The following is a 144,179-nucleotide window of genomic DNA, read 5'->3' as shown; positions in this document are numbered from 1 at the left end:
ACAACGATAGCTTACATTTGACCTTTCACAGGGAATTAGGATTAGAACTCTGTCCTCATGCCTTCAGGCCTGAGCATCCTTCTCTTGCCACATTTACTATGAAATTCGTGTACAATATAGTTGAGGAGCATTCAAAAGAAATAGGCCCCGAAACGGCAAAATTGCTTCCTTTTATGAGAAAGCACAGATAATGTAAAATGGGGACAGAAAAATCAGTTTTTGTTTCCTTCAGAGGTCTAATGACAAAGTTTGGAATGACGTGGTAGCATAAACACACATGTTCTCTCTCCTTCCGGTGCCTTTGTCCCATCTCAAATTTGTCCAGTAGGAACTCTTTGATATTGCACGTCCACTCTCAGACACATGGTTTCAAACTGTTCTTTTGTTCTCGAAACTGCCAATTATTTTGTCCCTGTGCGCTCGAAGCTTGGAGGGGAATGATTTTTTTTACAACTATCAAGAGCAACATGAATGAGCAGAGGCCTTCGTTTATTGGAAATAGGCAGCAAGAGTGGAACTCTCTACGGCACATATTTCAGTGTTGTCACATAAAGTGGTGTTTCTTTTTATGAGCAAGTGGTTTATAAATGTCCACAGCTCCCCTAAACAAACAGCCAGGTTTATAATAACACATTTGTTAGTGTTTAAATTTGTAATAGTCAGTGCCAAGCTCCAAGTATTATGCTCATGTTTCAAGTAAACTGTTGAATTAAAGCTTAAACAAGGGTCCCTAGAGCTTTAAAAGCAAAGCACTATGTTTGAAAACAAGGTACAGTGGTCCTCCCTTATGTGAGGGGACATGTTCCAAGACCCCCAGTGGATGCCTGAAATCACAGATGGTACCAAACCCTACATATACTGTTTTTCCTCTACATACATACCTATGACAAATATTAATTTATAAATTAGGCACAGTAAGAGATTAACAACACTTACTGAAAATAAAATAGGCCCTGGCCGGTGTGGCTCAGTTGGTTGAGTGTCATCCATGCAGCAGGAGGTGGCTGGTTGGATTCCCAGTCAGGGCACATGCCCGGGGTTGCAGGCTTGAACCCCTCTAGGGGATGTGCAGGAGACGGCTGATCGATGTTGCACTCTCACATCGATGTTTCTCTCACTTCCTCTCCTTTCCTTTCTCTCTAAAAAATCAATAAACTATTCTTAAAAAAATAAAATAGAAAGATTATAACAATACACTGTAATAAAAGTCATATGAATGTGGTGTCTCTCTCTCTCAAATCCCTTATTGTACTGTACTCATCTTTTCACTCAAAGGAAGCACTTTATGACTTCTCTTTGGCACATCCAAATTGCCAGCATCACTTGAAAATTTGAATAATTGCTAGCATCTTGTACTTTGGGCCCATTATTAAGTAGTAGAAGGGTTACTTGAACACAACAGTTACTTGAACACAAGGGTTACTTGATAGCACAACAGTCATCTGATAATAGAGAGGGCTATTAAGTGACTCATGGGTAAGGAGTGAGTACAGTGTGGATACAAAGGGATGATTTGCGTCCCAGGCTGGATGGAGTGTGATGGCTCAAGATTCCATCATGCTACTCAGAAGGGTATGTATTTTAAAACAAATGAATTACTTGTTTCTGTAATTCTCCATTTAATATTTTCAGACTGTGGTTGACTGCAGATAATGGAAACTGAGGAAAGTGAAACTGCGGATAAGGGGGGCGTAATGTAATGAATTTTAAAAAATCAATTAAATATGGCCTCCTCATACCAAATAAATAAAATCTTGCCTGATATTATGAATCTCGCATTCTGAAAAAAGTGTGTAAATACTAATCTAAAATCTTATTTTATGAACGACATCTCATACTAATTTAATCAACAACAGATAGTCCTAGGTTTGAGTTCCAGTTCTGCCACTTAGAGGCTACCTGACTTCTCCGAGCCTCATTTTCCTCAGCTATAACATAGGGATAACAACACTCAGCCCATTGGGCTGATGTGGCATTTAAGTGAGAGAACATGAAAAAACACAGTGCCCAGTACCTGGTAGATGCTAATGAACACAACTTGTCCTTTCTCCTCCCATCTCAGCAGCACACTCACACTCAACAGACACACTCACACAAGTGTTATCAGAAGCCAGGGGACTTGGCAAAGAAAAAAGGGTGCCTATGTGGTGCCAGTGATGTCACTTCAGCTCTGGCATTTTCTCTACAGGCTCAGTCAAACAGGGTAGAAAGAGTAAGCATTTAATGAAACAGAAAAGCCATTAGCACCCATGGCTTTTGAAGTTTCTCTGGAATACTCATATAATACCATGAGACTGAGCTTTCAACACTATTTTATTTAGTTCTTTAATCTGATAGTCTTAGCAAGTTGTGAAATCTTGCCAATTCATTCTCTCCTCTAAAATAGGGTATTGCTGTGTGAGGAAAAAAATGCATTTTACTTCTGAAATCCCTTTTGATAGTCCTAACATGTTACCTAACTGCATTATACGTGAGGCAGAATCACACGTTCTGCAGTGAAATGTTTTGGAATCAAACAGTTTTGTATTTAAATCCTGTTCCTTCACATATTACCCGTGTGACCACTGTGAGCAAAAGACGATCTGTGAGCCTTGTTTTTTTATCTGAAACATGGGCTACCTACCTCATGGTGCTGAAGGATTAGAGATAAAATACGTAAAATGTTCATCTCATTGACTTTGACACAGTAAGCACCTGTTAACGTAAAAAAACGATTGAAACCTGTAAAGAATTTTTGTGAGTTTATTTGAGCCAAACTGTTGACATATACCGGGAAGCAGAACCTCAACGAATTGAGATAATGCTCCAGAGAATGGCGGGTCACATCTGTAGATTAAGGAGGTGGGATAAAGCAACTCGGGGGTGGGTGGGGGTGGGGCAGAGGAAACCCCTGGGATTGAATAAAAAGTGAAATGATGGACACATACTTAGGTGGGTGCAGGAACAATTAACATGGTAACAATGAAGGAATTTGTGGCATCTGTCCTGGCGCCCACCACATTTGGTTGTGCCCCAGGGGGTCCAGAAAAAGGGAAGTTACAAGTTACCCAGACATATCAAGGGTATGTTATTATAGATGCAAACAGACAGATAGGCTCAGTTAAGGTAAAGGTTGACCTTGTCAATGAAGATACCAGCCTGGGACGTAACTGCCCACCATCACTGCTTTTAGTTAAAGTTTAATTTCAGACCATCCTTTGTGGTGACTTTAGGTCTCTGAGTTTGCAAGACCACCATGTAGGCCTCCCCTGAGCTTGTCAGGTCAGCATGTGGCCCCTTTCGTCCACATACTCAAGAAAGGGAGCTGTTATTACCCTAAAGCAGTGATGGCAAACCTATGACACGCGTGTCAGCACTGACACGCGCAGCCATTTCTGATGACACGCGGCCGCATGCCGAGGATGAAACATTTGCTGCTCCTGAGGATGAAACATTTGCGACTAGAGTCTTGGAGTTAGTTTTTTCCTCAAAGTGACACACTACCGAGTTATGCTCAGTTGTTTGGCGAAGTTTGACACACCAAGCTCAAAAGGTTGCCCATCACTGCCCTAAAGTATTCCAGACTTTAGTTTGAGTCAAAATTTCCACTTGGCTCTTCTTGGCCAGTGCGTTAGCTCCAAACTAAAGCAAGAAGACCATTCGGTGAATACTATGTGCCAGTTCGGAAAGGTGAGGGAGAGATGTGTTTAAAATAAGAAATACCACAAAATACCACGTGCGGGCGCGCACGTACAGTGCGATTGAAACTTCGTGGCCCATGCGCAGAGGTCAGTTTTCGGCCTGGGCGAGTCTATTTTGAAGAAGTGGTTCTAACGCCGAGCCACACTCAAGGGGCCAAAGAGCCGCACGTGGCTCGCGAGCCATGGTTTGCCGACCACTGATCTAGACCATCCCAAGGTCAAGTTCAGAAAGTCAGTCGTGGGAAGTTAAGGTTGGAAGCTACATGGGAACAACAAGAAGAAATCAAGTGCATGCACCTTTCTAAAAGCGGAAAGTACCAGAAGAGGCCTTTGTTAATCAGACAGGAAAATCATAGCCTGAAAATGCTGACAATGACATTTTAAGAGTCTCGATTCCTTAGTAATAAGTAAGAACGTGAGAAGGAGAAAAAAATTCTCTGAAGTTTTAAAAAAGAAGCAGCAAAGGAGCAAATATCTGTTATATGTGAGAACTTCATCTTGCAAGGTTACTTCAGTTCACATTTCCTAAACAGGGACACCTCCGCAGAGGGAACATGAGGCACGCCCCTGGTGAGGCACTGTGCTGGTAATTTGTGACTCTGACAAATGCCATCTGATTGAGGGGCCCACCCATCCCATTTTAGGCAGTCAGAGACATACTGAAGACAGAATCACCCCAATACAAGTTCACTTATAAAATACCAAAAGGAACAGAATCTCTCTTGTCCTCCAACGCTCCCCACCCCGCCGTACTGTAAGAGGCTCAGGGGAGAAATGTCTCCGCACTGAGACTGGCCCGGTGCTGGGGACAGTGAAGGGGACCAGCAAGAGCCCCAATAGTTTCCAGACACAGAGGCTGATGGAATCTTCATTAGCCTCGAGGAGAGATGCTGATGCCTTCTATCCCTGCCCTGCCTTCTTCTTCTTGAGCAACCACTTCATTTAAAACAAAACAAAACAAAACAAAACGATTTCAGAGAGCAAGGGGAAGGGAGAGAGAGATAGAAACATCAATGATGAGAGAGAATCATTGACCAGCTGCCTCCTTCATGCCCTATGCTGGGGATGTAGCCCGAAACCCAAGCACGTGCCCTGACTGGGAATCGAACCGTGACCTCCTGGTTCATAGGTCGATGCCCAACCACTGAGCCACACTAGCCGGGCCATCCACTTCATTTTTTTTTTCATCTACTACCATCTCTCCACAAAACTTTTGGAGGTCTTATAAGTCAGTCCTTTGCCTTGAGAAGTTCCTCCTGCTTATCTATCTACCCTTTTCCCCCCAGCCTCACCTCCTGCTACAATCTGAACCATAAATAAATGATCTCTCTGTCATTTTGACATCTGGAAATTCAAACGATAAAATACCACCTAGGCTCAAATTGTGATTCCCCAAAGCTATAAATATGAACTCCATTGTCCCAGTCATAACAAATCAAACTGCCATGTTCTTAAACCTAAAGAAAGAAAATCAAGTAGTTGACTTGGGAGAATTCTGTCTCTCTTTGTTACAGTCTTGGTAGATTTGCCTTTGTTTTGTTTCCCATCTTTGTTGACTGCTGAAGGATTACAGAAATCTCCATGCTGAGCATGGACTCTCCTGCACCCACTCTCCCCACCTAGGCCAGAACACTGGGTCAAGGTACAGCAGAACATGGCAGATGGCCCAGAGATGATTGAGAACAGGAAGGCAACAACCTCAGAATCACAAAGTATACATGGAGGAAATAGAGACTTGAGAGGTATGTGGGAAATTGGCACAGAAATGAACTTGGGTCACACAATGAATGAGGGGAAAAGGGGTAGTTGTCTCAAAATAAAAGCTCTTTTTGTTTTGTTTTGTGTTGTTTTGTTTTGTTAATCCTCACCCTTGCATATTTTCCCATTAGTTTTTAGAGTGAGTGGAAGGGAGGGGAAGAGATACAGAGAGAGAAACATCGATGTTAGAGAGACACATGGATTGGTTGCCTCCCGCACATGCCCTGACCAGGGTTAGGGATAAGCCTGAAACCAAGGTAGTGCCCTTGACTGAAATCGAATCCAGTCCCTTCAGTCCTTGGGCTGATGCTCTATCCACAGAGCCAAACCGGCTAGGGCAAAATAAAAGCTCTTTTTCTGACTTATTGAATCACAACTAAAAGTAGGGAGGATTTATAGGCTTTTGTTTGAGGAGCGTGTCTTTTTGGTTTTGTTTAATGTAATAGTCTCTTTAAAGATGAATAGGACTGCAGGATACATTACAAAGCAGGAAACCGTGTAAACCTAAGTATTTTTGTGCACTCATTAAATATGTTTCAGGAAGCTCAATAAAGTGACCTCTAAGCTATCATAATACAGCCCAAAAGATCATCTCAGCAAAGGAGGGAGACTTGCTGAGCTCCACACAGATAACAGAAGAATTTTAGAAACAGATATAATTATATCCACTCAGAATACAAATTGCTGTGTGAGTCGGGATGCGCTGTGCCCCTAAAGTGCACTGGAATTCTGGGACAAAGCTTGAGCAGAGAGTGATTCTGGCTTTGCCTATCCATGATTTTCAGAGAGTTCCTGAACTTCTCTGGGTCTCAAGTCCTCATCAAGAAAAGGAGGGGCTGGGCATTGATCAAGTAAAGGGACTCTAGAATTACTTTGCTGTCAAGATTTTTAGAAAAAGCATCATAAAAGCACAATTAGCCTAAAGTTTGGACATTAGACCTGTCCCTTCATATTTCATCAAGGTATTCATTGACCCTGTTCTTAACGATTAGTAGCCAAACTCTCCAGTGGAGCGGTTATATTATGGGCTGTGGACACAGCCGGACCTGGGCTAGGTCTCATCCCTGCCACTCACTAGTAGTGTGAGAATGAACAAAGGACTGTGCCTTCCTGAGCCTGTTTCCTCATCAGTTCAATGTAGTACTTATCTCATAGGGCTGATAGGAAGAAAATGACATAAAGAGTTTAGCATAGCACCTGATACCCAGTGAGCGCACTGTAAGTGATATAAACTATATGTTGCATTTATAATACACAAAGCGTATGTCTGAGAGAGTCAGCATAGAATAACAAGTCAGTACATGGCTCTGTGCTCTGGAGCCAGACTTCTTGGGTTCAAATTCTCCTGTGTTATTTCTTAGCTATGTGGCCTTGGGCAGATAACTTAAATTCTCAGTGGCTTGCTTTATTCATTTGTAAATTGGGAATTAGTATAGCAGTATTTATCAAATTGAGTTATTTGTAAGGTGTAAAGTTAATATTAAAACAGAACCGTGTCAAGCTCAGAGGAAATGTTATTAAATAAAAATACTCAGATCATCTTTTTATTTATTTGTTTTTTAAACATATTTTTATTGATTTCAGAGAGGGAGAGAAACACCAATGACCAGAGAGAATCATTGATCAGCTGCCTCCTGCACGCCCCACACTGGGGATTGAGCCCACAACCTGGGCGTGTGCCCTGACCAGGAATTGAACCGTGACCTTCTGGTTCATAGGTTGACATTCAACCACTGAGCCACACTAGCTGGGCTCAGATCACCTTTTAATTAGAGGTTGAAGCCTAGAATATATGTAAACAAACAACATTTTTAAAGAACATTAGCAGCATTAAGTGTATTTACTTTAGTCACTTCCTGCTTAAAACCTTTCTGACAAGTAATTGTCTTTTAGATACCAATCGGATGGCACTAGGATTGCGGGGCAGGACAAGGATGTGTGCCTCTGTGCCAGGCAGAGGTAACTGGCTCTAAACTCCTGGTCGGCGCATTTTATCTCTGATGAGTATGCACTCTTGTCGGCATGACATTAGAAACCATGAGATGAAATTTAGCTGCCTTTGTGTTACAAAAATAGTAAGTAGGATATTAAATTGAATGAATTTTGTAACATTTTACATACAGTCTTTGGGCTCAGGGCTTTTAACATGAACTTCTTCCCTTTCCCTCCAGCATGTCTTCAGCGATGCTCTTGATTTTCCCTTTACTTGAAAGTGCCCATGACTCACACAAGCCAACAGAGCTCTGTCCCTCATTAGGTCATCCTGTCTCATGGCTGAGTTAGAACAATAAGTTAGTTCTATTTGGTACAAAATAAGACTTCTGGGGAAGAGCGTTACATTTAAGTATCGCTGATTAGTGAAATAAAATAGAGATTTTTAACAGCTGGGATTTCAGAGAGATGGAAATTCATAATACTGATTAAAAAGTCAAATAGCTTTTGTGACTTAACTCATAGAAAGTTGTAGAAAGTGATGTCAGACTGCTGCGAAATCTGACGATGAAATAAGGCATCATTTCTTAAATTACAGGAGTACCCTGGAAACTCCTGACTTATGCCCAAGAAGCAGATGTCATTCTGATGGTAATAGATGTGTGAAAACTCACTTTGCTAATGTATGTTCTCAGTGTGTTTTCAGGAGGGAAGAACTCAATCATAGTCAGTTACTTTGATCTCAATGGTACCTTTCATCTGTATGATTCTGCCTCTGTCTTATTGAACATCCACATCATATAAGGCATTTTACCCAATGTTGGTTTTTATACCAAACTAGAGGCCCGGCGCACGAAATTTGTGTGTGGATACGGTCCCTAGGCCTGGCCTGTGATCAGGGCCATCTTCCCCAGCTGCCTGCAGCTGGCCCTACCCCCCGCTGCCACCCACCCCTGGTTCCCCATTTGCCATCAGGTGATCGGTGCTTGATGGCCGGGGGAAGGGACTGAGAGGTCAGCTGTTCCCACCCGCTCGCCAGCCCTGCCCCCGCCACAGTTGGCCATCAGGCGATTGGAGCCCGCCGGCCGGGGAAAGGGACCAGGAGGTGGTCAGTGCGCCTCATAGTGACTGGTCCAGCGGTTGATCTGCTGTTAGGGTCAATTTGCATATTACCCTTTTATTATATAGTATAGAGGCCTGGTGTATGAGTGGGGGCTGGCTGGCCTGCCCTGAAGGGAGCCCCAGATCGAGGTGGGGGGTTCCTACTGAGGGGTGAGGCCAGCTGTGGTGAGGGGCCACAGGGTTTGCAGGCCAGCCATGCCCCGATCATGGTGGGGGTCCCTGCTGGGGGTGGGGCTGGCCTGGGTGAGGGGTTGTGGGTGATTTGCAGGCCAGCCACGCCCCCAGCTTTGTCAGGAAGGACGTCCAGAATGACGTCTGGTCTATCTAGTCTAATTAGCATATTACCCTTTTATTAGTATAGATGCTGAAACAGGCTTTGGAATCTCCCTGGGACCTTCCTCCACATTTGGATGCACACTCTCTCCAATCCCTGGAGTGTTTTCAACATAACCTATTGCACCTTCCAAGACAAATGACTCTTCTATTATGAAGTTGCTACTGAAATCAAGATTTCTTGAGATGACTGCCAATCCATTTAACGTTCAAAAATCTTGAGAAAGCCTGTACAATTGAATACTTTTCTTGTATCTACTTTATTATCAATCATCTAAAAATTCAGAGGGGTCTTGACATCATTCAAACTGTCAGATACAGGAATAGCTTGATAGTTATTTTAAAAAATTTGTGAACTACCATGCTTGGCATTCAGTAGGTGCTCACAGAATGGTATTTGAATGAATAAATGAAAGCTTTACAGACCTACAAATGAGTTTAGGGGGAACAGAAGAAAACAACTCCTGGAATAGGTTAAAGGTGCTATTTGAAATAGTAGAGGAATGCTCACTGTTAATGGTTGTCATGAAACATGCTCTTCAAATCTGACACATTTTAATAAAGAGGATATCACTACTGTACACATAATTGTTTACAAGTAGATAAAAAGTAAAGAAAATAAAAGTATCTGCTTTTGCTGTACAGATGAAATAAATAGAGTATTATGCACAGGTTCCCCAACTACCAACAGAGGATAAAATTCTAGGAATACTTCAAGGATCTTTTCATTTCTATTAATCACCTTTCTGAATGAAAAAAAAAAGAAAGAAAAAAAGAAAATAGAAATTCTAATATAGCTTTCTTAGCATGCCACACCAGCACTGTGCCTACAGTGCTGCTCTGAAGACACGGGGGAAGGAATATACTAGAGCTTCAGTAGCAGACATAACAGCTGGCATTCTGGCCCAGTGATTTTCTAGCAGACCTCAGACATGTTACTCACCCATCCCAAGCCCCCACTTACGTCTTTGTAAAATGGGAATAATAGTTACACCATAGGGTTAGTACATGCATTACCTAGCATATAATAGATTTTTAAAAAAATGTTTTATTTTTAACTAAATTTAGACTTATAGAAAAGTTGTAAAAGTAGTACAGAGAGTTATTGTATAAATAGGTTTTTAACAAATGTTAATTTCCTTCTCTTCCATCAACATAAATTTGGACTATGTTTTCCTATTTTAAAAATAAAGCAAGAGTTTCAAATATTTCCTTCCTTTTGATTTGGCCTCCCTAGTACATCAAATATATCCATATATCCACATGTATTTCAAATTAATAGATATTAGTTTTAGGGAAGTTTTATATTCACAGCAAAATTGAGCAGAAAGTACAGAGAAAATTTCCATATATCTTCCGTCCCCACACATGCACAGGCCCCCCAACTATCAATATTTCCCAGCAGAGTGGGACAATGGTTACAAATGATGAACCTCAATTAATATATCATTATCCTAGTTTATATGAGGCTTAACTCTTGGTGTTATACGTCCTATGAATGTTCACATGTATTCACCATTACATTATCATACAGAGTAGCTTTGCTGCCCTAAAAATCCTCTGTGCTCCACTATCTATCCTTTTCTCCTATCTGCCTTCTGACAACCACTCATCTTTTTACTATTTCCTTAGGTTTGTCTTTTCCAGACTGTCTTATAGCTGCAATCATATAGTATGTAGTATTTTCAGATTAGCTTCTTTCTCTTACTAATATGCATTTAAGTTTTCTCTATTTTTTTAAATGAGTTTTCATTTATTTTATAGCCCTACCTAATGTTCCATTGTATAGATATACCACAGTTTATTTATCCATTCACCTACCACCGGCATTTTGGTTGCTTCTAGGTTTTGACAAATATGAATAAGCTTCTATAAACATCCATTCACAATTATTGTGGAGATAAAAATTTCAACTCATTTGGGTAAATAGCAAGGAGCACAATTGCTGGGTTATAGAGTAAGAGTATGCTTAGCTATGTTAGAATCAGGCAAACTGTTTTCCAAAGTGGCTGTTATCATCTTGCATTCCCACCAGCAATGAATGAGAATTCTTGTTGTTCCCCATCTTCACCAGCATTTGGTGTTATCAGTGCTCTGAATTTTCAATTCTCTAACAGATGTGTAGTGGTGTCTCACTGTTCAAAGCATATATTGTTTAAGTGCTTGAGCTTTTGGGAGGCCAAAATTAAAGCCCAGGGTGCCCCTGGATCATTTGTATCTATCAATGGATCAAATAAATAATTTAAGGAAGATTCAAGTTTCACTTTATGTTACTCAACAGTTACTTGAATACCAGCTTACGCTGGCCAAGAAAACGAGGTTCACAATGAATACCAACAACTGTCTCCTTTCTACTAGTGTTTTAGAGTTAAGTTTAGCTATATAGTATCAGATGTATTAACTGTATTATCTAATATATTACTATACAGTCTAATATATATATATATACACATATATATACACACACACATATATATATATACATATACATATATATACATATACATATATATACATATATATACATATATATACACATATCTATGTTCTGATCTAATTTAGGATTACATATAGTCTAATCCATATATATATACATTATAAAAAGCATATATAGAATCTAATCTCTCTATAGCCATAGTCTAATCCTATATAATAAAAGGCTAATATGCAAATTGACCAAACAGCAGAACGACTGATTCCTATGATCTGCACTGACCACCAGGGGACAGATGCTCAATGCAGGAGCCCTGAGCCGGATTCACGGCTGGCAAGTGCAGTGGCGGCAGTGGTGGGAGACTCTCCCATGGGGAGTGGGCCTAAGCCATCACTCAGACATCCCTCGAGGGTTCCTGGACTGTGAGAGGGTGCAGGTCGGGCTGAGGGACCCCCCCTGAGTGCATGAAATTTGTGCACCGGGCCACTAGTATACATATAATACAGTCTAATAGATCTAAATTACAAAGCATCCACTCAGTCAATCATTCAACAAACCTTTGTTGAACACCTATAATCTGCGGGGAAAGTTGTAGGCTCTTGGGCTGCGTCAGTGAACAATTTAAAATCCCTGCCCTAGTGGAGCTTGCATTCTAGCAGATGGAGACAGTGAACAATAAGCATAATCAAGAACTAAGTTATGTAATATGTTAGAAGGCAACAAGTATTATTAAATAAAAGGAAAAGTGGACAGAATAAGGGGTCATGTGGATTGCAGTCTTTGAATAGAGTGGTCAGTGTAGGCCTCATTTGAGCAAAACCTTGAAGAAACTGAAAATAAGTTATTTTAATTTTATAAATATGATCATGCTTAATAAAATACAACCCCTACTTCTATTGAATACTCTCTTACACATTAATTTTTCTAAGATGAGTTAATTATTTACATGTTTTCTCTTTGGTTAGACTCTCATCTCCTTGAGGAAACGAACTGAGTCTTAGTTGTCTTTCTTTTCCAAGCCCCAGGCACGGTGCTTGGCACAATGTTTGGAGAATGTGAACGGAATTGTTTAATAAGTTGTGTTTAGAAACTGAAATAGCTCACAAGAACTTTGGCAATGGGATTTTGACTATTTGAATGAAAATCAACCAGTGCCATTTTTCTTATACTTGTTTCTTTAACACTTTATATAAACCACATTTAGTGAATCCCCCAATTTTACCATTATCTCAGAACTGGAAGAAAAATTGTCAGTATCAGAGTCCCAATATGCATGAAGGAAAATGAAATAAATCCTAATTTTTTTCTTCAGTAATAACTATTAATTATATGTTAACATATGCAGCCTACAAAAGTGAATGTACAATAGTTAAGTAAGAAAAACCAAGCCATCTAACTTCTTAATAATGTAGTTTAGACTCCATGATTTTGGGTAGCAGGCATAATTCTTGGGTGTTTGGACAATTACTACTCTCCCAAATTAGGCCCCTTATAACTTCATCACAGCTGAAGGAGAGAAAGAGAAAGAATGAGAATTTCTAGGTAACAGTCAAAACCTGACTATTTCAGAAAAGGAAATCAAACACCTTTGGAAGTAGGGTTGATAAATTAAACTTTAAGAAAATGCCATCAGAGAGATGCAAGAAAATAATCATCCCCTGCAGAACAGTTTCACACACACACACATACACACACACACACACACACACACAATGTCTATATATCAGTATCTGCATCTGCATCTGCCTCCCTGTCTATAGCTGGATTAAATATGGACATAAATAAATCTCTGTACACACACATGCACAGGGTCCCCCACTATCAATGTTCCCTACTAGAGTGGTACAATTGTTACAATCGATGAAACTCGATTCATATATCATTGTAGTATCATACAGAGTAGCTTTGCTGCCCTAAAAATCCTGTGTTCCACCTATTTATCCTTCCTACCTTCTGGCTACCATTGATGTTTATACTATTTCCTTAGTTTTGTCTTTTTACAGCTGCAATCACACAGTATGTAGTCTTTACAGATTAGAGCACGAGTACAGTAGCAGCAGAGCAACTGATTGCAACCGGGAACACAAGCTAAGCTAGCCGGATGCTGGACTGAACTAAGCTCTAATATGGCACAGACTCTCAGGACATTGAGTCTATTTCTGCCCCTGATTTTCTTGGTCAGACGGACAGGGATGGGACATTGGGGAACTCCTTTAATTTTGCTTCCCGAATAGATCATGCCTAGAAATGGGTCCCTGGAAATGCTTTTCCTCACGACACTGCAAGAACCCCACATCCACTGGCAACGTTGTCAGGTTTTCTTTGACAAAATACTATTTTGGGTACACCTATTTGGGAGTCATATTGAGGACAAATATTTTTAGGAAACATATGATTGTGTTAAGAAACTATTGCTTACTTGTCACTGAATTGGTAAATGTTTTCTCAGTTCCTTTCATGAGCTGGAGATGTTGTTAGATACACCACGACCTTAAAGAATGATGTAAAGTTTCTGTTAAAGAGGCTGTATTTGTGATAGTTAATAATATGGGTTCTAGAATCATTCAGGCTTCACTTACCAGTCATGTGTCCTTGAGCAGGACACTTAAACTGTGTAAGCCTGTTTGCTCATTTGTTAAGTGAGAATAAAATTGTACCTATCTCATAGGGTTATTGTGAGGCTTAAGTGAGATGATATATGGGCATACAGATATTCTATTTTCCTTACTGTATAGAAATAAGCAAGAATGGTCCTATTATTATGCTAAGTGAAATAAGCCAGTCAGAGAAAGATAAATATCACCTGATCTAACTCATTTATGGAATATAATGAACAACATAAACTGATGAACAAAAGCAGACCCAGAGACAGAGAAACATCGATCAGACCATCAAACCTTAGAGGGAAGGTAGGGGAGGGTGGGGATAAGGGCGAGAGATCAACCAAAGGACTTGTATGCATGCATATAAGCCTAACCAATGGACACAGACAACAGGGGGGTGAGGTCATGAGTGGGAGGGATGGGGGGAGGTAATGGAGGAATAAGGACACATATGTAACATCTTAATCAATAAAGAAATTAAAAAAAGAAGAATGGCCCTGTTACTGTTTCATTTCCTTCCTTTCTTCCCCTCTCCCCTTCTCTCATGTCCCTTCCCTTTCTCCTTTCCTCTTCTTCTTCTCCCTCTCCAAGGTAGCCTGAATCAAAAAATCCCTCTTTGTGGAGAAGGTGAAATGGGGTATGAAGACAATTTCCTTTTATGATGCCGGGGTTCAGGACATGCTACCCCAAAATATGGCACCCTGGCCTGGTGACATATTTTCAGCTGGAGTTTGAGAAAACAGCAGCAGCAGGAAGGCCACTGTGACCTTCCCTCTCACCCTCTTTCCTGAAATAGGTCATGAAATCCTCCAGTGAGACGTGCCCTCCCTATAAAGGGACTCCAAGCAGAATGCAAACAAAAGTTTCCCCCAAGTTGCTACACTTTCCTCATAAAGCCTCCTGTACCATGTAAAACTCTATTAATCAATTTGTATGCTTAACTCCTGCTCATCTGTCTTTGTTAGTTTAATTTTCAGACCCAGCCCGAGACCTGAAGAGGGTTGATGAAAACATTTTCTCCCCTTTTATCTTGATACCCATTATATAGAAGTAGTTTTTAAACTTAAAACTCAAAGAGAAACAGCTTCCTCATTTCCTCCCCTCATGGAAAAACACTGCTGCGCACAACTGAGCAGTCGGGCACCGCTCTCTCCCCTCTTTCCAAAGAAACCATGGATGGCAAATAGATTGAGGTAAAGAGGGTGTGTTTTCTTGCATTGCCTTAGGCAACTAAGTTAGAGTGTTATCTGTAGGAAAGAAGTGTTTTCTTCTGACCCTGCTGTGTATTTGCTTAAATCTTTTCCTAGCAAGAGGAAATTCTGTTTGTAAAAAAAGGATTCTTGCAGTATGGCTAAGCTGATGTGACCTTTGATGATCTGCCAAGTAGATGTTTGTCTCATTAGACAAAGTTGCTTGGCCCGAAGGCAAACGGGTTACCACATTATCTGCTCATGCTGAAAAGTAAATATAAAGTGGGTGTCTGTGCCTATGAAAAGAGAATAAAAGGAGTCTTTGACAAGGCAACTATTTTATCGAGCACTCGATGCCACCTACCTTTTTATGCATTTTTAGATGCAGAAATCTGGGTTACTATGGCTTACAATGTTGGTATTAAAATATAAGTTCTTTTTTTTTTTTTTTTTTTTAATCCTCACCCAAGGACATACTTAGAGAGAGGAAGGGAGAGAGGAGGAGAGAGAAGGAAGGAAGGAGAAAAAGACTTCAATCTGTTGCCTTCCATAGGTACCCTGACTGGGAATCAAACCCACAACCCAGGTACGTGCCCTGACCAGGAATCAAACCAGGGATCTTTTGGTGTACAGGAGGACACTCAACCTACTGAGCCACTCAGGCCAGGCTAAAATATGAGTTCTTGATGCATATTTGCTAATAATGAAATGAAAATACTTATGCATATTTGTTTTAAGCACACTTAAAGTAACGGGATCGTTCTATTTAGGTTTTGCTCACACTTGACAAACAATAGCCTCAATATGCAACAAACTTACCAGGCAACACAGCAAGATAACCAGTAAGTGGCAGTCTGTGGCATTACTTCTTTGTTTATATATTCTCTTGGTTCTTGAACTATTTTTGGTGCCTCTTCACACAAACTTTGATTATAATAAACCCAATTTGGGAATAATATTCTGACTAGGTGCTGAGCAAGAAACTTATAGGCACTCATATACTGCTGTGTATAAAGCTCACCAATGATGTCCATATTATAAATTTTTAAAAAAATATTTTTATTGATTTCAGAGAGGAAGGGAGAGGGAGAGAGAGATAGAAACATCCATGATGCGAGGGAATCATTGATCAGCTGCCTCCTGCACACCCCGCACTGGGGATCGAGCCTGCAACCCGGGCATGTGCCCTTGACCGGAATCAAACCTGGGACCCTTCAGTCCACAGGCTGACGCTCTATCCACTGAGCCAAACTGGCTAGGGCCATATTATAAATTTTTTAAAATTACATTTTTTTTGTAGCATATTTAGCACATAGAGCTTTTTGTTTTGGAAGAATTAAGGTCAATTGTTTCCTCTGCACTCTGGTCAAGGAGAAGAGAAAAAGTCTGCCAAGCACACACTGTGATCATTAGCTAAGGATGTTATAAATTTCAGATTCTGAGCACTGCAGTAGTTCCTGTCATTATTGTCCTTGGAAGTTACTTTGTTGTTGGTCACTTTGTTTCATCTTCACAATGGTGGAAAATCATGCTTGCTGCTAATCTAATCTCCCTCACAAAGGAACTGGTGGACTGGGCCAATCAAAGGCATGCAAAGGGGTGCCAATTTTGTAATTTAAATGAATGACACAGACAGGCAACAATCTAATATTATATACTACTAGAGGCCTGGTGCATGAAAATTCATGCACTGGAGGGGGGTTTCCTCAGCCTGGCCTGTCCCCTCTCACAGTCCGGGAGCCCTCAGATGCGGGAGGTGACCCGGCGATCAGGAGAAGGCGATGCTCCCATCACACCTCAGGTGCTGCCACTGCCAGCAGTGCAAGCCTCGGCTGGCCCTGGTTACCTGAGCCTCGGGCCGGCCCTGGGTGGCTGGGGGGCTGAGGGGACTGGGGGACTCTGGAGGCAGGCGTGCGGAGTGACCGTGCCCGCCTGGAGGGAGGCAGGCCTGGCCTTGCTACATGCCTGCCGTCCCGGCGGGGCTGAGGGGACTGGGTGCCATCATCTTGTGGCTGTGGGCACCACCATCTTTGAGGGCGTGACAGTCAATTAGCATATTCCTTTCTTATTGGCTGTGGGCACCGCCATCTTTGAGGGTGGAGAAGTCAATTAGCATATTCCCTCCTTATTGGCTGTGGGTGCTGCCATCTTTGCGACTGCGTGAGGGTCAATTAGCATATTCCCTCTTTATTAGATAGAATTTTTATTATTAGTTTAACAGCATTCATTGGGTATATATTGTACATTTACTAAAAAATAAGCTACAGATGAGGCTGGGACAAGTATATTTTCAAGAGCATCAATCTTGAATGAGTCCAACTCAATATTCTCATCCATCCTTAAACCTGGACCAGGTGGCCTAGCACAATATCTCCTCCTGAACACTCCACAGGCATCTCAAATGTACTGTGCTCCAACTGAGCATATTATAGCTCCTCCGAAACCTACTACCATTACTATCCTCTTTGTCTCAGTAGGTATTAATCTCCATCCACCTGTTCACCATATTTTTTCTTCTGCCTCTCTCGCCACATCCAAACAATATCTGAGACCAGCTCATACAACTTACTAAACAGCTTTTTGTATTCTCTTCCTAATGCAGTTTCAAGTTTCTGGCCTCAGTCGTGTCTCATTTAGATCTCCTGATTCACCTCCCTGCCTCCAGCCTTGTCTAAAATCCCCTCTCTACTCAGCTAGCAGAGAAAGCGATCTACAATGTAAATCTGATCATGTCATTTCTTTGCCCCAAATCTGTTATCCTGAAGTAGCACATGGCCTCCTTGCTCACTTCTCTTACTTCCTTACCCACCACTGCTCCCATAACCAGGAAAGCATTCTGACAACAGGGCCCTCTCACAAACCTGTCTTAACCATCACACACCAAGCTCTTTCTGGCCTCAGTGCCTTTGCTCATGCTGTTCTTTGCTTCACGTGCATTCTCTCCATGCCCTGCCCCACCCTCCCTGTCCTCAGCCTGCTAATTTCTTACTCTTTCTTTAGGACAGGAGGCCTGCTGCCTGGGCAATACCTCAGGCCAATTGCAACAGAATTTATGTGAGTGGCTCCCAGGAATCAGTCCTTTCAAAGCTCGCCAGGGGATTTCCGTGACAGCTAAGGCTCAGAATACTGCTTTAGAGTCACGATGCTCCTTTTCTCCCCAGATGGAATGCTCTTTTACGATCCCATAATGTTCTGTAACATCTCTATTATTGCACATTCCACAATGCATTATTGTATAATGAGCTGTTTATAAGTTTGCCTCCCAGAGAACATGAGCTCCTTTAGGGTAGGAACTGTGTTTTCTTTCTTCCAAATTTGTATTTTCAGTATTTAGCTTAGTGTCCAGAAGGTACTAAACAATCAATCACCCTTTATGAAAGACAGGAGAAATGAGACAATAACTAAACTTATGCCAATAAACATTTTCAGAATATTCATATGAAAAGTAAGTAAAAATGGCATCTATTTTTACTTCAACACTATCCATTTTTTTAAAGTCCCAGAGCACATAGGTATGAGTAGGATTAGAGTACATAAAGTCTGCTTTGTGCTTTGTAATGAAGACATTAAAAAACAGTAAATGCACTGAAGATTTTGAGCAGGGTCCCTCAAAGGGTACTGAGAGGCCCAAGAATGGGACATTGGGCATTGAGTTGGTTGTGAGAGGTATAGTCTGGCTTCAAAAAGAGAAATAGAAAAGGGAAACATTTAGGGTTTACTCAATCACTTTGTAGGGAAAAAAACACCACCTCATCTTTTCTTCTATTTCATGTAATTTGATAAGAAACTTCAATGGGTTAAGCTAGATATCTATCCTATATAATAAAAGGCCAGAGACTGTCACAGCATCACGACCATAACGACCGTTAGACCAGAACCACCATGGCCCCTTGCCGGGCTGGCCCCACCCCCCAGCAAGCAGTTAGGGGTGATCATGCAGGCAGGCAGGCAGAGTGCTTAGGGGTGATCTGGTAGGCAGACCAGCGGTTAGGGGTGATCAGGTATGCAGGCATGTGGTTAGGGGTGATCAGGCAGGCAGGCCAGCAGTTAGGGACAATCAGGTAGACTGTCCTTACCCCCAAGAAAGCAGTTAGGGGTGATCAAGCAGGCAGAGTGGTTAGGGGTGATCAGGCAGGCAGACCAGCAGTTAGGGGTGATCAGGTAGGCAGGCAAGTGGTTAGGGGTGATCAGGTAGGCAGACCAGCGGTTAGGGGCAATCAGACAGGAAGGCAGAATGGTTAGGGACAATCAGGCAGGCAGGCAGAGAGATTAGGGCAATCAGGCAGGCAGGCAGACAGGTTAGGGGGGATCAGGCAGGCAAGCAGAAGGGTTAGGGGTGATCAGGCAGGCAGGCAGGTGAGTGGTTAGGAGCCAGCAGTCCCAGGTTGTGAGAGGGATGTCTGACTGCTGGAGGATGTCCAACTGGCAGTTGGACATCCTCTGAGGGGTCCCGGATTGGGGAGGGTGCAGGCCAGGCTGAGGGACAATCCCCCCATGCACGAATTTTGTGCACCAGGCCTCTAGTATATATATAAAAGCCTAAGTGACCGGCTGATAGGTAGCTATGATGCACACTGACCACCAGGGGGCAGACACTCAATGTAGGAGCTGCCGAGCTGCGGTGACTTGGCAGCTGTGGTTCTCGGGTGATGCACCTGGAACCAGAGAGGAGGGAGCCCGATTCTGGGGTGTGTCACCTGAGAACCGCCCTCTTGCAATCTGGGATACTTCGGGGGATGTTGGAGAGCTGGTTTTGGCCCGATCCCTGCAAGCCAGGCCAAGGGACTCCACTGGTGCACGAATCTGTGCACCGGGCCTCCAGTAATAGAATAAATGTGTACGTCTGAGAATTAAAAGCATTATAAAGAGGACAATTATAATTTAGAGCAGAATATGGAGTAAAATGAGAATGTTAGACAAACATATCAACCTGAAAAATTACATTCTGATACCACTTAAAGTCACTAATCCATTGTTGAGCATCCACATTTTAGGCTTCTGTGAACAAGAAGGTCACTGATGCCATGATACTTAGTCTAACAGCAATGGTAATGGGAACCATAATATAAATGCATATTATGAGCATCTGCTATGTGCTAAGTTTTGTCCACAGATTTTTATGCATCTAGTAGAAACTCATCAATGGTTAACTTATTATTCTCACCTTTTAATTTTTATTATTTTATTTATGTATTTTTCTTTTAAAATATTTTTATTGGTTTCAGAGAGGAAGGGAGAGGGAAAGTGAGATAGAAGCATCAATTATCAGAGAGAATCATTGATCAGTTGCCTCCTACATGCCCCACGCTGCGGATAGAGCCCACTACCAGCATATGCCCTGACCAAGAATCGAATTGTGACCTCCTGGTTTACAGGTTGACCCTCAACCACTGAGCCATGCCAGCTGGGATATTCTTACCTTTTTAGATGAAGAAACTAAGGTTCAGGGATTTTAAGTCATTTGTCCATGGTTGGTTGAACTAGGATTTAAACATATATATAGATATATATATATATTTGGTTCTAACCCATTCTGCTTTCACAATAGAAGAAATTAAACATGTGATAAAAGTTAGAATGTTATATATGCTGTAAGCAAACTAAAGGCCACAAGAGTATAAATATAACGTTTTACTTCTCACTGTGGGGGATAAACGCAAACATCATGGGGAAGATATTGGTTCAGCTCTTACAGGAGGAGTAGAGTTATATTGTTCTAAGTTTAGCAACCTTTCCAAGGTTTTTTTTTCCTTTAGTAGTTTTATTGTAAAATATATTTGGATTTACAGATGAGTTTCCAAGACAGTACAGAAGATTCTCTTTTACCCTTCACTCCATTTCCCCTCATGTCAACATCTTACATACCCTTGGTACAGTGATCAAAAGTAGTATATCAACATTGTTACAATACTCTTCAGTAAACTACAGATTTTATTCAGATTTTCCCACTTTTCTCATTAATGTTCTTTTTCTGTTCCATTCTCCAAGGAATAGAATTTTATCAGGAGAAGATAGAAGAGGAAGATATTCCAGGAAAAGGAAAGTCCCCGAACAATGAAAACTAATACAGCCCAGGGCACTTCTAAGATGATCATTAGCCTTTATTAAGCCTAAATTATTAACAAGTGGAAAATTCTCCATTGCTGTTTCCCTTCCTGCTAGTCAGCTCTGTCTGGTTGAACAGAAAGTGATAACTAAAGAGGGAGGTAATTCGTGTTGTTCCCTTGCTGCACTGCTGTTATTTCCCTTCGGCATCACCAGTAATAGAAAATTAGGCTGTGCGCACTGCAGTGCTAATGCACTCTCAATGGCTTTTCTGTCTTGGTCTGACAGTTCTGGCCTCATTGCAACATACCACACAGAGCTGAGAAAAATATGCCAGTTTGTGCTGTGTTTCCCCAAATAACTTTTCATTTTGCAGGATAGAGAGAACCTACTCTACAAAGAAGGATAAACAAAGCCATTAAAGTTCACCCTAGGTCTTCTTAAAGGCTTTCAAAATAGCCATATTAAAAAAAAAAATGCAACCACCACAAACCCTCCAGAGCAATAATACACTCGACATAAATGTAAAGAGTAGATCTCCATTAAAAACAACGATGACAGAAACATTTACCCGAGTCTCTGGAGAAATATGAATGACAGGAAATCTTGAACCTTGCCAAGTTCTATGTGAGGAACCAAGAGGCCTTTCTCAGAGGAAGAGCAAATATGTGTCTAAGTTCAATTTCTTTTTTCTTATCAGATTTGATGCTTTTCAGCCATATTCATCTACTTTGCCATCTTTCTCTATAGATAGAGATTATATAGATAATATATATAATATACATAATTTAATGTTGAATCAAGAAAATTTGGTATTTTTTAAATCAAAGAGCCACTGTCAACTTCCTTTCTTTGACTAACATAAAACATGACAAATCCTGGCATGACCCAATGCAGAGGTAAGGCTGCAAGCTAGAACGGCCACTGTTATCACAGACAATGATTCAAAGGTCACCAGTTGTCAATACTTCCTGTTGTTGGTGGGACTGCAAACTGGCACATTTTTAGTGACATGACTCATAACCACACTCTAGTTGTTTAAATTGGAAGGAACGATAATGAGAGTAATTTGTGGGTAATTAAGCCTCTCTTTTTCCACCTGACAGTTATACGAACGAGAAGATGAGCAGCATAGTTAGGTGTTGCTTCAATTAAGAAAAAAATTGATGATTTTGAATAATGTGGATAGTCTATTAAAATGTTACAGAGGAAAAAGTCGAAATTTGTTGTGCTTTAAAGAAGAGTTTTACTGAGATATAATTTACATGTCATAAAAGTCACCCATTTTAAATGTACAATTCAATGAATTTTAGTATGTTTTCAGAGTTGTACAATTATCTACCAGAATCTAATTTTAGAGCATTTCCATCACTCTAAAAAATTTGTGTGTCCATTTGGTCACTCTCTATCCTCACCTCCAGCCTCCGTCAACTACTAATTTACTTTCTTTCTCTATATATTTGCCTTTCTAGGATATTTCATATAAATGAAATTATACAATGGGTGTTCTTTTGTATCTGGCTTCTTTCACTGAGTATGGGTTAGAGCAGTGGTTCTCAACCTTCCTAATGCTGCGACCCTTTAATACAGTTCCTCATGTTGTGGTGACCCCCAACCATAAAATTATTTTTAAAAAAATATATTTTATTGAGTTTTTTTTTACAGAGAGGAAGGGAGAGGGATAGAGAGTTAGAAACATCGATGAGAAACATCGATCAGTTGCCTCCTGCACGCCCCCTACTGGGGATGTGCCCGCAACCAAGGTACATGTCCTTGACCGGACTCGAACCTGGGACCTTTCAATCCACAGGCCGATGCTCTATCCACTGAGCCAAACCGGTTAGGGCTATAAAATTATTTTCGTTGCTACTTCATAATTGTAATTTTGCTACTGTTGATGAATCGTAATGTAAATATCTGTGTTTTCTGATGGTCTTAGGCTCTACAGCAGTGGTTCTCAACCCGTGGGTCGCGACCCACAGATTGAGAACCGCTATCAGGGTCACCTAAGACCATCGGAAAACGCAGATATTTACATTATGATTCATAACAGTAGCAAAATTACAGTTATGAAGTAGCAACGAAAATAATTTTATGGTTGGGGGTCACCACAACATGAGGAACTGTATTAAAGGGTCGCGGCATTAGAAAGGTTGAGAACCACTGGGTTAGAGGTTCCTTCATGGTGTAGCATGTATCAGTACTTCATTACTTTTCATTGCTGAATAGTTATCTACCCTCTGGATATACCATGTTTAGTTTAGCTAATTACCCTTTGATAGGCATTTGAGTTAGTTCCACTTTTTGGCTTTTGTGCATAATGTTGCTATGAATACTTGTGTACATGTTTTTGTGTGGACATGTGGTTTTATTTCTCTTGGGTAGACACCTAAGAGTGGAATTACTGGGTCATATTAGAAGTCGGTTTAACTTTTTTAAGAAACTGCCAAGCTGTTTTCTAAAGTAGCTACATCATTTTACTAGTACATTCTCACCAGCAGGGGATGAGGGCTCCAGTTTCTGTATATCCTTGAAGATTTGTCATTGTTTGTCTTTTTTACTTACCCATCTTAGTAGGTGAAAAATGTGGTTTTGAGATGCACTTCCCTAATGAGTAATGATGTTGAGCATCTTTTCACACTCCTAATGGCTCATTGGTACAGTTTGTTGGTATAGCTTCTTTGGTTAAATGTCTCTTCAAACCCTTTGTTCATTTTTAAATTGTTTATTTGCTTATTCATCTCTGTCTCCTCCTGGAGGGAAGCACTATCTTAAATTTTAGAACCATTATTCCATTGCATTTAAAAATAGTTTTTTATAATGTACTAAAGGCCCGATGCATGAAATTTGTGCAAGAGTAGGCCTTCCTTCCCCCGGCTGCCAGCACCGGCTTCCCTCTGGCATCTAGGACCCGGGCTTCCCTCGCAGCCCCGGCTTTGTCTGGAAGGTTGTCTGGTCTAATTAGCATATTACGCTTTTATTATTATAGATCGCATTTTAAAAATCATCTTATCATGTATTCTTAAACAATGCATTTTTTGTTTTGCTTCTTGAGCCTTGCAAAAATAAATTTATATTGTATATAGTCTTTTTCTTTCATTTTAAACAAGAAGTTTATTTAAACAACAAGACACTTTATTTGAAGGAAAACTATCTAGGATTCATTTTTTTAGAGTAATTTATCCCTACTTAAAGACAGATTGCCCTACATGTAACAGCTACATACGAAAAAGTTATAAAATTGTCTTTGGTTTTACAATGATAAATGAAAAACATTAAAATTCTCCAAACAAGGTATGCAAGAATTTTTATGTTGTTCTTTTTTTTTGTTAAACAGTGAGAGCAAAATAACTTACTGGAATATAAAGATAAGAGCTGAATGAGCATGCCACTAATGGAGAAAGGGGGTGTTTTCACAGAACCAGTATTTTTCCCCATCCCATCTCCATTTGATGTAGATCAAAACATACCATTGGCCATTTAGTTAAAAAAAATGCAAATGCTTGTGCACATACATCAGTTACTTTATGTACAATAAAGGAATGGGGAAGGGGAAAATGAAAGACTAGAGAAAACTATACTGTAGTAGTCAGATGTGTTGAAACCAAATTGCAGTTTTCCAATTGAGAATGTCTTCTTGGTCTGGAGGAACAGAGTTCTGGAGTAAAGTAGCAGGTTCCCTTTTTAGTAGACCCCTCCTGTCTGCTGCTGGGACACATCAGTTGTATCTTCATCCTCCATTTCCAACTGTGCAGGTGTGTCTGTTTCATTGATTGGCTGCCCGTCAAATTGGAATCTGATCTGCCTCGTTGACAAACCCTGTGGCTCACAATAGGCTTTCCTTAGTTTACGAAGTGGTGTATGCCTCTTAATCTTAAACTGCACCCCAGAACCATCCTGCCCCGCCACCTTCAAATTAATAGGATCGTTGTTCTCAGTCTTGACTCCTTCCTTGGGCTTTTCGTGGGCCATGGCGAGCGCCGGAGTCTCCTCAGCTGCCGCTTCACAAAAGAGGTACCAGGTCCGCACCAAAGGAGCACACAGGCAGCACCAGGAGCGGCAGAGGAAGGAGGCGGCAGCGGTGGAGGAGGGAGGTATATTGTATATAGTCTTTACCAATGAATCTCGAATGGCTTCATAAATTCAATTCTTATGTTGGGCAAAACCAACTATTTTCCAACCGTGTACTAGAATACTTAATGCAGAAAATTGTATTTAAGTTTAAAAAGTATATAAGTGAGAGCATTTAGCTTCTGATTCTTGTCTTTTGGGAGGTTTAAGGGAGTTAAAGTGGGATAGAAAGGTGACAAAAAAATTTCCCTGAATTTATGAACATCAACTTTGCACTAATCTGATATTGGAATGTAGAGCTATTTGGCTCTAAATTACACCATCCTGCTGGAAATTTTTGTGAGACTTTTATAGTCTGTTTTTTTTTTTTTTTCCTGAATCTGTCGATGACATCTTTTATTCTTCTTACTGCTTTCAACGTGCTGTTTCCTACCTAACAGATTTAGAAAACAGATCATCTCGAATTGTGATTATTTTAGACTGAATATGTAGGCTCTGATTAAGGGATTCCTGTGGAGATGAGTTAATAAGCTTCAGTGCATGAATGATATGAAATTTATTTTGTTTGCAGAGGCCTCTTATTGTGTTCTTCCTTGTTCTTAGTTTGTTTCTGAGCAGATTTAGAGTTTGGGTTTGCAGACAGACAGATTTGGTTTTGAATCTGTGCTCTGCCATTTTATTGGCTATGAACAAATGACTCTAGTTTCCTTATCCTCTAAATAGGAAAAGGAATGTGTTTATCACAGTATGACATAAAAAAGATGTCTCTAAAGCATGTATTATAAGTACTCAATAAATTTGTGGATAGCATTATCTTTTTATAATATACTAGAGGCTTGGTGCATGAATTCGTGCATGGGTAAGGGTCCCTCAGCCTGGTCTGTGATTGGGGCTGATGGGGGCCATCTCACCCAGTCCCTATTGGGGCGATCGGGGCTGGCTGGTTGTGGGGGGAGAGGGAGGGGCCGATCAGGGCCGGGTGGCTGGGGAGGGGGGGAGGGACTGCGGGAGGTTGGCTGTGGGAGTGCACTGACCACCAGGGGTCAGCTCCTGCGTTGAGCATCTGCCCCCTGGTGGTCAGTGTGCATCATAGCGACCAGTTGACCGGTCATTGGGTCGACTGCTCGTAAAGGTTGCTTAGGCTTTTATATATATAAAGAGATCAATATTAACCTCTCAAACTGCTCTTTGGTGACATCTGATAGTAGGAAAAAAATAGACAATAAAGATCATACTTTATAGATAACATATGTGATGCTTGTTAGGACAAGAAAGTATTGGCTTGGTGGGAGGTGGTAGTAGGAATGGTGATAAGGAAGAAGTTTTCCAGGAAAACCAGATAAGGAAAACTCCCACATTCCTGGTAGGGACGAGTTGGTGCCAGAAGGGCTGTGCCATCAACAAAGTCTTGAAAGGGGGCTTAAGCACCAGTCCTCAAATTTTATCATCACAAAGATTTTCTTTTGTTACCTTTTCCTCCACTGACTCCACTGAGTCAATCTGTTCACCAAGAGCTCTGATGTGCCAGTGAATGAACAAATTTGTTTAGAGGACAGAGTCTGGAGAGGAGAATAGTTTCCCCCCTTTCCTCTTCAAAGAATGAAGTGGGGATGGGGTAAGGCTTCAGCGATTATAAGATAGATTGAGAGCATGTGGACTCTCAACTTGGCAAGTGTCAATGGCTGTGTCTGAACTTAATATAGAGAAGCCATTCTCCCTCCTTCTGTGCTGAATCTGGCTTAGCCTAAGCGCAGTAAATACTAAAGGGCACATGAGCTTGTCAGCAGCAACTGAAGGGTTTTGCAGCACTGGATTATCAAGGAGACAACTCATGGGCTTGGCAGACATCCTAGAAGGTGTCTGCAACCAGTTGTTTAGTGATATTTATAACCTTAGATGGATTTACTGACAGCAGACACTATCTAGTTGACAGGAGGACAAGAATAGAATTTCACTGGTTGGTGGGCATTTGTGTAACTCCCCAGGTATTCTTAGAAGTAACTGTGGGAGAGAGGATTAAGGGGGTACCTGATAGTTATAATGATGAAGATAATGAATCAGATAAGTTTTGGCTTAAATGATAATGTAAAGTCATTAAATTCACAGAAAAACGAGGTTCCAAGATTTTTGAATTATGTAAGTAATAATCTACAAATTAATGAAACAAATATTAATTTAGGCCAAAAATAATAATTATATTTTTTACAATGATTAATTAGAATTAAAGTCTTTGGAAATATGATGTTAGAGTTAGCAGATGCATTGCCATCCATGCATAGATCCCTTGTAGTTTATAGATTCTTTATAGCACGTGCTAGAAATTCTGGGGGTCTAAGGACCTTAAAATGGCAATAATAATATAGTGCATCTCTTTTCATTCAGATATAGATAAATGAGTCCCGGAGTGATAAAGCTAGTATTAGAATTAAGCATTCTTTTTCTAATCCAGTGTTTTTCTGTTTTTGTACTCATCCTTCTGGTCATTTTTAATACCAATAGCCCATAGCCGTGTATTACAAGAAGGTAACTCAGCAAATGTATACAGCAATTAGTCAACTGTAGCCCAGTTCACTCCTCTCTGCTCTAAAGATGAAGTACTTTGATGTTTTGGGTAGAATTGGGAGAGAGATGTCGCAAGCTTGTGGCAGGATGTCACCTTGGCTTATAATTAGGGAAAGTAAAAAATTCAAGGCTTACTTACTTAACGCTACTTAAGAAGCCACAATACAGAGTGGAGAAGAAAGAACCATCGTGGTGGCAAGTTGGGGCTGGTAGAGTAGAGGTTATAGCAACTAGTCGAGAGAGAATATTTATGGCCTTAGTTGGCTGGAGGGAGATTTGGAGAGGAACTGGCATCTGGGTTCTACCAAAGAATCTCAGAGAGGCTGGTCATCCAGGCCTTTCCAACAGAGGGCAGTCACAGCTTGTTTTTTCTCAGGTAACCTGTGGTTTCACCTCCAGGTCTGAGCTGACTCAGGATCCCAGGGTATGGCATACTGCAGCTCTATTTCTTATGCAGGGGAAGTCTTCAACAATTCATAGAGAGGAAGGGCATTTATTGAGGTCTGCAGAGGACCTTGGTGGAAACCTAGCTACATTTTCTTATGTAGGGCATGGAAATGAAGTCCATCCACATAAATTTTCTTTTTGCTTCCCTGCTGTCAAGTTTGATCAACTCTCTTTTTGGAATATACCCATTCAGAATTCAATATGATTTTGACCAAGGCTTGACTGAAGTTATGTTTAGTTAACTAAAAGTTTCTTGCAAGAGAGGAAAATTATAGATGATTAAAGGTGGAAAATTTAAAGTACTTGACAGATTTAAGAAATTTATGAGACCCCCCCATCCCCCATTTAAGAGACTTAAAAGACCTGGAAGGCTTTTTATTATTCAAACTAGAAGCCCAGTGCACGAAATTCGTGCACGGCAGGGGGTTGTCCCTCAGCCCAGCCTGTACCGTCTCCAATCTGGGACTCCTGGAGGGATGTCCGACTGCCCGTTTAGGCCCGATCCTGGTGGGATCGGGCCTAAACGGGCAGTTGGACATCCCTCTCACAATCCAGGACTGCTTGCTCCCAACTGCTTGCCTGTCTGCCTTCCTGATTGCCCCTAACCACTTCTGCCTGCCAGCCTGATCACCCCCTAACCACTCTGCTGCCAGCCTGGTTGATGCTTAACTGCTCCCCTGCCAGCCTGTTTGCCCCCAACTTCCCTCCTCTGCCAGCCTGGTCACCCCTAACTGCCCTCTCCTGCAGGGTTGATCACCTCCAACTGCCCTCCCTTGCAAGCCTGGTCCCTCTCAACTGCCCTCCCTTGCAGGCCTGGTCCCTCACAACTGCCCTCCCTTGCAGGCCGGGTGCCTCCTAACTGCCCTCTCCTGCTGGCCATCTTGTAGTGGCCATCTTGTGTCCACATGGGGGCAGGATCTTTGACCACATGGGGGCAGCTATATTGTGTGTTGCAGTGATGATCAATCTGTATATTACTCTTTTATTAGATAGGATAGAGGCCTGGTGCACGGGTGGGGGCCAGCTGGTTTGCCCTGAAGGGTGTCCCGGATCAGGGTGGGGTTCCCTTGGGGTGTGGGGCGGCCTGAGTGAGGGGCCTGTGGTGGTTTGCAGGCCGGCCACGCCCCCTGGCAACCCAAGTGGAGGCCTGGTATCTGGAATTTATTTTCCTTCTACAATTGAAACTTTGTAGCCTGGAGCGGAGCCAAGCCTGGGGCTCCCTCGGGGGTGGGGGCGGCAGCCATTTCTGTGGCAGTTAACTCACCTTCTACAATTGAAACTTTGTAGCCTTAAGCGGGTGAGCCCAGCCAGGGTGTGGGGAAAGCTTTGCTTCCCCTGTTGCCGCCGGCAACCCTGGCCTGCTCTCTCAAGCTCCATTCTGCCGCCTTTGTTTGGATTTGTTTACCTTCTATAATTGAAACTTTGTAGCTTGAGTGGAGGCTTAGGCCTGCAATGGCTATGGAAAGCTTGGCTTCCTCTGTTACCTGGGAAACCTTGCTCTCTGTGGCTGTAGCCATCTTGGATTGGGGTTAATTTGCATACTCGCCCTGATTGGCTGGTGGGCGTGGCTTGGCTGGTGGGCGTGGCTTATGTAGCGGAGTGATGGTTAATTTGCATATTACCATTTTATTAGAGAGGATAGTTATCTTGCTAGTGATTCTTGATAGTTAACCTTTTGCACTCGAATGTCCAGTGTGACTCCACACAGTTAGCATTAGAATAAAGGAATCGAGAAAAAAGCAAGCGAGTGCAAAGGGTTAAGGGTTTAAATCCCTAGGAGTTTCATCATAGGAGAGGAGACTGGAAGTCAACACCATATCTGACAAACTTTGTCACAAACTAACATACCTCCCAGCTATTCTTCTAAGAGGCCATCCACCTTGCATAAATATCATTTACTCTTCCCTAAAAGGTCTATATTTCCTCTCCCCTTTCCCTATTAAGATGGTATTAAAGCCTGACTTTTAAGTCACCTCAAAGAATTCCTCATTTTCCCCTGGGTTTCTCTCATGTAACGTGAGGTATACATGTTAATTACTTTCCGTTTGTTTTTTTCTTGTTAATCTTTTACTAAAGGGTCTCAGCTAAGAACTCAGAAGGGTAGAGGGAAATTTATTTTTTATTCCCTACAATAATTTATTCAGGTCCATAGTCTACAACTCTTTATTAATGAACTTTGTAGTTAAAAATAAGAAAACGGAATGCTTGATCATTAAAAGGATGCAGTTTCTGCCTCTCTGTCTCCCAGAGAAACATAGGGGTTGCTGCCCAGGTGTAGGGGGCATTGAGGTAGGAATGGTGTTAATAGCTACAAACTCTGACATTTTTGTGGTGCCAGCTTATGCTATAGGCTGCATGTAGGCTCAGAGGACTTAGATATTAATCCAATTCCTGTGATGGGAGCAGAAATTCCCTGAAATGTATAGATTAAAGAGTCAAATAGTGAAAAGAGAAGGTATACTCCTCCCTGGCCCTTTTAAATTAGACTGAGAGAGTTTTCACTTTGAAGACTCTCCAATATCCCAGAGTGGAAGTAAAGGCTGAGAAAGCAAGCCAGGCCACAGGAACATTGCCTTTCTTCATGCATTACATAGGAGATAAGTGTCATGAGCTGGTTCTGTGCAACCTTTGACCTTTAGTTTGAAGTTAGAAAATAACTGTGCCGTCTCTCAAGAACTTGAAAGGACATGTTAGAGAGTTTTTTGTTTGTTTTTTAAAATATATTCTATTGATTTTTTACAGAGAGGAAGGGAGAGGGATAGAGAGTTAGAAACATCGATGAGAGAGAAACATCAATCAGCTGCCTCCTGCATACCACCTAATGGGGATGTGCCCACAACCAAGGTACACGCTCTGACCGGAATCAACCTGGGACCTTTCAGTCCGCAGGCCGACACTCTATCCACTGAGCCAAACCGGCTTTGGCGAGAGTTTTTGATTCATAGCATCCTTTCTCATTCATGTTTGTTGCTCCTTAGCATCTCATGTTGGGGTTCAACAACAACAAGCAAGACACGGACAGTGAGGAGCTTTGTTGTCTCAGCAGGCCTGCTAACATTCATGTTGTCTATTACATGAGCTCAGTCACTACATTGCTTTGGACTCAGATCCTCATATACCCAATTCCTGATGTCTCCCCCACCCCTCCATTCCTAGGGGGGCATACTGAGCACCTAGGGCTGAATTACAGTAGAGAACCCCATGCTGAGCATAATAAATGGTAAACACTCCTGTTTCACACAGTTGGTGCTGACCCACACGACTTCTCCACTCAAGAATATCATGCAATTTATTGTTTTTGTATTAATAAACATACTAGAAGTGATAGGCCATTTTTTAAAAATCGTGCAGTGATATCTGGCATTCTTTGCTATTCTGATGTTTCAAAGATCACGAACACAATACATAAAAGTGAAAGGAAACAATGGATCCCACATGTTTTATAGAAAAAAAAGTACTTAAAATTATTTTGGATCAGATATACCTTCTTCAACTACTGGTTTTAAACATGATTTAGAGGTTTAAGATAAAGGAGGTTTATCTCTCCTTTCATATCTCACCATATATCATCTCCTCATATTTTGTATATACATATTTTATCCTATATAATAAAAGGCTAATATGCAAATAGACTGAACGGGGAATAACCGGAACAACTGAACAACTGGTCGCTATGATGTGCGCTGACCACAATGGGGCGTGCACAGAGCATGGTGGGCATTGGCCATGGCGGGATGGTGGAGCAGGTGAGCGGGAGTGCCAGACCACGGCTGGTTGCTGTCATCGGGGCGAGCCTCTGGTGGTTACTGAAAATTCTTTGCTCCCGTGTGCCATGGTCCTGCCTGATGCTCACACCCACTGCCAGCGCTGGCCCCACTCGTACCCGCAGCTGGCACTGGAGCCGCTGCTTGCACCCACTGCTGGTGCCCGGTGCCAGTCCCAATCGCTTGGCGCCATCAGTGGGTGTGAGTGATGGCTACTGGGCCTGATTGCCCCTGAGTGTTTCTCCACCTCCCCCTGCTCTTGAGGGGCGTTCGGGGCAGTAGCGGGTGTGAGCGGGGCCAGCGCTGTCAGCGTGTGGGAGCGGCGGCTGCGGGAGTGGGGGCTGCTGGCAGACAGGGGACCGGGGGCCATGGTGGGAGGGGCCAGGTGGAGGCAAGGAAGATGGGCTGAGACCCGCCCCTGTGCCTACTGCAGCCTCGCGGCCCACGGTTCCTTTCAAGGTGCACGAATTCGTGCACTGGGCCCCTAGTATAATATATTATACTATTTTTCTTTTCAGTATACATTCACAGAATGATTTTTCATGCTACTAGCAGCAGCTAAAACTATCAATCTCACAATTAATATGTGACTAAAATACATTAAAATTTACCAATATAATACAGAATAATATAAATGCACACAGGAGTGCAAATTTATAACCTGAAATTCTCTGCAGTGTTTCCCTATTTTCATTCTTTATCTTGATTGAACGCTATAGGCAGGGGTCAGCGCTTCATCTTTTGGGCTCCTTTGGTAACTGATAATCACTCTGCTGTGGCCCTTCTGATATTGCTGTTTTGTGGTTTACATATCCTAAAACTTCTGAAGTGTAAGAGTTGTGGGTCATTCATATTTTGAATACTTGCTTGTCACACATGTGCTTAGTACAGGTGTTTAATTTTCATCTACAGAATGAAAGAATGGTTCTTTTGATGTCATTTTGCTGAAATCTATTTGGGTTCTTAGAATAAGGTTCTGGTTGACATTTGACCTAGTGTAGAAAAATTTCTCCCAATTATAGGTGGAGCTGGAAAGTTCTTAGAATGAGATATGATCTTCTGCTTTTTTTAAAACTGAGAAGTTATCTGCCAAATCATGAGTCTATGCTTATTTCTTAAGTATTTCCTATTTTTCTCAGACAGGAAGTATTAATACAGAGTGTCTGGAGCTTTCTTTCACTCTTTATCTACATCAAACATGTTGATGATTCCTGCTCTGTTGCGATATATCTCCTTGGAAATAAATAAAAAACCTTCTCAAAATGAAATGATTACATCACTTATAAATTCTTAATTACTTCAAATGTGTTGATTCATAATTTGGCCAATGTTACTAGAGTTAGTATCTTTAGATGAGCATTTCATCATCTAGGGAAAAAAGAAGTTATACCAGGCCTTGATTATTTCATAAAGGAGACTACAATGAAAAGTTCATACCTTCCAATAATTTTATTAATTATTTTAAAATATGCTCAAGGCTTGATCATATATTTATGAGTTATATTCATAAAGTTCATAAAAATTTAATTTAATTAATTATTAAAATTCTGTGGGGGTAGAAAACAATCTCATTTGCTATGAGACAAAAAATTGCTTTGAGTCAATTTATGCAACTGTACTTCTGATTGCACATAAAATAATGTCTTCATACACCCATATCTTTTTTCCCTCCTTTTCCTAGAAAAGGAAAAGTAATTCCATATAGTTTCAGTAAGTATTCCTCTATCTTTTTGCATAAAATTAATTGTTATTATGAATAGAAGATTTGCATAAAGTATGAATGGACATTTTGATATTTTCACCTGTTTATTTTTTCTTTCCATTATACACACTAGAGAAAATATATTTGAGTGAGTCATTTTTTTATAGAAGTAATTCTCCACCTTTTTTATATTCCACCCTTGATTTGGGAAGAATTGTGACTTTATTAGTGATGCAACAAAATAATATTCTAGTAGCCTGAGTTAAAACTTTGTAAGGGTTAATAGAAGAATAAGTTCGGTCATAATGAGAAAACCATTAGGTTTTATTGAAGTAGTATCTGCCATCCTGATAATCCCCTTTTTTCTGTCATTAGCATTTCTCGTCAAGTAAGGCAGCCATAGTGAACTAATTAGGTAAGAAGACAACACCAGGCTTGAGTGGGTTTGACTGAGTCTTGGTAGCATCACTAACTAGCTACATGCACTTATCCTCTCTGCATTTCGGTTTTCATCTGTAAAATGGGCGGGATAATGATAATACATGATAGGGTTATTGTGAAGAGTAGTAAAATCTATAATAATAAAAGCGTAATATGCTAATTAGACCAGACAGCTGAACGACCTTCCAGACGTCCTTCCGGATGTCCTTTTGGATGACCTTCCGGACGAAGCTGGGGCTGTGATGGCCAAGGCCCTTGCACGAATTTCGTGCATGGGGCCTCTAGTAATGTATATAAGAAACTTAGAATAATGTCTAGTGTGTACTAAATATTCAATGTACCTTCACTATTATTAATAGTAACAGTCTAGAAAAAAATTACTAATGTATATATGAATGAATAAATTTAATTATGAGCATGGGACAAGTAATACCAATTGTCCTATTTTGTAAATGGGAAAATTGAGGCATATACTTTTATTAAATGTTTATCCTAAGAACCCTGATATAAGCACTATACCTGACGATATCAACCTAGTGCCTATTTCACACCAGAAGGCTTCTCCTTTATTGAAAATGACACTGTCATGTAGTAAAGAAAATTTTATGTGCATATTATCTACATAATTTACACCATACAATAATCTTCAAATTTTATACAGTATTATTCCCAAAGGTAGGTGAGAAAATAAACTAATAATACTGGAAGGTAAAGGGGAAGAGTTGGAAGAAGCCAGCCAAAGAGAGAAATCTACCTGAAGTCTCATGCTGTATCATTTAAAGATGGTAAATTTGTCCATTGACTTCTCTATCAGTCATATTCTTGTAGGAAACTGTTGGTATTTTCAAATTTGGTAGTTGAGAATGTTATAAAGAGATGATTTATAAGGGTGAAGGTAGGCTTTAGGGCAGGGGTCCTCAAACTTTTTAAACAGGGGGCCAGTTCACTGTCCCTCAGACCATTGGAGGGCCGGACTATAGTTTTAAAAAAAAAACTATGAACAAATTCCTACGCACACTGCACATTTCTTATTTTGAAGTAAAAAAAAACAAAACGGCAAAAACACCCGCATGTGGCCTGCGGGCTGTAGTTTGAGGACGCCTGCTTTAGGGCAATCACAAAGTATCAGTACAGTACCATGTGTCTAGTGGCAAGTTGGGGTGAAGGGTATAACGTAGAGGCCTGAGGAGTGTAGGAAAGGGGTGACCAGGACCCATCCTAATGGTCTGCCTGGTAGCGGCTTCGGCTTTGCTGAGTGTGACACAGCCAATACATGGTACCCTGGTGCGGGGGGATCCAGAAATAAATCACTCTCCTCACTGCACCTCAGAGAGACTGAAAGCAGTGGGCAGCAGCCTGGCAGGGAGCCTGCGGAGTTTGCCTGTACCCGTCAGCCTCCATGTGCACGGGGCAGAATGAGGAAGAGTGGACAGACAAGCGCAACTATAAATTTATATTTGCTTCAATATTAAAGTGATTTAAGTGCCTGCCCATGAAAACCACCATCAGATGTTTCAGGAAAATGGGTTTGCTGAGGGTTCCTGTGTCCTGGTTTGGGTAGCATAAAAATAAACAAGTCCTTGCCTGCAAAATTGATCCTGGGCCATTTCAGATCCCTAATTGAATGCTGTATTAGTTTCCCATTGCTACGATGCAACAAATTACCAGAAACTCAGCAACTTAACACAATACAATTTCTGTCGGTCAGAAATATGGGTCCAGTGTATCTGGATTCTCTGCTCTGGGGTCTGAGTTGCTAAAATCAATGTGTTGGTCAGGGCTACAGTTCTTACCTGAGTTTGGGGCTCCTCTTCCAAGCTCACTGGTTGTTGGCCGAATTCATTTCTTTGAGGTCAGAGGGCTGAGTTGCTGTTTTTCTTCTAGTTATCAGATGGAGATTTCTCTCACCTCCTAGGGGGTGTGCGCAATTCCTTGCTGGGCAGCCTCCATTTGCAGTTCACAGAATGGATTATTGCTTATTTCCTGGACGGCTGGAGCGTGTCTCTCAGACTTCTTCTGGGGCCAGCTGGAGAAAACTAACTTTTGAAGGGCTCACGTGATTAGGTGTGGGCCATGCAGATAGTCTCTCTATCTTGAGGTTAACTGATTTGGGATCTGAATGACTACACCTGCCAAATCACCTCACAGCAGTGGCTGATTGAATAACTGGTGGAAGGTGTGTGTGCAGCAGGGACCTGGAATCTTGAGGGCCACCTAGGAATTCTGCCTACCACGGTGGAATCACCTGGGGCTCGCCCTTCACAACCTCGGGAAGGTCTGATGTTGCTGACATCTTAGCCCCAAGGTAACTTTGGAGCCTCTAGCAGGAGCTGCAAATGCAGAAGCCTTCAGGGGCAAAGCAGGTAGCATGGCTCAGTCTTATGAACTTCCATTATTTTCTGTCCACACAAAACTTTATGTCAGGTGGCAAAGTCATCATTAGTGACATCATCTATTTCAGTTTGGGGGGCCTCCCCCTGGATTCAACAGGCACAGGTCCTTCAAAATTGCAAATGCAGTCTCATTATTTCAAATGAAAATGCCTAGTGTCATGTAATACTCATTATTCAATTACTTATAAATGAAAGTGCTCTCCTAATCAGCCCCACAGACCCAAATACATAGTGGGAGGGGGTTTAGTATTTACCCAGATCATAAAAACTTCAGTAAATGGAAGAAAATGGTAAAATGCCAGCTTTTTTTACAATACCATTTGGACTTTTGTTTCTTTCCACTTCTTAGAGATTCTGTTTCTGCCAGCTAATCTGGCTGAAGATAATGGGGAGGAACAGGGGACCTGGAAAGTTTATTCTGGCAGGTGTTCACATCTAACCTGCTCTCCCGGGCTTTCTGTAGATTCTTTAGAGAACCCTCTTCCCACAGCTTTTCCTTCTCCCTTAGATGTGCATGTGTGCTGCTCATGGACATGTGTGGAGGTATTCTCTCTCTCTCTCTCTCTCTCTCTCTCTCTCTCTCTCTCTCATACACACATCACCAGGATCTTCTACTTGCAGATCTCTTAATGTAGGCGAGGTTCTCTCTTCCACCTCTTGGACATAAAGCTGCTAATGCAGCCCCATGAATCCGGAAGGTCTCTCCTCCCACAGGATTCTACTGTGAGGGATAAAGGTTTGTGACTGAAGTGGAGCATGTTTTCATACATTCATGATGCTTGCTTATACAGTTTGACAGATCTCTGTTGTATTGCTCTATCTTTCTGTAACTGATTTGTAGGTGTTCTTCCTAGTTTTCTAGATTCTATTATTTTGTCAGTTATATGACTTCTATTTGCATATGGAACCTTTTATCATATGTAAATTTTAAATGTTAGTGTAAAGTTACCAATTGTTTTCCTTTTTTTGAATTAGTAATGTTTTATTAGCTTTTAACTATATGTTTTAAAAATCATATTTGGTGTGACAAATTAAACTTAATAAAAGTCTTTACTTCTTGAAAATCTGATAACTCTAAATGCTTGAATGTATTATCCTCATGCTTTAAACAAAAAGGGAAATACATTTAAAGTCACAGTTTAGGTATCTCATAGTCATATTTAAAACCTTTCTTAGTATTTACCTAGATTTATAAAAAAGGTTACTAAATGGAAGGAAATGGCAGAACGCCAGTCTATTTATAATCTATATATATATAAAAGCCAAGTGCCTGGAATGACCGGTCTCTATGACTGGCCTGATATGGGCCCCGATTGGCCCCCCTCAAGCTCCCTTCAAGCCTCTCCCCCACCGACCTACCCCTGATTGGCTCCCCCACCCTGACTAGGGGCAGGGCTGGATGGCCAATTGCCTGTGGCCCCTCGCCCCTGCCGGCCCAGCCCAAATCAGCCCCCAACGGGATGGGCTGGCCAGACCCCACCTGTGCACTAATTTGTGCACCGGGCCTTTAGTAGATCAATAATGTTCAAGCAAAAAGCAAAACTCAAAGGAGAAGGGGAAGGATCTGTCATTCAATCACTCAATTTTGCAATGTATATATTGTTATCTGAAATTTACAGATGGATGAATGCACTGAGGGTAAAAAACATTAAATAATTTTGCCAATGAATTTAGCTTTAAAGTTGAAATTTGAGTGTGGCTGGCATGGCTTAGTGGTTGAGCATCGATCAGAAGGTCATGGTTTGATTCCCAGATAGGGCACATGGCCTGGTTGTGGCTTAATCCCCAGTGAGGGGCATGCAGGAGGCACCCAATCAATGATTCTCTTCCATCATTGATGTTTCTATCTCTCACTCCCTCTCCCTTCCTCTCTGAAATCAATAAAAATATATTTAAAGTTGAAATTTGAATTCAGGGTTCTTTTGTTCTAAGCCTGAGTATTTACTAACGTATTTCTTTGAACATCCAATTCATATGTCTCAAGTACCTACCACTGGAAAAAAAAAAAACTGATCGAAAAACAGTTTGCATTTATATACAATACCTGCCAAGGTTGAGTCATATGTGGAAATGCCCAGCAGAACGTCTGGCACATAGCCATTATTCTTTGTATTGACTTTGGACAAAAAGAAGATAGATAACAAGCAAATACTTTCCAGCTCTTTAAGAAATTTATCCTGCTTTTAAACACCTGTAATATCTTTGACAATGACATTCCGCTTAGTTTTTTTCCTGTTCTGAATAGCAGGCCAATGTTCCTATGCAGTTTGATTGAGAGGTGTCAAGAGGAATAAAAAAAAAATGTAGGGAAATATCTCTGAGTTGCCGATACTCCCACCATAAATCTCTCTGAGCACTTTCAGCTTCTATTCTGACAATTTGAATTTTGACTATGTGAATCCTCTGTGATATATTTAGAAAAACTGGCTGCAGAACATTTGGATCATTCCAAGGGTCTAAAGATTTTAGAACTCTGTAATTTAGCTCACTGACAGTCGTGGATGGTCTTGAGAAAGATTAAAGAATGTTGTGAGGAAGATAAAGAATGTTGTACTCTTGAGTTCATTAAGGATGTGTGGTAGATTGAAAGAGATCCTGTGTGGGTCACAAAAGGCAGAAACTTCACAAGAAACAAGAATTATTTTGAGTTCACAGTAAGTCCAGTGAAACGCAGTTATGCTAAGTGGGCTCTTCTCGTGTTTACTACTCAACAGGAAAGATGTGGATGAGTAAGAACAGTTGGCTGGAAATGGCACCTAATGGGAAAAACACCTGCTGGTGGGACATAATCAGCTACCAGCCTAAGACAAACAATCTCAGCCCCATGAGGACTCCTGCTTGATCTAACTTCTCCACGAATAGCATTCGCATCTTTGGAAACATTTGAGGTTGAATTTTGCCAAGAATGTATGTCTAAGTATATGAGTTAGATAATGGCAGCCCTAGGACACTATTTTAGTTTGAAACAGTGTGTATTTATACACACAGAGTAATTGAGGGAGTGTATGGCCCTTGGAAGTTTTAAAACAACTACTGTTGAAAGTTCACAGAAAATTCACTAAATCATTTTTTGAGATTTGGGGTTCATAAATCTTGTAACCATCCTACTCTACAGTTCTTCAATGAATTGAAGTCAGACTCATGCAGGCAAAAGGGGTCCCATTATAGTATTAGTTTTATTAATAGTTAAGCTTGATTGGAAGGCATGGCTGGCCTTTCTAACTCCTAGAATCTAGACAGCAGGATCCTGACTTTGCCGAGGAGTAGACAGAGAGGCTGGATATCCACAGCACACACCTGAATGGTCCTGGAAAACAGGCAGCTAAGCCCAGACATGAGACAATATAAGCTTGAATACAGATGGTCCATGCCACCACAAGAGTAGATGGGCATTGTAATTTTCACCCCTTCCAGTATTTTCATGCATGTCAACCTCTCATCATTCTCACCAAACAAGAGCAAAAGTATGTACACACACACACACACACACACACACACACACACACACACACACACACACACTGCTTCTGATGACTGCAGGTATGTATTGTTGATTCGATGGAAATTCTGCTTTCATTGTAAAATTACCTTCAGCGCCACTGCAGGTTCCTAGTAGAAGTGTGTCACACTGAAAATTAATTGATTATAAACACCTAGGACTCAAAGGACCATTTCAACAGCAGTGGCAAAATCAGTAACAATAATGACAAAAAACACAGTAAATTTTCATCTATGTTACGTTTATTATGGAAAATGAAATGCAAAAAATATTTGAAAATTTTAAAGGGTAAAACTAAGTCATCAGTTGAATTTCATTCATTCAGCCATTCAAAAATCAAATCCAAAATGAAGGTGGAAGTGTATATAATTCCAAAGTCTTGATCTATCCTTCTATAAATCATAACATTTCATCTTTTTTCTAGGAAATAAAATTTAATTGGTAGACCAATTTCTGGAGGATGGGGAATTTCTCGAATAAACCATTTTATGACTTTTGTATATAGACATAATGAGGAGGTAATTATATTTGTTGATTTCAGAGAGGAAGGGGGGGGGAGAGAGAGAGAGAAAGAGAGAGAGAGAGATATCAATGATGAGAATCATTGATTGGCTGCCTCCTGCATGCCCCACACTGGGGGTTGAGCCTGCAACCTGGGCATATGCCCTTGACAGGAATCAAATATGCCCTTGTCAGGAATCAAACCCGGGACTTTTCAGTCTGCAGGCTGATGCTCTATGCACTGAGCCAAACCAGCTAGGGTGAGGAGGCAACTTTAGATGTTAATATTGGCACATTCATAAATGGAATTTTATTTTGTATTACTATATCTTCAGTGATTTAACCTACACTACACTTTTGGTCTTTCTCAGCTGAGTATTTACAAACATGAATGATTTTCACATTGATAACTATATTTTTTGGGTGGCACTTAAATTAATACACATTTTTCAAAATAATTACATAAATTTATCTTCTAAGCAACAGTAAATATTGACAAAAAATCAAGAATTCGGGTATGCTGTTCTTATAAACAAGTATGTTTTTATTAGTTAAAAAACACAGCCAGCTATAGTTGTAACTATAGTGTTCTTACGGTTGGTTAACCTTTTATTTTTATCTAACATATAAAGATGGCACATTCATTCTCTAAAATACAAATATGTATTAAATGGCATCATTAACTTTCTACTGAGAAGTGGTTATATTTGTACTTTACCATGCAGAATTCTCTGTTAATGGGAAATTCTGGTATTTTCCATTCATATCTTAAACCAAATACTTAGTCAACATAAGTTTTAGTGTCAAGGAATTGGGGTCAAATCATATTAGGTTTTAGGAACCAGATCAGACTTTTTTTATTTTAATAGTGTATTTCCTTTTAGAAGAAATGAGAGAAACTCAAACAACATCAGTTCACAGATTGGAACTGTGACAAATTGAAAAATGTTGTCCAGTGTTGACATTTGCTGGTTAATGACTCTAATCTTGCTATCAAGTCCACACAGTATCACCTATTATTAATAATAGTAATTTATTTGAATCCATCTTAAAGAACTCACAACTGTTCGTATCCAATTGTCCTACCAACACCATCTATAATTCAAACAAATTGTTTACTCTATACTTCTCTTTGGTGTTGCTAAACATCGTTTGGCTGATTTTAAAGAAAAAAAAAAGAATGTTTACAATCATTTTTCACTTCATGTGATTATTACACTCTTGAAATCTAGGGATATATCTCTAAAAAAATGTAGGGCTTTTATCAGCCTGTGCAAATAAATACACTAATAAATGTACAAACAGAGTCTACAAAACATAATTGGTTTTCCCCAGTATTTGTCATTTTCAGATATAAAATTAGGTGCTTAAGGAAACAGTATTAAACCTTTGTAGCTGCTCTGGAACAGTGTGTGCCTCAGTAAGATGCTAAGTAGATTTTTGTGGCCCAGTGGAGCTTTCCTAATTTTCCAAATCTGCTACCAGGGAGTAACACCATTTAATGGAGAATCTGACCCAATACTAATACTAGTATGTGTAAAACAGGACAGCCATAGAAAAATGCAGTTTTCAATGAGTTGTTTTGTGATTTACTTAAATATACTAATATGAATAAAATGCATTTATGTCTGCAAGCTATTTACAGTATGTGGTGTACACATTTTTATGTGTAGAAAATAAAAATACACATTGATTAGCCCTTTTGAGGCTTTTGAACAGCTGTTTCTTCTTCCTGCTTTCCTATAGTTGCTTTAAGGATTTAGATAATTCATACGAGGTATGTACACAATCACACCCATAGTATGTACATCCTAGTCACACACTTAACATGGAGAGGATGTGTGAGGAATGTAAATCATCCCAGTGGTCAAAGAACTGACCTTACCTGTGACTAATGGCATGGTTAATTAGCCCTGGCATATTTAGTAACATGCCAATGTACTGATTACTATATTCAGTCTTTGTGATAATTATGTAATCTACTTTCGAAGATGATTAAAAAAACCCAACATTTCTGACCTTCAAAAATGAAAGGACTGTTACTGAATACACATGCACACTTCTGTTGGCTTTATTCACTTTTGTACATGTGCCTACCTTATGACAGAACTTGGCCTTAAAATGGGATACGGCATGTTATTTTTTTTCTACACATAAAAACAGAAAACCAACCACTCACAGACCATACACACCTACAGAATGTATTGACATACCGTGACCAGCTACAGTATTATGCACAACATATTGTTCACAACATATTAGTACAGCAGAGATAAATACATTTAGACATTTAGTAATTGTTAGTATATTTCTTTCTTGAGTTTTCAGGCCCCATTGACCTTTCTCAACCTCAGTTAAGGTATCTCAAGATGCCCTTAAAACAGGAATTAGTCTCTCCTCTCCTCTAGGGATTCAGGAGTATGACTATAATACTGCAATCTCCTGATTTATCAATATCACTTTAAGACATGATGGAAAACATTATGAAAAATAATTTTACTCAAAAATGCAGTTAAAATAAACGTTAAGGAATCTAATCTAAAAATCATTAAAAGATACTGATAAACCTGGATAAGCTTTTTTACTCATTTAATATATTTACTCTATACATAGTCTTTACTTGATATTAAAAGCAATGATAAGAATCAGAAAAAAAAATTGTGTAACTGCTTAAAAGTTTTTCTAAAGAATAGACAATTTAATTTTGAAAGCAATAAAGAGTAATGCTAGCAGCAATGTCAAAAAGCAAGCTATAATTTTCACCCCAGAAATAAGTGGATGACATACCCACATCTTAAGAAATCAAAAGAGAAGTCAGCATTTCTCTCCCATTTAATTCTCCTTAACACACTTAAATCACTGGTGTATCATCATAATTATCAGCATGCTGTTTGATCATCAGTACCTTTTTCTGAAGTGCAAATTATGTGACTTTATTCCGACTGTTTTGCAGCCAGTGGAGTTGAGCTTGAACCCAAAAAGATACTTGATGAAGAAGCAGTATTTAGGAATGCCCATCTGGAACATCATTTTCTTTCTATAAGGCATTATTTGAGGCCCCTTTTGAGATGAGTACTCATGTTTTAGTTACTTTACATTTGGAAAACCATTTTTTTTATAGCTAAGGTGGGCAATCCTCCAGGCAGAATTAATCCAATTGCTTTACATGCAAGTTTCCAGGAAGAGTAATTACCATATGTTTAATTTCTCCATTTCTCCAAGTTTCCGGGTGGAGCTGTCTTGAGTTTTAAGCTAGCAAGACTTTCTGATTCCTTTTCTGTCTCAGCTGCTAACCATATCCCTAGTAATGCTCACTGGTGTTGTACCTCTTTAATAAGCTCATAATCAAGCTTTTCCAGTAAGAAAGGAGAAATGAAGCCTTTATATCTTTTATCCTGTGGGTTACAGTCTTCATGGAGCAGACCATGACTATATAGTGGTGTGCCCATAGTAGATGCACTTGCTGGTATAACTGCCTCTTTTTGGCACATTATTGCTTGGCTTTGATTTCATATTCAACAGTCTTTATTCTCGTGATTAGTTTCTGAGATATCTGGGACTTAAAAAACACACACACACCAAACTTGTAAATAACATCTTGTTGCACCATTCTGGCCTCCACAGTCATTTCATCAAGGCCCATGGTTATTTAAATGTCCTTTAAAATGATCATCACATTGATTACCTAAGAGCCAACAGTAATTTTTTAGGCTATTTTGTTATTTCTATCTACACATATATACAGATGTATTGGATTTACTTAGAGAGGTTTTTTGGTTGTGGCAAGTGAGTAGGTTAGCTGGTGAGTGTTCACAGTTAAAAGTAGTTGTCATGACCTCTGGTTATTTGTGAGACCGAATTTTCCCACCTTCATCCACTTCTTCTAGGTCCTTGGTCATTGCAAATCAAGTTTATTTGATTTCTGTAGCCAAGGAGAGTTTTTTCCCCAAGACTAGGATAAAGTTCATGAGCATCTGTTTCAATATTTACAAGACTATTTTTTCCTTTTTTGCAAAAATGTCTAAAATTTTGTAGCCATCCTGAGTCTATGTGTCTGCACAGATGACATTTATAATTACTCAGCCAGTTGCAGGATTTCATTAGGAAGCATGGGCAGGAGATTCTGCATATCACTTGTCATTTGCCAAGTGGCAGCAGCTGACCAGCATTTGGAGAGATTCAACCAAAAGGGCTTCACACAAGGACCATTGCTAACAGAAAACAAATGCTCAGATATGAATATGAAATAGTAAATACTGAAGCAAATCTGGACAAGATTTCTGATTTACTGTATAGAAAAAACAGGGGTGGGGACAAGATGGTCAGCTCATTCGTCGAGAGATTGCTGAGTTCACTGTATAATTATCACAAAGGGAAATTCACAGGCCTCATTTCTCAAACACCAGTTAGGACAAAGCAGGAGAGAATAAACAGCATCATCTCCATGGCAGCATTGTAGATGATTGATCAATCAGACAGGTAGATCTACGAAAGGCTACAAGTGCCTAATTTTCAGTAAAAACACATGTACATATATGCAAACCTTATTCTAATGCACTGTTTTTCTTTACATTGATTCTTAAAAAGTAGACAAGGGATGTGGTGAGTTATATGGTACTAGAAGTGGACAAATCTTTTCACACATGTACAATATGTTGGAGGAACATTTTCACATTTAGGCAGTAAAACAGAGCAGATACAGCCAAGGCCAAATAATTTACATTAATAGCATACTCATATAGATCCCCTGTAAACACATTTTAAGTCATGTCATAGTATATTTTTCACGTGGTATATACAGGTATTCCAGAATGATAGGAACTTCTTTCTGGCTTTCTATTTTAAGACGACAAGCTCAATCCTATTAAGATTCAGTTTCAAAATTCAAGCTCCAGGTTATGTGTTATACATGCATATTCAGTCAAACTCATTTAAATTTTGATATTTAACCTATAGCATGGAGAACACTAGTATCCGAAATAATGAGTATCAGATAATTCTAAAGATTAAAAAAAACATAAAAAATCAAATGATATTCAATATGTCTGTACTTACTAAGGTAGGAAATAATACTCATATAGGGTATAAATATATCATTTTGGATGCAAACAAAAAGGTTTCTGGTTAGCTTTAACCTAATAAAATGTTCAATCATGCCACAGATCCAAAACACACAGAGGTTGATTAGGAACTTACTATATGTGAAATAGTTGGTCTGTGCATTAAAACCAATAACCAAGAAAGACAAAATTAGAAAAGCACTAAAGATAAACATATGATAGTTGAAGGGATGACATTTTCTTGTCATCATAAAAATAGGAAAATCATGATTTAAATGAAAACATCTATTATTTACTGGGTGAGCTGCATGGCCTCTTAACATTTCAAATGTTTCATTATCGTCCAGACTCTGTGTTCTAGCTCATCTTTCTTTTACTACTGGTTCAAGAAATATTTTGTATTTATTTACTTAATAAAACACTTTATTCATTTATTTAAACAACTAAAATGCATTAAGAAGAATCAAACCATAACCAAAGAAATTAAGGACAAAAACAAACTACTTTCAACCCAATGTGTGTCCTGCAGGTAAGGAATAGCCAAACAAGTTCACAGAGTCTGCCATTAAAGTTGTTTTGCAACCCCATTTATTGAGTGAACCTAAGGAGTCATGAATGACATAGTGAATGTTTATGCTGTGTCACAGACCAAAGTGAAGGCAAAATTTCAAATTTATTGTGAGAGTACGTAGGGTATCATAATGTAAAAACATGGTTGTCTTGAATAGGCTCCTATCTTATTTATCCATTTGATGATCTATTTCTGTTACTGTTTTTTAAAAAATATATATATATTTACTGATTTCAGAGAAGAGGGAGAGGGAGAGAGACATAGAAACATCAATGGTGAGAGAGAATCATTGATTGGCTGCCTCCTGCACGCCCCCCATTGGGGATCAAGCCTGAAACCTGGGCATATGCCCTGTCAGGGAATTAAACTGTGGCCTCCTGGTTCATACATTGATGCTCAACCACTGAGCCACACCGGTCGGGCTCTGTTACTGTTTTTAAAAGCTGTTCCTTCTATAAGATTCAATAAACAACAAAACAAGAAAGCTTTTGAAATATTTTCTGACAATTTCTACAGTATGGCAGAAGTAAAGATAAATAATGAAGAATTAAAGATTAAGAAGTCAGGGTTAGAGCCAGCACCAAAGAACCAGTTAAAGTTACTATCTCAAACATTAACCCTTTACACTCGCTTGCTTTTTTCTCGATTCCTTTATTCTACTCGGGATTTAATTTTTTAAATACCCCAGATTTTACAAAGCGTGGCAGTAGAACAAAAAACTGGAGTTTCTTTTCATACAAACTTATTTATTTGGATTTTTTTATATTTCAAATTATTGATACATTCAAAGAGTAATTTTAATCTCGACATCCGAGTGCAAAAGGTTAAGTTTTACTGAGAGGCACAACTACACCACCAAGTTTAGTTTTAATTAATTTAATTTTAAATTTATTTAATGTGTAACAAATGCCTACAACTCTTTGAGGCCTCTGCCTCATTTAACTATTTATAAATCATGTGGTTACTCCAAACGCATGAAAATAAATATTATTACCAGATGCTGAATTCTTCCTTTTCTCCTATGTTAATGCAGGAACAGCCTGTTCTAGCCACTTTGCACAGAGGATTACCTGGGGCCCACCCAGCTGCAGTGGGTGCTGTTGACAGCTGCCACTGTGTACACAGGGTGTTCTCTGTGTGTACACAGCACGTGCGACAACGTGTGAGGGAGACAAAAATGTGAGCGAGAGACAGGAGTGAGATTACATCCTGGAAAAGGCATCCCTGACAGCAGTGACATGAACATTACTACAAATGGGTATTTAAGGCCAAAAGAGAGTTTTAGACCAAATCTCTAATCATTAAATAATAATGTGATTGCTAATTTGATGGCAATTTCTACTTTAGACAGCATTCTTAATAGAGGCCAACTGTTAAGAAACTAAAAATTATATCATGAAAAAATTCATTATAAATTCTAAACACAACCACTGGTAAGGACCATTCTCAGGCTCTGAGAATGCTGTGATTGTGGTCTACTATGCAGGCCCTGTATACAGTCCAATTGTTTTGAAAGAAATCAATGGTTATTACCAATTTAGGTTGTGTCCAGTGTAGCTTGTGTTAAAGTTCAAGTATGATTTCCTCCAATATGTTCAGCATCTGCCAAAAAGAATTAAAAAAAAAAAGCCAAAACGGGGACTTTGAGTTCATGCAAAAATGGCATTTATGAGTCTCCGGAGAGGGAATACATGGCCATCTGTCTCATCTAGGAGAGTGAGTTTAGTGAAGGCAAGCAGTGCCTCTTCAACATCTAATAATCTGATTTTCTAAATGCAAGCTGGTGAGCAGCGATCTCCCTACAACGAATCCAGGAGGGGAAGCCTTTCCAGGGCCCTAGCTCATTCCCCTCTTCCTCACTACCCCAGTTCTCAAGCCACTGCTGGCCATCCTAGCCCAGTGCCTGCAAGACACTCCTGGATCCCATGGACAGGGTCCATTTCTGGAAGCAGTAGGGGCTGAGCTCAAACAGGTGCCTATGTTCTCCAGGACCAAAGCTCAAACTGTGTTTTAGTAAGAGCCGCTCTTTTATTGGGTTTGAAGAATGAGATATGACGGTATTTCTCTGAAAATCAACATTTGCAGAGGTTACCTTATTGCTATAGATTAGAAACGTAAGCAATTACATGATATTCGTCTACATCCCCAAACTGTAAGGAAGCTTGTGTTCTATTTGCTGTTGACTACATTTTCTATTGGAAGTTACTGAACCAGATCAAAAGAAACACACAAACTGTGTCCTGTTTACTGCAGTCTAAATTAAACCCATTGTTTTTGTTACTCAGGAAATTTTCCTTTTTTTTTTTTTCAACACAGAGAGAAGAGTGTTTGTTAACTGGTTAGTTATGATTCCTTACCAGAGCCTTAACATTTCAGTAGAATGTTTTTGGAGGACACCTGTACAACATAAAATTTAGTATTATCAATAACTTGATGACTCTTTTCAAGAATTCAGCCACATGTACTTCCTCTGGGGTAAGGAAATGGGAATTTAATCTAGTCTGAATCACAGAGATGCGTCTTGCCTTTGGTGCTGGAAAATCTGTATATATAAATTCATGTGTTATGTGGGCAGTATTCATATTCAAAAGCATAGCTAATTTCCCTACTATAACTTCCTTAAATTTATGAAGAGGTATAACAAGGTTTACAAAAATGATTATCTGTAGATGTTTACAAATATTAATTCATATTTGGTATCTTATGCATTTAAATGCTTTTACTTCATGTCCTCTGGCCTAGGAATGAGTCAGATTTGTTTTACTTTTTTTTTCCATTATAGTTCTTATCCGCTACTTAAATTTTGCATGGTAACAGCATCCTTGTTGCAACAGGACTAGAAAGTGTAACGGTGGCTTTGCTCATAGCGTTTCTGGTATTTTTAACACAAAGCCGGGGTTTGGATGGAAATACCATAGTGCGTTCCATCGAGACAGTGACACAGAAATGACACACGTATAATGATAGTGCTGGTTCTCTAAGCAACAACATACGAAAAACTCAGTGAATCTTACTTCCTCCTGATTGAGGTGGAGACCTTTCGGTGAAGCTTGCTTTTCTCTTGTTCTTTCTTTCAGAGTGAAATGTCCTCATTTCCCTTGTGTGACCCCAACTGAAAAGGTATTTTACTTCATGGAGCTCCAATCAAAGGACCCAACAATTCTTAGTAGCAATTTCCTGTAGTTAATACTCCCTTTCTCTTCTTGGCCTGGGGGTAGGGGTAGGGGTGGGGGTGGGGGTGGGAGTGGGGGTTGGGGAGGCCAAGTAAGCTCTGACCTGGAGGGACACTTAGGAGGGCGCTCCAGGGGTCCAAGGGCTCCCACACGCGTTCGCTGTCAATCTAACACAGAGGACGGGGCAGGGCGCACACAGCAGTTGGGGCGTCGGAAGTTCTGCAGCATGGACTGGAAAACGCCGTGCTGCCTGCCCTTGAGCTTCTTACTCGAAGAAGTATCCGAGGAAATGGACCTCCGGGCCTGGCTGCTTTGCGCTTTGATGGATTTCTCGTGCTCCCGGATTTGTCTCTGTAAATGGTTCTGGATGGCGACGCCCAGCGACTCCGGGTCCAGGGAAGCGCCGTACACCTCCCAGGTCATGCCCTGCTCGTCCCACACCACGTCCCTGACCCGCTTGGACTGTTTCAGCTGCAGCTTGGAGTCGGCGCCCAGCTGCTTTTTCTTCTCTCCCGGGGTGAGTCCCACCTGCGCGGCCGCGGCCGTCACGTTGAGCTCCTTGAGGAACTCGCTGACCCGGCTGGCCCGGCGCGGGCTGGCCTTGACCGAGCGAGAAGGGGTCTTCTTGCCCGAGCTGGGACTGGAGTCACCCATGGATTCAGACGGCAGGCTCAGGCTGGTGGCTGGTTTGGCCGGCCTGCTTTCTTCCCCGGCGCCCTCCTGGTTGTTTCTCACTGGGGAGGGTATGGGACTGGCAGCTGACCCGGAGCCTCCACTTGCTTGAGATTTAGGAGTGAGCAGGAGGGTGTTGGCCCCTGCCCTTGCTTTCCCCTCCAGGAGATCCGTGCCTTTAGGCTCTTGTTCTTTTCCTATCGGAAGAGGCGCAGGCTTCCTCTCTCTCGCATCTCCTTGGTCCGTGGGGTCCAAGCCCCCGAACTGGTTAGTTTTGCTGGCAGGGCCACAGGAGTCGGAGAGTTTGCAACCAGGGTCTGTGTTGTGGCCACTTGTGGTTTTCACTGCAAGCTCAGACGGCCTGGTTTCCAATGTCCCCAGTGCGTGACTGGTTTCATCTTGGCGTCCTGCACTGGTGGAAATCTGGTCCGTGAGGCTCGCTTTTAGGGAGCTGGAATGAGCAGAAAGCTGTTTGGAGGTGGGCTCCGCCCTCCCTGGGGTCATCCCGGCTGACCTCCCATCCTCAGCACATGTATCCTGGACATTGCTGGATGCCTCACCGATGGATGAGGTCTTGAGGACCTCCCCGGGCAGGCTCACCAGTCTACGACCCCCTTGGACCGCTGTGGAGTCGGCTGCAGCTGCCTGGATGTGTACCTCTGGCATGATGCCAGGGCACTGCCCCGACTCCTGGGGGGATAGCTTGTTGATGGACAGCTCCAGCGCGTGGCCCCCGCTGCCGTGGCAAACCACACGCAGCTGCTCTTGTTCCAAACGCTCAGGAGCAGGGGTTCCCTTTAAGAACGCAGTGAGGATGCTGGGGCTGGTGGAGACGGATCTGCTCTCGACACTCGCCACGGCCTGCACCTCCGCATCTTGCTGAGCCCTGTTGGGAACGTCCTTGATCTCATGTTCAGCCTGGTTGGTCATCGTACTTGCTTCTTTGAACCTTGATGCCTGATGCTGTGCTGCTAGCAGCGTCTTCCCTGGCTCTGGAGGAAACGCCGGACCTTTGCCAGGGAGGTGGGATGGTGGAGGTGTCACAGAACTCACGGCCTGGGTGTCTGAGGTGGTGGCAGAGGGCTGTGTGTTCCCTGAACACCCGTCTTCTCGTGCTGGAGAGCCACAGGCCCTCGTCTTGGAGTCGGAAATGGCTCCCTGCCTTTCGCCTGCAGGAGGGGAGGCGTGACTGAGCATCCTGGGCGCTGTGTTTGCAGTCTGCACCATTCCCGGGATTGTGTCTTGAGAAGGAAAATCACAGGGCACTTGATCGTGGCTGCTGCTACAAGTGCCTCCCACAGGACAACCCGGCGTCTCAGATTGCTCTCCAGCTGAGGTTCTCTGCGATTCCCCCAGGGTATCTTCAGATCCGGAGGAGGCGCTGGCATTGGGCTGGTCCCCTGGGATGGCCGGGTGGGTGTGCTGACTGGCTGGCATGGTACATGCTGTGTGTATGCGATCCTTCGCTGCTGCAGAACACGGGGTTGGTGCTGTGGGCTTGCTGTCTCCTGGCCGCTGGGTATTGCCAGGGGAGTTGAGTGTGGGAGATGCTTTCTCCACCTCATTGAAGATGCCAGGAGAAGACATGTCTGGCCGCATGGCCTCATGCTCACAGGCCTGCATCAGGGCCTCGGGAGCTGCCCTGGGGCTGAGGGCTGGTTCCGGAGGCTTGCTGGAAAGGCCATCGGTGTTCCTACACGGGAGGGCTGGTTGAGGCGGAGGGGAGGCAGCCAGTACCTCTCCTAGGTCGTCTTCTTTTCCAGAAGCTGTGATCAGGGAGGTTTTAGCTATTATTAGAGGGTCAGGTACAGTCCCCATGGAATTTCTCTTCAGGGAAACCTCGGAGCTCTCCCCTGAGCAGTGGTCCCACTGGGAAGCTGTTGTAGGTCAGAGCGAAGACACGATCAGGGATGACTCCTCTGAAGGACCGATCTGTGAATCAAGGAAACAGAACTATTAATATGACGGAGAATTTAAGGATTGAAGACACACCTATTACTTGCATAAGGACTCATACGTGCATTAAAAATCTTTCCTCTCCAAATCTGTTCGTATAAAAATACATAGATCATGGAAAGTAGATTTTGGAATTTTTTTTTAACTATACAGGTGTTATTTTGATATATTAGTTTGATTTTGCATTCCACTGCTGTCTAGCAAATAGGTTTTTAATGTATTTGCCTAAGCATTTGATAACTACCTTAAAAATCATTTGTGTAATCTGATTTACCAGATATCAGAAAATTCGAAAATCCTGTAAAGCTACTGTGGTCAAATCAATAAGTATTGAATATAGGGCTTAAACAGACTTGTTAAATAGAATATCCAGAAATTGATCCACATATAAATGAGGATTTGATGTAGAATAAGAGAGGCATTTCAATTTAGTGGCAAAAGGATGGATTACTTAATATAAGGGACTGTCAAACTATTTATTCATCTGAAAGAAAAGAAAACTAGGTCTTTATCTTACACCAATTCCAAAAAGAAATCCTGGATGGATTTAGATGGATTAAAGGTTAAAATATAAAATAAACAAAAAACAAAAAGATAGATCAATCAATAAAGAAATGTCCTATAAGAGAATATAGGAACCATAAAATAATCTAGGGACAGGGATGGTAAACTTCCTCTGGAAGGCAGAAAATACAGCAACTATAAGAAAAATATAAGCATAGTTATCTAAATAAAATAAAAAAAACTTTGCATGGCAAAGATACCATGAACAAATACAATAGATTTAAAAAAAAATGCTTGTGGCTCTAAGAGACAGGAAAAAATATCTATAATACAGTAGAAGCACTTAAAAATTTTCAAGGAGACAAAATAGCTCATTGAAAAAATGGATAAAGAATATGAAAATGCAATCTGCAAAATCGAAAGTCCAACAACCAACAAGCTTATGAAAAGATGATCACATTCATTTGTAGTCAAAGAAATGCAAAAAAATGACAATTAGATTTTACTTTGTACCAACTGCACTTAAAAAAACTTTAAAAAACAGTTATAACACTATAGCCTGGGGAGACACCTAGCTAAAGAAAGTATTTTTATTAACTGTAGGTATGAATGTGTATTGTTACAGCTTTCTTAGGAAAGCAGTTTAATGTTTATAACTAAAAATAAACATATCATTGACCCAGTGATCCCAATCAAAACAAAATACCAGGATATATATATATATATATATATATATATATATATATATATATATATATATACTTAGGTACAAGTATGTTTACTGAAGTACTATTTGTAGAGGCAAAAACTGGAAACAAGTTGATCTCCATGAATGGGGGAATAGCAAAAATAATCAAGACATATATCTACTGTAGAACATTATGCAACCATTAAAAGAAACCATTGCCCTGGCCAGTGTAGTTCAGTAGGTCGGAGCATTGACCCTTACACAAAAAAGTTTGGGTTTGATTCCTGGTCAGGGCACATACCCAGATTGTGGGTTCAATCTCCGGTCAGGGTGTGTACAGGAGGCAACTGATCAATGTTTCACTCTCACATCAATGTTTCTCTTTCTCCTCCTCTATCTTCCTCTCCCTAAAATCAATAAAAACATACCCTCGGATGGGGATTTAAAAAAAAATAAAGCTAACCTTCCCCCCCCCAAAAAATATTAATTAGGCTATAACTTTTCACTAGAGATTTCCCCAAGTATGGTTGAATGAGAAAAGCAAGGTACAGAGAAGAGTATATAAGTTTTTATTTTTGTAAAGCAGTGACCTAAAAACACTACATATGTATGTGCTATTTGTATGTGTGTGTGTGTGTACAGATATGTTTGTAAGTGATTATATTAATTCTAAAGATATTCAGAAGAAGACATAGTAGGTATTAAATAGAAGGAGTGTGATGAGTTGGAGACAGAGAGAGTTGGAGGTACCCAAAGGTGGGAAAATACTAAATTTTAAAAAGTATATCTAAAAATTTATTTGTGTGCCTTTATGCATAAACATTTTTTTTTATTTAAGAAAAAGATAACCAGGTAATGTGAATAAAGCAATGTTTCAGAAACTAGTGGATGACTATGTTTTGGTATTACCTCTATTTCTCATAGAGTCTATGACCTCATGCTAATCACTTAATCTTTCTGGACTCCCAATGAACTCATTGGAAAAATAAATTATATTACTTCAGAGGACCTCTGTTGTATCGAAATTCAAGAACCTTACATATTTGCATGTGATGGATAATAAATCAAATAGCACACTCTTGACTAATGCTATAAAGGGTCAAAATAAGGCAAAGGCAAATTTGGTTGGGCCCAGATTTCAAAAATACATAATTTTATCTCTTAGTTTAATGTTATTTGACCAATAATCATATGAAATCTAGCAGTGAATCCAACTTATCTTCTCCCCTAAATCAGCTCTTCCTGCTAACTTTATTATTAATGATAATGGGTTGAATATTTCCCCATCTTTGGTTTTTACTTCTTCCTGCTCATTCAGACCACATCTTCAGTTTTTGTTTGTTTACTTATTTTATTTATATTTAAATTTATCTTGTTGTTGAAAGTATGACAGTCCCCCACCTGAGGTTTATATTCCATTTCTCCCTTACTGCAATTCCCTATTGCATTCACTTGCTGTGCCCCAACCACATCTTTCCCTCTCCTTCTTTTGTATGTGTCTTTATTATACCCTTCCTTCCACTCTCTGCCCTCCTTCTCCTGAAAAAGCTGATTTATTCTTCATGGTCCCACTTAAACCCCACTTACTTTACTTTCTGAAGGCCTCTAAAGCCTTCAAATCATAAAGTCTCTCTCTCTATTTTTTGTTGTTAATCCTCACCAGAGGATATTTTTTTTCATTGATTTTCAGAGAGAGTGGATGGGAGAAAGAGAGAAGGAGAGAGAGAGAGAGAGAGAGAGAGAGAGAGAGAAAGAAACATTGATGTGACAGAGACACACAGATTGGTTGCCTACTGCACCCAACCCAACTGGGGGAGGGCTGGGGCGGGGGATCAGAGTGGGGATCAACCTGCAACGTAGGTACATGCCCTTGACCAGGAATTGAACTCATGGGTGCACAGGCCGACACTCTAACTATTGAGGCATGCCAGCCAGGTCAAGTATCTCTCTCTTTTAAAAAGCCTATAGCTATGTTAATCTGTGTCCTTTGTATTATGCTTTTAATGCAGTTTTTGTACTGTTATTCCTTGTATAAATGCCTTATTTATCCCAAAGTACTTTAAGCCTCAGGAGGGAACGGGACAAGCTTATTGATTATTTTCCATTCACAGGACACTGCAGGATCTTGTCCATAAAAAGGTATTAATTGACCCAGCTGGTGTGGCTCAGTGGTTGAGCGTCAACCCATGAACCAGGAGGTTGCAGTTCAGTTCCTGGTCAGGGCACATGCCCGGGTTGCAGGGTTGCAGACTTGATCCCCAGTAGTGGGTGTGCAGGAGGTAGCCAAACAATTATTCTCTCTCATCATTGATGTTTCTATCTCTCTCTCCCTCTCCCTTCCTCTCTCTGAAATCAATAAAAACGTATTTTAAAGAGGTATTAATTGATCCCATTTCTTTCCAAAATAGCCACTATTAATGTCCTATCAAACTTCAAAATAATAGGAAATTTAAATCTATGGCATGAAATAGAAATGAAAACACAATAAAAAAGAGTGCTGTGTTTGGAAGTAAGAAAATAGTTGTATCTTATTTATTACACTTTATGTATCTGCAATGCAGGTTTAGACAATAAAGATAAGCACATTGGACACCTGCTACAAAAAGCTGGAAGGTCTCACAAAGCCAGGAATACAGAATGCCTCCTCTATCATACCTTGGCCTAGAGCCAAGAAACCTGGTTTGCCAAGAGGACTATAAATTTTGAATTGCTCAAAGTTCAGCAACTGAAAGTTGAAAGATTTAGAAAAAGATGAGGGATTTCATAAAACTCAGTCCTTGAACTTACTACCATTATCCTACAGATAGCTAATGGTACTCGTTTAACTTTGAAAGGGTGTTTTCCTTTGGTTGCTTTGTTAATTGAGGTTAATTTATCCATCATTTAAGGAATAAAGATGGAAAGCCCAGATTAACACCTGTAATTAAGAATCTCTTGATTTATGAGCAGATAGGAAGTCAATATCACTGGATTACATAGACGCTGGTGTAATTTTCACAGCATCTCCATGTGCTTGGGAGAGACTGCCTACATTTTGAGACAATCTTCTCTCTACAACCCTCCCCCTCCTTGCCCCACCCTGAGCATTTTCCCCTCTCACCCACCAAATAGCAGAAATCTTTAGTCTCCAATAGATTAGACACATAAGACATTTAAAAAGTGCAATTACTCAGTAGTTTAGAATGGGAATATGTCTTAAAATTACTCAGAGTAAAAAATATCAACCAGAGTCCAATTTAAGATTTAACTTCTAAAAATTTAGAGGTTGCAAACAGGTGGCTCACATACTGACTGAATTCCTCCTGCAGGTGTCTGAATGTGTGTGTGTGTGTGTGTGTGTGTGTGTGTGTGTGTGTGTGTTTAGGAGAGTGTCCTGGATGGTTTTAACTTCCATTCCCTTCCTTCCCTTTTCTTTTCTTTCTTTGTTTTTTTGAATTGAAGAGAACTTTCATAAAAATCCAGATTTCTCTCTTTAAAAACTTAGAACGTGTGCATTTCCAGAAAGTAACACTAGATGGCGTTGATAAGGGCTGTTTCCCTGGAAGGCCCATTCCCCACCTGCCCTGTTACACTCCTTCACATTACTTACCTGGGGTCCTGTGGACAGCTGAGTTTGAGAGCTTTGCTCCAAAAGCACTGACAGAGTAGAATTCCCAACCTAACCTCTAGTCCTCTGAAGGCAGTTTGGCATTGCATTTAAGAACATGGAAGCAGGGGCCAGAATCCCTGGGTTAGAGTATCAGTTCCACTCCCTAACTCTAACTCTATGTATTTTGGCAAATAACCTCTCAGAGCCTCAGTTTAATCTATAAATAGGGGATAACAGTCATAGGACTGCCTCACTGAGTTGTTGTAGGGAACAGGTTTAGCATTTAGAACAAATAGTGTCTTGGCATATTAAGCACCTGGTAAGTGTTAGTCTCCTTAAAGTCTCAATATTTAAGCACTGATCTGTGTTAAAGATGGATTCTGACACTTGTTAAAAATGGTAAGGAAGACTTTAGTTAGGACCAATGTGATAGGTGTCAAGATGATCTCAGGAGGTGAGTATGTTTAGTATTTCATTTTATGGCGGACTATAATTTCACGACTTTATATCCTCATAATGGAACTGTTGTACTAAGGCATATGTATTTATTTTAGATGAGAAATTTATCAGATATTTAAACTGTTTTGAATAGTATATCAAATAGATAAATAAACGACCATGTTCATTAGTCTTATTTACAATAGCCAAGCTATAGAAACAATCTCTGTGCCCATCACCAGATGAATGGATGAAGAAAAGATGACATATACACACAATGGGATATTATTTGGCCATGAAAAAGAAGGAAATTCTGCTATTTTTGACAACATGGATGAATCTTGAGAGCATTATGCTAGGTGAGATAAGTCAAACAAGGACAAATACTGTATAACATCACTTACATGTGGAATCTAAAAAATCCAAGCTCATAAAAACAGTAAAATGGTAGTTATATGGGGATGGGAGGACTCGGGTGGATAGGAGAGATGATGTTTAAGGGTACAAACTTGCAATGAGCAGTAAGTAATCCTACATATCTAATGCACAGTATAACCCTAACCCTACCCCCCTTGCCACACACACACACCGAAGGATGGCGGGTTTGATTCCCAGTCAAGGGCACATATCTGGGTTGCAGGTTCATTCTCTGGCCCTGGTCAGGGTATGTGTGGGAGGCAACCAATTGATGTGACTCTCTCACATCAATGTTTCTCTCTCTCTCTCTCTCTCTCTCTCTCTCTCTCTCTCTCTCCCTCTCCCACCCTCCTTCCTTTTCACTCTTTCTAAAAATCAATGGAAGAAATATCCTTGGGTGAGGATTAACAAAACAAAAAATACATGGTGGGCAAAAGTAGGCTTACAGTTCCAAGTATGCAAAACAGTTTATTCTTGTAATATTATTTATTAATTATTAAAATATTTCCATATGAACACCTGTAAACCTACTTTTGCCCACCCGTGTGTGTGTGTGTGTGTGTGTACGCACACAGGGCAGCCTGGATGGCATTAACATCCACTATGATGACATTCGCAACTGGTCACTTTATGAAAGGCCTGACTTGTTGAAGGCTGACACCACCAGGGCTCATTCTGAAAACAGTGGGTTCCACGACTATGCCACGCTGCCTATTTTCATAACAGACACCCACGCTTAATAAGACAGGCAGCAGGGGATCTCATCCCTTTGTGACTTTCACCAAAGCTGCTCTGATGGGAAGAGCAATGGACACAAGGGCTGGAGAGAGGCGTGGCAGTCCTGGACGGGCAGGACGCTGATCCCTGCAGGTCATGGCAGTAGTCCTGTGGGCAGCAATTACCTTTGCCCACTTCAGGACTGCCACCTTGCTAGGACAAGGGCTCCCAGATGTCATCGTATTCTTTAGTAATGTTACGAAAGTGTTACAGGCACCTCGGCGTCTCCAGCCATCTGACAGCGGCGTTTAGCCTTCAGATGGATGGTGCAAAGACCCTGAGAGAACAGTGAGGCAAGAGAAGAGACTATTAAAAAATGTTGTCTGCCATCCCGTTCCATTCTATTTTATTTGCTCCCTTTAACTGGGAACTGTTGCCTAGATCATTTGCATTCTGAACCCAGCAGGTCCTGGCAGTGTAGTTTTAAGGAGAGGTGATTCAATCCTAGGAAGCACCCACAGGCTACAAAAAGTAGTTCCTACTTTCTTAAAAAAAAATCACACCCTCACACTAATAGCTGCCTCAAATGCACTTTTCAAAGATATTAGCAGAAAAATTGGTTCTTCCTTTCAAACTGAGTCTAACGCAAATCAGAATGGCCGGAGAGGAAAGAAGGCTGCTTTGCTGAGTGCCAGGAACAGTGTCCTGTGGACGTTCGGTTACAATGGTTACTTTAATGAGGGCTCATGAGACAGGATCGGCGTCCCTTCTCCTTCTCCTGTTCTTCTTTTGTTCAGCACTGTTCTAGAAAAATGAATGCATGGCCTGTTATCTCATTGAATGCCATTGTAAGCAGGACTGGACAAAAACCAAGAAATAAAAAAAAAGGGCTTTGAGAAGCACGAAGACCCCAAATATATCCTCCCTCTTTTGTCAAATACAATTTGAACAGACGGCTTCTAAATTCACAGCAGATTGGAATCATATGGTACAGCAAGCACTTATTTATTGCTTTCTAAGTTCCAGACGCTGTTCTCTATGTAAACTTATTTAATCCCCAGAATAACTCGATGAGGATGTACCTCCCTGAGTTCCACTTGGCAGATCTGGAAACCGAGGCAGGTCACACAAGCAGGAAGTGGTAGAGACCAGATACTCTGGCTCCAGAGTCCATATTAATAACCAATTTTACATAAGGGAGAGGCAGGGGCATTTGTGTGTGTGTGTGTGTGTGTGTGTGTGTGTGTGTGTGTGACAAGCTTCATGACCTGGGCAAGAAGCATAATCAGACAATAAGGAAAACAACAAAAAACTAAAAAAACATAGCCTTGCCTTTACGAATTCAAGCTAATACAGATAATCCAGACAGAAGTGGCTGCTCTTCATAATGATGAATCCAGTGTGGATGTTTTAAGGGTCCCAGATGCTTCTGAGAAGCTGATGGAAACTATGAACCTTCTTTCTAGAAACGCAGAAGTGCACACACCTATGTGTTTGCAGTTAATTTTAGGGAGTTCATGCTTGGGAACCTTTCCATGACCACACATGAATATCCTGCCTCGAAATGTTGGGATAAAGCTTAAATGAAACAAATTGGACACTTACTATGGTTTTTGGAAGATAACAAATACACAATCATGAATTATTATTTTGACATCACTTTCCTAAGAAGGCAGGCTCTATGCAATAGGTTTTATAGAGAACCCATCTTTACACCATCCAACACTTAAATAAGTTTACGTTCTCCCACACCCACCTAAAGGCTATCATTTAGAAGACAGAAGAAGAAACTTTAGCTAACTTGAAGGTTAACACAATAATGAGCTCTATTTATTTTGGATCAGGTGGGAAATGGGGACTTTTGTTTTTTTTCTCTCAGCAAAATAAAGACTCAGGATTTAGTAATGGTAAAAAATAAGCCCTCAATAGCTCCATTTGCTTACCTGTGGAGATAATTCATGGCTAAATATCAAAGTTGCTGTTTAAAAGTGCCCAAGTAAGTTATTTTTTTTAAAAAAAAAATTTTGAACTCTTCGGGAGAAGAAATGATTAATATAGTTTTGTTATTGTTAACCTTCTCCAATCAAGCTGGCTCTTATCAATTACCTGGTCTGCCTGACAGATATTAGAATGTTTTCCTTCTTTTGCAACTGAGGCTTGAAGGACAACTGTAAGCTTATCCTAATTGCAAAGAAATGCACAAGGATCTCAGGGCTAACCGGTGATTAAAAAAGCCATTAGAGATAGACTAAGCAGTTCTATACTGGCAATTTTTTTTTGCATTTGCATTTTACAACCCTGTGTTAAATATGATCAAAGCTGCCCTGCACCCCAATTTTCTGCAGAATATATTTAGCGCCACTCAGCCTTAGAAAAAGTATTCTTGACCTTGCTTCATTCCTCTCTGACCTTGCTGATCTGCTGCTCTTTTCCCTGGCTGCCACACTCCCCCCCACACCATGGGGCTCTCAGCAAAATTAGGTCTCTGCTCCACCTGCCTTCCTTCCTTCCGGCAAAGGTGGCTCCGAAGTGGAGAGGTGGGCACCTAAGTGGAGACGCCTGCTACCGGGCCTCAGGTGAAAGCTCGTTAGTCATTTCTGCTTTTCGCTCCTGTCAGGCACCAGCCAGTCCCTGCTCCGGTTCCCACACTTGGGTCCTTAATCGTGTTGAATGCTGGGAAGGTGTCTGGTGGCAGTACTTGCAGTGATGGATATAGATGTGCACAGGGAGCTGGGCATGGAGCTGGTCAGTTGGGGTTCTTTTACTTCGAGAGAACTCAGGGAAACCTAGAGAAGGCAAAGTTATGAAGCAGATAGATTCCGCAGGGCTTGGTCTGGACCCCCTGCGGGGTTACTATTTTGCTCCTTGTTAAGGAGGACCTGAGTGTCTGAGAGAAAAGCGGGGAGGGCTCTGCTCTTGAGAATGAATAGTTTCTTTGTGAGGTCCAGATCTTTTGGTTTGGCCTATGAATTGTGATTTAAAAAAGAAACTGAAAAGAAAGAGAATTAAACAACCTACCACTCTCCTTGCTTTATATCTGTAAAACACTAAGTCATCAGGAAATACTTAAAAGTTTTGATTTTTTGCCCGTAAGGAGATTGCAAGCCATTGGATGAGACAAGACAAATTCAATCTAAAGCTCCCCATGAGCAAGATAGTATACAATTAAGTGACTGATACTGTGTAACAAACTACAGTTTATTATAGAAGTTCAAATATTTCTTATTCATTTGACATTTCCAAAAGAATAGTCTTTGATTAAAAAATAAATAAATCCCCTAAGTCGTCACACTGAGACACTTATGAAGCACTCTTAACCTCTATTCATTCATTTAATAATTAAGTGCATTCTTTGTGCCAGATATTCAGGATACAAATATAAATTAAGATACATTCATGTTTTGGAGGAGCTCACAGTTCCTGCAAACATTTAATTTCAGTACAATATAAATGTGGTAAAAGAAACAAAACACAAATGTGCTATGAAACACAGAGAGAGGACTTGTTATTTTACTTGAGAATCTTAAGCTTGGTAAGATGTTATTTAATGTGATCAAGAGGAAGCAGAGGTTTTTCTAGGGCAGATTTTCTCGCCTCCACACCAGTGACATTTGGACCAGATGATGCTTTGTGGAGAGAAAGAGGGGTGTACTGTCCTGTACACTGCAGGACATTTCATAGCACCCACGGCCCCTGCCCACTAGATGTCTACCCCATGTGTGACAACGGAAGATGTCTCCGAACAGACTGTCAAAACTCAGAGGGCTGGCAGGGATGGGTGGGTGGGAGGGAAGAGATCAACCAATGAACTTATATGCATATATACATAACCCATGGACACAGACAATAGAGTGGTGAAGGCCTGGGGTGGGGGGTGGGGGTAGGCTGGGAGAGATCAAGCGGGGGGGAAGGGGACATATGTAATACTTTCAACAATGAAGACTTAAAAAAGAAAGAAAAATGTCTCCTAACATTGCCAAATATCTCCTGGGAGACAAAACTGTCCCCAGGCGACAACTGATCGAGGAGATGAGTATATTCACCTTTGATAGAAAGAAAAAGCCTTAGAATGACAACTTGTGAGTTTATGTAAGAGGGTTTGAACTTACTCCACCTAGACAGCAACTGGTGATACAGTTTTCAGCTCTCAAGTCAAAGATAGTGCTGTTCATACTCTATATGTGAGAATGCAAATTAGTACAGCTTTTATAGAGAACAATTTGGCAGTATTTGTCAGATACAGCTTGACTCAGCAATTCTACTTAAGATTATTTGTTGTATGAAATAACAAAATGTTAGGGAGAGGCTTAGCTACAAAAATACAAAGCCTATTAATAGGGAGGGGTTTGTTACTTCCATAAATACTAGTAATATACTAAGCAGCTGTATTTAATAATGAGGAAACTATGTATTGATATGCAACAATCTCCAAAATATATTAAGTAAAACAACAACTAAAAAACAAACACCACAAAAACCAATGATAATGATAAAAAAAAACCTAAGATACAAAGCAGTATGTTTAATAGGTTACCATTTGTATTAAAAAGGGAAAAATGAATATCTTTTGCTTGTATACACATAAAATATCTCTGGAAGGATAAATAAGAAATTGCTCTCAGAGGAGGTGAACTGGGAGTGTGGGGGATAGGATACATGGAAGACTTTTCACTCTACATCTTTTTGTGCTTTCTGAATGTTAAACTATATGAATATATTGCTAATTCAAAAATAATAAAAATTTAAAAGCTGGAGGTCCTCACTCCGGCAAAACTGAACATGTGTGCACCTTCGAGCTCTTCTATCAATGGTGATGGATTTATGCTGGTTTCTCCTTCCACACCCTTCCCATCTGCTCTTCGCTATGCAAGGGGGTCAGCCTAGCCATTCGAGTAGTAAAAGGGAACCATGATTTTCTTATCCATCTAGGTTATCTACAAGCTAAAAGCTAGGCACTGCAATTATTTTTCAAAGTCAACAGATGAGAAATTCTTTTTAAAGTGATATCTGTTGGGCCACAAAATAGTTTACTTGAATTTCTTTTTCTTAGACTCTCTGACTCCTGTTTATCAGTTGATTTCTCCCCCCCCCTTTTCTATTCTTGGCAATTCTAGCAGTTGATCCTCATATCATACACCCCTCAACTAGTAAATCTAAGGAAAAGCCAAGCTCTATGAAATTGGGGTAAGACATCAATAAAAATGATTAAGAATCATTTATTTATTTTGTCTATATTTTGAGAATTGACTGAATGTCTAGATATAAAGTTTAAAAACATATTTTAATTGCTAGTTATCAAATCTACCCTTTCTGTCACTACCAGGCTTAACTGAATTGATCATAACACGGCAATACCATACCACTTGGTCTTGCAAGGTCAATTCTGAAGAGTTGTTGCTAATGTCATCTTTCTAAAACACACAAATATGTCCCTTATCTGAGCAAAATAATTGTTATGGTTCTCCATTACATTCTCCTTAGCATGGTCTAAAAAATGTCTTTCACTATCTGAACCATTTCTTTTTCAAGACTGGTATCCTCTCTCATTGTCATCTGCCTGATCTTGTATGTTACTGTTTTTTCTTACAACAAGCTTCAAAGAAGAATTACTGTCTTGTTTTATAGATGAGAAAACCGAGGCTCAAAGAAGTCCAGTTTGCCAAAGTTGCACATGCAAAGTGATGGAGTTGGAATTCAAAACCAGGTGAGTCTGATTCCCAAACTCTACTGCTTCCAAGAGGCCGGAAAGGGAGGTTAGAAGGAATTCATGATGTAGGCAGATAAAAGACAAGCCAGCAAGTGGGGTAAATCTGAAAAGCATTTTTGAAAGAGAATTCCTCCCTCAGCCTTTTCTGTTTACATCAACAACAAGCAATTGTCCTATCTCTCATCTCCAACAGCAGGTTTTTCTTTTTAATTGTTTTACCAACATCAGGGTGCTTCTCACATTTTGCCGTGTGCTTTGTTCTCCAGGCAGATAGCACAGTTAGGGCAAAGGCAGGAACGTGTGGGCAGAGTGAAGAGTTCAGCATGGCAGCAGGAGCTGAGCAGCAGGGGAGGGTAGAGAAATAAGGTGGAGGCATCTCACAGGGCTTCTGTAGGCTTTCGCGCAAGGGTCACTTCCGCAATGAGGTCCTTCCGGATCAAGCTACTATTAAATTGGAAGTCCTCTGACTTCACTCTCTGTCATTTCTTTTTCATAACACTAATCAGCTTCTAAAATACCAAAACATTTACCCACTTACTGTGAGTATTGCACATCGACGTCATCCCCTGCTGGAAGGCAGGCTCCCAGAGGGCAACATTTGTCTCCTTGTGCTCATTGATGTACCGGAAGTGCCTGACACTGAATGGCTCATACTAAGCTCTCAGGAAACCTGTGTTGAATATTGCCTTATTCATTTTAGCCTGCTTTCACAGTATGCCATGGTTTCTATGATTTCATTTAGCTTTTACTGATTGCATTTAAGGATAGGTTTTTCCTTGAGGACTTGTATAGGTATGGATAAGTGTAGTTCAAAATACTGAGTTATATATAAATAAGGCAGTCAGAGAAAGATCAGTATCATGATCTCCCTCATATGTGGAATCTAATGAATAAAATAAACTGATGAACAAAATAGATCCAGAAACATAGAAGCATGGAACAGACTGATGAATTTCAGAGGGAAGGCATGAGAGGGTGGGTGGGTGGGTGGGGAGAGATTAACTGGAGAACTTATGCATACTGGAGACCTGTTGCATGAAATTCATGCACGAGTAGGGTCCCTAGGTATGACCAGCGATCAGGGCCAATCTGTGGGACGACCAGTGGGGCGATTGGGGCCCCTGCTCGCACCTGCCTTGGCCTGGTGCCGTCCACTCATCTGCTCCACCATCCCACCGTGGTCCCACTCTCGTCGGGGCTCACCTCCACTGCCACCCACTGCCAGCACCACATCACTGACGCCTGCCATGTTCAGCACTGCCCCCTGGTGGTCAGCGCACATCTAACTCTCAGTAGGTTGAACTCAGGCCCATAGGGACAATTTGCATATTAGCCTTTTATTATATAGGATTATTATATAGGATACGCATAGCCCATGGACACAGACAATAGTGTGGTGAAGGCCTGGGAGGGGAGGGTTCAGGGTCGTGGGGGTCAATGGGAATACTTTCAACAATAAAGATAAATGAAAAGAAACAACAAAAACAAACAAAAAACCCTTCCAAATACTGAGTTATATTCCTACCATAAATATTCTTATATTTTCCTCAATTTAATTAAAGATTTGGTTATATTAATATATATAAATATATAAGTAAATATATATAAATAATATATAAAAATAATATATATTTATTATTATATATATAAATAATAATAGTGGCTAGGAAATTATGCTGAGACTAAAATTTCAGCTTGCTATAATTTCATATAAGGCAAAACATTAAAATGTTCCCAATAACATTTCAGCTAATGCTTATTTTCTATACTATTGTTGGACTTACCTTGCTTTCTTCCTTCCCTTTTTTCCTCTTTCTCTTCTCCCCTCCCCCCTCCCACATATTTTTGTTGGTATAGGCCTAATATCATTTATCAATATTTTATAATAGAGTATAAAGCAAGAATACAAATCAATGTCATGTTTTTGTAATATACTTTGTAGCTAAAATGATAAAATACAAAATTTTTAAGAATCTCCCCAGGTGAAGCTGACAAGCCTGCAGAGTTGAAAACCACCCTATTATATAATACCATATTCAGGTGTATTAACACAAAACACCAGATTTTTGCTTATTTAATTGGCAAAGATTAAAAATAATGTTCAACAGTTGCAAGGTTGGAGTGAAAATGGCATCCTCAGGCTTGCTTATGGGAGCACAAATCGATGAACAATTCCAGAACATTACAAATATCTATAGCCTTTGAACCAATAATTCTACTTCTGGGAATTGAGCCTAAGGAAGTAAACAAAGTAACTGGTAGGTTTGTGAACAATAAAGTTCATCATAGGGTTATACAGTAGACGCTCTCGAAATAACTTCCACCTGACTACTGAGCTTTCCATTCCCAATGGAAGATTTACTGCTGAAGCCCAGGACTTGGTGGCTGGTAGATCCCTCTCAGATGGGCCTGCCCAGTTCTGCTCCTACCACTTATGCTATATGGAGACCAAGAGTCAGTGGCTCTTGCTGAACTTGTTCATGCCAGTTGTCCTTGTTCTTGTGACCACATAATTTGACTACAACTCCATTACCTACAAAGGATGAAACAAGGGAAATGCGATGTTGTTGCTTGAAACTACATTGAATGCTTTGGTAAGACTTGACAAAGATGGGTTGCTAAAAAAAAAAAAAAATGTAGCTATTGTATTAGGAGTAAGTCAGACAGCTGTAGAAGGGGAAATAATTATAAACACTTGACAGTTTAATTCTTAATTAGGAATGCTTTGTTTCACTGTAAAAAAAACCCACACAAGCAGAAAAATATTGAGAGTCCATTATGAGTTTATGAAAGAAAGGGGATGTTAAATGTCAACCAGTGGTTCTAGTCTCAAGAAAGCATCTGCCCTGTATCAAAAGGCTAGCAAATAATGCAAATACAAATATTTTAAGTTGAAAGAAGAATCTTAGGAATATATGTATAATTTTTATAATTCCTTATTTTTTCTCTAATTTTTTTATAAATTGTATCAATGAGTTGTGATGCCATGGGCTGCAAGAAATATTTATCTGAAATAATATGTAGAGAAAATATATATGTAGAAACATATTAGAAGGAAATATACTAAAATATTGGTGAGTTAATATATGGTGGGATTATGGGTGATTTTTAAAACTTTATTCCTTTGAATTTTTAAAAACCCAGTAAACATAGTTTTATTTCAACTGTGTAAAATAGAGCAAAAACAAAACAAAACACCTAACACATAAAGAAGAGTAAGAATGGAGAAACAAGGTTCCTACCAAATTGAACCTTAGAGCCCTGAGATTTCCCATTTTATAATCCACTAGGGGCCCGGTGCATGAAATTAGTGCACTGGGGAGGGGTCCCTCAGCCCAGCCTGTCCCCTCTCACATACTGGGAGCCCTCAAGGGATGTCCTACTGATGACTTAGGCCCGCTCCCCATTGGGAGCGGACCTAAGCTGCAGTCTGGCCTCCCTTTGTGGGAGGTGACCAGGCTGATCAGGGGAAGGCGCCAGCCCCATCACCCGCTGCTGCAGCCACTGCCAGTCACCGCATCTGCCAAGGTATTTTCATCAACACAGACTCCAGTCCCTTCACCATGAAAAAATGACAACTTTCTTTAAGCATTTTCAAGATGTGTCTTTCATAGGATATGACATTTATTTCTTTATTTTTCTTTTTATCCTCACCTGAGGATATGTTTCCATTGATTTTTTCACCTTCCCTCTGATCCCAGCCTTGGCCCCTGCCCAAGCCTAAAGCCTCCGCCCCAGGCTTTAGGCTTGGGAAGGGGTTTCCCCCCGCACCCCGATCACAGGCTGGGCCCCTTCCCAAGCCTAAAGCCTCCACCCTATGGCCGGCTGGGAGTGACCTGGGTGCCGAGGAGGTTCCCGGGACCCAGGTATGTATGCAAATTAACCGCCATCTTTGTTGGGTTGATTTGCATACTCACTCTGATTGGCTGTGGGTGTAGCAGAGGTACAGTCAATTTACATGTTTCTCTATTATTAGGTAAGATGTTAAAACCTTGCATTTCCCATTGCTAAGAATATTCAGAGTGCAAAAATGGAAACGGTGTTCTTCTCTGAAGCTGCACTTTCAGATCTTGCTTTACCTTGATGCACCCTCTGAGTTTTCAGATATGATATTAGTTCTTTACATTGTCTAAACCAGTTCTGCACGTGAGTCCTAAGCATACAGTTAGACCTCACTAGATGTCTGGGAAGATATCTGGGGTTTATCCTGCCCAGCTGCGGTAGTCTTATAAGTTGCTGCTCTAGAGTACTTAACCAACTTTAGAAGGTTTGTAACCACCCCGACTTTGAGCTGTGATATGGCGCTGGTTCAATGGCATTCACATGCCTTTCCTAGGAGTTGCTTATCATTGCTCCTCATTGGTCCCTGACATACTTTCCTCCTGGGGCCACAGTCAATCTCTGGCTTCTGGTTTGAGCCATTTAGATGCTAGTCACTAAAAGCTGAGATGTTAGATTGGGTGAAACAGAAAAGCCTTAATGGCTTTGTTTAAAATTTGGGCCTTTTTGTTAGGCAGTAAGAAGCTACTAGAGGTTTGCCAACAGGCCAATGAAACAATTAGGAAGTTTACAAAAGAAGTAGATTTCAAATATCACTGACTAGCAAGGAAGAATCCATAGGTAGGGAAGAATCCTTCAGCGCTGTTAGATTAAGAATATAAAAAGAAAAGGGATATGAAAACCATGGCAGTGGTGGCTTTGGCAGCATTTAATGACTGGTGTCATGTAGGAAGCAAGGCTAGGGAAGGAATCAAGGATGATCCCAATATTTCAAATCACAGTGATTCAGAGAATGTTGGGGATGTTTCCAAAATGACTCAAAATCAGGGAACAAGGCTGAACTAGAGGATTTCTAATGGGTGGCTGTGCTAAAGGTGGCTGAATGGCATGGGCCTGGGAGCTGCAGCTACTTTTACCACTGCTAATTCCCTTTTATATAGAAACTAGAAGCCCGGTGCACGAAATTCTTGCACGGCGGGGGGTTGTCCCTCAGCCCAGCCTGTACCCTCTCCAATCTAGGACTCCTGGAGGGATGTCCGACTGCCCGTTTAGGCCCGATCCTGGTGGGATCGGGCCTAAACGGGCAGTCGGACATCCCTCTCACAATCCAGGAATGCTGGCTCCCAACTGCTTGCCTGACTGCCTTCCTGATTGCCCCTAACCGCTTCTGCCTGCCAGCCTGATCACCCTCTAACCACTCTGATGCCAGCCTGGTTGATGCTTAACTGCTCCCCTGCCAGCCTGTTTGCCCCCAACTTCCCTCCTCTGCCAGCCTGGTCACCCCTAACTGCCCTCTCCTGCAGGGTTGATCACCTCTAATTGCCCTCCCTTGCAAGCCTGGTCCCTCTCAACTGCCCTCCCTTGCAGGCCGGGTGCCTCCCAACTGCCCTCCACTGTGGGCCATCTTGTAGTGGCCATCTTGTGTCCAGATGGGGGCAGGATCTTTGACCACATGGGGGCAGTTATATTGTGTGTTGCAGTGATGATCAATCTGTATATTACTCTTTTATTAGATAAAATAGAGGCCTGGTGCACGGGTGGGGGCCAGCTGGTTTGCCCTGAAGGGTGTCCCGGATCAGGGTGGGGTTCTCTTGGGGCGTGGGGTGGCCTGAGCGAGGGGCCTGTGGTGGTTTGCAGGCTGGCCACGCCCCCTGGCAACCTAAGCGGAGGCCCTGGTATCTGGGATTTATTTTCCTTCTACAATTGAAACTTTGTAGCCTGGAGCAGAGCCAAGCCTGCTGTTCCCTCCGGGGCGGCAGCCATCTCTGTGGCAGTTAATTCACCTTCTACAGTTGAAACTTTGTTGCCTTAAGCGGGTGGGCCCGGCCAGGGTGTGCTTTAAAGCTTTGCTTCCCCTGTTGCCGCCAGCAACCCTGGCCTGCTCTCTCAAGCTCCATTCTGTTGCCATTTGTTTGAATTTGTTTACCTTCTATAATTGAAACTTTGTAGCTTGAGTGGAGGCTTAGGCCTGCAACGGCTAGGGAAAGCTTGGCTTCCTCTGTTACCTGGGAAACCTTGCTCTCTGTGGCTGTAGCCATCTTGGATTGGGGTTAATTTGCATACTCGCCCTGATTGGCTGGCGGGCGTGGCTTGGCTGGTGGGCGTGGCTTATGTAGCGGAGTGATGGTTAATTTGCATATTACCATTTTATTAGAGAAGATTCTGGAGCCACTACTAAGGATCATACATGGTGAAAGATAGGGAATAGCGTGCCTACAACCAGTAGTGTGCCGGAGCTGGCTCACACAGCTGATTGTGATCTTCCAACTCCATAATCAGTAACATCATATAAGTAACTTGCAATTGGCCTTGGTGGGAATATTTACACCACAGAAATTGGCAAGCTCAGATGTTGTTCTCCCAGAGAGTCAGTTTTTAAATATTTATACCTCTTTTGAAAAATTGGCTATTAATGTAAGAAAAATAGTGAAGTTGTTTAAGTCCTTAAATGATCGTAAGGTAAAGTTTCCAGTGGTTCTCAACCTTTCTAATGCTGCGACCCTTTAATACAGTTCCTCATGTTGTGGTGACCCCCAACCATAAAATTACTTTTGTTGCTACTTCATAACTGTAATTTTGCTACTGTTATGAATCGTAATGTAAATATCTATGTTTTCCGATGGTCTTAGGCGACCCTGCTAGAAAGTTTGTAACCACCCCGACTTTGAGCAACGAAAATAATTTTATGGTTGGGGGGTCACCACAACATGAGGAACTGTATTAAAGGGTCATGGCATTAGAAAGGTTGAGAACCACTGAGTTAAAAGGAGAAAAAGGAAAAGCACATATGATTTTGAGGTCTGCTTGATATATATACATGGCCATCAAGGTTCACGAAAAATGTAATGGCAGGATTTATTCCCACCCTGAAGGGATCTCTAAAAATTTCTAGGTTAGTCACTGGTTCCTTGAGGGAAACATTTCTTCTGATTTTCAAAACAATATTGCATACTCTGGTACAGATTACATTTTTCAAAGATGACAGTTGTAAGTGGTTCTTGCTTCTCATTTCTCCTGTTATAATAGTTCTGTTGGATTTCCTCTACAAATTAGATTAGCACTTCAACTAAACGACTTTTTTTCCAGGCTAGTGTGCTGAATGTGTGGAGCAGTTATTAAAGAGCTAGAAAGCACCTCAATAGTACATCACTCATCTTCTCTTTCAGGGCACCTTTCTAGAACTAGGTCTGTGTTAAAATGTCTAACCCCACCCCACAACAACCCCATCTGCCTGGTCTTTCTCCTTTTTCCTCCAAAAGGCTAGTGTGGTTCGTATTCATTCTTTTCATAATGAATCCTCTCTAGGCTTACTATCCAAACGGTGAAATATATTTCAAAATTGTTAACCAGAGCAGGCAGGATACAAGAGGATGATTATGCCTAAATAACATTTTGGTCAGATTAAGGTTAAGATACCCATTATTTAGGGCCATATTCTCCCATAGAGGACAAAATGCAGTTCTTCAAGCCTATTCCAGTGTTGGGAAAAACAAAATACTGTAGATTATTTAATGGGGATTCTCATTTTATCCTCAAGAAAATTATTAGGCATTACAGGAGAATCCAGTCTCTCATTATGTAGCTTAATATATAATTGGTGCTCAAAAACGTTTGCAGAAAGACAGGAGTATTTTTCTGTAGTAGAAGAGTGCCATTGTACCCAGCCTTAAATCAAATAGTTGAGCAAGTAAGGAATGAATGTCCCTTTCATTTAAAATTTATTTTAGAAATGTTGGATTAATTTACTAAATAGCATGTAAATCTTGCACATTCATTCACTGAGTTTGAGTAACTTCAATTCTCATTTAGGTAGAAAATATTTCACAACATGTGTGGATTAATTACCATTTTAAAGTCACTGAAACAGAATACAAAGTCACAAAAAAACGTATAAAGGAAGTGAGGGGAGAAATGTGGTAACTTTATTTACCATAAAACAGATAAAAGGAGTGAGAAAAACAGAGACGAAGGGCTCCCATTTATCTGGCAGTGGTCGCACAGCCTCTCCGGGATGGAGGATTAACACTGATGACTCTGAGGTCCACATAAAATCCAGTTATTAAGTGTCTTCCTGTCATTTACTTTTATGTTAAGAAAACAAAGGTCAGTTACCTAGAATCAAATTAACTTATAAAAGTTGCCAAACACAGTACCTCACTGAGTCTGGAAACAGCAATGGGTCACTTCTTTCTTATTATTTCAAATATGGTTTTCCTATGTGTATGGTACCATATTTGGCACTTATACTTTTATGTTTGCTATGGCACCTCTCCTATAAATTTCATGCGTCAAAATACACATAGGAGAAACAATAATCACATATATTGCTAAGGGCCACGTGAATGAAAGAAGACAAGAAGTACAAAGTAGAAGTTGGAATTTGATACAGCCAAAAAGGATGAGTATGCATTATAGAAGTAGCAACTGAGGGAGAGGACAAACATTTCAGAGGCTACAATGCTTAGGAATGGGTCAGGCTGTGAATCAGAAGGCTTTGACTAATATTACAAATATAGTATTTTAGACTAAGGAAAATTAAGTAGTGTCTTGAAGAGGGTATACTGCATCGTATAGGTCAGTGGTCGGCAAACTCATTAGTCAACAGAGCCAAATATCAACAGGACAACGATTGAAATTTCTTTTGAGAGCCAAATTTTTTAAACTTAATACTTCTTCTAATACCACTTCTTCAAAATAGACTCGCCCAGGCCGTGGTATTTTGTGGAAGAGCCACACTCAAGGGGCCAAAGAGCCGCATGTGGCTTGCGAGCCGCAGTTTGCCGACCACTGATATAGGTTAATGATGTGTTATGATGTAGAAACATTTTATTGAGCACTTACTAAGCTCTACATGTTCTTATGTCCTAGGATTTCATATACATTATCTTATTTAAAACCCAGAATAACTCTATGGGGTAATACTCATTTAACTCACATTTCATAGTTGATAAAACAGGAGCTCAGAAAATTTCATTTGCCTAAACTCAATAACTAATAATAAAGTTGACTTCAAAATCTTTCTGTTTGGGAAGGGCTAGGATAGAAATGAAATGCACAGGATAGGAATGGCAGCATCAAAGACCAGCTGGCAGTACATGAGACATATGGGTTATATAGGGAGAGCAAAGTAACAGAGATGGACAGGTGGTTAAAGTAATAGTCTGGACAAGCAGTGAGAAGGGCAGTAGAAAGAGAAAGATATGGATGCAATATATTTTTTGATAAAAGAATTACTAGAACGTGGATTCTAACTGGTTAGGGAAGATGATGGAGAAAACAAAGTCTATATCTTGGTGAGAAGGCTGTAAAAGTTAGGTTTCTAACAAAAGACTATGGGAGGTGGGTAGAAAGGGGGAGGCATAGTCACGGATGGCAAGTGCTGGTTTCAGTTATTGCGATGGGTCACAGTGTACCATACCACACACACCTCGGCTAATCCCATAAGGAATTTCCATTGGGAGTTTCAAGGTTACTCATACCATTATGGCAATCATGATTATCATAGCACTTTTATCATATTAAAGTTTATGAAAATAAAATTTTCTTTTCACATTCTCATCTGCTCTTTGGGTATTCAACTCAAACTTCCATTTCCCCCAATTTTGTTGGTATTTTTCTGATGTGATGTTTCTAATTGTTTTAAACAATTATGATTCATGGGATTTTAGCTTCAATGAAATATTTAAGATATCACAAATTTTCTCTGTCAATATAATATCGAAACCAGTGAATTTCAAGCACTTTGGACACAATTCAGTGTATAAAAATTGTAACCAAGTACACACCATTCATATCCAACTGTTTATCTAGTCCACTAAAATAAAATGTTACTAAAACAATACTTATCCCCTGATACTTTCTATTCCATTTAATTCCATTTTAAAATGGTGACTGAAATCCACCAAATTAATAACCATAGTGACTCACAGATTGAAAAACAGGGAGCTTGCCTCGGAGCTCCATATATGAGGTAACCATGTATTCACCTTCGGTCTTCTGGTGCTCAGTATAGACTCTAGCACATGGAGCTTTGGAAATGTTGAAAACAAGAAAGCGGGAGAAAATCACATCTTTTGATAAATCATTTATTTTTCTTAATTTAAAAATGATTCAGTAAAATCATCATGTAGCAATCTATGAGTTTTTACCATCTATCAATTTAGTGAATTTGTTCCCAAGTCCCAAATTTAAGTTGATGGATAATTCCCATTGTAGCATTAATCCAATAATCACTATAAATTGGGATTTAAATCTCCAGAAAGTCATATTCATATCTAATCAGAATATTACAGTGATTTAGAGAATTTTAGCAAGTTGCGAGAAAAATTAATTGAGAGTAAAATAGACTTATAGCAACAGAGCTATAATGGTCAGAATATATATTAATTTTAAAAAATGAGACTAATAATTATAGAAGCACTTTTTAAAACAAACTCTCCATTCTTTTTGCATATTAAGATGAAGCATGTTTTATTTTAATTTTACTTATTTTTAAATAATGTTTTTATTGATTTTTAGAGAGAGAGAGAGGAAGGCAGAGGGAGAGAGAAACATCGATGTGAGACACATCGATTGTGATGCTTAACCAACTGAGCCACACTGGCCAGGACAATGTATATTTACTTTTGCTTGTTGATGCTGCTCTTCTTACTAAGGTGTGGGATAACAGCTAGGAAGGTGATTGTCTACTTCAGAAGTTCTTCAAGCATAGTCTGGGGGGGGGGTCTCTTTCTGAGGGTCTATGAGGTCCTAACAGCACTAAGAAGTTACTTGCCTTTTTGGCTATGTTGATATTTGCACTTTGGCACCAGAGGATTAATTGTTTGATGGTAATCATGCTCAATTTCATAGTGTCCTTGAAGACATCTCCAAAGGGAAATGTGCAGGAACGTGGCATGAGGCAGTAGGAAGAACAGTGCTACTTAGAAGATCCAAAGCTTGAAGTTTTAGAGCCTCAGTATCTTCTTATGGCAAACGAGAGGCTTGGCCTAGATTAGTGGATCCCAAACTTAGCTGGGCATCAGAATTATCTGGGAAGCTTTAACGAAGTTACACATTATTATTGTGCTTCCCTCTTCCCAGCTCTATTGAATCAATCTGTGTTAATTAGGAATGGCTCCATATAAAAGCCAGCCAAGAAGGAGGGGGTATTTACATCCTATTATGAAATATCATGTGATCTTGGTGAGCCTTTTGCCTGGATAATAGGCCATCTCAGCTGCTAAAGGGACTTCTACTCACAGGGCCAAAATTTTCTTGAGAAAACTATTCTGGCTCTGCTCCAAAATGTTCTGGACCATAAAGCATGGCTGCAAACACATCTTAAAGAGGGTATTATCAACACCCACTGCAGACATAATCTCAATAAAACACACACGGAGAATCTAACATCATGCAGCTACTTGATGATCACAGCCCCAGGTAACTTAGTGAGTTGGCTTCCTGTGGTAAGGAGCCCTTGAAGGAACACCTGGCAAGCAATCCAGACCAGCACTCCCTTAACACCCAACCACGGGCACCATGCTGGTTGCCTGGATGGGAATTGGAGAGTGGGCAGTGGGTCAGGAAACAGAGATGTAAGGATCTGGGGTGGGCAACAGCTCATGAGGAATCAAAGTCAGGTATTTATAGGACCAGGCAGGGACTGGGACCTCCTGAGCTGATGTTATGAGCTAGGGAAGGGGGAGGGTAAAAAGGTGCTACTCTTGTCCCTAGTTATATCTCTCCCAATTCCCTCTCTTTCCAGGGCTGCTCTCCTTCCTGATCACCTTTCACAGCTAATTAGATCAGTATTGAGACGGGAGAGTGAAGACCAGCTGGCTGACCTGGGAAAAGTCAATTACTGACAGATAAATGAAGCGGGTATGGATGGCTGGGGTTGGCATCGAATACAACCACTGAAGCAGGACAGGCATAGGAGCTACAGATGTGGCCAGGGGAGCTTCACTATTTTTGGCAAGTACTGTGTCCTGGTGACTTCTACATTTTCCAGTAAGGGGCAAGGCAAGCGCTGTGTGCATATGTGTGTGTGTGTGTGTGTGTGTGGGTGGGTGGTGCAGTGGCCGGTGTGTGCATCCACACATGGGGGTGGGGTGGGGTGGAAGGCACTAACTTAAGTAAAGCAGTGTCTTTGAGAAGACAGATCAAATATAAGACAGGGTTGACCTTGTGATCTGCAACAGAACAAAAGCTGAATATCTAATTTAAATTGTTTTACCAATGATGTCTATATTTTGCTATTCAAGATAGTCTAATCTATACCAATAAAAGGGTAATATTCTAATTAGACTGGGCAGACCAGATGTCTTCTGGACATTATTCCGCTCATCCTTCCTGACAAAGCCAGGCGCATGACCAGCCTGCAAACCACCCGAGGTCCCTTGCTCATGTCCCTTGCCCAGGCCAGCCCCGCCCCCCAGTGGGGACCCCCCACCCCGATTGGGGGCAGGGCCAGCCTGCAAACCTTGTGGCCCCTTGCCCCAGGTGGCCCTGCCCCTCAGCAGGGACCCCCATCCTGATCCGGGGCCCCTTTCAGGGCAGGCCAGCTGGCTTCTTCCCACCCCCCCCCCCCCCCCCCAGTGCACCAGGCCTCTATCCTATATAATAAAAAGGGTAATATGCAAATTGACCCTAATGGCAGAACAACCAGAATGACTGCTGGACCAGTCACTATGAGGCGCACTGACCACCTCTTGGTCCCTTTCCCCAGCAGACAGGCTCGGATCGCCTGAAAGCCACCCACGGCGGGGGCGGGGCTGGCGAGTGGGCGGGAACAGCCTACTTCTCGGTCCCTTCCCCTGGCTGTCAGGCACCGATCACCTGACAGCGAACGGGGAACCGGTGCTGGGTGGTGGCGGGGGGCGGGGCTGGCTGCGAGCAGCTGGGGAAGATGGCCCTGATTGCAGGCCAGGCCTAGGGACCATACCCATGCACGAATTTCATGTGCTGGGCCTCTAGTCAATAATAAAATAATAGCATCCTGCCTAGAGCCAGCAGCCACTCAATGCTAGACAGAATTAACACATTCTTTGACCTTAGGTTTAGTTGAGTATTTTAGAATCTGTAGAAAAATAGAAATAAAAACAGAGGCAAGAGACAAAAAGATAGTTTTCCTCTTCCTTCTTCAGAATGACTCCCTGACAGTTGGATAAGATTTGCTCTGGCAGGTCTGTGCCCTGGCAACACAATAATAAATTGCATCCATTCTTGGAGGAGGAGCAGAATGCCAATCTCCTGCCTCCTCACTCATTTCCTACCAGCCCAGCACAGAGCGGCAGGAAAAATGATTGAGCAACCCCTTTCTCGGTTGTTCTTTATTCCTTCCTTAGTGAAACAGACCTTTGTGTGTCTCCTGTCCACGTCACCAGTAATGACGAACTGTAGCATCGTCACTGTAATGCAATCTGGGATCCTAATCAGACTGGTTAATATTTGCTGACACATTTCATAAAGAAAAACAAAACCCCAATCTGCCTCTCTGATCTTAACAGTGGCTCACTTTTATGTGGAGCTCTCCGGTCCATAATGAATAATGTCTACAGTTGAGCCAGGCCAGGCAGAGTATTTTCAGAGAAGATTCTGAGAGCTTAACCTGCCTGAAAAGAATTGCATTCCAGGAAATTCTTGCTTAAATTAGTAGGAAAGAGATAAACAGTCTGACCTGTTTTGGAGCTCAGAGCTATTTTGTCTTTCTGCCTCACAGCAAATAAGTATCAGGTATTTTTTAATACTAAAAAAACCTTTGAATATACCATTCATTCTTTCACAAAATTCATTGATCACTTTCTGTGTACCAGGTATGATCATGAATAATTGTATTTTATACAACTTCTCATGTTTTTGTTTATTCTACTGATGATCTCTATATTGATCTTTAGATTCCTTTTGGAATATTTATTTTAATTAGATTATTATAGCTTTTGCTAATGATATTATAATTCATATTTTAATGCGATCTATTCTTAATTATAGATCCCTTTCATTAATTATTATAGCACTAGTCACTTCCATTATTACCTAGAATTTTTATTTCCCTTAATTGTTTATATATGCAGAAAGATGATCTGAAAAAGATAATCAGCAATTGGTTTCTTTTAAACATTTTATACAATAGAAATATACATACATTTTTTTAAATATTATATCCTTTTTATAAGAACACTAGTAGCCTTGCGCATGAATCTGTGTGCCAGTATGTCACTGCCACCCTCCTATAGCTCTCTGCCCGCTGCCCTGCCCTCCTGTAGCTCCCCCTGCACGCTCCCCTCATAGCTTGCTGCCCTGCCCCCTCCTGTAGCTCTCAGCTGCCCGCTTGTAGTTCGCTGCCCAACCCTCCTGCAGATCCGTGATCTGGTTGTTACACAGTTGGTCGTTACGCCTCGTGGCGTAACGGATAATTAGCATATTCCTCTCTTATTATATAGGATATGAAAAAGGAAGGATGGGCCATGGTGACCCATGAAGAGAGGGATAGAAGTGAGGTAGAAGAATGAAGAGAAATTATTATTAAATTCACTAAACAAGACAGGGTCCTTTACAGACCAGCACTCATAAGCTAAAATCAGTTGAGAAGTATGATTACTTCAACCACCAACAATAAGTATAATTAAATTTTAGAATACAAAAAATTTAAAGAAAAAAATTAAAAAATCCTAATCTCACCATCCCAAAACACTACTAATCTTTGTTTAAAAATTAAGACTTTTTAAAGATCAGTTTAAGGTTCATAGCAAAATTCAAGGGAAGGAATAGAGTTTCCCATACACCCCTCTCTCACACATGCATGGCCTCCCCCACTATCAACATCCCACTACCATTTGTTACAAGTGAACCTAAACCGACTCATCATAATAACCTAATGTCTATAGTGTACATTAGGCTTCATTCTCAGTGTTGTTCCTCTCTGGGTTTGGACAAATGTATAAATGACAAGTAACCATCATTACAGCATTATACAGATGCCCTAGATCCTTTGTGCTTTACCTATTCATCCCTCTCCCCATCCCACCCCTCAACTCTTGGAAAACACTGATCTTTTTACTATCTCCATAGTTTTGGCTTTTCCAGAAGGTCATATATTTGGAATCATACAGCCTGTAGCCCTTTTAGATTAGCTTCTTTCACTTAGTAATATGCATTTAAGGTTTCTCCATGTCTTTTAATTTCTTCTCAGCACTGAGTAATATTCCATTGTCTCAGTGTGCCCTAGTTTATTTATCCATTTACCCACTAAAGGGTATCTTGGTTGCTTCTGTATTTTGGTAATTGTGAATAAAGTTGCTATAAATATCTACGTGCAGGTTTTTGTGTGGATATAAGTTTTTACCTCCTTTGGGTAAATACAAAGCAGCACAACTGTTCAATCACATGGTAAGAGTCTGCCAAAGTGGCTGTACCATTTTGCATTCCTACAAGCAATACATCAGAGTTCCTGTTGTTCCACACTTGCCAGCATTTGGTGTTATGATTGTTTTGGATTTTAGCCATTCTAACTGGCATATAATGATGTATCATTGTTTTAATTTGCATTTTCCTTATGAGATATGATGTGAAGCATATTCTCATACGCTTATTTGCTATCTGTATACCTTCTTTGGTGAAGTATCTGTTAAGGTCTTTGGGCCATTTTTTAAAAATTGGTTTGCTTGTTTTCATAGTGTTGAGAGTTTTTTGTATACTATGAATAACAGCCTTTTATTAGATATGTCTTTTGCAAATATTTTTCTCCTAGTCCGTGGCTTGTCTTCAAATTCTCTTGAAAGCCCAAGTTTTTAATTTTAATGAAGTCGAGCTTATTGATTCTTTACTTGATGGATTATGTCTTTGGTGTTGTATCTAAAAGATCCTTGTCATACCACAGGTCATCTAGGTTTTCTTCTATCTTATCTTCTGGGAGTTTTATAGTTTTGCATTTTATATTTAGGTCTATATTGCATTTTTAATTAATTTTTGTGAAATGTGTAAGGTCAGTGTCTAAATTGTTGTTGTTTTTTTGGCATGTGGATGTCCAGTTGTTCCAGCACTATTTGTTGAAAATACTATCTTTGCTTCCTTGCATTGCCTCTGCTCTTTTGTCAAAGATCAGTTGACTGTACTTATGTGGGCCTATTTCCAGACTCTGATGACATATAAATTTTCCATTGATCTATTTGTCTTTTCTTTCACCAATATAAGACTCTTGAGTATTGTAGCTTTATAATAAGTCTTGAACTCTTGAACTTGAGTAGCATCAATCGTCCAACTTTGTTGTCCTTCAATATTGTGTTGGTTGGAATCTGTTGATACCCACAGAATAACTTGCTGGGATTTTGATTGGGATTGTATTGTGTCTATAGATAAAGTTGGGATGAACTTTGGGTCTTGACAATATTGACAATGTTGAGTCTTCCTATCCATGAATATGGAATATCTCTCCATTTATTTAGTTTTTTTGATGTAGTCTGTAATTGACTGAAATGTTGTCATGTGACAAATGACTATATGTAGGCACTGTTACAAGTCACATTTTACCAATATGGAAACCAAGAACACGGAAGTTAACTAACTTGCTCCAGATTGCACAGTTAGTATGTGTCCAAACCTGAATTTGAACCCAAGTTTTGTGGTTCCAGAATCTAAGGTACCACAGCCAAGAATATGGGTTGCCATAGAATTGAGGGGTAGGTTATAGAAGCAGGGCATAGAAAAGAACTGCCACTGGGATAAATTAACTCTAATAACCCCACCCCATTCTGAAACCCCAGTATCAGTTAAAGTCTCCAGATTCAATATCTTGGGAGAGAGGCTCAGTTGGCCCTTGCCTAGGTGAGGGCAGGACACCTTGACTGAGAATTCTACTAAGGCTGCACACCAAGGGGAAGAATCAGTTTTCCAAGAGGAGATAAATGTGCTGTTGTAAAAGGAAGGGGAATGAAAATGGAAAGGGTGGGCAACAAAAACAATGTCCATTACATAAAGCATGAAGAACATATGTTTTTTCTTTATTGATTAAGGTATTACATATGTGTCCTTATTTTTATCCATATTAAAAAAAGTTCACAATGGCAACTGTGTGAAAAATCCCTTAACTGCCTTAAGAATATGTTCTCAGTGGACTCCTTTATTTGGAAGAAGTGTCCCTACTTCTTTCCCCGCTCCTATACCCTACCCCAAGGCCACTATGTAGAGCCCAAGTTTCCCACTTGAGTTGGCTCACAGCATGCTCTAACCTCTCATCACGTAGCTATTGGTTCCTATATATCTCTGATTTGCCTCACAATCCAACTTCCTAGAAAGACAGTCTATATTCCCTACACCCCTTCTTTCTTGCACAGTCACTCCCAAATCTATTATCACCTTGTTTCTTCCTCTGTCCTTCCTGCCATTCTATTAACTGCCCTTGCTAAAGTCATCGATGATTGGATTTTGCCAAAACAAATGAAGTCATGCATTGCATAACGGCATTTTAGTCAACAATGAACCACATATACAACAGTAAGTCCATAAGATTATAATGGAGCTGAAAAGTTCCTACTGCCTAGTCATAGCCATCAAAATGTCACAGCACAATGCATTACTCACGTGTTTGTGGTAATGGTGTAAACAAACCTACTGTGCTGTCAGTTGTATAAAAGGATAGTACATTAATTCTGTACACTACATATAATGATAAATGACTATGTTAATGTTTTATGTATTTACTATACTATACTTTAAATAGTTACATTAGAGTGTACTTTTTCTACTTTTTAAAAAAGATTACTGTAAAACGGTATGCCATTTTATGCTGGCAGGAGCCTTATACATCTTGTGTTTACTTGCATCTCTTGATTGCATCATTTTCTTTCACGGTTGATTTAAACTCGTGTTGTATTGTTCATCATGGCCCCTAAGTATACAAAATTAACTGCTAATGTTGCCAGTAAGTGGATAAATTGGGTATTTAACCTGGAAATGAAATTAACAGTGATTAGGACTACAAAATTGGAAAATCAGTGATGGTTATTGCTTGTCTGTCAAACATGTCCCATTTCACCATAGCTTTGATCTTGTAGAACGAGAACGAAGTGATAGAGGCTGTTAAAGGATCTACTTCATTGAAGGCAACAAGAATAATAAAAATTCGAGAAGGGGCTATGTGAGATGTGGAGAAACTTCTAATGGCCTGGATTGAAGACCAGACACAGAAGTTTATCTCTCTTAGCACCATGATGATCATAGTCAAAGCAAAAGTTTGTTTGCACTGTTAAAAGACTGCGTTCAGTTATGACATTAAATTTACTGCTAGCTCTGGGTGATTTAAATTATTCCCAGAATCGTTATTCATTACATAAAGTGAAAGTGAGTTTTGAGTCCGCAAGTGCTGATGTGAAGGCAGCTGAAGAATTTTAGAAAACTCTAGATAAGTTGATTATGGAGGAAAATTACTTGCCATGGCAAATGTTCAATATGGATGAGACCTCTCTATTCTGGAAACGGATGCCTGGAAGGGCTTTCACCCATAACGAGACCAAGTCAGTGCTAGATTTCAAGGCATTTAAGAACAGAATAAGTCGTGCGTGGGGGCAATGTTGCAGGCTACAAATGGAAAACCTAGTGATCTGGCACCGTGAGAACCCCAGGGTCTTCCAGCATTCCATTAAGCCAGTATACTACAGAAGCAATAAGAAGTCATGGGTGACTCAGCTCCTCTTCCAAGATGCCCTCCTCAATGGCTATGCCAGTGAAATGGAGAAGTACTGTTTGGTGAACAACATACCTTTCAATATTTTGCTTATTGTTGATAATGCTTCCGGAAATCCTCTTTTTATGGGTGATCTTTATCCCAACATCAAAGTGGTTTTTCTCCCTCCAGATACCACCTATTTGAACCAATGGATCAAGGAGCTATATCAACTTTTAAGGCCTACAACATGAGGAGGACCTTTGCCAAGCTATCGTTGCAACCAAGGAGGACACCCAGAGGGCTCTGATGGAATTCTGAAAAGATTACAATAACTATGTCTGCTCAGGAACCTTGCTAAGGCTTTGGGTGATGTTGCCAAGGAGTGCAGGAATGGCAACTGGAAGATACTCAAGAGGTTTGTCTATAACTACAAAGGATTTGCAGAGAATGAGGAGTTTGCAAAAATCAACAAGGCTGTGTTTAAGATGGCAAACAACTTTAACCTAGGGGTGGATGAGGATGAAGTTGATGAGCTCCTACAGGTGGTTTCTGAGGATTTGACTAATGAGGAGTTGCTGGACCTGGAATAAGAATGCGTAACTGAAGAAGAGGCAGGAGAAGCTAAAGAAGAACTCCCCCCTAGAAAATGTACAGCTAAGGGGTTAGCAGAAGCTTTTGCAGACCTCAAAAAGCTCCTTAAAAGTTTAAAAACATAAGCTGAAATTTTTTCATGAATAGAGAAAAATGTTCATAGTTTATTATCTGCTTATAAACAAATCTAAAATGAAAAACAAAACAAAACAAAACACACAAACCAAGCAAGGCACCATGGACACAGTTCTGAAGAGTGACACCTCCTCAAGAAGAGCCTCAGGCAGGTCCTCCAGGAAGTGTTCCAGAAGCAGACACTGCTATTGTAGGAGAAGACAGCACCAGTGTGTTCCTGCTCCCGAAGCCCTTCCCTGGGACAAGAGCAGAGGTGGAAGGGAGTGGTATTGATCATTCTGACCCTGTGTAGGCAGGCCTAGGCTAATGTGTGTGTTTGTGTCTTAGTTGTTTTTTTTTGTATGTTTTTTTAAAATTTTTAACTTTTTTATTGATTAAGGTATTACATATGTGTCCTTATCCCCCCCATGTGTCTTAGTTTTAATAAAAATGTTTAAAAAGTAAATATATATATATGTGTATATATATATGTATATATATATATATACATATATATACACACACACACACACACACATATATATAAATGGTTATAGAATAAGGATGTCAAAAAGAAAATATTTTTGTACAGCTAAGTGAGTTCTAAGCTAAATGTCATTAAAAGAGTTAAAACAATTAAAAAGTTTATAAAGTAAAAAGTTATAGTAAGCTAAGTTTAATTTATTATTAAAGAAAAATATTTTTTATAAATTTGGTGTAGCCTAAGTGTACAGTGTTTATAAAGTCTACAGTAGTGCACGTCATGTCCTAGGTCTTTGCATTCACTCACCACTCACTCACTGACTCATCCAGAGCAACTTCCAGTCCTGCAAGCTCTATTCATAGCAAGTGCCCTGTCTTTTATACTGTATTGTTACGGTAACTTTTCTATGATTAGGTATGCTTAGGTAAACAAATATTTACCATTTTGTTACAATTACCTACAGTATTCATACAGTAGTATACTATAGCATTTTGTAGCCTAGGTGTGTAGTAGGCTATACCAGACGCTTATGTAAGTACTCTCTGTAATGTTCTATAACAATAAAATCATCCTATTTCTCAGACCATATCCCCATTGTGAAGTGATACTAGTACATGATTGTAAACACTTTCCTCTTCTCATATTTGTTGACTTTTCTCCAGCATTGGACATTCTGAGCACTCTGTCTTTGGGGAAGTTCTCTTATCTCTGATGTGCTCTCGCTTGGTTTTCCTCTTTTCTCAACAACAGTCTCCTCCTTATCGCCCTATTTTGGTTCTTTTCCCTCAGATCATTTCCTGAACGTTGGCATTTCCCAGACTTGTTCCTCTCACTTTATACTCATCCTGGGGAATACAATTACGTATACATCGTGAATTTGAAATCCATCTCCAGCCAGAACTGTCTATCAATCTTCAAAATAGCAGCTTCCCATTGATGTGTTAGTGATACCTCACATTAAATATGTCCAAAAACTCATCCACTTACCTCTAAACATGTCCTTTCTATGCAATCTCAGAGCCTGTCACCTCCATACCCTCACATAAGCCAGAAACCTCAAAGCCACTCTTTCCTCTCTCTTCTAATTCCTAATATCTAACTACCAAGTCTTATACATCTTTCCTTTTTATTTTTTATCTTTTTATTTTTGTTAATCCTCACCTGAGGATATTTTTCCATTGATCTTTTAGAGAGTGGAAGAGAGAGGGAAAGGCAGAGAGAAACATTGATGTGAGAGAAACACATCGATTGGTTGCCTCCTGTACGTGCCCCAACCAGGGCCCAGGCCAGGGAGAAGCCTGCAACCAAGGTACGTGCCTTTGATCAGAATCAAACCCGGGACCCTTTGGTCCACAGACCGAGGCTCTATTCACTGAGCCAATCCGGCTAGGGCTACATCTTTCCTTTTTAATATCTCCATCTACCACCTCCTCTCTAGTCTTCCTACTGCTGATATAATATGGGTACTTACCATTTCTTGCCATAATTATTTCAAGAACGTCCTATATAATCTCTCTGCCTCCAATCTGTACCTTCTTCAATTCTCCACACTGCTGTTGGAGGGTTTTCTAAAATGCAAATATGATCATGGAACTCTCAGAATCAAAATCCTTCAGTAACACCCACAGATTTCCTGAGGAAGCTCAAATTCCTGAGCTTGGCACCCAAGCTCTTTGTGATGAGGCTCCTGTTACCTCTTAAGCCTCCTTAACATTTTTGGATCCCCATTGCCTCTCAATCCAACCACTGAGAAGGACCTGTGGTTGATCCACCTTCATCCAGGACGCTTCCTGTTCCTTGAATGCCCTCTCTACTGGTTATATACTGTTCCCTAAAATTCAGGCCCATCCAGAACCTGTGAATGTGTGAGCTTAACTGCAAATAGGGTCTTTGTAGATATAATCAAGTGCAGATTGGGTTAGGGTGGGCCCTACATTCAATATGACTGGTATAAGAAGAGAAAAATTTAGACACAGACACAGACAGGGGAAAAGGTCCTGTGAAGACAGAAGCAGAGACTGGAGTGACGCATCTACAAACCAAGGAACACCAAGGGTTGCTGGCAGCCATCCAAAGCTAGGAGAAGGACATGGACCAGATTCTCCCTCAGAGCCCCTGGAAGAAACCAACCCTGCCAACACCTTGATCTTAAACTTCCAGCCTACAGAACAATGAGAAAATAAATTATTGTTGTGGTAAGCCACCCAGTTTGTGTATTTTGTTATGGCAGATCTAGGAAACTAATGTACCCTTTCTCTCTTTATTCCCTTGCTAACCTCAATGCAGCTCATCATCTCCTCTGGGAAACCTTCCTTATGCTTTTCCACTCCCATGCCTTGCCTTTCCTAACGCCTAATTCAGATGCCTCTTCCACTCTGACTCTGCATATCTCTATTATAATGCATCGCGATGCTGTCATCATTGTTTTTTCTTTGTTAGACGGTAAGCTTCAAGATAGTAGAATGAGTGCCTACCTGGCAACCCCAGTATCCTGCACAAAAATGGCAAGAAAAAAAAAGATGTGCAGTTAACATTTGGTGAATGTTAACATTCCTCAAAAGGAGTGTGATTTTTATTTCCTTCAAATGGAGTATTGCAAATCATCAAGTAGAGTGGGTATAAGTTAATGGGAAAATAAGATCTCACATTAGACCAATAATGCGCAAGGCATTGCCAACAAAATTACTTTAACATAAAAGATGTTTCCATTACTGAAGTTCATTTTATTCACCAGCAATGAAGAGAATTGTGTTCATGTTATTTCAAATTATGAACTGTTTGCTTTGTATTTTTTTTTACTGCTTTGACTAGCAGTTTATAACAGAAGTAAATATTATATGAATCTCTAAGTAATAAAATATACCACATAAAATAACTGGAAGTCAGGAAAGTTTACATCATGGCTTGTTAACCTGACCATGGAGCAACTGTGATTTCTCACTTGCTTTAGTGGTCTGAATCCTTTATACACCCACAGGTTTATAAGAGCTCATTAAAAAAGGATCAATCCTAAGTGTGTAGAATGTTAGCCTGAGAAGTCACTTGTCAGAAGTATCAGCACTTTACTCACTAGAAATGATCTCCTCATGGCCTGAAGTGGCTTAGTGGGCTAGTTCCATGTTGTTATCATGGGAATTATGAATCCGTCTCAGAGTTTATGTAAAGTCCTCCCAAGTCCTTGAAAATTCACCTAATAAAGATATAACAAGCTGGACTTGTTTACTTTTAAGAATTCATTAATCTGATTATTTACCACACATGCAACTATATTACCCTCAGATGGTAATGGGGGATATTTTTTCTAATAGTGATAAGAACATCATCTACATATGTTCAGACTAGCTAAGGACTTTTGTGTTTTGATTATAAAACCTCGTGCTTAAATGAAGGCTATGAGATGAGATTAAAGCAGGGCCATCACAGTAATTGTTTTTCTTAGTCACTCAACTCTTGTGCAACTAAATAAAGGACCTGAAGTACTAAACATGCAACATATTATTTTTTGGCTATTCCAAATTGTTAAACATATACTAGAGCCAGGCCTATGGTAGTTTCTAACGAGCCACAAAAATAAGCATGGCTCAATCCTTGGCTTCAGCATCTGGCATCTTTGGGGGAGAAAGACAATTTCAGTGCCAGAGATTTCAACAGTAACGCAGGAGAAAGACTCATTCCAACTTGTGCAACCTGGGAAGCCTTCCTGGAGACCAGTAGAGATCTGGTACAATACTGGGAAGGAAAAAGCATCAGGAACAGCGTGTAAGCAATCTCACAGATATTGGTACATACATTCAGGAACAGCTCCAAGCTTAATGAGGAGTAAGGGGGAAGGAGAGATTGTAAAGCATCAGGCCTGTAAAGTGGAAATAACATACTAATATACATGACATTTTGACATGTATATTTACTCATTAATTCATTCATCAAATATTTGAGTAGTTGCTACGTCTGAGACACTGAGAATATCATGGTGAATATACTAGTCCTCACCATCAGGAAGTTTCTATCTAGGGGGTGAGGTAGAGTCATAAAAGAATGATTAGAAGACAAGGTGGTGAGCCCCTTGGGAGAGCGACGTGCAGGCTTTATGAGAGCGCACTGTTGATGCATCTGAGAGAGGGGTCACCCAGGGCCTCCGAGGGGAAGTGAAGCAAAGCTGGGACGAGAAGGACCCCACCCCTTGAGGAGGGTTCTGGAAAGCTGTGCAGAGCAGGATGACCCCAGGGCTGAGGCCTGAAGGATGAAGGGTTAGCCATGTGGAATGAGACCATCAAGACAAGGGAAAGAGAATGAGCAGAGGAAGGAGAATGAAAACAACACATTCGAGTACACACTAGCCCTTCAGAATGACCACGTCCCGTACCTTCTGAAAACACCTGTTTGCAGGAGAGGCTGTACAAGCATGGTGGTGAGAGTGTGCTTCTGGGATCAGATTGGACTCAAACCCAGCCGGTCACTTAGAGCTGTGTGGCCTCAGGTAAATTACTTAATTCCTTACTGCCTGGGACTAACAGCATTTGTAACACAGGGATGAACATAGCATCCACCTCATACAGTTGCAGTGAATTCTTGGAAGATAGCTTGGCACATAGAGTTAGCAACAGCAGTACTATTAGTGAGAGTGGTAGTAGAATTACTTGGGCTTTCTTACTAATACAAACTCACCACTAGGTGTATTTTCTACTCAACTGCCCATTCCTTAGGCAGTGGTCGGCAAACTCATTAGTCCACAGAGCCAAATATCAACAGGACAACGATTGAAATTTCTTTTGAGAGCCAAACTTTTTAAACTTAAACTTCTTCTAACGCCACTTCTTCAAAATAGACTCGCCCAGGCCGTGGTATTTTGTGGAAGAGCCACACTCAAGGGGCCAAAGAGCCGCATGTGGCTTGAGAGCCGCGGTTTGCCGACCACGGCCCTAGTGTCTTTTCCTCACCCACCCACTCCGTAATCACAGAATAAACGGGATCCTGGTCCATAACTTGACATTTTAATTCTGAAAATGTGTTGGAACTCTCAGGCTGCACTGCAGAAAAAAATCTCAATTCTCTACTGTTATCCATCACTTTTTATTTTCACAAATGTCCTCACTTATGTTTCTTACTATGTCCTTTTTCTATAATTATTCCTAAAAGAAATTACTAATGGACCACCTGTACATAAACCGAAATTGACACTGATGGGGAAAGTATATAAAGTAAATCAGTGTAATTATGCTAAGTGAAATAAGTCAGAGAAAGACAAATGCCATATATCAATCTAAAAACAGAAACAAACTCAGATTCAGAGAACAAACTGATAGTTGCCAGAGGGGACGGGGTGGGAGCATTAGGTGAAAAAGATGAAGGGATTAATTACAAATTGGGAGTTACAGAATAGTCAGGAGATGTAAAGTACAGCATAGGGAATATAGTCAATAATATTGTAATAATTATGTATGGTGTCAGGTGGGTACTAGAGTTACAGGGGGAATTGCTTCATAAGTTACATAAATATCTAAACACTGTCCTGTACACCCAAAACTAATATAATATTGAATGTCAACTATAATTAAAACACAAAAAAATAAATAATAAAAATAAATTTAAAAAATAAAGTAAATCTGTCTATCCAAGAAGAATGGTGGATGACTGGTGGTTAGGAGGGAATCACCATGGACAAATAGCTTGTGAGAATGTCCAGTCTTTGCCTAAATCTACAATCTGCTGCTCCAGCTGCTTCATTTATCTTCAGTGGAGAAAGAAGGGATACATGAGTTTTTCACTTAGGTTAATCACGTTCTAGCTTGACTTCATCCGCTGCTTATAGCCTCAGCTCTACCCCTTTTTCTTTTGCAGAACACATATTTTTCCTTAACTTTTTGACATTTTCTTTTCTTCTCAATCACACTAATTTTTTTGAATAGAAGGAGTATGTTTTCCCCATGTATACAGGGTGTGCCAAAAAACGTATACACACTTTTTTTCCTGACAGCTCAATTGAGGTTTCTTTCTTTTCAGATTTAACCCATTGGAATGAACAATTTTTCAAAGTGTGTGCACATTTTTTGGGACACCCTATCCTCTCTAATAAAATGGTAATATGCAAATTAACCATCACTCCCCTACATAAGCCATGCCCACCAGCCAAGCCACGCCCACCAGCCAATCAGGGCGAGTATGCAAATTAACCCCATCTAAGATGGCTACAGCCACAGAGAGCAAGGTTTCCCAGGTAACAGAGCAAGCCAAGCTTTCCATAGCCGTTGCAGGCCTAAGCCTCCACTCAAGCTACAAAGTTTCAATTATAGAAGGTAAACAAATTCAAACAAATGGCGGCAGAATGGAGCTTGAGAGCAGGCCAGGGTTGCCGGCGGCAACAGGGGAAGCAAAGCTTTCCGCACGCCCTGGCCGGGCCCACCCGCTTAAGGCAACAAAGTTTCAATTGTAGAAGGTGAATTAACTGCCACAGAAATGGCTGCCGCCCCAGGCTACAAAGTTTCAATTGTAGAAGGTGAATTAACTGCCACAGAAATGGCTGCCACCCCAGAGGGAGCAGCAGGCTTGGCTCTGTTCCAGGCTACAAAGTTTCAATTGTAGAAGGAAAATAAATTCCAGATACCAGGGCCTCCGCTTAGGTTGCCAGGGGGCGTGGCCGGCCTGCAAACCACCACAGGCCCCTCGCTCAGGCAGCCCCACGCCCCAAGGGAACCCCCACCTGATCCGGGACACCCTTCAGGGCAAACCAGCTGGCCCCCACCCCTGTACCAGGCCACTATCCTATCTAATAAAAGAGTAATATACAGATTGATCATCACTGCAACACACAATATAGCTGCCCCCATGTGGTCAAAGATCCTGCCCCCATGTGGACACAAGATGGCCACCACAAGATGGCCAGCAGGAGAGGGCAGTTGGGAGGCACCCGGCCTGCAAGGGAGGGCAGTTGAGAGGGACCAGACTTGCAAGGGAGGGCAGTTGGAAGTGATCAACCCTGCAGGAGAGGGCAGTTAGGGGTGACCAGGCTGGCAGAGGAGGGAAGTTGGGGGCAAACAGGCTGGCAGGTGAGCAGTTAAGCATCAACCAGGCTGGCAGCGGAGTGGTTAGGGGGCCATCAGGCTGGCAGGCAGAAGCGGTTAGGGGCAATCAGGAAGGCAGGCAGGCAAGCAGTTGGGAGCCAACAGTCCTGGATTGTGAGAGGGAGGTCCGACTGCCCGTTTAGGCCCAATCCTGGTGGGATCGGGCCTAAACGGGCAGTCGGACCTCCCTCCAGGAGTCCCTGATTGGAGAGGGTACAGGCTGGGCTGAGGGACAACCCCCCGCTGTGCACGAATTTCGTGCACCGGGCTTCTAGTCTTTACATAAAAATGAAAGAGGACAGGATGCTTGAGTAGTTACATTCTCTGAATGTTTTAACAAGAGCCGTGAAAGGGAGGAGAAGTCAGAAGGAGCACCAATTTATAAAATATGAAAATGTTCATTTCAAAAGCCCACCTTGCTTCAACGAAACTGTGGTTTTTGCTGATCATCTTGTTAAAGCTGTGCAGATGATAGTATCAGGCGAGTGATGCTCATTATAGCCACTGTGCAGTGATGACCCCCCCAAATCTGTACTCAGCTTTTTGATTTTCTTATTCTCTGTCTGGGGTTTGCATCAGAACAGCTTTGATATTTTCCTTTCAGCCAAATTCACCTTTTGTGGGTGCTTTCCTATATCCTGTCATCATCACATCAGATATACTTTCTTTTTATCTGCGTATCCACCCCATATTCAAAAAGCTATAGTTCTTTTGTCTTTATTCTTCATGTTTTAAAAATGAGACTCCATTTTCAATATATTTTCATTTCGTCTGTACATCTCCTTTTAAAAACATCAATTTCCCATTTTTCTTTTATTCCTTGTTATTTGTTCCAGGAACTTCTTGACTTTTGAAATGATTAGGAAACAAAAATATCACCAAGTACTGAGATGGAAGATAAGTGCTTTCTCTCATGTTAAATACAATAAGTACCTTAGATACAACACACACACACACACACACACACACACACACACACACACACACACAACTGTTAATCTCACAAAGATTTGGAAGGTAGAACCACAAAAATACTTATAAAATAAATTAAAAAATTTTTTCCCCCTCTAGTCTCAGTTTCTTAAAGAATTCAGCATTGAATTCAATGGGAAATTGAACTACGTGCAGTAAACATTTATTTAGAATTCCTATGTATTGGGCATTGTGCTAAGTTTTTTTTTTTTGGGGGGGGGGCTATACACTATGAAGATAAATAAAAGCTGGTTGATATACTCCAAAATTGAACATTTAGAAAAATTTTAAAAATATATATTTTTATTGATTTCAGAGAGGATGGGAGAGGGAGAGAGAGATTGAAACATTACTGGTGAGAGAGAATCATTGATCAGATGCCTCCTGCATGCCCCCTACTGGGTATGGAGCCCAAAACCTGGGCATGTGCCCTGATCAGAAATTGAACGGTGACTCCTAGTTCATAGGTCAAGGCTCCACCACTGAGCCACACTAGCTGGGCCAAAGTTGAACATTTTAGGGCAGATACACCCCTGAAAACAATTCTCACACTAGACACATACAGGAAAGTGCTCTGGGAGTGCAAGAGGGCAAATATGCAGTGAACACCTGGGGGACCTTAAGTGGCTTTTCAGAGGTAAAGGTTTTTAAAAATATAAACATATAATTCTATTTCCTTCAGCTATTGAAATTTTAGGACTATAGGTTATTAGAGGTTAGTTTGCTGTGGTTAATACATCTGAAGGGACCAAATTAGACTGGGTGCTATTTCCTAGTGCAGGGTAAAGATTTGAGTTGGGTTTTAAAAGCTGAGCTTTTGCAAATGGTAAGAATTCCTTCTTTTTTACAGCAGCGTAGTATTCCATTGTGTAGATATACCACACTGGAGAGCATTATGCTAAGCGAAATAAGCCAGTCAGTGAAAGATAAATGCCACATGATCTCACTCATTTGGGGAATATAAAGAACATTATAAACTGTTGAACAAAAATAGATACAGAGGCAAAGAAGCATCGAACAGACTGTCAAACTACAGCGGGAAGACATGGGAGGGTGGGAGGGGGCAGTAAGAGATCAACTGAAGGACTTGTATGCATGCATATAAGCACAACCAATGGACACAAGACACTGAGGCGAGTGAGGGCATGTGCTGGGAGGTAGGGGAGGCCGGGGGGAGGTCAATGGGGAAAAAAGGAGACATATGTACTACTATGTGTAATACTTTAAACAAAACAAAACAAAACAAAAAAAGCTGAGCCTTTGGGACAGAGGGGAGAGCCCAATCAAAGGTTCAAAGACAGGAGATTATTTAAAGGGAGAGAGCTGGGAGTGGGGTGTGAGTGGGGCATGGGGTGGGATACTCATTGGGAAACATGTTTCTAGACCCAAGTCTATTATGAATAGACTTCAATGCCAGGTTCAGAAATTGAATTTTATTGCATAAATGATTTCAAAGTTTTATACTTTGAAATGAGTGACGAATGACTTTATTAACTAAAACATGGAATGAAAGAATATAAATGTATGTTTAGAAGCATTTTTTAAAAATATATATTTTATTGATTTTTACAGAGAGGAAGGGAGAGGGATAGAGAGTTAGAAACATCAATGAGAGAGAAACATTGATCAGCTGCCTCCTGCACACCCCCCACTGGGGATGTGCCCGCAACCAAGGTACATGCCCTTGACCGGAATCGAATCTGGGACCCTTGACTCCGCAGGCCGACGCTCTATCCACTGAGCCAAACCGGTTTCAGCTAGAAGCATTTTTTAATACTAAGAAAACTATACTAAATTCTAAAGTTAAGAGAGATTACTTGGCTGCTCCCATGATAATTTTGATTTTTACTGATTGCTACAAATACAGAAGAAAATCTGTTCTGGTTTTAGTGTTGAGTCGGCAAGCTTATATCACATGACTAGAGGCCCAGTGCACGAAAAGTCGTGCGGGGGTGGGAGGGGGAGAGTGTTTGTCCCTCATCTTGGCCTTCGCCCTCTCGCAGTTCGGGACCCCTCGGGGGATGTCTGACTGATGGCTTAGGCCCGATCCCCGGGAGATCGGGCCTAAGCCATTAGTCAGACATCCCTTTGGCAGCCTGGGAGCCCTTGGGGGAATATCCGACTAATGGCTCATGGGGAGCGGGCTTAAGCCATTAATCAGACATCCTTAGTGCTGCTCTGAAGGTGGGAGAGGCTCCTGCCACCACCGCTGTGCTAGCCAACCATAAGCTGGCTTCTGGCTGAGAGGTGCTCCCCCTGTGGAAGTGCATTGACCACCAGGGGGCAGCTCCTGCATCGAGTGTCTGCCCCCTGGTGGTCAGTGCGTGTCATAGCAACCGGTTGTTCCTTGTTAGGGCCAATTTGCATATTACCCTTTTATTATATAGGATGACAAAAAAGTTTATCAATTTCTTTGGAAGTTCCCACACATTTTTTGTTTTGTTAATTCTCACCTGAGAATATTTTTCCATTGATTTTTAGAGAGAGGAAGAGAGAGAGGAAGACACAGAGAAACTTCAACGTGAGAGAAACACATTGATTGGCTGCCTCCTGCAGGAGCCCTGACCAGGGTCCAAGCCCGGGAGGAGCCTGCAACCAAGGTACATGCCCTTGACCAGAATCAAACCTGGGACCCTTTGGTCTGCAGGCCAACGCTCTATCCACTGAGCCAAACCAGCTAGGGCCCACATGTTTTGATTAATCATTTAAACCCATGGAATAATGTGTCATCAAATTTTAGAGCCACAAGATCATGAACCTGCCCCTTGCTTTGGATAGTTTCCCCGAGAGTAACTGCAGATATCCCTAGCCTTTCTGCCTTTCCACTGTTTCCTTAATTGCAAACATTTTCAAGGTGGCCAGTTTGAGATGAAACACAAGATGTGATCCTGGAAGGGAGGTTGTTTTTTCTTTTCCTCTCTGAAAAGCAAACTGGCTGTTACATGAATCCAAGCAGAGATGCTCAGCCTCTTAGATAAAATATTTAAAAATAACCAAGGTGACACAAGTAGATTTGGTGATTGTTCTATGATGTCTTGGTCACTTAGTCATCAGATAATGAAAAAGGGTGCATACTAACCCATATTCTTGTAAGTTCCTTTTCCCTTAACAGATGATTTTCTAGGTCACTGAGCTTTCACTGCCACCTTCAGGACTGAACTTTAGCATTAATTCCATGTAATAGATACATTCCACATGAGAGCAGAGGGAAGCAGATGAGCAAGTTCCTACCCCGTGTACCTTGCTATCATTCAGCTTTGGCCTAGATGGGAAACATTTGTTTTTCCACACAGAGAAGCCTCATGAGAGTTACCAAAAAATAATAAGCTCCTGTCAGAACAGTATGGAGATCTTCTAAAACTGGGGTGGAAATACATTTTACCCTTTAAAGGTCAGGAGATGTTATTATGCAGCAAAATGAGCCCATTATTTATCTTTTAAAAAGGCAACATCACACGCATACAAAACTTACAAGGTCTGGGTTACAATTTAAAATGAGAATTAATTTTCAACAATATGAATAATAACTCCTATTTTTAAAAAAAATATTTTTATTGATTTCAGAGGGGAAGGGAGAGGTGCAGAGAGATAGTCACATTAATGATGAGAGAGAATCATCGATCGGCTGCCTCCTGCATGCACCCTAAAGGGGATTGAGCCTGTAACCCTGGGCATGTGCCCTGACGGGGAATTGAACAGAGACCTCCTGGTTCATAGGTCGACCCTCAACCACTAAGCCACACCTGCTGGGAAATAGCTCCTATTTTTAACCTGCTATGTATAAAATATTGCACTAAGTTCTGTCTCTTAGTTACTCTCCACAACAAGCCAGCAAGAAGGTATACTGTAATGATCTCAATTTTAAAATGAGAAAATTGAATTTTATTCCTTATCTACCTTGAATGCCTGGCACTGTTTTCACCGTTGATCCCCTCTCCTCTTCTGTTGATTTTTCTTGCTGCTTTTGGATGGTCCCTGTGTAGCCTTAGATCAAATTTATTTCTTTTCTGACCCCTACATACGGGTTTTACCAGGAATTCTCCTCTTGGGTTCTCTCCTTTCCTGTCCTTAGAGATCTCTTTCACACACTGTCTAATGGCGCTGTAATTCCAGGCACCACCTTGTCCCCACATTACCGTCCTGCTCCATGTTGTAACTGCAGGCCCGATGTCTGACCTGGGTACCGTGCCAGGATCCCAAACTCAGTGTCCAGGCCAGGATTCAACAACATTCTGCCAAAACGAACTTTCCCTCCTGACATCCCCACTTCTGTTCATGGCACCAACGCTCTGCCAGTCGGGTCTGACTTAAAATCCTGGGGTTGGTTTGACAGCTTTGGCTCCCTTGTCCCTATAATCATGCAGTCAACAATTCCTGTCACACCTCTGCCAGAAATATTTGCAACTTTCTTTCCAATAACCAGGACTCAAATGACAATACCTCTTACATTTATGTATTTCTTTAAAACATAAAAAGCTCCTGCAAATACTATCTCTATATATAAAACCCTAATATGCAAATAAACCAAACTGCAGAACAACCGAACAACCAAACAACAGGTCGCTATGACATGCGCTGACCACCAGGGTGTGTGTGCAGAACATGGTGGGCTTTGGCAGCAGGCAGCAGAGCACAGAACATGGCAGGTGTCAGCCGCGGTGGGATGGTGGAGCATATGAGTGGGGGCACCAGACCAAGGCGAGGCGCTGGTCACTGTCATCGGAGCGAGCCTCTGGTGGTTACTGAAAATTCTTTGCTCCTGCGCACCGCGGTCCCGCTCACCGCTTGCACCCACTGCCAGTGCCCATTGCTGGCCCTGATCGCCCCTCAGGGCTTCCCCACCTCCCTCTGCTTCTGAGGGGCAATCAGGGCTGGCAGCCGCCTCTAGCACCCACTGCCGGTGACAGCCCCGCTCACATCCGCAGCCGGTGTTGAAGCCGCCGCTTGCACCTGCCGCAGGTTCTGATGGCTTGGCGCCATCAGCGGGTGTGAGCGGTGGCTGCTGGCCCTGATCGCCCCTGAGGGCTTCTCCACCTCCCCCTACTCCTGAGGGGCAATTGGGGCAGCAGCCGCTGCTTGCACCCACTGACGCCACAGGCCTGTTCACACCTGGTGTTGGTGCCAGCCCCAATCACTCTCGCCATCAGTGGGTGCGATCGGGGTGGCACCATCAGCGTGTGGGAGCGGCGGTGGTGGCAGGAGCAGGGCTGCCAGCAGACGAGACCAGGGGGGTGCGGCGGGAGGGGCCGGGTGGGGGCACAGAGGATGGGCTGAGACCCACTCCTGTGCCCACTGCAGCCTCGTGGCCCACAGTTCCTTTCAAGGTGCACGAGTTTGTGCACTGGGCCCCTAGTCTATATATATAAAAGCCCAGCGACCCTTAAGGCAGAGCAACCAGAATGACAGTCGCTATGATGCACACTGACCACCAGGGGGCAGATGCTCAGTGCAGGAGCTGCCCCCTGGTGATCAGTGCGCTCCCTCAGCGGGAGTGCCGCTCAGCCAGAAGCCAGGATCACGGCTGGTGAGCACAGCGGCAGTGGTGGGAGCCTCTCCCACCTCTGTGGCAGCGCTAAGGAGCAGTGAGCCAAGCAGTAAGGAGTGAGCAGGTAGGCGGTTAGGAGTGAGGGGTCTGGGATTGTGAGAGGGATGTCAGACTGCCAGTTTAGGCCAGATTGGGCCTAAACTGGCAGTCGGACATCCCCAGAGGGGGCCTGGGTTGCGAGAGGGTGCAGGCCAGGCTGAGGCCCCCCCTCCCCCCACTCCCCTGTGCATGAATTTTGTGCATCGGGCCTCTAGTTTCTTATAATTTCCACATTAATGTCATCGGTACAAAGACCGGGGCTTTAGAAACTTAGGTGATTCATCCCACAGTTTAGAAGCAGAATTAGGACTTGATCCCAGGGTTTCTGACTCCTGTCTTCCATGTGCAATATTCCAACAACTGCCTTCTCCAAGTCATGCTGGAGCTGGCACGGTGCTCTGGGCACAGTCTGTCTACTTTGCTCCAATACTGCTCATAAAATCCCTGATAGGCACTGTTTCATAATCACTGCCAAACTGACATTGTTTTAAAACACAGATCTGATCACATCACTGTCAGCTCCAAATCCTTCAGTGGCTTCCTTTCTATAATGAAAATGTTCAAATTACTTAACCTGGCACTGAAGACCTCCTACAGTTTGATTTCAACAGTTTTGGAACATTGCTTCCCACAACACTCCGAAACTCCAGCCAAAGTGCACTGTCCTCACTCAGTTGTGTCTCAGACATTTGCCTGCATTCCTCTGCTCTGCCTTTGAAAATGCCATCTGTGCTTTCTTTCTTCCATTAATTAATTTCAAAACATTAATATATCAAAAGTGTGTTGGGAACTGGGCTAGATCTGGGGAAAATCAGTGAATAAAGACAGAAAGGATCCATTTCTCAAAGAGCTTAGGATCTACTGGATTCTTAACGCTTAGGAAAAAAGGCCACACTCTGCAAAATAAGCCTTCCCTGATACTCCCTGTAGAAAGTGATAACTTCCTTCTCTCAACAACCACAGCATAGTGAGAAACCTCTATTGCAGATGTCATCAGAACATGATTGAATTATAGTTATTGAGTCACATGTCTTATCTCTCACCTTAGGTTGTAATCTCCATTTTTGGTAAAGACTCTAAATATTTCAATATTTAGCTCTCACAGTTCTATGTACCGTACCTCTCATATAATACCTCAATAAATAATATTGAAATAAATAATTTCTCTCAGAGTCTGTGAACATGAGATTGGGGCGAGAGAGAGCAGCATGTTCCTCCCCCCCCCCCCCCATTCACACACAGAGAGTGGAGGACAAAGGGAGCACATACCACACACACACACACACACACACACACACACACACACACACACACACACAGATGGTTAACATAACATTATTTTAGGCAACAGAACTCTCAGCTTATATCCAGGGTCCCCTGATACTTGCCCTCCGTCCATTTAAAGAGAGTTTCAAGGTCAAAACTACCCCAAGATCTCTGGACATCAGAGTACAAATCTGTTCAATTTGCACATTTTTCTGTGTCAATAAACAGGGAATAGAATTAGCATCTTCTCCATATGGCCTGCATTTCTGACCCCAGAACCAGGAGGATGCTAAATTCTGGACCATGAATCTAGGCTAGGCTGAATTTTTTTTTAAGAATTAAGAAAATTTATAAACAGTTATATTTACTCTTTTTGGTATACAGTTGTATGAGTTTGACAAATGCATAGTTGTAGAACCACAATCACGATAACAGAACAGTCCAATCACCCCCCAAAGAAATTCCCTTTGACTATTCTTTTGCAGTCATACTCTCCCCCACTCTCAACCAGTCATCTGCTTTCCACCTCTAGTTTTACTTTTTCTGCAATGTCCTATAAATATGAAAGTACATAGTTGTTTCAGCCTGGCTTCTTTATTTAGTATAATGCATAATGTATATGAGAGTCATCTGTGTTTTTGTATGTGTCAATAGTATATTCCTTTTTCTAGCTGGGTAGTATTCCATGCATAAATGTGCCATTGTTTATTCATTTCCCATTTGAGGAACATCTGGAGTATTTCCTGTTTTTGATGATTATGATTAAAGCTGCCATACATAGGTTTTTGTGTTACCATAGGTTTCTATTTTATTCAGGCAAACAGAAGTGGAATTGCCAGGATACCTGGTAAGTGAATTTTTAACTTTACAAGAAACTACCAAAATATTTTCCATGATGGCTATTCCATTTTGTATCCACACTACTAACATATGAGAACTCCAGTTGCTTCACATCCTTGCCAACACTTGGTATTGCCAGTTTTTTTTTTTTTAAAAACACACACTATTATTATTATTATTTTTTGTCTTTGACATTCTAGATATGCAGCGTGGGATAGAATTTTGAAACTTTATTTTTTAGAACCATAGTATTTCCATTTCCATATTAAGCCCACTCCACACTTCCTCCTCCTGTTTGTTTTTTTCCCCAACTTGGATCTTTGTATTATCTTTCCCACTAGATTACAGTCATTCATGCATAAGGAAAGAAATCTTTGCCATCTTTGTATGTATAGACACATTGCCATCCCACCCCAAGTGCAGAAATTTGTAACAGGCAAATAATACATGCTACTGGAATAAATGCTTCTGCACTTGACACTAATGCATCCAAAACGTAATGGAGCATTGCCTAGTTGTATCCATTGTTGTATATCAAATGAATTTTAATAAAACTATGTACTTTCCTCATTTTCAGGGATATTTCCATTTTTATTTGCCTTTGTGGCTATTTATTTAAATTGTAGATTTTGTTGTTCTTGCTTTACCAAGGAGTAAATTATAAAAATATGGTTTGGATGTTGAAAAATTTGAGTACCAGATTTCTTGTGCTTATATGAAAGATAATATTTTTTCTTATTAGTACTTGAGTAAGAGATTATAACTTATTTATTTTACAAATTAGAATACTAACTTGTATTTTTTTATTGAGCTATAAATAACATAATATTTATTAGTTTCTGGTATACAACATAGTGATTTATTTGATAGTTATAATATACTGCAAAATGATCTCGAGAGTAAGTCCAATTAACATTTATAACCACACAGAGTTACATATTATTTTTATACCAGAGGCCCAGTGCATGAAAATTCATGCACTGGAGGGGAGTCCCTCAGCCCGGCCTGCCCCCTCTCACAGTCTGGGACTCCTCAGGGGCAGGAGGCGACCTGGCGATCAGGGGAAGGTGATGCCCCATCACACCTCTGCTGCTGCCACTGCTGGCAGCACAAGCCTCGGGCGGCCCTGGTTACCTGAGCCTCGGGTGGTCCTGGGTGGCTGGGCAGCTGCCATCTGAGGCTTGCCTGAACTTTGGGCATCGGCTGGGCAGCCGCCATTCGAGGCTTACCAGTGTCTCGGGCTGGCCCTGGGTGGTTGGGAGGCAGAGGGGACTGGGGGGCTCCGGAGGCAGGCACACGGAGCGGCCGCACGCCTGCTGCCCCAGCGGGGCTGAGCCGACTGGGCGCCACCAACTTGTGGCTGTGGGCACTGCCATCTTTGAGGGCGTGGCAGTCAATTAGCATATTCCCTCTTTATTAGATAGGATCATGAGAACTTTTAAGATCTACTTTCTTAGCAACTTTCAAATATGCAATAGAATATTATGAACTATAGTCACCATGCTGTACATTACACTTCCAGGACTTATTTTATATTTGGAAGTTTGTACCTTTCAACCCTCTTCACCCATTTTGCACCCCAAACATTCTGGTAATCACCAATCTGGTTCTCTATATCTATGAGCTCTTTAAGATTCCACATGTAAGTGAGATGGTGCAGTGTTTGTCTTTCTTTACCTGATTTAATTTGTCACAAATGGCAAGACTTCTTTTTAGTGGCTGAATAATATTCCAATATATAGACCACATTTTATTTATTAATTCATACGTTGATAGACACTTGCGATGCTTCCATGTCTTGGCTATTATAAATCATGCTGTAGTACATATGGGAATGTAGGTATCTTTTTGAGTTAGTGTTTTTGTGTCCTTCAGATTAATGCCCAGAAATAGACTTACGGAATCATATAGTAGTTCTATTAAAAAATTTTTGAAGAACCTCCATACTATTTCCATAGTAGATGCACCAATTTATATTTATAACAACCAGGGTACCCTTCACATTCTTGTCAACACTTGTTAGCTCTCATTTTTTTGATAATAGCCATTCTAATAGGCATAGAATGATATCTCATTATGGTTTTGATTTGCATTTCCCTTATGTCTAGTGCAATTGAACACATTTTCATGTACCTTCTGGCCACCTGTATGTCTTCCTTGGAAAAATGTCTATTCAGTTCTTCTGACCAGTTTTAAAATGGAATTGTTTGTTTTTTTGCTACTTACTTGCATTTCAATATGCTATTTAGGTAAGAGACAGAAAGTTGGAATTACAGGGGGACCCTCCTGTAAACATCATTTATCAAGTGAGCTGGGGCAAAAAAAAGAGGCTGAGAGTCACTGATAAAGACTCAGAGAATAAATGAAAGGAGTTTTGGAAGCTCTGTTGGCCAACTTCCCAGCATTGCAGGACTTCTGGCTACAACAGGACCACCAATTCATACAGGACCACCGCATACATCCTTGTAAGCAAGAGTCTCAAAACAAAATAAATAAACAAAAGAAACACTGGGAAGGTAGCTGCTATCTAACTGAGCTTTTGCTTTTCTCTAACATTATATGAACCTTCTGTAGCACCTACAGAAATCTAAAAATGGAGTTTGGAATCTATTGTGGCAGAAAATATATTCGTCGTTACAACACCCAGCCCTGTGCTGAGTTAATCTCATTAATTTTAATATCTCAAGATGATATATATTTTGAAGAGATGAGTTCAGTGGCTTAAATGACATGAATCTTGGAACTTTCAAAAATAGATATTCCTTCTGAATTTTTAGTTCTGAAATGGAAGTGAACAGACAAAGTTGTGTACAGGAGAAAATCTGTATAAATCTATAGAAGAAAACGTCTTAAACATAACCAATAGGCAGACTGGATTCTGAGTCCTGTGGCAGAAAGGAATCTTGCAGAATTCCAAAACAAGGGACTTTCTGGCCTTAGACATTTCTCTTTCTATTGGCTAGTTTCTGTGGTGATTTTGTACGAAGTGTCAATTTAGCTCAGGTGGACACCCATTCCGAGAATTCCCTTCCTTAGATGGTTCTTCATTATAGTTTGCTATCGGGGAAATCGGTGTGAAATGTGGAAGGCAGAGGAAGGAGCTGCGTTACTAGGCTCAGAGGGGTAGTGTGGTGCAGCAGGTGCTGTGTGCTGATCTCCCAGCTCACCTTGGTGATGTCAGATGGCAGTCAGGCTCTGGTCCTTTGCCTCCCACCAGATCCCCATCCCCAGCTTCTGGCCTGGTGCATGAATAGTGTTCCAGTGAATAGTGCCAGCTCCTTCTATGGTTCTCCCTGGTCACTGGGGTTGGAGGAGGTAGGAATCCAACACAGGCTCTGGTTTGTCTTGCAGGTTCCAGTTAGTCCCTGCTCAGCTCCATTTCACATTCAGCTTTTCTTCCCATTGCCAGCTCTGCTAACCTACGATGATTTCAGGCCCAACATCAGATACAAAAGCAACTGCTTTCCATAGACTTCTTTACGAGCTCCCACAATTGTGAGAGGTTTAAAACTCATCCTATATAATAAAAGGGTAAGATGCAAATTGACCCTAATGGCAGAACGGCCAGTCGCTATGACGTGCACTGACCACCAGAGGGAAGATGCTCAATGCAGGAGCTGCCCCTTGGTGGTCAGTGCGCTTCCACAGGGGGAGCACCCCTCAGCCAGAAACCCTCAGTCGGAATCCCCCAAAGGGTCCCAGACTGCGAGAGGGTGCAGGCCGGGCTGAGGGACCCCCCCCCCCACCCCCACCCCCCCGAGTGCACGAATTTTCATGCACCGGGCCTCTAGTAGTAAATAATCATAGGGGTTCTGTTTTCCAAACTGATGTGGCTTACTTTAAATCTTTTGCATAAGTCTATGATCAGAATATGTACTTGGTTATAAATTTTTTGTGGGTGCATGGCTTCCTTTTTGAAAAAAATAATGATAGTCTCAAATGTAATAGTACCGATTTATTAAGCCCAAGTGTGTCATTTTACTTTACCTTTTTTTTTGAGAAAGGGATTTGGAATATGCTCTTTTGCCCAATTCTCATAACTAGTGGACTGAGAAATTAGGAGTTTGGGCCATAATTAGAGAAAAACTAACAAACTAATTTGAACTTTGGTGCAATTACTAGAGCTCAAAACCCCCGGAGCTAACTAGCTGTTTTTTCAAAATGTTTGAATGTGACACTTAGAAAGTTCTATCTACTCATGGAGAAACACCGACATTAAGAATTTGAAAACAATTTCAGTTAATAAATTTTTATCATAATGTATGTGCATTGAAAATAGGTAAGTACTGCCATGAGTGCTTACACCTCTTTAATGCTTCTTAATATAAAGATTTTATGGTCTTTAAAATCAAGGATACATCTTTTCATCTCTACATCCTCCCATAGTGGCACACAGACAAGTCCTTATTAAACATCAATTGAACTAAGTAAAGAACAAATTTCAGCTTCCTGTTTTTTACAAAAGAGAAAAGAGCAGCAGTGTGTGAGCAAACAACCACAACCAACTGCATCCTCTGATGCTTTTCTCACTGTTGTATGGAAACTCCAGCAGGAAACCACAGCTATATCCTTTTTACTGTTATAGAAAATTATTATGAATTACTGGCAAGCATAAAACAGCTCTATTAACATTACATAGATGATTGTGACAATTCATAATCACCACACTCAGTCGCTTTACAAAATTTTTGCTGTTTCTAAAGGACAAATTCCCAAGAAAAAAATATTCATAATAATAGTTATACTTTAACCACTTGTGGGCAGTAAATTACATAAAAAACAATAAAGGCCATTGAAATTTAATTCCTCCTTCAATGTAACTGATTTTTTAAAACCCGGTAAGTGTTAAAATTCCCCATTTGACTCAGACCTGTTAAAACTTCTAATTGACCCACAGAGGCATTACCCTCTATTCAAAAATAATGACAGTGCTAATTTTCCCCCCTTTGTATTCAAAATGGCCCAAGAATTAGACCTTTCTAGTTATGAAACATAGAAACCCCTTTGTCCATTCTCATGTATAATCCCATTCAGGATTTGTACCACATATGTTTTAAATTTGTAATATAAGCCTTGAATGTGTTTTTATCAATGGAGGGACTTTCCATTGGAGATCTCTTAGTCATTCAGGAAGTACAAAGAAAAGATTATGGCAGAAGTCCAGGGCTTTCAAGGGCTTTAGCTTCAATGGGAATCACAGACATTTATACTCATTTAACACAGAAGTCAGAGGTACAGAACTCTGTCATCTTTCCTGCATGCCCACCTTTCTTGGTATATAAGTTCAACACAGGATGCTTGTGTCGTGAGTACATGTGTGAATGAATGAATGCATAAATGCTTGGCAGTGAGGAAGATAAAGGGGAGATAAGAAGGTTCTCTCTAAGTTAGAAAAAGGCTGAAGAGACCTAAAATTCAGAAAACAGACCTAAGATAGAAGGAATAAAATGCAGAACTGTTAAAAAATTTTTGACCATTAGAGCTAGAATTGATCTGAGGGATTTTTGGACTAACCCTCTCATTTCTAGAGAAGCTGAGGTGCCTAGGGCAATGACACAATTTCCTGTGCCACTTCCACAGATTGTGACATTGTGTACCTCTTTCATGATTTTTGCCTAATGTGCTTCTTATCTAAACCATCTTTTACTTAATATTTTTCATTCAATTGACTGTAACTGGTGCACTAGTTAAAAATGCTAGCCTCATCTTAAGAAATGTTATCTGTAAAATTAGGTTTGATGTGCCAGTAATATATTTTTTATAAAGAATATTTTTTAAATAGACTTTTAAATTTATTCTTATGTTATATTAAAATAAAATCATAACTATTAAAATAAAAAATAAATATATATACTAAAATCATCTCACAGATCACTGATGAGAATCTCCTACATTTTTGAAAAGCAGTGAATTCTACTGTGCCACCCCCTGGAACAAAGCGTTCAGAGTGTGGAACAAGACAAAGAGGTAAAAACATTCCAGATTGATGACAAGAGTCCAGTAATAAGACTAGTGCCCTCGCCAGTTTGGCTCAGTGGATAAAGCGTTGACCTGGGGACTGAAGGGTCCTGGGTTTGATTCTGGTCAAGGGCACATACCCAGGTTGTGGGCTTGATCCCCAGAGGGAGGCAGGCAGGAGGCAGCCGATCAATGATTCTCTCTCATCATTGATGTTTCTATCTCTCGCTCCCTCTCCCTTCCTCTCTGAAATCAATAAAAATGCATTAAAAAAAGTAAGACTAGTGCTTCTTTTGTCAGTTTTTTTTTTACTAGAATAAAAGCAATTGCTTATCAAGGAACTAAAAAAAATCAAGGCAGAAGTCATGGCTTTAAAAACAATTAGTGGATTTTCATTTTCAAAATGGACAGAGCTATGTATATTCATCCTCCTTCCAAGTACCATTAGTTTATTAGAAACTAGTTTTAAGAAGGAATGTGATTAAAATGGGCCTCCTGTACATAGATTACCTTTTATTTAGCCTTCCCTTTGTAACTAGGACACTTAGCTGGGAGCTATAATAAGGAATTGCTCAACTTTCATAAGTAAATGAAAGTCTATGATTAAAACATCAATCCGGAAACACTAGTTCTATAAATAGTTTCTAAGTCCAAAGTCCACAGGTTAAACACAGACCCATGCCTGGTTTTTCTTGTTATATGTGTATATGCACATGTGTAAGTGCATGTGACTTTGTGATATGTAGTTGATTTTTCTTTTGAGAAAGAAATATATATATACTTTTGCTGAACATATGTGTCATCTGGATATTTTGATAAAATGTTTTGTTTTCAATTGCACTGCCTATACAATGATTTATAAAGTTTTAACCTAAATTGTCCTTGAACTTACCCTATTTGTTTAAAAAAATGACTTATCACTGAATCAGAAGCTTTCACATTTGGTTTTTAAGCAACACAATATGAAATCCAAGATAGGATAAATCAGTCTATAAAATCCTGCCTATTCCTCATATTTTGACCCAGTGTTCATAGTATTAATTTAAAAATTTTATTTATTGATTGATTTTGAGTGAGAGCGAGAGAGTAAGAGAGTGAGAGAGCGAGAGAGAGAGAGAGAGAGAGAGAGAGAGAGAGAGATCAATTTGTTGTTCCACTTATTTATGCATTCATTGGTTGATTCTTGTATGTGCACTGACTGGGGATCAAACCCACAACCATGGTGTATAGGGTCTATGCTCTAACCAACTGAGCTACTCAGCCAGGGCTTCATAGCACTAATTTTAATAATATTGTACTATAGTACAATGGTGAAGCATGTGGCCTTTCAAGTTGGCCAACTCTGAATTTGCACAGCTTAGACAATTACTATGTTTGGGACCTTGGCCAAGTTATTTAATATGCTTCCTAATCTCTAATATTGGGAAAATAACAGCACAAACCACATCAATTTGTTAACAGGGACATGGCTTGTTTTAGTATGAAGTCATTGGAAGAGAAGTCTAAAGAATGAAGTTTTTGAAAGTGGAGATTGTTAACTCTACAGATCTACATTACCCATTTCCGTACAATGAAAGGCAGATGGATAAAGAGAAATGTATTCTAGTTCTCTCATGCCTTAGAACCCGGATGGCAAAGGACCATGATTGGCTCCTTTATTTCTTGTTCCCCCTTTACTCCACTTTACTTCCTCTTCATGTGTTTGGTTGTCATTTGTTCATTTCATCTAAATATCCTTATGTTCTCACATTTCCCCTGTGCTGCTACCTTCCGGGCAGCAAGGCAAGGAAGTTCACCTCTGAGTTGGAATAAATACATAGAGATGCAATCATTCACCAGTCATTCCAGAGACACGGATTACCACTTGAACTTTGAGGGCCCTAATCCTGGAGAGGAAGACTAGGAAAAAGTGATGAGAACCACCTTAGAAAAGATAGCCTGAGGGCTTGGAATATTTCACTGAGCATCTATGAAAACAGCTGGGTATTTTCAGTACTTTGAAATGGGTACATTACTCAATAATGATCTGACTCAAGATTATCTCTCAAGGTTGGAGGTGATCCCTGAGAATCTAAGCAATAATCTAAAAGTAGCCTTTAAACCATCTTCAAATACACTAGTGTGTCACAAATCATATACGAGCAATGATAAAGTACCAATGACAAGTGATTTACTAAGAGAGTAATGTAGAGCAGTTTCTCTATCGATTATGCTAATCTTGATCATAAAGTAATTTCTATAATAATGTCACCCTCATTCACCTCACTTACACGGGTAGGTGTTTTCCTTGAATAGAAAAAGGAGGAGGGATGAAGTCACACTGAGGATCTGGTTTACGCCTGGGGTGGAAATTTCCTGTAGTAAATGACCAACCCATCAGCAGAAATTTAGAAGACTTTTTAATCGGAAATCTGCCCCATCTTGGTCATTTTTACTACCCTCTGTTTCTTAGTTGTTTTTAGCAGAATAAAGTAGGAAATGCATGTGCCCATATTTTTATTTCAGTGACACCCAGGAAGTGCAGTGTGAGAAGGGCTCCTCTCATTTTCCAGGTGGCCTGGCTGGGAAGGAAGGAGCCCAGGTGTGGCGAGCAGGTGGTGAAGCTGTGAAGAGAAACTGAAATTACGCTGAACTGCTCGAGCCTACAGGAAGGAAGAGAAAGGTGCAGGGGTGCCTGGTTGGGACGGAGAGAGGAGTCTGGAGCTTAGGCCGCCAGGGGAATTCCCAAGGATCCCGGCCAGTAAAGGAGCCCACTCCATGGCTGCGCTGCATTTATTCATGAGCACACCTAGTACTGTGTCTGGGAGTTACTGGAGAGGTCAGACTCTCAAATAACTTTTTTTTCAACTTTAAATCCCTGGCACATAGTATAGGGTCTAAACATATACAAGGTGGGGGCAAAAGTAGGTTTACAGTTGTTCATCTGACAAATGATACAATAATTAACAAATAACAACGCAAGAGTAAACTCTGTGTTTTGTGTATTCACAACGGTGAACTCCTTTTGCCCACCCCTGTATATCAAGTACTCAAAGCACCCACAAATTTAGTCAATGACCCAAGCACGCATCTTCCCTAAATCAGGGCCTTCTGCCGTCTACCTTTCACATTCCCTACTTCCTCTCCTAAATAAATGTCTACTTCCATTCTGAGGAATGCTCTTCCTTGATCTGCAAAGCAGAAGTACTGATGTATTCTCAATCCAGCTCGGGTTATTATATAACTTTTATCGTCCCTTCACGAGACTTAGACTCACCGCTCACAGAAGCCACAAACCCCAGAGGGGCGATCTTTTAGAAACCCACCACTGCAATTCTAACCATCAGAGCAACCCCCAGGGGAAGAGGAGAACAGTGTCTTCATAAGAGAGCCTGAACGTTGCAGGGTAACTAAATAGAGGCGTGTCCTTTAAAATCTCTAAGAAAAAATTTGCTTTATCCCTCAAGGATGTTTTAACACCTATAGTGTTTGATATAGTATCAATCCGTCTCAGGTGATGTGAATTGACTTAAAGGCCTGGGCATCAGGGGGAAACGCGCTCTCTCTGAAGGAGGCACTGTGTCCTCTGTCGGCCTCCACTGACACTGCTCTCAGGACTGTCTTTTTTGGAGTGAAGCTGCTGACGCAGCGACACCTTGGGATTAATCATTAGATGTGAGGATGTTTTTAGAAGGAAAGTAGGCGGTACGATGTGGGGGTGGTGTGCAGCGAAGGGTGCATGAAAAGGAAAGCAAGTGGCAGCAGAAGTTGAGAAAGAAGGAGAGATTTCTGAGAGCTATGAAGACTTTTCTCTACTTTGGAGCTCTGCCTGAGTTTCCCATCTTGTTCTCTCCGAAGGGCATCTGCCTTGCTTTACAACATGCGTAACTCGGCCCTGACCCCGTCACCTCGCTTTTGGCCATTTGAACCGCTCCACGCAATAGGCCGGACTGTGGGGCGCAGGGATCTGATGAGCTTCAGCGACGGGTTGAAAGCACAGCCGACTGCCATCGTTAGATGTGCCTTTCTCAGCTGTACGGACACAGCCACAGACTGGGACGCGACTCAATACTACGTCTGACAGGTCTGTCTCAACTGCCAGGCCTGTCAAACAGAACGCACCATTACTTGGAAGACTGAGGTATGCTTTGGGTTCTCAGGAGGCAACTGCAAGCTTGATGTATACCTGAAGAGTTGTACTACATACAGTAAAGACACGGTGCACTTAAAAATTCACAAAACAACAACAACAACAAATTCATAAAGTAATCCAATGTAAAATTGTAGTCATTGGTCAAATTAAAGAATAAATAATTATTGTTAAAACTCTTCTGCCTTTATTTATTTATTTATTTATTTTTTTGGGCCACATGTAAGCAAGCATGCAAACACACACAAAACATCCCACCGTTCTCTTACTAATAGACCAGGTCAACTCAGTTTGTATTCATTTAACCTTTCACAGAATCTATGTTATTTTGATGATGGAAAGTTTTAGACTCTCACCATAGTTTATGGGAGTTAACGACATTCACTACAATGATCTCTCTACTTTGTACAATAAGGTCAATTTCGTGAACACAGTCAGAGCATTGTAGAGCTCAATGGAACTGAGAAAGCATCTAGTTCTGATTCACGAATTCAATACCTATGGGTTCTAGGTAACTAACACAAGTAAGTGAAGTTGTTGGGTACAAGTGACTTATATGAAGCCTCAATGTCAGAGAGACAGTAGGGAGTAGTGGAGACTGTAATGTAATAAAGAGGTAGCACACACTGTTATTCATCTCCGGCCTAAAGAATATGGGTTGGTGTTTCATTTCTTTTAATAATAGATATTCTGATTTTTAACTATTGGCTTAATTAAAAATAAATATCTGCAGGCCAAATAAAACACGATCTTCCTGCTGGGCTTATAGACTGCCAGTTTCCAATTTCTGATCTCATACCTACATCCTCAAACTTGAGATCCTGGCAGGTTAAGTAAAGTACACCAGGTCTCTGAGATGCTCATGGCAAAGCCTCTTCTGCTCTGAGAATACACACACACACACACACACACACACACACACACACACACACACACATATATATATATATATATATATATATATATATATATATGCAAGAAATCATCCCCAATATGAAAGGAGGTTGCACAGACATTTTTCACTCCCTTAATCAGAGTTTAGCCCCTGACCTGACATTGACAGATTTCTGTCCTCTGACAGCTTTCAGAATATGTCCAACATGAAAACAAGACCAATCCTCCACACCCATTTGTCATAAGCAATTTTCACTCATTCAAGGATGCAGGGAAAATGTACATCCATTTATTAACCTCCACTCTGATTAAAATTCTTATTAGCATAGAAATTCTAGTTGCTACATTTTTACCTGCATTGTTTCCAGGAGAAGTAATTTATAGGATTTAAAGAAAGGCATGCTTAGAGAACAATATAACTAAGTATACATTAAAAATTCATACTATATATAAAACAGTAGTTGGAAACAGCTTGTAAGGATCACAGAAGATTTACTGAAATAATTGAGCTTTAAACCATGTTTGGAGAGGCTTGAGAAAGTAGGGTAAAGAAATGAGCATTCCGAAATGACACAATGGCAAAGGCAAAGACCAAAGTCAACAAAGTGGAACCCTCAATGAATCAAATTTCCTTGGCATTTTTTAACAACAGCACACTTTTTACAAAGTGTATCATAAGAAAGCATATTCATATCAGTGTAAAATAGAAGAAAAACAATAAAAAACCTTATATTACATTCAGCAGCCCTGTCCTACACAGACATAATTCAGAATAAAAACCCGGAGGCAATGCAAAATTCTGCACCCTGATGGTATCTGCCATATTATACTTATTAAGGCAGACACACAGGCACAGGCTATTACATTTTAGAAAAATTGATGACACGAATTGAAACAAAAAAGATCTCTGATTACTCAGAAAATATAGTGAACACAGACACTGAACTCCCTCAAGAATTTCATTTACCCAAAGTTGTACATTATAAAGACTGAGAAGAGTGTCTCATAGATATAGTAGTGGTTGTTTTAATTTTAGGCTATTTGAAAATCAATATCCTGAAAAAACAATCAAGAATCTACCCACAGAAAACATCTTGATGATTCCCCCCTCAACTAGATTTCCCACTTTGCTAAACCATTTGTAATTCAGGATTTTAAAAAAAGATTCTCCGAAACTCCTTTCCCCCCAGAAATCAGTAGATGCAAATGTGATTTTTTAAGGAGCTCTGGAGCTCTCTGTCCAGCTGTCCACTGAATTAGCAATGACATTGAGGTCCCTGGAGGTGCCTGTGACTATAGATTTTTACTGTCTCACCTTGAGGTTTTTTTCCCCCACCCAGGGTTTGCTTAGTTCTGCAAGTGTCACAGGCCACGATTACTTACTAAAGCAATCTTCCTAGGGCAGTCTTGGGTAGTCACTGGGTTTAGGATCCAAGAATTACCATTTTAAAATGGAATCCGGCGTGTAAAGCCGAGAAAGTTCTTTGCCTCAGATCACACAGCTGATCCCCACAATTTTTCTGCCACGTCAGACCCTGGGGACAGAGATCACTGCATTGTCATTTAGAAAGACTCACTGCATTTACTCTCAGTTTTGGAAGAAGGGCTGCATGAACCTTTTGCTTTCCTTCCCCCATCACTCACGAGATGCTCCACCTCTCTGCAGGTCCTGCTCTTCCTCCCCTGAGCTGATAGTCAGCTAAGAGGTCTGGATTTTAGCCCCAGCTCTAACGGTTATTTAGGACAAGTTAATTAACGTGCCTGGGACTCATCTGTTACCTTTTTATTCCCTTGTAAATAAAGGCAGGAGTAAACAGTGATATCCACATCTGACTATTGCAATGCTTTTGGGATCATTGCAAAATGTAGATTTTTAAGCCCCACTTTCCAGATTTGGACTTTGATTTAATAGGTCATAACATTTAACCTTCCAGCGAAGGTCAGTTATTATTGCTTGGCAATAATAATTCAGGCTCCAAATTATGCTGCTAGCTTCAAAATAAAACCAACAATCTAACTACAGACACAGAAAAGTTAGAAAGCTGTTACTGTGTTGCCAACTTCGATATACCTGGCTACAAAGCTCTGAGAAAAATTTCCTCACTGGCATTCAAGACAGTAAGTAATCTAAAATGTAAAGCATTTGCATTTTCCCCATGAAATTTAAGAAATGTCTTTTCAATTCAAATGCAGTCTCGAGATGTTTTTATTATTTCAGTCTTGATTCTTATGCAAAAAAGTTAGATTATCACTAATCCAAACATTCAGATGTGGAGAAGGAAGATGAAAGATGAGTCCAGGACATCTTCATAAAAAAGTGAATTTCCATATTTGACTGCGCTTCAACTAATTTAAGCATGTGAGTTTCTATTTTAACTGGCACTGTTTTTCAGTAAAGGTATAGTTTTATTTAAAAGGATATAAATATCATAACATTTTATTTCATAGGAGAGACAGAAGCACTGAAAGAGGCTCAACAAAGGTTTTCAAAAACACAGGTAAAGCCTTTCTTCTCTGATTTGGTCTCTTCAAAATATCTATTAGGCTACAGCAGAACACTGATGTTAATCTCTAAAAATGCATACACACTTACTTAAATACACATGTTGCTTGATTTAAGATGGGGTTACGTCCAGATAAAGTTGAAAATATCACAAGTTGAAAATGCATTTAATATACCTTACCCATGAGACATCATAGCTTAGCCCAGCCTACCTTCAACATGCTCAGGACACTCACATTAGCTTACAGTTGGTCAAAACCCTCTACCACAATGAGTCCATTGTAGAGTACCCATAGTTTACCCTTGTGGTCTGGGAGCTGAGCTCACTGCCACCGCCCAGCGTCATGAGAGAGCATCACACTGTGCAATAGGAGTCGAAGAAATGATCAAAATTCAAAGTATAGTTTCTACGGAATGCATCTGGCTTTTGCACCATCATAAAGTAGAAAAATCCTAAGTCAAATCATTGAAAGTCGGGACCGTTTGTCCTTAACTAAAATGATGGACTAGTACCACAAACAACCCAAAAGAGAAAATTCAACACAATCTGGTGTTCCTTTTGTTATTATGGGTACGAAGTGGTCTAGTTCATCTTAAGAAGGCAGTGAGTGCCTAGCATTGGGCTTTGCACAGGAGAGGCAATCAAAAAAGGAGGTTCCATCGACAAATCGACAAATGACAAGTGCTGGTGAGGATGGGGAGAAAAAGTAACCCTCGTGCACTGCTGGTGGGAATGCAGACTGGTGCAGCCACTGTGGAAAACAGTATGGAGTTTCCTCAAAAAATTAAAAATGGAACTCCCATTTGACCCAGTGATCCCAATTCTAGGAATATATCCCAAGAAATCAGAAACACCAATCAGAAAGGATATATGCACCCCTATGTTCATAGCAGCACAATTCACCATAGCTAAGATTTGGAAACAGCCTAAGTGCCCATCAGCAGATGAGTGGGTTAAAAAACTGTGGTACATCTACACAATGGAATACTATGCTGCTGTAAAAAGGAAGGAACTCCTACCATTTGCAACAGCATGGATGGACCTGGAGAATATTATGCTAAGTGAAATAAGCCAGTCGGAGAAAGATAAATATCACATGATCGCACTCTTTTGTGGAATATAATAATCAACATAAACCGATGAACAAAAACAGATCCAGAGACAGAGAAGCATCTAACAAACCATCCAACTTCAGAGGGAAGCAGGGGAAGTGGAGGTAAGAGATCAACCAAAGGACTTGTATGCATGCATATAAGCATATCCCATGGTCACAGACAGTAGGGGGGTGAGGGCATGTACTGGGGGGTGGGAACAGCCAGGGAGAGGTCAATGGGGGAAAAAAGGAGGCATGTGTAATACTTTCAACAATAAAGAATTTAATTTAAAAAAAGAAAAGCATGCCCAATTGAATTGAAAAAAATTACCTTTTGTTTAAAAACACAGTTCAAACCTTAAGGTTTGAAATTAAAAAAAAAATGACTTTCACAAAAAAAAAAAAGGAGACTTGTTGAAGGATTCACTCAATTTAAAACTTGATCACCCTTACCTCCTGTGCTAAAGATTGTACTTGTGTTCTAAGAAATGAACTAATCATGCTACAATATGGTGCATCACATAATTTCAATAGTTCAACCGTTAAATTCAGTTGAAAAAGGCCAAGCCTGGAAATTATTGTGAAAGAAATAAAAAGATGGCAGGAAATGACAGATTTATGATGTTATGGCCATTCTGTCCAGATTTTCTGAGAGTAGATATATTAGGAAAAGAAATCTTAGATATAAAATAAACAGCAACTCTTGAGTAATATTTTAGTCAGAACAAAAATTCTGCTGCAATTCTCTCCCCATAATTTGATATTCATTTTTTTTTTATTTTCTAAATGATTTTTTTCAAAAAATTTTAGAGAGAGAGAGAGAGACATTGATTTGTTGTTCCACTTACTTATGCATTCATTGCTTGATTCTTCTATGTGCCCTGACCAGAAATCGGACCTGCAATGTTGGTGTATCCAGACAACTCTCTAACCAACTGAGCTACCTGGCCATGGCCCTAGATGATTCTTAAACAAGCCTCACATTATGCCACCTCATTCTTTACTTCCTTCTTCTATATCATCAACTCTTCCTCACTGCCCACCCAGATCTGTCCATCTTCCATAAATCAGCTCAAGTTGTATCTCCTCCTTGAAGCTTTGTAGACTAATTCAGTCCCCAAGGTTCTCAGTCTCCTCTAACTTTACTGCCATGAACTTACTGGTAAGTCATAATGTCTTGCTTTTCTCCCGATAAATCTTACTATTCAGAATTTTGTATAAATGCTTATGTATTTAATCTTCTAGTTGACTCTTGGGGTCTTGAAAACTGCAAGCATCTGTTTTTTAATTCACTGAAAGCAGTAGCTTTTAGATTTTTGGGAACATGATGCATAAGATATGCATTTTTGCATCATGGTCTAGTGTGTTCATACATATAAATATATATTTAATTTAAACGTTCAATGAACTTTATCCTTCTATTCTGTTTTACTTTATTTATTTTTTGAAAATAAAATGCTATCATACACAGTAAGCTGACTTCACAATGGGTTGTGACTATTTCTAGAAGGGCACTTATTGATTACTATGGGAGATCTATACATGTCTCCCTCACTTAAAAAAAATAACTTTAAATTGCATGTGGCCTTTGGGCTTTCGTTTGCATGTGTTTCTAAGTTACATTTTTGTTCATTCAGTTTCTCTTTTGGAATCATCTGGGACAATGAAATGGTTGGAATATACAGGTATTTTTTTTTTATCCTTTTGCCCTGAGCACTGGTGTTATAAAAATAAAATCCCCTGCATTTCTATAAAACTTACTTCTATAAAAATCAAAGCTCCATTCTCTCATTCTTTTTCATTTTCACATTTTATAAGACGAAGAAATTGAGGCACAGAAAATTGTGATTTTCTTAAGGACACGTCTCCCTTTTAATTAGACTTTTATAAATTAAGGTAAATATAGTTTCTAGACATTTGAAGCATATAAACTTGGGTAATGTGAACAACTTAGAGCCTTGATATGAATGCATTTACCTAACTTCTCCAGATCAAATGATTGGCTGAACAGATGAGTTAGCAGCTCTTCCGGACTTCACCCTGAAGATGGATCTGCTCCTTTCTCTATCTGCATCTTCCCATCTTTACCTACTCACAGCTTTTCAACTACCTAGAGCTACCTGTTCTTCCTGGGGCTCTGCATATTTGGTCACTGTACCCGGACTGCCCTTCTCTCCCCTCTTTATCAGACTAGCTCCTATGATTCTTCAGGTCCTTGGGAACTGTCCTTGTCCTCTCCACCTCCACAACCTGCTCCCAAGCACCTGTGCTCGCCCTGACACAGCACTTAACTAGCTTTACTCCCTCTCTCCCAAGGCTTGCTGGCTGAGACTGTGTCTTGTTCACTCTTCAATCCCACAATTTAGGACCATGTTTCGTTCAGGAGAAATGTATGTTGAATGCATGAATGAATCAATGAATGAGCATATAAAAGGGTAGAGACAGCTGCCACTGAATGAGCTCAAGTGTGAGCCGGGACTGGAATTGCATGTCTGGACTCTCTGAGGCCAATCTCTTTATGATTTTGTGATTCCATGAACGATATTCCCCATAAGCTGCAGGTTTCATGACCGAAAATCCATACAGTGAAGGATAGCTGTATCTAATATATTCTTTCATGTATTTTTGAGGCACAATCAAAGGAATGTTGCAGGGACAAATAATTAAGTGCAATGGGTAAGTATATTGAGGCAATTAAAAAATGTCCAAGTTTTAAAAACACCTGACCTCCATCACAGATGGATCTGATTCATATCTTGCTTCAGTCCTACACTTCCCATATGAAGCTATGCGCCTCAGGTTTCTGTCCTTGTCGTTTTTATGAAAGGCTAGTTAGTGATTAGGTAAAGCCTCACCACACCACAACACACTCTACCCGGGTCTCTACGACTTCCTCTGCACTGTTTCCAAAATAAATTCCAATGAAATAACATCTAGATTTGCAATGGCACTTACTACTTATTTTTCTGTTTAGGAATCAACAACCCGTTCTCCCTACTAAAAACCCACAAAGCCTTAAGACAATGTTCTTCATGATTCTACTTCAAAAGAACATTCTATAACACAAACTATTGCCATTTGCAGATAGCAACAGAAAACATTTTCTGCCTTTATGCTGTGACTCATGTATCTTTATTCCCACAGTTGTTACTCTGGGCAGGCCAATGGTGAACACAATGGAAAAGAAACAATAGTTTATAACTGGAAAACAAGCACATTGGGAGAAGTACACTCAAATCATTATCGAAGTAAAATATGCAGCAGCACCAACAAGAGCAAACAAAAGCCCACGTAAGAGATGTGTAAATATTTCATGAAGCTAAGCCTTAATCAACTCTCTCTCCAAATCTTGCTGGTGTTGTAAACACTTCAGTTACTTCCAGTCCCACCATGACCCAGATTCCTTGCAAAAACAAAATGCAAACATGGACCCAGGGATCTTCAATGTCTTGTGAAAATTTTTTAGATGGAGCATAGCCAAGGTATTGATTTCATATGAAGAAAGAGATGCCTTAATAAATGGTGGTTGCTTCTAGGTGACTCTCAGAGCTTCGCCTCCTCCCCTCCTCCTCCAAACCCTCGCCTTTTCCCCACCGCCTCTGCCGCTTGCTGGACATTCACATCATCCTAACCTTGAACTGCCTACATTCCGAGCAGAGATTTCTCGGAGCGCCCCTCCAGAAGGCCCTTTAAACCTGCCAGGGACTTGCTGCCTTCCCACCACCCAAACAAAATTCACTTTCCAGTGTCTAAGTGCCCCTCTTTCCCCGCTCCTCTTTCACTGTCCATTGTTGAGTCTGAAATGTTGCCTGTGTCTTTCAGATCTGCCTGGATAACCTGAAGATCTGCTGTGTGGACTGCTGACAGGTTGTTCTTTAGCTCTTTTCTAACGTCCATCTCCCAAGAACCATTTATAGCCTCTAGTCTCAACCCTGATTTAATCTGGCTCCAAAGTTCACCTCTAGACACTGAACAGGTCTCTACAGTGATTTCCCTTTATCAACCTCTGCCCGCCCGCCCTTCTTCCCTCTCAGCCTATCTCAAGGGAGACTATATACATGTAAAGGTGCCTGTATACACACACACACACACACACAAACGCATATATTTTATGTACAACAATAGTGTTTTGACCTTAAAGAGAATAAGCACAGGAAAATAAGACACATGCCAGTGTAGTACACACACACACACACACACACACACACACACACACACCCCACATCTACCTATTGGGATATTCACAGTGTGCAGACCCATTGATTATAAATCCCCCCCGCCCGCCCAAGAACAAGAACTGCAGCGCCTTTTCCCATTTACCTTCAGAGACAGAGCCTAAGGGAGCAATGACCTTGCAGAGAAATTCATCACCTGGGAGAAAGACAGACCCTCCCGGAGCGCAGAATGGGATGGGGACAAGAGCAACAGGCAACAGATCACCAGGTAACGTGGGACCGAATCAACCCCCCATCAGTACCAAGCACAACTCTGCTGCGGTCCCCCGGGGGTTGGACGCCGGGCAGAGGTGGTGCAGGCTGGGGGGCGTCTCCTCCCGCGGCCCCGGGTCGGTCCGCCTACCTGCCTCTCGCCGGGCTCTTCTCCGCGCGGCCGGGCCACTGCCTTGGCTGCGGAGGGGGCTCCCGTCGCATATCCCCAGCAGCGGCTTCTCCGCGCCGCACGGATGGCTCCGGTGTGCTCGGAGCGGCGGTCCTTCGGAGACAGGAGCCAGCCGGGTGCTTGCAGGAACTGAAATTACTATGCAAAGAGCGGAGGCGGCGCGCAGAAGCCGGCGGAGACCACGCAGAAGCCTGCGGAGACGGCGGGGCCGCCCCCACCGCCAGGCTGCAGTCGCCACCGCCGGGCACAGAGCCAAATGGGGAGGTGGCAGTTCAGGGGCCGGGCTGCTCATCCGTCAGGCCCGGTGTGCACCCGTCTGTCCCCGCAGGGCAGTGCAGCGGGGCCTGAGCATCCGAGCCAGGGGCGGCAGCTTCGCCGGCGGCGGCCAGGGCAGCAACAGCAGGACGCCGAGCTCCGCCCCGCCCCCCGCCCCGCACCCCCCGCCCAGCTCTCCCGACCCCGGGAAGGGGTTGCCACCGCCGCTGCAGCTGCGCGCCAGGGGGCAGCTGGGCAGGGGCTCGCTGGTTCAGGCGCTGCTGCATGGAAACCAGCGGCAGACGGAAAGTTCAGAAGGAAATTAAGATAGAGGCAGGGGCCCAGAGCGACTCAGCAGGAATTTTGGCCCTTGCTCTCTCCCACGGGTCATGGCTGTCTAGACTCTCTAGCAGGTTTCTACTAAAGCCAAGTGCAGCGAAGATCTGACAGTAAGGAGACCACCTGGCATTGGATACGTGTTGCAAAAAGTACAGTATCCTGGGTATTTGGGGACGGCGTTTCTGACCGTGCTTCTGTCCCCCGCCCCGCACTCCTCCTGCCTCTGTGGGCGTGGATGGCTTTGGAAATCCGCCCTGTTGAGAGGCTCAAGCAATGCTGAATGGATGTGTAGTCTGGTTAGCAGCTGTAGATGGGTGCAAAATGGTACAATGAAAAGAACTATTATTAACTGAGCATTTGTTGGCAGGCACTGTGCAAAAGGCCTTACATGTGCAGCCTCTCTAATTCTCATAACAAACCAACGTGGTGGGTATTATTCTCCACTTTAATGATGAGAAAACAGGCTTTGAGGCTTTAGACACTGCTTGAGGTTGCACAATAGTAACTTGTACAGCTGGAGTTCAAACCACCCCAAAATATATCCTCTCAACTAGTACAGAGGACACACCCAGGCAGGGATCTTGTCAAGATGCAGATTCTGATTCAGTGGCTCCAGGACGGGCCTGAGGATCTGCATTTCCAATGAGCTCACAGGTGATGTCCATGCTGCTGGCCAAGGGACCAAACTTTCTTAAGTTTCTTCTTGCCTGCCATCTCTAGTTGGTTGATAGCAACCTCCTGCAGGTGGGTTAAGAAGGTCTCCAAGGCTGTGTTTTGACTCTTGGGCAAAGGATTCTGCAACCAATTAGCCATGTTCACTTTGGTTGATGGGGGGAAGGCTGAGACAAGTGTGCCGGATGACCATCCCTGCAGTAGGCCACTTGGAAAACAGCATGGTTGTTACAGGAGAGGTTAGAGTGTAAATTTAAGGTATTAATATACTAAAGACAAATGTCTTCATTCCTGTTCTTCCCCTCATTAAGAAAACCTTAAGTCAAAGTACACCTAACATTTGTATAACACAAAACACTTTACAAAGAGCTCACATGAATAATGATAACTTCATAACAACACTGTAAGGCAGGTCTAATTTCACTTTACAGGAAAGGAAACTGAAGTAGAGTGATTTTCCTGAGATTACACAATTACTATGCATGCAGCAGAGGCCAGATTGTGACAGATCTCTAGTTTAGGGCTGTTTTTATTTTACCACTGTATTCATTTCCTACTGATGCTGTAACAAATTACCATAAATCTAGTGACTTAATACAACATAAATTTATTATCTTACTATTCTGGAGTTTCAAACCCTGAAAATAGGTCTTACAGGACTACAATCAGAGTCAGCAAGGCCATGCATTCCTTCTGGAGGCTCTGAGGGAAGAATCTGTTTCTTCCTTATTTGTGTGTGTGTGTGTGTGTGTGTGTATGTGTGTGTGTGTGTGTTTCTTCCCAGCTTCTAGAGGCAGCCTGCACTCCTTGGCTTGTGACCACATCACTCCATCGCTCTTACCTCTATTTTTATCATCTCATCTCCATAAGTCCCAGTGACTAGGATATAGCTATTTTTGGAAGGTCATTATTATGCTTTCCAAAACCTCTCTTAGATTTATCCTATAATTTCTACTGCGCCTTACATATTCTTCTCTTCTGCTTGATTTCTCAGACTTCTGGGAAGTTATTTCAGTGGAAAAATTTACTTGAATGTCATTCAAGAGATAACAACAATTGTACACTGACAAGAAATACTCCCAAGGTCATGAAAAGGCCATCAGGATGCATGGGATTATAGTCCTGAAAAGGGCACATAGGATTAGGAGCTGCTTATTGGTCTGAATGACACTGAGATAATCCTTAGGGAAGTCCTAACCACAGTTAAAGGTGTTTGCTAGAAATACATAATTTTTCAAAATTTTGCTTCTCAAAGATTACATAGCTCCATGATAAGTAAGGCAATTCAAAATTCATGCAAGATTGATTATGACACCAAATTCCAGAGTGAGAGTTTCCAAAGTGATGATGAACCTAAACCAGTGTGTCAAACAAAATCAATCAATATTATTAAACAGCCTTGATGCTCAAGGTACTTATGGACTCTGTCATACAGAAGTTTATCCTTTCATTGGGGACACAGGATTTGTGAAAAATGAAATCATTCAGGACTGAAAGAGAAGAAACAATAGGAGAAGCAACATGGGATGGTATATGATTTATTGCCAAGTGAATTATATAAAGTGAAAATTTTATTTGCAAGTTAAATTTATATGGGGGAGTGGGGATAAAATTGAAAAGATAGGTTGAAAGGTCATGTTATGAAGCATCTTAAATGTCAAGCTAAGGGATTTAGACTTAATTCTCAATAATAATGATGATGATACCTTAGGTTCACATAGTGGTGAGTAATTTAACAAGCGCTTTCTAGAACCAAGATGGCGGCATAGGTAAACCCCTGTATATGGTGCCTCCCACAACCATATCAAAATTACAACTAAAATACATAACAACGATCATCCAGAACAGTGGGAAAGCTGGCTGAGTGGAAGTACTACAACTAGAGGTAAAGTAGAAAATACATTGAGACTGGTAGGAGGTGCGGAGGCACGGAATGGGCTGGCACCCAGGTGTGCCGCTTTTTTAATTGGGAGGGAGATACAAGCTCCCGCTTGCTCTGAGCTCCAGTGCTGGGCAAGACTCTGGGGGACCCAGACACATACAGAGAGAAACTGGACTGTCTGGCATCGGGGCAGGAACGCGGGGACAGCTTTCTTCCAGATGGAGGTGCTCACAACTGTCATTGTTCCTGTGCTGGGACCTCCCCGGTGCTGGGCTGACTGGCAGCCATTGCTGTTTGCTCTGCCCTGGAGATTCCCTGAGACCCCACCCTACCCTATTTACAACCCCACCCAAACTGTGCGCAGTGGCTTTTGTATATGAGTGGCCTGTCCTTTCTCAGCCTAAAAGCTGTCAAACAAGCTGCAGCTGGGTCAGGGAGCCCCAAAGCTATCAAAAGAAGGCCCAAGGCTGGCACTACCAGCAGCCTGCCTTGCTTCACAGCTGGGCCTTGACTAGGCATTTCCAAACCTGATACAAAGAGGAGGAATCTGAAGATCTCTCTGTAGCTCCTGCTGGGTGGCCCCAGGCACTGGCTGACTTTGCACCTCCTTGGAGATCCAAGAGCCAGTGTACCCAGTGGTCAGGGTGAGACCATACCAGATTACAACTCTTCACATCCATAAGTGACACATTCAAGGGGCAGACTCAGTGAGCACCAAAGCCCAAATGAAGCAGGTCCTGTCTCATAAGGGTTTCTCCTGCACTGCAGCTCTTCCATTGTAGACACAGCTGGACCCCACAGCCAATTGGCCTGGAGGTCAATTCCTCCCAGTGATACCAACAGCAATCAAGGCTCAACTACAACAAGACTGTGCACACAGCCCACAAAGGGGTGCACCAAGAGTGTCCACCTCAGGTGATTGGGGAAGCTGAGCCACTGGGCCCTATAGGACACCTACTACACAAGGCCACTCTATCACTCAAGGAGACTTAGCTGCTACCCAATACATAGAAACAAACACAGGGAAGCAGCCAAAATGTGGAGACAAGGAAACATGTCACAAATGAAAGAAATGGAAGAAAACAAACTACTGGATATAGAGCTCAAAACCACAGTTATAAGGTTACCCAAGAATCTTCTAGAAACCTCTGAGGAACTTAGTGAGACCTTCAAGGATCTTAGTGAGAATCCCCAAAAAATGGGAAAGGACCAGTCAGAAATTAAGCATACACTGACTGACTGAAATAAAGAATAATATACAGAGATTCAACAGCAGACTAGAGGATCCCAAGAATAAAGTCAAAGATTTGAAATATGAGGAAGCAAAAAACACCCAACTGGAAAAACAAAAAGAAAAAAGAATAAAAAAATATGAAGATAGTGTAAGAAGCCTCTGGGACAACTTCAAGCATACCAACATCCGAATTATGGAGGTGCCAGAAGAAGAGAGAGAGAACAAGACATTGAAAACCTATTTGAAGAAATAATGGCAGAAAACTTCCCCTACCTGATGAAAGAAATAGACTTACAAGTCCAGGAACTGCAGAGAACCCCAAACAAGAGAAATCCAAATAGGACCACACCAAGACACATCATAATTAAAATGCCAAGGACAAAAGACAAAGAGCAAATATTAAAAGCAGCAAGAGAAAAACAGTTAGTTACTACAAGGGAGTACCCATACTACTGTCAGCTGAATACTCAATAGAAACTATGCAGGCCAGAAGGGAGTGGCAAGAAATATTCAAAGTGATGAATAGCAAGAACCTACAACCAAGATTACTCTACCCAGCAAAGCTATCATTTAGAATTGAAGGTCAGATAAAGAGCCTCACAGACAAGAAAAAGCTAAAGGAGATCATCACAACCAAACCAGTATTATATGAAATGCTGAAGGGTATTCTTTAAGAAGAGGAAGGAGAAGAAGAAAAAGATAAAGATAAAAAATTATGAACAACAAAGTGACAACAAATACATATCTATCAACAAGTGAAACTAAAAATCAAATGAATAAAAAATCTGTTGGACAGAATAAACTGGTGAATATAATAGAATCAGAAGCATGGAAATGGAGCGGACTGACAGTTCTTGAGGGGAAGGAGGTGTGGGAAGAGATTGGACAAAGATCTTATATGCATGTATGCAGTACCTATGGACATGGACAGTGGGGTGGCGAGGGCTTGGGGTGGGATGGGAACTGGGTGGAGGGGAGCTATGGGGGGAAAAAAGAGGGACATCGGTAATAATCTGAACAATAAAGATTAAAACAAAACAAACAAACAAACAAACAAAAAAACAAGCGCTTTCTACATATTTTCAGTCATTTGACTTCCTCTTTTCTGCCGACAGACAAGCAGGCACGTGCAAATACATGGGGAAGGAAGTGCAAGGCACTTCGCAAAGAGATTGTCTTGACCACTACTTGTAAAATAGCAAATCTCCTCCCCACTTACCTGCTATTCCTTCTATCTTCCTTTTCCCACTTTACATTTTTCCCACTGGATTTACTACTACCTCTTGATAAAATATATGTTTATTGTATGTCTACTGTCTATAAGGATGGACTTGGTTCACTTTTGTATCCCATTGTCTGAAGCAGTGCCCAACACTTGTTAAGTGCTCAGTAAATATTTGTTGAATGAACCATTATCCCCAATTTACAAATCAGGAACCAAAATGCCAGATATTTAAATGACCACCACTATGTCCTACAGCTGTTAAGGGCTTTTCCCAAGACTAAAACCCAATGCCTTTTTGATACTGTTTCCTTTCTGAGTGAAGTCTTGTTTAAACAATGGCAGAAGTGTCTTTTAAAAAGATAAGAATTTGAGACTAGAATCTGCTCTAAATGTCACCTCTTTTCTGAAAGCTTCATCAGTTTAGCTGCATTGGCAAGAAGCATTGGCAGCATGGAGTTACCAATAGGAGATTCTGGAGGGCCGCCCCATCAGTTCTACGTTAGTTGGCACTGAGTAAGTGCGTTTTGTAATTGTTCTCCAGTTGTTTTGTTGTGTGACACTCTGTATTATAGGGCTTTTGGACTCAGAAACCATAACTTCTATTTCTTTTCTATCCCTGCACTCTGCCCAATACTGGACTCTAAATAGACAATCTGGGCATAGTTACAAGATGGTGGCCATCTCTCTAAAAATCACGCCCTTACAAACCACATTCAAGACAGTATAGGAAATCCGAATATGCCGTCACAAAATATGTCACCTTGGCATAATGATTATTTTGAGATGGAGGCAAATGAGATTTAACAGATGCAGAAAGAAACCTTCTTAGAGCTTCCCTTATCTGACTAAAAGCAGGAACTTACGAGAACAACGAGGCCAGCCACATTCCTCTCTTCCCGGGAAGATAGACAGGCGGCATGAAGAGGGGTCTAGAAAGAAATCTTGCTCAAATAACCCATGTCTTCCAGTAGGTCCCCCTTCCCACAATTTGCCAACCCTCAAAGCCTATACCTCATTCCTTCATCTTATCACTTCTCTACAAGTTTACTGTTCTTTGTTAAGATGCTACATAAGCCCCAATTCTGACCACCCTTTTGAGTTACTCATTACTTAGTTTCTGCTGCATTTATGCAGGCTGCACATGTTAATAAACTCTGTTTCCTTTTCTCTTGTTATCCTGTCTTTTGTCTAATTTGTTATGCCCTGCTCAGTAACCTAGGAAGGTAGAGGGAAAAGGTTTTTGTTTGTTTGTTTGTTTATCCTCTACAACAGGAAGAAAATAATTCCAGTGGAAACGGGAATCTATTTTTTGTTGTTGTTGTTCATGAAAGAAAAAACATTCCCCAGAACTCACTCTCCTACTTCCAAGTCATTGGCCAGAATTTGATCACCAAATCACCCAGGGAGGCTGTGAATGTGAGCACCTAGCAAGGAGGAATGGACTTGCCATGATTTTTCTAGGCTATATATCTTGGTGCCCCAATCAAGACGGAGGTTCTATTAATAAGAGAGAAGAAAGGTAGACTCTACGATCACCTCTTTTCATGGAGAATCAGTATAGAAAGAGTGAAAACTCACATTAAGGTTCCATTTTGATGTTTTCTGACTGCATCTGGATTTCTGGAAGACCACAGCAAGCCATATTAGGTTTCTGTGTACTTTCCGCCCTCCTCTTCTCTCTCCCTCTCTCCTTCCCTGCCTCTTTTCTTTCTTTCTTCCTTTCCCTCCTCCTCCTTTTCCCCTCCCCCTTTCCTTACACTACATAATCTTCTGCATCATCGTTATTTTGTCATATTTAATATTCTGTAGGTACTTAATCAGTGCCCTAATGTCAAATGCTTAGATTCTTCTCTTCTGAAATACTTTTAAAGTTGGCTTGTTCAATTGATTAGATAAGAGAGCCTCAATTTACTGCTTCTCCTACTCATGCCATCTTTTATTACTCCCTAAATTCACATTTCCCATTCTTACAATAATAATTTCTGTGACACACTAATATATAGTTCCACAACACCATGACTTTGTTTTTATTTGAGCCCTCCTCTATCTTTCGCCTAAAATGCCCTTTCCTTATAGCCACTTATAAAATTCCTATTCATCTGTCAAAATCCAGTTTAGCTATCACTTCCTCCAGGAATCCTTGCCCACACGACCCATCCCCATACTTAGTTACTTCTCCCTCTGTGATACATCTATATTTGGTAGTGATCTTTGTTATAGTTAAAATGCTATGCCATAATTTGTGTTTTTATTTATTTGTCTCCTTTAATAAACTCCGAGTTCCATGAGAACCAAGTCTTTGTATTGTATTATTTTCTAATATCAAACTTGGCACATTGCCCCTTCCTTGTTAACATTTGTAAAATGTAGGCAAACTCAATTTTTTAAAGGACTTACTCTGCTCCAGTTGTTGTCAAAGCATTTAAAAATATATAACTAGATTTAATTAGAATGAGAGAAGATGGAGTGATTGTTTTATAACAAAAGATATTCAGCTAACTTTAAGAGAATGGAGGAGTCCTAATTTGCTTTAGGCTCTGAAAACGGTGGTTGTATCTACGCTGTCTTCATAGGTATGCAATGTTGGGTGAAGTGAAGAAGAGAAGAAAGGTGGGCTCTAGGATCATCTCTTTTCATGGAGAATCAGTATAGAAAGAGTGAAGACTCACATTAAAGTTACATTTGGCCATTTTAGCTGCCTACACTTGTAGATAACCATTGCCTTCTATTTAAAAGTTGTATATCATGAATGTAGAAAATCCATTTCATACAGGACTTTTTAAAATGATCCTTTTTGCTAGAAACTTTTAGGCTACGAGGAGCCAAAAATGTACTCAGTTATTTAGGATATGTATAAAGGATACAGGGAAGTAAAGACACACAAGTAGCCATGTAAGGAAGGCAGCTGGAGTTTCTGTCTTCTCAGCTTCCATCTTCCCTATTCAATGACTGCATCTCAATTTTCCATTGAGGAGCCACACCTCAGACCATGTGATTAAGTGGGGTTGACCCTGACTCAGGGGTGAATGTGTGATCTAAGACAAAGCAATAGGAGAACCACCAGCCCCTGGCCACAGTGACTGGTTCCTGATGGAAGTAACATCCTCACTATTGCTGGAACTCTTGAGGAAGATGGGGTCCTCCACTTAGTAAAATGTAAAACTGGAACTGCTGGTGGGGACCACTTGGAGGAAGACATGAAGACAAAGGAAACAAAGGCAGAGCTGGCAGGTGGAGAAGAGATGGAGCTCTTTTTCTGGTGATATAATTTAAACAACTACAGTCAGTCATCCTTGAACTCAAGCTCTGCCGTGGAATTTTAAATTGTTTAATCATTTTTCAGGTTGGGTTTGTCTCCTGCATCTGAAGAGTTCTTATAGGCTCTTACAACAGCTGCACAGGAAGACTTCATATATCTCTTAGAACCCAGCAACCAAAAGTGATGCTTAGGGTCCAATGAGAAGCTCTATGATGACTTGGTCACACTGTCCCTTTAGAAGCAGCCATCTGCGGTTGCTTCTTTTTCTGAAGCCTCTGAAGGACCTTTTAACTGTGCTTCTTTCCATTTCTCTGCTTATAATACTACTAGAGGCCCAGTGCACAAAATTCCTCAGCCCAGCCTGCACCCTCTCCAATCTGGGACCCCTTGAGGGATGTCCGACTGCCCTCTCACAATCCAGGACTGCTGGCTCCCAACTGTTCGCCTGCCTGCCTGCCTGATTGCCCCTAACTGCTTCTGCCTGCCAGCCTGATCACCCCGTAACCACTCCCCTGCCAGCCTGATTGATGCCTAACTGCTCCCCTGCAGGCCTGGTCACCCCTAACTGCCCTCCCTTGCAGGCTTGATCACCCCCAACTGCCATCCCTTGCAGGCCTGGTCCCTCCCAATTGCCCTCCCCTGCTGGCCATCTGGTGGTGGCCATCTTGTGTCACATGGGGGCAGCCATCTTGTGTTGGAGTGACAGTCAATTTGCATATCACTCCTTTATTAGATAGGATTACTTGAATCTTCTTTCTGAATAACTTGAATTTAAACTTCCCAAGAAAGACAATCTGATTGGCTGTTTGATATACTTCCTTGACTGCTGAGTATATTCTCTTAACTGTATCAAGTGCTTTCTTTCAAGTTGTCCCCTCTGGTATAATTTCCTGCCCCTCTAGTGACTCCTTCATTTGGCTAATGCCTGCATAATTTTTTAGCCTCAGGTAAAGCCATTTCCTCTGGAAATGCTATTCGAGACTCTGGGGTTGGGTTAAGTACTTTCCCATTTGTGTTCCTAAAGCACCTACCTGTTCATCACTTGGTATTTCATTACCTACGTACTTGTCCGCTGCTTCCCCACCACGCCTAGAGTGTAATTTCTTTGAGGACAGGATTTTTTCTTGGTTTATTTTTAGCACCTGGCATAGTATCTAGCACACAGTGAATACTAAAAAATGATATTTGTTAACTATTGAATACAATAGTACAATAGTTCCCACTGAGATTAGGGTATACTCTGTTTCTATCAAAAATGCCATTGACCAAAACAAGAAGGGGGCTCCAGAATTAGTTCACTCAACGTATTCAGGGTGTGTACTCAGGGAAAAAGGACTAGAATATAACTAATGGAAAGAAAACTGTGTAGAGTGGTGGAAGTTTGTATGTACATTTAACTTATCTATAATAATAAAAGTGTAATATGCTAATTAGACTGGATGTCCTTCCGGACGCCCTTCTAGACGAAGCCAGGGCTGTGAGGGAAGCCCAGGTCTCCGGTGCCAGATGGAAGCCCATGCTGGCAGCCAGGGACAGGAAGGCCTTCTCTTGCATGAATTTCATGCATCGGGCCTCTAATGTCATTATAAATACACAGTACTGGGGAGGGGTAAGTGAGAGAAATAGAGAAATGACAATTGCTATAGTAAGGGATTCTAGCAGGACATTCCACCATTTAGCATTCACCCGGGGTTAACTTGGGATAAAAACTAAAACTTGCTGTTCCCTCAGCAGGGCTCTCATAGCAAGATCCTCTTGACAGACTGGGGATAGTTCTGGTGTTTAAAGGTACTTTCCCCTCCCATAGAATATGGCCCCTAGACACAAATCAACCCACCTCCTTTGGTATTTGATAAAAGGTTCAGGAACTTGTTCCAATTCTGGAAGAAAGGGTTCAATGGAGGAGTTAGTACTTTCTTCTAATGAGAAAAATAGGCAAATGAAAGATAGATAGATTAGATAGATAGATAGATAGACAGATAGATAGGCTAGTATGGAATATCTCCTTTGACTAGAGAGGTTTGAAAGTCCCTGTCTTCTTCTTGCTCTATCATTATAGACCTCAGGCTTTTTACCTCAAACTTTTCAGTCCACAAACCAGGTCTGGCCAGGCAATCGACTCGAACCCTCCTATTGGTAGAATATGGAAATAATCTCACTGAATTTCCCAATTGAACATGGAATGACTGAGGTGGGCCCTGAACCAACACATCTGCAATGATAATCAACCTCTCTGTTGTCACCCAAGTTTTCTTGGTCCATATGTTCCCACTTCTGTCTTGTTTCCCAATAATATTTTATCTGCTGGTACTCCAGCCTGTTTGTTTGAGAGTCCGACCCTTCTTAGCTTTTGCCAACCCTTTTTTCCAGGGGCAGTGGGGTGATGGTACCTAGATGCAACTTTCTCCAGTGATTGGGTGAAGTCCAGCTCTGAATTGGATGGACCTCCTGGAAAGAGAATGCAACTAGCACATGGCTTCAAGTATAAACACTATCTAGAGATTGACTGTCCTGCTTCATTTACTTCTAAGACTGTTCCACCTCCCCCCTATTACCTTAAATAAGATGATAACTTATGAAATAAAATTTGCCCCATTCTTTCAGACACTATTATTTTTTCCTAAGTCAGGCCCATGAACTATGTTAGTTTCCCTAGTGCAAATGTTCCCCCTTTTCCATCCTGCTTATACCACCAACATTCTCCATAAAAATACACAAGAAATATTTTACATTGCCCATCAACCAATTAAGAGATAAATAAAATTGGTATGTCCATACAACATAATATTATTTAGCAATAAAAAGAAGGAGATACTGATAGATGCTTCAATTTTTTAAATAATGGGTAAAGAAAATTTGAATAGACATTTCTCCAAAAGAGTTATCCAAATGGCCAATAAGCACATGAAAATATGTTAAACTACATTAGCTATAGAGAGATTCAAGTGAAAACCACAATGCAATGTCACCTCACATCCATTAGGATATCTGCTATCAAAAAACAGAAAATATAAGTGGTGGTAAGAATATGGAGAAATTAGAAAATTCATAATTGTGGATGGGAATAAAATATGGTACAGCTCTTTTGCAAAAAAAAGTTTGGAAGGTTTCCAAAAGGTTAAACATAGAGTAACCATATAACCCTAAGCAATTTTACCCTAAAAGTATACCCAAGAGAAATTAAAACACATATTCACACAAAAACTTGTACACAAATGTTTATAGCAGAATTACTAATAATAGAAAAATATGTAAATTGACCGTATCTCCATGATGCCCATAGCCAATCAGGAGTAAGTATGCAAATTAACCCAACAAAGATGACAGGCCTGTGGGCAGTGTGCACGCGCAAAGGCACCAAGTGGCCGGGGGCGGGGCAGGATGCCTGCCTTGTCGCTGTGGTGATGCGGTGGGTGTTCCCGCCCCCCAGCCGCTCCGGGCCTACGTGTGCAGGCACTGAGGGGCCAGAGGCAGGGTGGGGTGGGTGTCCCCAGGACCCTACCTGCTTTGAGCCTGTGGCCAGTGCCAAGTGGCCGGTGTCCTGGGGACGCCACTGGTGTCTGGTCCTGTCAGCCCAGCCTGGGGGCGGCTGGAGTTCGCAGTCCTTTTGGTTTGTGCAGTCCCTGGACCTGAAATGGAAACCAAGAGTTCAGGGAGCACCAGGAATGTTGGGAATCGTAGTTCTGGTGGCAGACATGTTGTAGATCTCCTAGACACTAGAGCAAAGTGAGCCTGGAGCAAGTTACTGTTGCAGGTGGGGGATGGAGGGAAAGCAAAGGTGAGAGACATAAGTAAAGTCACAGTGTCAAGGAAAAATTAAAGGGAAGATACCCTGCAACTTCTAGAAAATCTCCACCAATGGAGCAAAGAAAATAAAAAGACCTCTATTATTCTGTGAGCATAATTATTCTGGGTTGGGGTCTCAGACAATTCGCTCATATGATTGCAAAGATGGACAGAAACTCGCAGATTGGAGAGGGCTCCCCTGAGGGCTCCCAGATTGGAGACAGTGGAGGTCGGCCTGAGGGACCCACCCCCCGTTCAAGAATCTTCATGCAATGGGCCCCTAGTTAATAATAGACAATCCAAGTATCCATAAGCTGATGAATGAATAAATAAAATATGGTATATCCATAAAATAGAATATTATTCAGGAATCAAAAGAAACAAACTATTGATTCATGCTACAGAATGGATGAACCTTGAAAACATTATGTTAAGTGAAATAAACCAGCCAGAAAAGATCACATATAGTAGGATTTCATTGATATAAAATGTCCATAATAGGCAGATTTATAGAGACAGGTAGTTGATTAGTGGTTGCCTAGGGCTGTAGGACTGTGGGGAGATGGTAGTGGAAAATGGTTTACAATGGGTATAGGTTTTAGGGGTGATGAAAATATTCTAAAATTAGGGGTGATGGTTGCACAACCTTATAAATATACTAAAAACATTGAATTGTAGAATTTTAAAAGGTGAATTATATGGTATGCGAATTATGCCTCATTAATTTATACCCCAATAGATTATCCTATATAATAAAAGCCTAATACGCAAATTGTCCCCTTGGGCAGTCATTCAACCAGAAGACCAGGAGTTCAATCGCTCACTATGATGTGTGCTGACCACCAGGGGTCGGTGCAGAACATGGCAGGCATTGGCGATGCGCTGTGACCTCTCGCCGGCTACCTGGGGGTGGGGGTGATGGGATGGAGGTGTTGTGAGAATGCAGCATGTTCCACGAGCTTGCTCGCACTCCCCCTGCTACCCTCCCCCAGGATGCCAGGGCTCTTGTGCTGGCGAAGCCTCCCCCCACACTCAGGTGCCGGGCACTGGACTACACCTGCCAGGACACAGGGGCCGGTTGGGCTTCCCATAGGTTTGTGCAGGAGCCAGTCTGTGAGGCGGGCCGGGAGAGAGCACGCTGCCCACCCGGCTTCCATGTGGCGCCGCTGGGTGGCCCAGAGGCCCATGCTGCATCTTGGCCCACGGTGTCCAGCTGTGCTCACCACATCTCTGCATGGGGACTCGGGTGCCGTGACTCAGGTGGAGGGGGGCGTGCAGGGGCCCAGGGGCCCAGGTGCTGCCCAGGGCCCAGAGGTCCGCTGGGACCTGCCCTTCCATGCCAGATGCTTGCGCTTCAATCGCTGGCCAGGCCTAGGGACCGCACCCATGCATGAATTTCATGCACCGGGCCTCTAATATCTCAATAAAGCTATTTAAATATATCTTTTTAACAACTAGTTTAGCCTGATGGAATACTATTCAAGAATTCTTAATTCCCAGTATTCTAAGGCTGAGCTCATGAGCAACCTTTTCATCTACAAATAAGTTTCCTTGGTGCATTATGCTAATCATTGATACTCATCCTGCCAAGTATGTCAGCCTGTAGAAGTAAATTGATATTCTGCTTTGTATGTACATCTCATGTGAATTTTCCAGTCCAAATAATTTCCCGAGTATGATCACACTTGGGGAGAACTAACACAGAAAGTCTTATATATATGTTTATTTATTTATATCTAATGTATTATGAATATATATATGTATATATATACATACACACACATATATATATATATATATATATATATATATATATATATATATATGAAAGTATATACATAGGGGATTCCTAAAGTATGGACATATAGATAAAATATTTTAGTTTTTGTAGATTGAAGATGTCACTGACAAGATTACATTTGTCTAGGTGCTGCCAGATTTTATGGAAATCTTTTATACACATAAAGGATGAATTAAAAAAAAGACTTCTCTAGTTAAAAAAATACTTGATTTTCCTAATCACTAAATAGGTAATTGTTTGCATTTGTATAACACTTAACTATTATAACTACTGTATCATAATGACTTATTTAAAACAAATAATCCAGCTCTAATAACCATTGCATTAATTATACATGACCCAAGGAATAATTTTGTTTGCATTCTTATGACTCAGAATGAGTTGGGAGAAATAATGTTTTGCCAAATTATTACTAAAATTTATTAGTAAGTTTGAGTGGATCATATGTTTTTTTCTGGGTAAATTTTCCTGCTGTAAGAAGTCATCTTCAAAATCATTGAATAGTTTTGACTAGCAGACTTTTATTATGCTTCTACCATATGCCAGATACCATACCAGGCAATGAGGACACAAAATTGAATAATACATAGCCCTGCCCAGAAGGAGTCCATGGTCCTGTGGGGAAGACAGATGAATAAACAGTTGATTTCCATATAGGCATGAGCTATGCATGAGCGACTGTAGAGCACAAGGTAGTTGGAGTTTTGGGAAAGAAGAAACTTAAATTCAAAATGTATAGGAATTAGTGGGATGAAAAAGTGAAAAGAACAGGAGATATTTTAGAGAGAGGTAACCTAGGCTGTGCTCAAGATTAGGTCATTAGAAAATAGAGCCTTTGCAGTATTTACCTGTTGGCTGTCCTTATTAAGAGACATAGTTTGTTCAATAAATGATTACTGAGTGTTTTATTATGTATCAGGCAATGTTTTGGTGCTGCAAATACAATGATTAAGAGACAAAAAAAGTCCCTGACCTTTTGCCCTCTAGTGGGGGAAACAGATAAAAATTGAATGAACCAATAAATTTATGGTACAGTGTCAGATAGTGATGAATGTGATAAAGGAAGGAAGCAGGTTCAGGAACTAGAGAGTGATAGGGTGCTACTTTAGATGTGGGGTTGGGGCAGTGGTCAGGGAAATTCTCTCTGAAGAGGTGGTTTTGAACAGACTAAAGTTAGGGGAAAAGCCATATGAAGTAGGGAGCAGTGTCTCAGATCCTAAGAACAGCTTGTACAAAGGCCCTGCAGCAGGACCTTGTCTTGGTATGTTTAACGACCAGCAAGGAGGCCAAAATAGCTGGAGCCCCCAAAATGAGAGGAAGAATAACAGGACATGAGTTGATAGAAGTGGGCAGAGGCCAGCTTACATAAAGTCTTTCTATTTACCAAAGCTGTTTACTTCAGTTCCTAGTTCCATAGCTGTAGTGTATTTCCCAGAATTCCTTGCATTTAGGGATACGTCGCCTTATGAAAGACTTTGGCCTACTGGAATGTGGTGGGAATGCTGTGGGTGACTTCCAGACTTTCTCACATAAATGTTCTGTGGGATTCTCCCTTCTCTCTGCTTTTCTATCTCATGGAGGATTCCAAGGCCTAGTCTCTGACTAACCTATGGAAGACTGATAATTGACTAAGAACATTTACTTTGGACTTTGTATAAGCACAAAATACAGTTCACTACTCTAGGCCACCAAGATTTAGTGGGGGCGGGTAGAGCAGCCAGTGACTGTGACTAATAAAGCTTTGTAGTAGGTTGGGTTTGAAAAAGGGCCATCTACTGAATTTGTTATTTAAATTCATTTTATTTTTTATTATTTATCGTATTCATTTTATTTTTTTATTATTTACCCTATATCTGCCCTCCTGCCCCCCAACTTAGGAAAACCTTAAAGAAGGTCATAGACAATAAATCTGAAGGCTTTTGTTTTAAAGAGAAGGAGGATAGTCACCCTTCCTTGTCTCTGTGACACTGAGTGGCATGGACATGAACTTCAAGGCTTGTAGGAATGACAAGCTTCAGCCTTTCCCCACAAGGCCCTGATTCCCTCTTCCCTTACCAGTTCTAAGAAGAATAGCGGGAGTAATCAGAAGTGTGGGAGAAGAAAAAAATGTAATTATTTATTAAATAGGATTGAAATTTTGACTACCTTCATAAATAACAAAAGATTATATGAGAAAAGGACTCAGTTACTGGGTAATTCGAATAATAAATAAATTCACCTTGAAATATATACACTAATTCTCCCACATCCGCATCTTTGGGTGTAAGCACATGTTTAACAATGCTTGGTTCCCAAAGCATTTTTAAACATTATTTTCTCCTCATAGAAATGTTCCTCTAGCTTCATTTTTAATTCCCCCATCTTTCTCAAATGAGCATTCATTGCTTCATTGTTTTTCATTATTATTTTTGAGTATATACTCTGTTTTTTGAACTGTTTTAGGTTCTAGGAATATAAAACTCCAAGCTCTCATGGAGCTCAGGAAAAAAGAAAAAAGAAGTTTGATTATAGTATTACCTAGCTTGGTTTTACTTTTCGTATGTATTCTGTTGCCATGATAAGAAATGACCACAAGTTTAGTGACTTAAAACCACACAAATTTTTTTTAAATATATTTTATTGATTTTTTGCAGAGAGGAAGAGAGAGGGATAGAGAGTTAGAAACATCGATGAGAGAGAAACATCAACCAGCTGCCTCTTGCACACCCCCTACTGGGGATGTGCCCGCAACCAAGGTACATGCCCTTTACCGGAATCGAACCTGGGACCCTTGAGTCCACAGGCCGACGCTCTATCCACTGAGCCAAACCGGTTTCGGCAAATTTATTCTTTTATAGTTCTGGAGGTCAGAAGTCTGAAATGAGTCCTGTGGGACTAAAATCCAGGCATAGGCAGGCTGGCTTCTGGAGGCTTTAGAGGAGAATCTGTTCCTTGTCTCTTCCAATTTCTAGAGGCTGCTGGCATTCCTTGCCTTGTGGCCAAATCACTCTAATCTCTGCTTTTATCATTGTACTAGGGGCCCAGTGCATGAATTCATGCACCTTGAAAGGAATTGTGGGCCATGAGGCTGCAGTGGGTACAGGGGCAGGTCTCGGCCCATCCTCCTCGCCCCTGCCCAGCCCCTTCTGCTGCGGCCCCTGCTCCCACATGCTGACAGTGCCCCCCCCCCCCCTGCTCACGCCCACTGACGTCATGGAGCAATTGTGGCCGGCGCCAGCAGTGGGTGTGAGCGGCTGCTGCTGCTGCCCCAATCACCCTTCAGGAGCAGGGGGAGGTGGAGAAGTCCTCAGGGGAGACTGGGGCAGGCAGCTACTGCTCGCACCCACTGATGACGCCAAGCGATCGGGGCTGGTGCCAGGTGCCAGCAGCAGGTGTGAGCAGCGGCTCCAGTGCCGGCAGCAGGTGCGAGTGCCTGGCAGGACCATGGTGCACGGGAGCAAAACATTTTCAGTAACCACAAGAAGCTCGCCCCGATGACAACAAACTGTGCCCTGCCTTGGTCTGGCTCCCCCGCTCACCTGCTCCACCATCCTGCCACGGCCAATGCCCGCCATGTTCCACGCGTGCCCCCTGGTGGTCAGCGCACATCATAGCAACCGGTTGTTTGTTGTTCCACTGTTCGGTCTATTTGCATATTAGGGTTTTATATATACAGATACCATCTCCTCTATCTGACCTTCCTTGTCCTTTTATTTTTTATTTATATATTTTTAGAATTCACATATTTTTATTATTTTATTTTTAATTCTTTATTGTTGAAAGTTTTACGTATGTCTCCTTTCCCCCCCATTGACCTCTCCCCACCTGTTCCTGCCCCCCAACACATGCCCCCACTCCCCTATTGTCTGTGTCCATTGGTCATGCTCATATACATGCATACAAGTCCTTTGGTTGGTCTCTTACCTGCCCCCACCCTCCCTTCCCCTGCCTTCCCTCTGAGGTTTGATAGTCTGTTCAATGCTTCTCTGTCTCTATTTCTGTTCAACAGTTTATGTTCATTATATCCAACAAATGAGTGAGATCATGTGATATTTATCTTTCTCTGACTGTTTTATTTCACTTAGCATAATGCTCTCCATGTTCATCCATTTTGTTGCAAATGGCAAGAGTTCTTTCCTTTTTACACCAGTGTAGTATTCCATTGTGTAGCTATACCACCATTTTCTAATCTACTCATCTGCTGATGGGCACTTAGGTTGTTTCCAAATCTTAGCTATTGTAAATTGTGCTGCTATGAACATAGGGGTGCATATATCCTTTCTGATTGGTGATTCTGATTTCTTGGGATAAATTCCTAGAATTGGGGTTATTGGGTCAAATGGGAGTTCCATTTTTAATTTTTTGAGGAAACTCCATACTATTTTCTACAGTGGCTGCCCCAGTCTGCATTTCCACCAGCAGTGCATGAGGGTTCCTTTTTCTCCCCATCTTCGTCAGCACTTGTCATTTGTTGATGATAGCCATTCTGACAGGTGTGAGATGGTACCTCATTGTCATTTTGATTTACATTTCTCAGATGATTAGTGATTTTGAGCATGCTTTCATATGTCTCTTGGCTTTCTGTATGTCCTCTTTCAAAAAGTGTCTATTTAGATCCTTTGCCCATTTTTTGATTGAATTGTTTATCTTCCTTTTGTTAAATTGTATGAGTTTCCTATAAATGTTGGAGATTAAACCCTTATTGGAGATAACATTGGCAAATATGTTCTCCCATGCAGTGGGCTTTCTTGTTGTTTTGTTGATGATTTCTTTTGCTGTACAGAAGCTTTTTATTTTGATGTAGTCCCATTTGTTTATTTTCTCCTTAGTTTCCATTGTCCTAGGAGATGTATTGGTAAAGATATTTCTATGACATATGTCTGATATTTTGCTGCCTATGGATTCTTCTAAGATTTTTATGGTTTCCCATCTTACTTGTCTTTTATCCATTTTGAATTTATTTTTGTGTATGGTGTAGTAAGTTGGTGATCTAGTTTCATTTTTTTGCATGTATCTGTCCAACTTTCCCCACACCATTTACTGAAGATACCATCTTGACTCCATTGTATGCTCTTGCCTCCTTTGTCAAATATTACCTTGTTCTTCTTTTAAAGATTCATGTGATTTTATTGTGTCTACCAGGATAATTCAGGGTAATGTCACTATCACAAGATTATTCACTTAGTCACATCTACAAAGTCCCTTTTACTATATAAAGTAACATATGCATAGGTTCTGAGGATTAGGATTTGGATATCTTTGGGGAGAAACGGCACACTTTTCAGCCTACCACGTTTTTTCAACATTTAAGACTAAAGAAATTATTTCCTTTTTGGTAAAGCTTCATTTGGAATGTCATAGAATTTGTTTATAAAAGAATAATTTTGTTTTCTTTCTCAACAATTTTCAGGTAGGCTGCGGCAGCATGAAGGCACATGTAAGTTCAATTATACTAGTGAGCAGGGTGTGCAGACACTCAGCTTCACCACTTTCTAGCCTGTGATCTGAAACAAACTCCTTAGCCTCAGTGATCCTTAGTTTCTTCATGTCTCTAAAATGGTAACAATAGGACCCTAGTCAACTGCTGTTTTTAGTTGTCTGAGGACCAACTAAGGTAACTATGAAAATGATTTGGCTTATTGTAGGCAGGATTTCTTAACTTTTTGTGCACAGACTTCTGTGGGACCCATACATAAGAGTCAGTGAATTTTTGATCCTATATATTTACATAAATTTTTTTTTGTATATGTAAACACACATTTTTGGGGGAATGTTATCTCTATTTTTCATTACATTTTGTAAGGGTTTGTAAACACATTAAATCCTAAAAAAATCATTGAATTAGATCATCATAATGATATTTCTCTTTTTTTTTTTCAATTTCATCAGGAGTGGGATTGGTGTACTCCCTTCCTTCATCAAAACCACAGATGTGACATGTAGGCAAACTCTATGGCAACATCAGTGCTACATCCTTTTCTCTTTCTATAAAGGTGGTTTTGGGCACACAGAACACATCCTGTTTAAAGTAGAAGATATGCTTACCTAAAATATCAATATCCTTATGCTATTTCTGCATTTAAAGTTTCATGTCCCATTCCAACTTCCATTGTTCTTCTTAGAGGAATAAGCATGATTTCAACTGCCAGTAACAATTTAGCCTTGATCTGTCTCGATTTTAAAATTACATTTCCTTCCACATGATTCAAACTCATCAAGCGCTCCTACCTTCACATTGCCAAGACTCACTGGCAGTTTTGCAGCTTGCCATCTCAGCTCAGCTCACTGAACCGTGAGTGTGCTTTGTGGACTAAAGTGATTTGAATGGAGGCACTTTACTGAGCCCATGTGCGTGACTTGCTTATTCCAGGACACAATATTTCCCTAAAGCTGTGACTCCAGAGTGTAATCTTGTTACATTGTATGATAGACTATGAGTACCTTGAGGCAGAGCTCATATATTATCCATTTTATTATCCATTACATTTAATGCCATGCCTATAACAGTACGCACTTAGGAAATATTTGTCATATTAATCAAATGTTTATTAATATCAAATTTGTTTTTTCTAATAAAATCTACATATCCTTCTATTTCCTTCTCTATGAATGGTATCAGTTTGAAACCATAATAATTTATATCAGGGGTCAGCAAAGTTTGGCCCTTGGGCTCAATCTGCCTGCCACTGTTTTTTGTAAATGAAGTTTAATTGGAACATGGCAGAGTTGAATAGTTGTGACGGAGAATGTATAGACTGGAAAGCCTAAAGTATTTCCTATCTTGCTCTTTACAGAAAGTGTTTGCCAACTGCTGACTTATGTGATGAGGCCCAGCAGAGTTTTCTCATGGGATGGAAAACATTTGTCCACATTACTTTTTAACTATGACTCTTGTCACTGATTCTTTCCTTGTTCATCCTTAATCTCTACTTATAACAAGTGCTAACTTGTTTTTGAACTCTTCATAAGTCAATATTAATACACTTAACCCACAGGAGGCAGGAATTGTATCATATTTATATCTTGCATCCTCAACTGAACTCAGTAACTGTTGCTTGTGTGATGTGTGATCTTCTCCAAATATCTGACCAAACAGCTTACTGTTTGTGATCCTCTCTAGGCTTCCTTATGGGTATTTCAGGTACAGTATAATGTTCTTTAAAAGTTACTTACCTGTACCTTACTGCAGCTTCTGTGCAAGAAGATGCTTCAGGGCTCATTGAGGAAGAGTCTCGGTAGTAGGCAAAAAGCCCAGAAATGGCATTGTGTAAAACACAGTTATGGAAGGGAGAAGAATAAAGTACACATTGATTCCCTATAGCACTTTTAATGATGTTAGAGTGTATTGCTTAGCAACAAAATAATCAGTAGGCACTATGGAGTGATAAGTTATATTTCATGTGTTATCTTTAAAAAATTCTGAGTAACAGTACAAATGATCTTCTATTCCCTTGCTAAGATGATTCTGGGACATTCTGTTAATATAAAAATGAGTAAAGAACAACCTTACATAGTAATGGTATTCTGGGCTGGTTGAGTAACATTACTAACCACAGAGGTTAAGGTGGGTGAGATCAAATGTTTTAAAACATTTCTCTTTTAGGACCCTCCCCAGATTCAAACCATGGGAAGGGTTGGACTCCTCATCCTCTGTGTTGGCCTTATAACTGATGAACTATTTTCTTAGATGTTCTACTGATCTGATGTCAGAGAAATCTAAGCTTTCATAGGGATTCTGAAAATATAGACATCTCTTTGATAGAAAATTTTAGAACTTTAAGCACACACATACGCCTCGGGACATGTGGCACACATTTCGATCTCCCTATGGCTACAAAAGAGCATTAAAAACTATTAGGTGCATTGAGATTACAGAACTCAACCTAAACCTGAGCTGAATACCACACAAAGGTGAAAAGACAATGAAGGTTACCTCAGAGTAGGCATGCTCTGTGAGAATGGAGACAGGGCAGGGGTATTTGTTTGCATCTCTCTCTTTCACTCTCATATTTTTCTTCTCTTTCTGGCAACATAGGTTAATTTTGTAATTTCAAGATATTTTAACACCAAAAAAACCCAGATTACAGATAGTCATATATGAGCCTGGTAATGGATATTTAAAAATTCTGAAGTCTAGAAATACTTCAATTAACCAAAATTTGATCAAAATAATAAAGTATACAAACATCACATAGACACAGACATATTTATATCTTTGCCTGCCTATATCTACCTATGTATCCATCCATCCATCCATCCATCCATCCATCCATCCATCCATCCATCATCTACCTACCTATCGCTCTATAGCAAACAGGAATTTTCAGAGTAGTTGTTACCAATATAATTACAATAGTGATGAGGCCTATAAAGGTTAGCGTGAATAGTAACAAGATTTCCTCTTTTATATGTTGCTTCACAGCTGAGTCCTAGGAAACAGATCTAATATACTTTTTACTCCTGGGTTATAGGCATGCATTCTTTATTTATCTTTAGTCCATTCTAATCCATTACTGCCTTTGAGAAAAAATATGCTACTCCTATCAGGATTAGGATGAGAGTTAAGTTCATCACTAGAATAGGAGGAAGACACTGGATTCAGAAACCCTGTTTTTGCATTTATTGAATATATAAACCAACTCAATCATTAATCTCACTAACAACATAAAGCTTAAGTCTACTTGGTTAATATCTCAGTGTTACAAGATTGTTGAATAACCCTAGACAAGATTTAACTTCCACATGAATGGTAAGGGTAGGTCAATTTTTATTGCTGGGGGAGTCAACATAACTCTGTAATATTTTACAAGAAGTTAAGAGACTGTAATAAATTTCTGATCCTATTGAGTCTCTATATATACCTTGCTCTAACCTAGAAACTAGTTCTCTGACAGCTCATGTTTAAATCTTATTAGGTATACACTTAAAATTATGCTAAAACTCCACCCCTGCCAACCACACTATCATCCTCATCACCTCCTACGTTCCTTCTATCTTACTTAGTATTTCTAAAACGTTTTTAATCTTATTGTTTCCTTCTCCCACTCTATCCCAGAGTTAGTATGTATTTTTGCTTCACTTTTTGGATTTGAATATTATTCTGATTAAGAAGTGTCAAGCTTCCATCTTCAAGTTTTCCTTTGCTCAAACATCTTAAACCCACTCAAATGCTTATCTCACCAGGGTCCCCAAATGCTCTGCTGAGTTTGAAAGTCTAGTAATGGAATGTAGACTGTAGGTGTCTTAGTTTGTTCAGGTTGTTATAACAGAAATACCATACACTAGGTGGCTTAAACAATAAACATTTATTTCTCACAGTTCTCAAAGCTGGGGGTTCCAACCAAGATCAAGGCTCTGGGAGATTCAATGTCTGGGGAAGGCCCCCTTTTTTGGTCATTGACAACTGCCTTCTTGCTGTAGCCTCCTCAGGGACAAGAGGGCAAGCAAGTTCTCTGGGGTCCCTTTGTATAAGGGAACTAATCCCACCTGTGAGAGATGCACCTTCATGACCAATTAACTCCCTAAAGGCACTATCTCTAAATATCATCACGTTAGGGCTTAGGCTATCAGTGTATGAATTTAGGAGAAAAACAAACATTCAGTCCATTGCAATAGCTTAAGTAAAAAGTACAACTGTAAGCAAGTCTTTTCTTGATCCATTAAGTACTGCTTCTTCTCTAGGACCTGTTTTCTTTTGTAGCTAAAAAAAAAAAATGACATACTGGAACTCCAATGGCACCTGATAATCTCAATTTTTTATTGGAGTATCTAGAATGTAATTATAACATTCAACCCCAAGTTAGGAGAGAACATGGCTCCGTTCTTGATGTATAACAAGGAGGAAGAAGTGAGAGGCAGGTGAATGTGTTTCCTTTCAAAGGCCAATTGTCTGCCATCATTAATTCAAGGAATTTAGGAATGTTTTGAGCAACTTCCTTATTTGGACCTTTGAAATATAGGGTGTCCCAAAAAATGTATACACACACTTTGAAGAGTTATAAAGGCAGTGGCCTCACTTTTCCAGGTCCCACTATAGAGAGTGTTGATTTCTGATGGTGATGATGGGGCAAGCAACACCATTGGGTTCATTTTTTCCTCCGGCAATGCAAATGGCTTCACACAAATAAATATCTATCTAATTCTCATATTTTTTATCTAGAAAATATTGGAGTTTGATGAGATGACTACATTTCTTCTAGCCTTAACATCTTATTACATCATTATTTGGATTATTGTTCTGACCCTTCACATCCTCCAGGGATCTTAGGTGAAAACTAGACAGGAAGTTAGGAGGCCTATGCTCTTAATGGCTGATCAAGTGATAACTGTCATCATTCTCTGAGCCTCAATTTCCTCTTTTGTAATGGGGTTCAGTGGAGAGGAAACCAGGCATGTTCCTTGCCCAGAGAGCAGGGCTGTGGGGTGTGGGGGAAAGACTATAAAACAGATAATGTCAAGGTTCTTTCCACTTCTCAATTCTCTGAGTCACCTGAGATACTTCGTCTACCATTACTCAAGCAAAGATAAAATGAGAGGATTTGATGGAATCCAAATTCCTGTGTGTTTTTGTTTGTTTGTGTTCTGTATTAGGTTTTCAATTTTAATTTTAATTTTTGTCAAATAGAGAGAGTGGCTGACTAGTAAGGAGATGAACACAATTTCTAAAAATGTTTTAAATATCTAGTCTTCTGCTATATAGAAAAACTTACTATAAACCCAGGAATCAAAACAATTCATGGAAAAACAGGATTTAGCCACATAATCGTTGATTGTTGTTTGTTTGAAAGTGTTAAGAGTCTGAGTTTAATGAGCAATATTGCTTAATATATCTTTAAACTCTTGCCTTTATTTGTTAAGAAAAGCAAAGGGCAGAAAAACCCACATTGTGTTACCTATATTATTAACTTTACAGATTGCTGTTTTGGGAATTACAAAAAAAAAAAACAATTGATCTGAATGTTCAAAGGAAAGAAGTTCTTTACTACTGGGAATAATTTGAATGCAATTAACTGCCCTTCCCAGATCAGAGAA

The 144,179-nt window shown here is 40.9% G+C and overlaps 2 protein-coding genes across 2 annotated transcripts; both read right to left on the bottom strand.

The window, feature by feature from the left end:
• Window positions 1–24,443: 24,443 nt before the first annotated feature.
• Window positions 24,444–25,183, bottom strand: LOC307100155 (small ubiquitin-related modifier 2-like). The gene has a single exon (XM_079772482.1). The coding sequence runs from the start codon at window positions 25,067–25,069 to the stop codon at window positions 24,782–24,784; it is 288 nt and encodes a 95-aa protein (XP_079628608.1). The 5' UTR covers window positions 25,070–25,183; the 3' UTR covers window positions 24,444–24,781.
• A 22,904-nt stretch (window positions 25,184–48,087) lies between these two features.
• On the bottom strand, window positions 48,088–119,029 carry GPRIN3 (GPRIN family member 3). Its single transcript, XM_079775955.1, has 2 exons — window positions 118,678–119,029; window positions 48,088–51,885 (listed from the first exon to the last, which is right to left on the bottom strand). The coding sequence occupies exon 2, from the start codon at window positions 51,769–51,771 to the stop codon at window positions 49,444–49,446; it is 2,328 nt and encodes a 775-aa protein (XP_079632081.1). The 5' UTR covers window positions 51,772–51,885; window positions 118,678–119,029; the 3' UTR covers window positions 48,088–49,443.
• Between the last annotated feature and the right edge of the window lie 25,150 nt (window positions 119,030–144,179).

Source organism: Cnephaeus nilssonii, assembly GCF_951640355.1.
Source record: "Cnephaeus nilssonii genome assembly, chromosome: 1".
In the NCBI taxonomy this organism is placed as follows: domain Eukaryota; kingdom Metazoa; phylum Chordata; class Mammalia; order Chiroptera; family Vespertilionidae; genus Cnephaeus; species Cnephaeus nilssonii.
Note: the sequence above shows the minus strand (reverse complement) of the source record. Positions and strands in the feature narration are given on the sequence as shown.

Bases quoted from the DNA above. Each gene is read 5' to 3' on its own strand.
- LOC307100155 (XM_079772482.1), bottom strand. From the start codon at position 25,069: ATGGCCCACGAAAAGCCCAAGGAAGGAGTCAAGACTGAGAACAACGAT.
- GPRIN3 (XM_079775955.1), bottom strand. From the start codon at position 51,771: ATGGGGACTGTACCTGACCCTCTAATAATAGCTAAAACCTCCCTGATC.